Below are 126,023 nucleotides of genomic sequence, written 5' to 3'. Positions count from 1 at the left end.
GTGATTGCACAATGTTAGCGTAACTAAACAGACCTGCATTACAAAGTACAGCTAAAAACCAGCCATTCTGCAAAAAAATTAGTATAAATGACTGGTAGCTTCAGAAGAACTACTTCTTGGTTGGCTGCACTATAACGAATGGTGGAGAATAACCCTTGGGCTCCACTGCTTCCTTCCCAATGACCATATAGCTAGGATGACTCCTGGAATGCATTAACACTAAGGTGACTGGTTGTTTACACAGAGGTTTTGAGGGGCTGTCCTCAAACAGACAAATAGTAGAGTGTTTTCAATCTTTGAGTCTTGGAACAAACATTAGACTGTAGGGCTCTGCCTCCAAAGCCATTGGAAATAGTCAGGGTAGGATCTTGAATCTAGACATTCCAGGTTCAGAACAAAGCAGAAAACAATGTGTTTTTCTCATCCAAATTGGCATACTAAGTTAGACTGTGATCCTGCACACTGCTAACAATCACCTTGTGTTGTCTGCTAGTATCAACTCTTGGAGCAAAAGCCCCTCCCAGTGGTTGGGGTTGGACTAGATGACCCTGGAGGTCCTTTCCGACTCTATGATCCCCTACCATCTGTCATACAGGCAACACTTAAGTGTTTACTGAGTGGTCTTTCTGGAGGTTCAGAAAGTTCAATGGCGCTATGGTAATTTTGTGAGGTAGGCCTCCTGTAGAAATGCATCCTTTTTCACAGGGCCTGCAGGAATGCAATGGAAGGGACCTGGGGGCTGTGCTGTTGGCTGTGAAACACTGCTGTGATGAGATGAAAGGCTGGAAGTCAAGACATACCTTGATGGTAATGATGATGGAAGGGGCCCCCAGCTGTTGCTGCACCAGGGAAGAAGGTGCTTTTTGCCAGATAGCCTACCCTTTCCAACAGAGAGGGATAAGATCCCAACCCTTTAATGTGTTAACACCTCTTGATTGAAGGAGCCAGGTTTGGTGGGATTGGTACTCAGATTGGATGAAGGCTCCAAAGTAAATATGGGGTGGGGTCTGAAAAAACGGAGAAGAGGGACCCTGGGGAGAAACTCATCTGTGGTTGACTGTGTGTTTTACTATGAAAGATGATAGTGGGAAAGGAGATTAAAGAGGGCTGCAGATGCACCAGGGATGGAGGAATGCAGCAACTGTCAGAGATTAGTCATAACATGGTTTGTGTTTCCATTAGCAGCTTTTTATTTTACTTAGAGACCTAAAACAGGAGTCCCCAATGTGGCATCCTGCGGTGCCATGGTGCTTGTCAGCACCTTTCTTGGCATCCATCAAGTCTTTTTAAAAAGTGGGCAGGGCCAGGTGGGGCTTTTCCCTAGCAAGGCTTCTGATTGGCCACAGATTTGCTCAGCTGTGCAGACTTTTTGAAAACACTGCTTCAGCAGCAGCTGCCACCCCAGCACAAGGATTCTCACTGTGATGGAAGGTAAGCTGCAGCACCCATTTTATGGCTGACTTCACCTCCTGCAGCAGCCATGTTGTGGCAGCCATTTTGTGGCTGTGCTCACCATGCCAGATCCAGATCTACTACACTTCAGTAGAGTTCTTGCATCATGTGCATTCCAAACATATCCTAGGACACACTGAGGATTTAAAAAAAAAACCCCTCATGGAAGACACATTGTTTTCAAGGATATAATGACTTGAAGAAATTAATTTGCATATAAATTCCTCTCTGGGAATTAAGATCACAGGGAGATGCCCTGTCCCACCAATCAAAGAAGCTTGTCTGCTGGGCAAATGACAGACAGCCTTTTCGGTGGCACCCCATGATTATGGGACAACCTTCCCAAGGAGGTGCACCTGGCCCCCTCACTTGTGATCATCTTCAGGAGGCAGCTGAAGGTAGTTTTACTTTGGACTGCATTTGACTAATTCAGTTTCTGATTACTGGCAGTCCTGAGATTTTAAATTTTGATACTTTATGTGTTTTTATAATTCCTTTGTTCACATTGCAAGCCGCCTTGAGTTCTACAAGATAGAAAGATAGCTAATAAAAGTTTTTAATAAATAAAACAGTTTGTTAAAGAAACACGTTGCCATACAGATGAAAACATTGCAGGGCAAATAAGCACAACCAAATGTAGACAATCCTTACAAAACCTCAAAATAAGCTGCTTGAGCTACATTACCATTAGTAGGCAAGTATGAGCATGAGTTTGTCCATGGGGTCACAAAGAGACGGACTCAACTGTGCGTCTGAACTTTTTTTGGCATCCATCAAGTATTTTCAGAAAGTGGGTAGGGCAAGGTGGGGCTCTTGCCCAGTAGGACTGGCCACTGAAGATCTGATATTCGCTATACAGATTAAAATAACATTGAGTGTCAGCAGCCACAATTCTCTCTCACCCCTCTTCCCCCGTGTATTTTTATTACCTTCTTTTCTTCCCTGAACCTGAGCTTCCTCTGGGATGTGGCTCCACTTCCTGCAGCAGACATTTTGTGATTGTGCCCACCACACTGTGTCAGAATACCAAAGATGCCCACAGGCGCAAAAAGATTGGGGACCCCAGTTTTAGACCATTCAGCCTGCTCCTGATTTCCTGCATCTGAATGATTGTTGCTTGCAGAGAGCAAAAAGGTACCAATGAGGTCCTCCCTGATTCCCAGTGCATCTTAACCAGAAATGTGTGGTGAATGGAAAAAGGGAAACATTATAATAGGGGGGATTTAATGCTAATCAATGCAAGCAGCTTTCTGCCCACATCTCTGCACCTGTGCAAAGAAAGAAACAATGCCAGTTTTAACTAGCAACACAAAATACTTGACCTTAATGAGCACTGGATGATGCAAATAAGAGACATGTTGCACGTTCTTTTCAAAACAAGTAGCACAGAGCTGATTTCTTCACTTGCTGCAAAATACTATTGCCTTGTCAAGTAAAGTTACTAGAGCATGATGCTTTATGATGAGTTGACCCTATGCTCTGATCCAAATCCACTGGTGTCAGCCAGTACAGAATTAGTGACTGATCTCATGGAACAGCATTGATCTCTCTCTTTTCTTTGAGTGTTCTATACATCTGAAAGAATGATTTCCTCTGACTAGACTTCCTCCGACTTCTCCTCCTGCAGGAGCATAAGTTCTGCTCTGCAACATTAATACTAATCCATGTGCAAGCATTCAGCCTTATGCTACTTGAATCATTCCTTCCTCCTCAAACACAACAGAGCAGACATCAATGCTGTAAACACCCCACAGTCATAACTATTGGATCAATGAGTGATAACTGCACCAGAATAATATTTTTCTGCACTGCTCTTGCAAAAAACCATTCTAATCAATCATCTACTGCAATGGAAAGTGGGTATTTTGCTAGTTCCTTTGTCCCTTTTGCTAGGCCTTCTTAAATCCATAATTGCCTACTTTTCTTTAAAACCCAAGCTTTTTCACTCAGTCACATCCAGGGCTTTTAAGGTAGAATAAGCCCAGCAGGAACTCATTTGCATATTAGGCCACACCTCCTGATGTTATCATTGTTTAACATAGGGCTTTTTGTAGAAAAGGCCCAGCAGGAATTCATTTACTTATTAGACCACACCCACTCACACTAAGCCAGCCGGAACTGCGTGCCTGCTCAAAAAAAGCCCTGGTCACATCTAACACTTCTCTTTAATCCAGTCCCTGCTGCACGTGGCTTTTGTACATGCAGGTTGCATGATTTTCAGCGTAGCCATTTCATTGGTGGTCGGAGAGAACTCTTTCTCCTCTTTTCACCAACAAAAAAGCTGGTTGGATCCAGCCCCATAACACCTACATGTGCCAGCGGCATTTAGGCCCTCTGCTAACAATGTAAGGAACAAGTTGAATGTCTTAAAGAATGCTTCTTTTTAATCTAGGAAATGGTCCAACATGCCATGGTTACATTGCACTGCTATTTGATATATGTGTACAGGACAAACTATATTACTATAAGGACATTATCACACTTTCAATCCTCTTTTGGTGTACTTTGAACTGGATTTTGTGTGAAATGGCAAAATGCACTTGCAAAAGGTTGCTGAAGTGGATTGAAACTGCATTATTTAACATGTGCGAAAGCAGCCTAAAAGATCTTGTCCTCCACACAAAGATCCTTTTTGCTTCATGTAACATCAGAAAACCACTGTCCAGGTTTCAGGGATTTTAGCAGGTCCAATCTCCCTTCCTCTTTTATCCATGATTCAGTGGATATATTCTCTGATCCTATTTCTAATTAAATGGTGTTTTATTTTGGTTTTCTTTTTTTCATATCAATTTTGCTAGGGAGGTGTATTTCTGTTTAAATGGCTCTGAAAGGCCTTATTTCAGATATACGTTTATTTCTCAAGGGGACTGCAATATTATGCTTATTTATGAGTCTGGAGCTGGCTGAACAGTGCAGTTAAAATAGATAAAACTTCTCCCAGGTTTTTGTGATCTTTCATGGTTCAGCAGGATCAGCTGTTGACAAACAGTGTCCAACAATCCAGCTGCCATATTGGGCACCCTTGCTATGGTAGCAAAGTCCTGTGCTGATGCAGAAGCAAATATAATTTGCTTGCATCTTGGGGCCATGAGAGTCTTACACGGCATAAACTTTAGAATATAGGCACCCCTAGTTTCAGCTGACTCATTCAGTACTTTGTCTTATTCACACTTTCGAATGTAGCACGAACACCATGTTTAATGTGCTCAACTCTGCCCCCCCACCCCCAACCAATGAAACTTTGGAAACTGTTCTTCTACTCCACATTTTCTGAGTGGTGAAAATGTCTCTTTCAATTCATATGTTCCTAGACCTCAATAAGCCTGCTCAGATCCATTAGAATGTGATGTGGGGAATGCCTGCAATATGTGGAAGTTCCTTCAAAGCAACTTCATCTTTACTTATTTTGTCCGTGCTTGAACTTACTAGATTGCTGTGAGTCCTTTCTTAAGACAGGATATGGATTTATTAAAGCAGGTGCAACTGCCAGGACATTGTCTTGTGTTTGTCAAAGGACCTTCTGAGTCTATCCAAAATGGACAGTTCCATGCTTTTTCATAACATTCCTAAAAGGACTCTATGGAATTTATGTTGCATGGGCCTTAAGGCATTTTCCACCCATTACTCTTTTTTGTTTCATTTGACGTACCCTCAAGACCGGCCCTCCTCCCTGGTTCCGGTATCGTTTGTGTTTTTATTGAATTATTTATCATTTTAAATTAAAAATTTTATTGTTCAAATGCTTCTATGTGCACCACCCTGATAGGGATTAAAGGTGGCGGCATAAAGACATTTAAAATAAAAAAAATAAATGAAATCTGTCACAACTTTCACTGGTGCAGGGCACTCCTTTTAGCAACTGTTTCCCCCCAGTATCCTTGTCTGTTCCAATGCAGTTGGAGTTACATTGTCCTAAAGAGAAACGGAGGACTGTGGGTTTGATAGTCAAGGTGCTTTCTTCTTCCCTAAGGGGTACTGGCTTGACATATCCCCATTAGGGGGCAGCCGCGTAAACATCCCTGCACTCAGAGCTTCAGCAAGAACTCCCATCCAAGGCTGCCACGAGTGAAGACAATCCAACCATAGCAGCTGTGACAATTCCCCAAATGTCTCAGCTAGCCATGTTCTTCCATCTGCTTCCTGCTGCCCAGGCAAATCCATGAAGATGGGATTTGGGCTGCCTTGACTATCAATGAGAATTTTATGGAAGCTCTGCCACCCCAAGCAGTACCCCTTCACAGTCTCCTCATCACAATCCAGTCTTTAGGTAGGTTCAAGGTGGTCAGGAGATATGAAAGAACAGCATCCCCCACTGCAGCTGGCAGCACTTCCATCTTTCTTCTGCAAGATGATGTTTCCTTTCTTGCGAGTTCCCTTTATCACGATGCACTAAACAAACAAACAAAACACTTGGGAGTTAAAGAGGAGCAAGGGAGAGAGAGATTAATGTTGTAACCCACCAGCTGGATGTAGACCACCAGCCATTGCCCCTTGGAGCTTTGATCTTTTTGTTTTTCTTTAATGCCTGCAGCCCCAATAACAGAAGCATTGTCCAGCAACTACTGGTACTCAGTGCATGGCTTTGACCTGTGAAACCCTCTTTGTGCAGGTCGACTTTAGTCCTAGAAGGAATGAGTGGAGTCTCCTTCACCAGCAATACAAGTCTGGGGCATTGCAGCTAAGAGAGCCAGTTTGGTGTAGTGGTTAAGTGTGCGGACTCTTATCTGGGAGAACCGGGTTTGATTCCCCACTCCTCCACTTGCACCTGCTGGAATGGCCTTGGGTCAGCCATAGCTCTGGCAGAGGTTGTCCTTGAAAGGGCAGCTTCTGTAGGAGCCCTCTCCAGCCCCACCCACCTCACAGGATGTCTGTTGTGGGGGAGGAAGGTAAAGGAGATTGTGAGCCGCTCTGAGACTCTTCGGAGTGGAGGGCAGGATATAAATCCAATATCTTCTTCTTCTTCTTCTTCTAAGGAGGAGTCTTAGTACCCTGATCAAAACTCTCTTGCATACTTCACAAAATCCTCAGGACTCCTTCAGGAGATGGAATGGCTCTTCAGCCAGCTTCAGTCTGGTGTGCAGGCAGCAGAAGATGGAACCAGAGGTTAGAGAAGGGGAGTCAGTGGGTCAAGAAGGCTTTACTTACAGTGCAGGCATTACAGAAATATAAGCTGTACGAGATGGCATGCTGATATTATTGTGTTCCTTTTCTCATGAGACACTTCCTGTTTGTATACGATGGAAACAACATCTACTTACCTGTTCTGGTGACATCAGCTGTCAGCTTAGTCCAGACACAGCCTGCTCTCAAAAGGGCACCTGTCACCTGTCTTATACAGAATTCCTCCCATACATGTTCTGATTTTTTCCAAGAGCCATCACCTACCATTCCAAGAGTGAAAATGTGTCTCTGCTACACACACGTACACACATCTCCTCCCAAAAACATTTGTGGGCCATTTTATACACTGCATTTTCTCTGCCAGTAGCTGTGTAGAGTGGGAAAGGAGAAGTATGCAGCATTTGTGCAAATGTCTTTTCCGCAGTTGCACACAGTGGCTTCCAAGGCAAAAGTGGCTGTGTTGTTGCCACAGGTCTTCTGCTCATGGCAGTATGTCTCATTCCCTTTCGATCCCATATTTCCATGCTGGGATGCTGTGTGAAGCCAAATGACACCGACTTTGCTTGGGTGGCCTCTCTCTTTTTTGAACACCACTGCCATCCAGTGGCCCAGAGTGGCACAACAGCTGGCTGCTTCTAGGAGCAAACGAACACGGGGAAAATCATGGTCCCTCTCTTACTCATACACACATTTCCCAGAAAGTCCTAATCGTGCAAAAATGTAGGTGTTTCTTTGTGTTTGACAAACCAAGATTCCCTAACCAGCTTACTGGGAAATCCCATCTGAATCTACCCAGCTTGGGTACAGCCGATTTGTGATAGAAATATACTGAAGTCCTGAAACCAAATTTTGGCTGTTAAATTCCAGGGCACACAAACTCTCACCTGCATCCAGATATTCTATTGGTGAGGAATCCCTTTCAACCATGCCTGAGGCATGTTCCCTCTCTTCCTTGTACTTTCTTGCCTCTTCTGTGCATCTTCTCTTTCTTGCATCTACCTTTATGATGATGCTTCACCACCACAAAGACAAATAAACTACAGAGATATGAAAAGTTTGCATTTGAGAGGATCCAGGAATGCAGTCAGTGAAGGAGGAATTAAACATCCATTTTTTTTTTTTTTAGAGAAGCCATGTTAGATCAGGCCAATGGCCCATCCAGTCCAACATTCTGTGTCACACAGCGGCCAAATTATATATATATATATACACACACACACACACACACACACATACACACTGTGGCTAATAGCCACTGATGGACCTCTGCTCCATATTTTTATCTAACCCCCTCTTGAAGGTGGCCATGCTTGTGGCCGCCACCACCTCCTGTGGCAGTGAATTCCACATGTTAATCACCCTTTGGGTGAAGAAGTACTTCCTTTTATCCGTTTTAACCTGTCTGCTCAGCAATTTCATCGAATGCCCACGAGTTCTTGTATTGTGAGAAAGGGAGAAAAGTACTTCTTTCTCTACTTTCTCCACCCGATGCATTATCTTGTAAACCTCTATCATGTCACCCCTCAGTCGACGTTTCTCCAAGCTAAAGAGCCCTAAGCGTTTCAACCTTTCTTCATAGGGAAGGTGTTCCAGCCCTTTAATCATTCTAGTTGCCCTTTTCTGAACTTTCTCCAATGCTATAATATCCTTTTTGAGGTGCGGCGACCAGAACTGCACACAGTACTCCAAATGAGACCGCACCATCGATTTATACAGGGGCATTATGATACTGGCTGATTTGTTTTCAATTCCCTTCCTAATAATTCCCAGCATGGCGTTGGCCTTTTTTATTGCAAACGCACACTGCCTTGACATTTTCAGTGAATTATCTACCACGACCCCAAGATCTCTCTCTTGGTCAGTCTCTGCCAGTTCACACCCCATCAACTTGTATTTGTAGCTGGGATTCTTGGCCCCAATGTGCATTACTTTGCACTTTGCACTTTGCTCAGTTTCAGTCCTGGGACAGACCTGGACATTAGTTTTAGTCCTAACAAGCAAACTTTTATTCAAATGCTTGGTGAATTTATCTACCTGCCTTGTAAATTGCCAGATACATTTTAACTATTTTTCCAAGCAGGGCTCTTGTGTCTTCAGCAGCATTCTGTGCTGCTGAAAGCACTGGAGCTTTGCGGAAACAATTTGGCAGCTCTTTCAGAGATGAGACAAAGAGGGCAGGAGCTGCCCTCTCTTGCTTGCCTGGAATGCACCATGCAACACTACCACTCTTAGGATTGTTCCCCTTAACAGGCAGAGAAGCAACTGCTTGCAAGAGGCAGGAAGGCAACAGGGGAAGCTTCTTTTGGCCAGGGGGAAGCAGCTCCCATCTGTGGTGAGCATGTCGGTCCCACAGGGTCCTGCCCATCAAGGAGGGCGAGCAGAATTGCCCTGTGCTTGGAAAACTATTTTACCAATGTCATGCCAAAGAGCAGGGATGATTTGCTGTTCTGGGCAGGATACAAAAGACAACCCGGTCTGCTCCTGTGCTTTGGTCATCTTGATCTACAACATTTAGCAAGAGACTCTCACCTCCTGTGCCCATTCCCGAGCCCTGCCCGGAAAGATATTTAAAAGGTACAGGGTAGTATACAAGACAGGTAGATAAAGTCTAATCCTTTCCCCCCATAGCAGACCTGAGCATCAAGTATTAGAAAAAAGAGAGAGATTCTTTTCATAGCATGGAGCTAAACATGAATGCCTGAACTTCATGGATGTTAAAGGCAAGGCTGCAAAGGTCAGTTTAAAGTTAGCAACCCATCTTGGGGTTAGGAGTAGTAAATTAAATGCTGGTGGCTAAAGCCTGAGGGTGTGGTGGGGGAGAGGAATAAAACATGGGAAGATCTTGGGCAAAAAGCCCTGAAGCATGTCTGTAGCAAGCACACAACTGGCTCATTCCAGTCTAGCTGTTAGAGAAATGAATGTAGCTGGTTGGCGTCAGGGAGGTGTGGTGGGTGGGCAAGATGGCAGCTGCAAGCAGAGTTTGTGCTGCAGAGAGACTGGCTTGTTTGCAGGAAGCCTGCAAGAGACCCCCTTCCTCCCAGGGGCCTCCACAGCCTTCCAGGTGTTTTTCATTCCTACTCCCAGCAGGGTCTAGGCTTGGCCAATGCGCTTCCTTGTTTCCTGACCCATCTCCGGCATGCAAGAGATCCAGCAGTACAGAACTTGGAACGGCACATCAGTTGCTATGGCAACCTGGATGGAATTGGGAGTCTTGGATTGGCTGCTGGTGATGTCAGACTTTTTTCTGTCCTGCTGGGCCATCAGAACTAGGGAAGTTCCTGTTCTCACCCACCCTTTGCACCCCTCTCCCCTTCTGGCTTCCTTGTGGCATGTTCTGGCTTGCCTGAGGGAAACTGGAGGTTGCAGTTAAAATTCATGGCTGGGATTAGACGGATGCTTGCATCTCTTAAAAGAGGATTCTCTCCATGCTCTATACTGTGTCTGTCATCATATTTGGGGTGAGAAGAGGGCTCCTTCCGCCCATGTTAGCCATACCATTGGGTTTCTTGCCCTCCTGTGTGTGGCTTGATTCAGAGCCCTCTGCACCATTTTCCTAGCCTCTGATTTGCATTGAATAGGTGCATTGGGCACATTAACTCTTGCCCTTGCTTTCTGGGCACACAAGCAGGTCCTGCTTAATCTGGGGAAGGGCAAGTTGCAGGTTGCCGCAGAGATGACCCTGCCCTAGGGTGGAGGCTGCATGAGATGACCTTTCAGGTTAATTCCACACCTACAACTGCCTGACGCTCTTACTCACAGAAGACAATGCCAAGAGAGGCAAGGAGAGTTTGCAAGAATAAAGCCTGGGGGATTTCTGTTAACACCTAAAGCTGTCACCGAGGCCTGGCTAAGCCCAACCAGCCACTCTGCAGGTTGAACACTGACAGTCTGTGTAGGGCAAATGCCAGAGAAAGGTTGGAGCCCTGGAAATGGATTCTCCCATCCAACAAGTTCTCTAACAAGATTCTGGGTGGGGCATCCCTTTTCATTGTTAAAATGAAAGCTGAACTTCTCCACTGAGGCCAAACGGCCACCGACATCTACAAGGCAGGAGGATAGCATCTTCAAGTCCCCTCCTCAGAGGATTCTAACTGCCAACAAACCAGCTGTTAGGAAAAGGCATTTGGCAGTCAAAATGCAAACCAAAATCTACCCCCTCTCCCCCAAATCTCTCCCTTTGTGATTCTTAAGCTGTCAGGAGCTTGAGCTAGCCAATTTCCCCTTGCTCCCTTTCTTCCCCCCTGAAGGGGAAACAAAACTTTATTTAGTTCATCAACCACTTTACCATCCAATGCTTTTCAGCAGTGTACTATTAAATAAAACAATTCCTACAAAATTCATCGCAATGGCCAAAACCAGGGCTTTTTTTGTAGAAAAAGCCCAGCAGGAACTCATCTGCATATTAGGCCACATCCCCTAATGCCAGGCCAGCCAGAACTGCATTTCTGCTAAAAAAAAAGCCCTGGTCAAAACCATCTAAAGCGGCATAGAATTAAAAATAAAATAGCAATCACCGCCACTCTTCAAACCAACTCAAAGGCCTTCCAAATAGACATTTTCCATTCAGTCCAGAAAGCCTTCAGGAAGGGCATTGACCTCACTTCCAGAAGGAAAAAGCTGCACAGCCTGGAGGGTCCCAACCAGTAGGGCCTAATTCTTCATTATATTTCCCTCCATGGCTTCCATGGGTCTGTGCAATTCACATGCATTGGTGAGCTTCCTGCTTGGAATTCAGTTCCCATCCCAGCATACAGGGCCCAATTTGGATTGGGACCATGACATAAAGAACAGGGGCTTCAGATTTCCCCTTTCATACCATTTTCCTGACCTGAAATGGCTCTGGGGAGAGCGTTATATGCTCTGTTGGGAGCTGTCCATATACTGACCACATACACTACGATTTCCCCAGTGAGCAGGTCCTGCCGTAGACTGTCTGGCACCCTAGGCAAGGCTAACTTCTGGTGCCCACCCTGCACTGATAACGTCACTAAGTCACATGAGGACACCCAATTTGGTACCCCCAGAAGGCCAGCACCCTAGATGATCACCTAGTTTGCCCAGTGGCAGAGCCAGCTCTGCCAGTGAGAGAAACAGAGCTCCCTTAGGGGCCTTTTGGGCTGAGAAAAAGGCAAGGGGATATGCAGAGCCATGTGTCAGCATCATATCCCTGTATGCTGTGATCCCCATCTGAATTGGGCTCTGAACATCTGGAAACTAAGATCCCAGTGAAGGCCTCGCAAGCAGTTCTGGTAGTAGTTCCGGTAGCAGATCTAGCCCTGACCCAAGGACTGTGTATTGTATAGTTGGGTCCTCAGTTAAAGTTGTTTTTTATAGGCAACCACTATGCATGGATCTCAAAACCAGGTTGATACTGGAGGAGATGCCTTGAACTCAAGCAGTTTAGGGCTTCAACACCAGCACCTTGGATTGAACTTGGAACCAAGGTGGTAGCTGTGAAGCTAGAGTAGCACAGGCTTTATTCAGCTATTGCAGCACAACCCAGTGAAGATGCGATGTTTAATTCTAATGGAAGGTTCTGAACAGTCTTTAGGGGAAATTCTGAAGAATGGTAATTATACTAACCTAAGTTGGATGTTACTAAGGCATACATAAGGGAGGCAAGGTTAATTTTCACCAGGAATGGTTGCAACTGGAAAACTAACCTTAGCTGGAAAGGGACAATATAGAGTCTAGAAACAGCCCTAAGTTATGAACGTGTTCCTTCAGGGTGGGGGAATATAATGCCATCCAAAATATGCATAATACTTGCCCTGTTTTACCTGAAGCAGTTCTGTCTTGTCCGGATTAAGTTTCAATTTATTTAACCTAACCTAATCTTTCCAGGAATCTGTTTCTAGGAATCAGTTGAGGACCTCTCAGTGGCTCTAAAAATTTGCCCTTTCTGCGGAACATTCAGTCCTCATCAGGCTGTGTTTTGGGATATATTTTCATTTTAATTAATGTAAAAAATCATGGTTTTCTGCATACTTGAGGAGCCTATTGCGTAACTTACCTCATATGTGGATAACCTAATTTTGCAGATTTTGTCATCCACGCAGGGACCAGCCAGTTTAATATTAGACAGTGATAACTAATCTAAATAGGGAAAAAACCCACTATTGTTCATAATCAGAATCATTCAAATCTGTCTGTTCTGACCTGGCTGCAAGTTCATGGAGGGAGGGGAGAGAGCCACACAGCAGATATGTAATGGATAGGGAAATCTACCAGTCTGGAGAGTTACATGGATCTCCTGCAAAAGAGGAGTGTGTTCATAGGTGTGTCTTCCCAAAGCTTTTCTTCTCAACCACACTGCTGCCTTGCTGGCTTGCAGTGAACTTTGATTCCATGTCATCAGTGGCTCCTGTCTGCTTGAGTGAATCTGTCCTCTGGTGCTGCAACTGCCAGGCACAGTAGTAAATGAGTTGCTTGCACCATTTGCTTTACAAGTTTGTGCTGGAAACTGGGTACTTGTGTGTGTGCAAGGCAGCTGTGGCAAACAATTACCCCCTCCCAACCCCCTAGTTATGGGCAACATTGCCAGTAGGGAAGGCAGAAGCAACTGTTTTGCTTACAGACCTGTAGCTACTACAGGTAGTCCTGGAGACTGGGGATCTTGGTGAGGCAAATGTGATGCTGTATCTCCCCCTCCCCTCCTTGCAAATGGCAATAAACCAAACAAGTTGTGAGAGATCCGTGATGAAGACGTGATATTTCTTGTTGTGGTCAATGTTTCAGAGAAACAGCTGAACAGTTACCTAATTTGGATAGGAGTCCTGTTGCTGGGGCAAGGGGCAATATTCCCCACACACCATTTTCCTGACAAAAACTGCCATTGGCCCTAATTAGGGAAGAGACAGGCAGTTTACCTTGTCATCCCAAACAGAGGTGCACCCTTCTAGGTCCATTGATTTCAAAGGACTTTGAAAGGTGTCATTCTGTTCATGAGTGATGAGAAGGAACATGATTCACGTGCATTTATTCGAGTGTCTTCCCATTCACGTGTACACAGTACTGTACATGGGATTTACTTTTAAACAAAGTGGAGCTTGCCAGCTGAGAGGAGCTAAGTCTCTCCCCTTTTCTGCCTTTACAATGTTCCATTTCCCTCAGCATTTTCCTCCCTGACAGGTTTACATCTGGTATCAAAGCTGGGCAGAGAAAAATGCTGAAATCACTAGGGTGCACTCAGACATTCTGGATTCATTAAAATATAAGCATACTTTCTCTGATGGGTGGATGTTTTCATAAATACACACCAATCTTCAACAAGAAAAAAAAAGTGCGAGTCAGAGAGGAGGCTAGGCTAAGGGGGGGTTGGCTTTGGCTCTCCAAGCTCTGCCCACCCTCAGCTAATCCCTGCAATATGAAGATGGCAATGCTCCCTGGGGCTGGTTTGGGAAGCAAGAGTTGCCTATAATACAGGGTTACCCTCACTGTCTGAAATATGGCAGGGCAGATCTCACTGAGGAGCTGTACACAATCCCTGATATTTTAACCTCCGTTAGAGGGGAAACCTGATTTTTTTTTCAGCTGGACATGTATTTGTCCTTGAAAACAACAGAAAGGAAAAAAAAAACAGAATTAAATAACAAATACTCAAATCACATGTGCCTGGAAAATAAAAGGAAGACTGCAATGCAGCTGTATACCAGCTTTCCTGTAATTTTTCTGGGTCTGTTGATAAAGATTATCAGAATGAGAAAACGGTTTAAACCACTTTAACATGAAGACTAACAAACACAGTACAGCAGCCTCTAAACTTTGGTTTAGAACTAGTTATGATCATATGATCTTAGGGTAAGCCCACAAATTCTCACTTCCTTAACATATCAAAAAAGGGGAATACCTGCAAATTTTGAATTTTATCACTGGATTGTTGCATGGTCACTCATCTTTTTGCTTTTCATGCAAAGCCCCTCATCAGTAACAGTGGGGCTGAAATGTGCTTTTGGGAATGATGTGTGAACTTGGCCTATAGTTTTGTTACTGAACTTAAAATAAAAAGCTAAAAATTAAGAGCAAATTGTGTGACTCTCACCAAGTATTGTGGAGAGGCCTGTGGATAGGAGCAGCCTGACTTCTGATCTGGCTGCTGCTATGTGGTGTGTTCATGGGATGGGATGGGAGGGGGGACTGCTCTTTGTCACCACAGCCTTCCTGCTGTGGCCCTCAAGTGTGGACATCACACCTACCCTTTCAAAGCAGCCATATTCTCCAGGGGAACTGATCTCTGTCATCTGGAAAACAGCTGTAATTCTGGGAGATCTTCAGGCCCCATCTGGAAGCTGGCAACCTTATGAGGTTTTCTTTTAGGGCGGAAGCCGGTTCCTGCAGAAATAGAAAACAACTTCTGTTCAGATGTGCTTTTAAGCCACCTTGAAGGCCTAAGTGGCAGAGGGAAAACCTATAATGTAATCTCAAGCTTCTGCAATGGAGCATTCTACCTCATGCATTTGTTAGGTCTGGTTTCCATTGCAGCATATGTCTCTGAGCATGTGCAACATGCCTTTTATCTTGACAGGTTTCCATGACCTAGAGATCTGAGCTCAAACATCTACTGTAGTTGGCAGAGTGTCTAAATCCCCTCCCCGTGAATGCTGCTTGCTCTTCTGCAGCCTCCCTGATATCTACCTGTATTTGCTTGATAGATGAATTTTTGTTAGACAGCAGAGTTCTCACTCAGAAATGGCTACAGGTCTTGCTGGCATTTGCAAACAGGCTGCTGCACACCTGTCTCACAGCAGTAAAGAATATGGTGGCACACACTGGGTCCATGACTTCTGCTTTCCCATGTTCCTCCTTGCATTCTGGCAGCTGCTGGCAATTCTTGTGTTATCTACTCCTTACTGGGAAGTATTTATAGCAACAAACCAAGTGAAGATTCCTGTCAGCCCCTCCCTTGCCCATCCTTAACCCTGGACTGGTGCAAAGCAAGCTCCCCAGCACGCTACTTGGGTGGAGTGAAGCAGGGTGTGGTGGACCGCAGGAGTGAAGGCCAAATGGCACGCTCTGAATCACACAACCAAGTATAGCCAAATATCAGGCTATACTGAAGTTAGCAATGAGAAGTGCAAAGCCCACTGCAAGTTACAAGGAGAGCAATAAATGCGCCTTAGTCCAGCTACAGATATAAAATGTCATGTCTATGGATTATTTCAAATGTCAGTGTATTGCTGGCCTGTCCACAGGATTCACTCTTATGGATTGGCCTTGTTGCCTGCAATAAACAGCAAGATCTGAACAGCAACTACTGTGCCAGTGTCTGGTGCGGTCAGGAGCTGTGTCAGTTGCTACATCTCAGGTCTGCTTTCTTATTTCAAAGATGGAAACTGTTCTGTGGCCATTCATCTCAATGCCTGATGAAGAGGCTGCATAGCCTGCAAAGGCATAGGACTGTATCATCAAAAGATCTGGAAGAATGCAAAGGCTCCTTTGCTTCAAGGCAAGGTCTTCCATGCAAAATATTGCAGCAGTCTTTCAAAGATTAGCCAGCAGGCAAGAAGTAACACGGAACATCCTGTGTCACAGGCATACTCAAAGGCACACTTCATAATATTAGCTAGAGTATGGGTGTCAAACATGCGGCCCAGGGGCCAGATCAGCCCCCCCCCTCCCCCCCGAAGAATCCTATCAGGCCTGCAAGCAAGTCTGTTTCCTTCTCCCTTTCTCTTGCTTCTTTCTGTGTTACGGCTTGCTTTGCCAGGATTTCTCAATTGCACGGAAGCTACAGAGCGAAGCCTCTGTTTTCCTCACTGGCTGAGGCTCCTCTCTTGGGAGGGAAGGTGGGGGGAGCTTGCTTTGATACAGACCACAATATTGCAAGAGTGCTAATACTTTAAGTATGTTTTAAGGTTTTTTAAAAATCTTTAATTGTGTTTGCCTGTGTCCTTTATAAAGTTTATATTTCTAGTCTGCCTCTGGAGTTACATTTTATGACACACATGGCCCAGCCCAATAAGGTCTCCTTTATGTCAGATCCGGCCCTCAAAACAAATGACGTTGACACTCCTGAGAGTATTACTACTCTTGACTTCTTGCTGCTGTGTTGTTTCAACAGGCATAAACAGAAAACACCCTAACCTAGTTTTCCAATATTTGACATGTTGCCAATGTGGTGTGGTGTGGTGTGGAGTCTGGAGTGCCAGCCTAGGATTTGGGAGACAAAGCTTCAGATCTGTGTTCTGCCATGGAAGCTTGCTAGGTAACCTTGGGCCAGTCACACGCACTCAGCCTAGCCTACCTCACAGGGGTGTTGTGAGGATAAAATGGAGGAGAGGCAAAAGATGTAAGCTGCTCTGGGCACCCACTGGGAAGAAAGAAGGGTATAAATGAAGCAAATAAAGAAATACATCTCTAGTTCTGAGCTAGTGCAGCTCTAAATCCAATTTCCAGAGGTCTTTTTTTTAGCATGAATGGAGTGCCCTATGCCATTAAACACTAGAAACCCCATACAGGCCAGCAGAACAAAGACACTACCAGCTGTAGTGCCAGCAATATTTCTTAATTTGCCTAGGTTTAAACTTCACTCAGTATTAAGTATTAAGGACTTGGAGAAGGGAGTAAATGAATACCCACTATCAAGACCAGAAATCATCAAATCAGTTTGTTTTGATTAAATTCAGCCTTTGTCACATCTAATGCTAGAAGGTCTTTGCTGTAGAACAGAATCAACAAGGGAAAGAGAATCCAGAAAGGAAGGGGTTGCAGATAGCTGCAAGGGTTGAAATCAAAACCCTTGAATCAAAAACTATATATTTTATTAGGACCAATTAGCACAACACTGTGCAAATTTTCAAGTTATTTAGGATTCTTCATCAGGCTGGATGTTTATGATGGGGGGGGGGGTGGATGTCCTAGACCATGATCTTAAGGCCTTGTGTAATGCCTAAGCAGCCTATGTGTAATGCTGAGCAGATATGCATGTTTAAAGTGATGCTGGTGTTGGGAAGCTGACTTTCAGGACTGTGAGCAGGCTTGTGGCTCCTGAGGTGAGAGAGATGGCCCCCATTTGGTGTGCCTGCCTGGCCAATAGCCAAGCCTTGCCCTAGTGGGGTCTCTTTCTTCTCCCATTCAGCCTCTTGCTATACTTGTCATGCTGACCCTGCAAAAAAAGGCAACTGCAAATCAATACCAAACTCAGGCGGAGACAGAACACCTTGGAGAACTGATTCTTCTTGCAGGCTTCCTAAGAAGAGCAGCTGAGCAAGGAGGAATCAGAGGACGGCTGCTGGTTCAGCCGGTTCCTCTCCATTGTAGATCTGTGGCCCTTGCAATGGAAGGTAAAAATGCTGGAAACACCCTGACAGCAAAGTATGACATGTTGACATCTCCCCTCTCTCCTGGAAACGCAGGTCCTTCTGGTCACTGGAGCTATTCAATGAACAAAAACAAAACAGCCCCACCCCCTTGAAATACTTTGGGAAGCATGACCAGCAGCTGTGAAGGAAGTACTGGTGTGCCTCATGGTGACTTGAATCCATGTTTCTGGACCAGTGCACAGGAAGAAAAAGATAGATGGGAAGCAAAAAGACACTATCAGGGTGTATCTCACCATTTCTCATTTGCATACATAATATCTATTTATAATGCATGATATATATTTTTTCCAAATTGCTCTTTAACATTGCTGAACAAACGCTACAGCCGTGCTCCAGGAGATGCAACCACTGCAGGCATGGCAAGAAGCAGGATGGGTGGCTCTTGCCTGCAGAAGTTTCAGACCACCATAACCCAGAGGTCATGCCTCACCCTTTGGGTCACCTTTCTTGGAATCTCTGGGCAACTGGTTGGGTTGACCTTTGTTGTGGGTACTTCTGGTGCAGGATTAAATCTTTTCAGGCAGAGCCCCTTGGAAATGAGCTTGGAGAACTAAGATAAACTTTTATTAGATAGTCATCTTTTTTATGACACTCGGAATATCAAAGTTGTATGGCCCATGATGCACTAAGTTCTTTTGCTTCTGCTTCTCCTGCAGCTCTTCCATTTTTAAAACATATCTCCATGCTTGCCCGTGGTGCACACAGCAATGCAGGGGGGGGGGGAGCTTGTTTCCATGGGAAAGCCAGGAGCTGCTTCTTCCAGCATGACTTGCTGGGGGTTGCCATGGAGAAGTGGGCTGGATTGCAGAAACAGTGGTGCTGGATAACATGGGCATAGCAGGTGCTTTCCAAGGGTGGGGTAGGAGGGGAGACCTGGGGGAGAAACATCACAGCAAGGCAGGCAACCACTGGGTAAGCCTCCTAATATTGTAGCAACCTCCTTTGCCCTCCAGGAAGTAGGGGACATGGCTGACACAGGCTCTTGCGCCCATGACCAGTTTCTTCCTGGCTCCTGCTCAGCTGCTGGATTGTTTTCTTGTTACCCTGTGCCCCCTCACCAGCTGCTCACTTCATCATGCCCGTATTCAAAAGCTGCTCTTCTCTGTGTTTGAAATGCTCCTTGCTCACTTGTAAAGCACAGGACAGCATATATGGGCTTATTCATTGTACAACCACAAAGCCTCCATACAGGTTAGGTTGAGAGGTGTCAATGTCTTGCTTAAAGACTGCCCAACAATTTCTGCCTCCAAACCCAACACACAATCACTGCTCTGAGTGGTTGTTGGTTCAATGTTCTGAGTTCATCACAGTGCAGTCCTATGGACCCTTGCATGGATGGGAGTAAGGCCCAATGAATAGACATGAGCAGGACTGCACATATCTGTTTAGGATTGTATTATCAGTGGTCAGTGGGAGAGGTTGTGGCTTGGTGATGGAGCAAATGCTTTGCACATGTCAGATTCCAGGTAGCTGATGTTGAGAAACACATTTTCCGTGTCTAAGACAGTGGAAGGCTGCAGCCAATCAGAAGAGTCAGTTCTAAACTAGATGGATCAGCTTTCTTTCTCAGTATAAGGCAGTATCATTTGCATTCATACACCTGAGAAGCCCACAAACAAGGCAAGAAGGGGACCTCCTTCGCCTGTTTGTCACCATCATTTAGCAATCTGAGATGCTGCCATTGAACATGGAAGTTCCATTTGACTTTCAAGGCCAATAGCAACTGGCAGGCCAATCATGTTTTAAGTCATTTTTCATAAGTTATCAGGGCTGTAATTGACTACTTTTGGCTAAAAAGATGCTCCTAATATAGGGAGAAGGCAAATTAGAAACACATGATACAAGTATTTTTTGCAGAGTTCACAGGCAGTAGGCAGTGAGCAGTGTGGCAGAAGATTGTGCATTCTTCTTTGCACTCACAGGAATGCCTGTTCCAATGTGAAACTGAGTGAGTGCACAAATGTGCTTAAAATGCATTTCCCCCCTTCAAAAATATTTATTCATCTGAAAATGTATGCAGATTTAATAAATTAAAGCCCAGAAATTAATTGACTACAATCTAATTAGGTGACAGGCTGTGACAAGCAAAGTGTTTGCATTTTCCAGGTCTGAGTAGGTCACAGCATTCGTATGTGATAGGTCCCCACCCATTGACATGGCCCAGGAAACAACACTAAAAAATACTCATGCAGCCTTGGCTTTCATCATTTGCGAACACTTGTTGCTGAAAGAGTTTGTAAAGGCAGCGCTTTACCTGGCAAATCCAATTACTGCGTAGTCCCTACTGCAAGCACAGGAAGTGTGGTCGACATTCACCCCAACACCTGGGTACACGCAACTGCGAACCGTACGGCTTCCTTGGTTAGCCGGCAGCCCAACTTGGGACAAGACAGCTCAGGGCAGGAAATGGGGGTCTGCGTAACTCTTCTCCGCCCCTCCCCGGATGCAAATCGGTCGCTCACATGCACACTCCCCCAGGCTTAAATTCCTTTGCCCACAATAGGACGTACACTTCGAAGTAACATGTGCATGGAGCTGCAGCCCCACTGTTGTCAAAATCTGGGCAGCATTTACTTGTGAACAAGTAGGGCTGGGGCGGGGCTGCAGTGGCAGCCTTGTGCCGAGCGCGCAAGGGTGGAGCCAGGCAGGGAGGGGCACAGGGCTGCCCCCCACCTGCGCCCAACCGGAAAAGGGGCCAGTCCTTAGGGGGTGGGGCCCGCTGCCCCATAGCGGACCTGGTGCGGGGGGGCAGCCCCTCCCCCGCAGCAGCAGCAAGTGCCTCGGGCGAGGTGGCCATTGCAGCTTTCCTAGGGTCGGGTGATTGACAGCCCGTGTAGCAGAGGCTGGGTGGAGCCGCTGGGTGGGGTCAGGGACTGGCGGCTGGGTGGGGAGGCAGCGCCGAGCGGAGAAGAGGGTGAGCCGGGCGGCGGTGGAGCCAGCGCCCGCAGTTGCCGTGCAGCCCTACGGGTGAGGCCGGAGCCGGCCAGGCAGGAGGCTGGGGGGAAGCAGCCCTCCGTGTCCCCCTCGCCCTCCGACCCCACCCACCCACTCCTGCGTCCCCGCCCGCCCGGAGCTCGGGGGAGACGCGCAGGAGGAGCGCGGAGAGAAAGTAAGTCCCTTCTTCGCTATGTGCAGTCGCGGGCGGAGAAAGGGCTGGGCGGGCGGAGGAGGCGCCAGTCCAGGAAGCGGCAGCCCAGCGCGACTGGCTCCGGGGGGCGGGCATGTAGGCAGGCAGGCAGGCTGCTCTCTTCTCCGGGTGAGGACTGCCGGGCGGCCGGCGGAGAGCACAGCGAGCGGTCCGCGGGCTGCTTCGCCTTCTCCGCTGGCCGCGGCTCCCTCCATCTTGGTCACCTCCTTCCAGAGGACGCGCCCCCGAGCAGGCGGGGGCGCTGCTGCTGGCCGGGGCCCCTGTGGCGGCAGGCGGCTCGGGCGCCAGCGGGGCTCCTCCTCCTCGGGACGGGGCTTCTGGCGGCTGGCTGGGGGCGGCTTTCTTCGCGTCCGGCGGGCGGGGACTGGGCGGGCTGGGCGCTCTCGGCGGGCCCCAAGTTAGTTGTGGCGGGGCTGAGGGAGCGGCTTCCTGACAGGTCGGCCCCTCCCACCCCCGCGGGGCCTGCCAGGGTGGGAAGGAGGCGGCTGCGGCGGAGCTGACAGCTGGGCTGGGCTGGGCTGGAGGGAGAGAGGGAGGCGGCGCAGGTGTCAGGGAAGGAGCCAATACTCCAAAGAGCAAAGTCGGACTCGTTGGTCCTTCTGGGGGCGGGGGTTATTCAGGAGCGTATTCCTCGCTGATCCTCTTAAGCGGACACGTGGGTGCCACCCCCGCCCCTGCCTTGTCCACCTGGACAGGTGCATCTCAGCGTGAAGGGAGGCATTTGAATTGTCAGGGGCTCTCAACGGCAAAGTTTGGATGGCGGGAGGAACTAATATGGCCAAGATAGTCGTTTGCGGGTGGCCTTTGGCAGGCAGTGAGAGTTCTTGCAGGCTTGCTTAAGACACTTGGGAGCACTCTCCCCACACTGCTTGCTCCACACTTCCCTAGGCAAACAGATCAAAACCACAAAATGTGCCCCCTCCTAATTTTGCTTGAGACTTTTGGGTGCCTTACTGGTTCTCCCTTCGTTGGCACTAGCCAAATTTTTTAGGAAGTGACTTCCTCAGCTTGTCGGTGTCCTGTGGCTAAGAGTGCCAGAACTCACAGGGTATTTGGTACATCATGCCTGGAAGTGCTCATGTTACAGAGCAGTGATGGCCAAACTGTGCCACATGTGGCTCTTTCACACACATTGTGTGGCTCTCAAAGCGCCCCCTCCCCCCCCAGCCAGTTTGGAGAAGGTATTTGTCTCTTTAAATGAAGCAAAGCCAGCTGGTGTCTTGGAGAATGCATTTAAAGTTAAAGCTTCCTTCCTTCCTTCCTTCCTTCCTTCCTTCCTTCCTTCCTTCCTTCCTTCCTTCCTTCCTTCCTTCCTTCCTTCCTTCCTTCTCTTGTGGCTCTCAAACATCTGAAGTTCATGTCTTGTGGCTCAAACATTTGATGTATATTGCGTGTGGCTCTTACATTAAGCAAGTTTGGCCACCGCTGTTAGAGTCTTTGTGGCTTCAGGAAGGCTATGGTTGTTCTCCAGCAAGATGGGCAAGAAAACAGCCTCTCTCTGTGTAGCTGATATATAGATATGAGAGGGGTGGTGGAGTGCAGGTGTATGTAAAGCGCCATGAAGTTCCAGCTGACTTACAGCACCCCCACAAGGGGCTGTCAAGGCAAGTGAGAAGCAGAGGTGGTTCGCCATTGCCTTCCTCTGCAGAGTCCTCCTTGGTGGGCTCCCTTCCAAATCCCAACCCTGTGTAGCTTCTGAGATCTGACAGAATTGGGCTATACCATGCCAGCTTCCCTCCTTCAAGAGAGTGTGCATCCCTAGAATTCATGGAACATGTGGTGGAATGTAGGCCCTTTCTCAGGCTAGCTGAAGCTGCTTCCTCTGCCTTGGATTCTTTTTTTGTACAGTGTCCCCTTCTCCCTTAGTACTGAATGTCTGGGGGTGGCCCTGGGTATTCCTAGCTAAGTAGAATGCTTCAGCCATGCAATGCAGAAATGTGTTGGTCCTGGCTTAGAATTCACACTTCTTGGTGGTGTGGTGAAGGGTGGGCCAGGGGCCAGATCAGGGAAGCAAGCCTAAAGAGTGCTCACCAGTTCAGAGCTTTTCTGCTCCCCAAAATTGGAGCTCATTCTGACTGAGGGTGTTGGGAACGAGCCTCTTTGGCGGCTGAGACTGTTTCTGGACTGGAGGCTGTGTTGGAGTGACTGTAACAGTATCTGCTGGCTTGTGTTTGCTTTGTGTATCTTTCCTTGTCTTCCTTCTGTGTGTATCAGCTCTGGGGCTCTCAGTATGGAGAGCTCAGCTGTGACCCCACTGGCAGCTGTAGCTTCCCAGTTCTGATGCCCTGTTTTCCCACTGTGAAAAAAAACATAGAACAGTTATAGGGAAACAAGATGCCCAGCAAACCCTGGGGCCCTGCTAGCTCCAGCAGTTGACGTGCTCTTGGAGGAGACCCTTGTGTTCTTGTTCAGCCTGTTTGCCTTTTGCTTAGTCTGTGTCTTGCCAAAAGCAGGGCTGTAATTAGGCAGGGGCTGTGGGGGCTGCGCCCCCTCCCAAATCTGCCAGTCATAGCCTCTCCTGGTCCCCCAATCCCCTTCTCCTATTGTTTATGTTTCATTAATTAAATTGCATCCCCCAGCGCCCCCTCCAGAAAAAAGCCCTAGATACAGGCCTGCTAGGGAGCCTGAAGACTTAAATGTAGGGAACTGAAATCTAACCATCAGCCCAAGTGTAAATGAAGAGGGAGGAGGGAGACACACCTTTCCTTTTGTGCTCACCCCCTTACTGCTTTTTTTTTTTTTAAAAACTAAAGGCTATATTTCCTTAAGAGATCCCCTGCCTTCCCCTCCCCCATCCTGAAGTTCAGCACTGGCTGTAACAGTCTCAGGTTTCTGGACTCAGTGACTTTCCAGATGTTATGCTGTGGCTACCGTAGGCAAAACCTGAGTGAATCTTTGTGGGAGTTACTTAGTTACAGGAAAATAGGAGAAGGCTCAAGACTGACCTATTGCTTATTGCTGGCAGGGGGGGGGGAGTTGTCTGCTGCTCCAAGGGAGAAGCCAATTTATGTATCTGGGGTTTTTTGCGGGGAGGGGGTTTCGATCTGTGCAGACTCTTCTTGTTTACCTGAATGAATGCATAATCCATAGATATAGGCATCTTCTTTCTGTATCCAACGAATTATTTAGGAAACAGGCACAGTGTAGTGCAGAGTAGCCAGTTTGCATGCAGACGTTCTAGCTTCAGTCCCCAGCTTCTCCACTGGACTGTTAACTAGCAGCTGTATCCTGGATTAATGCTCAGCTGTTTGCCTGAGATCTTGGGGACTTCCTGATATTGCTGGTTAGTTAGTTCAAAGCCAATGAGAGAACTGTAAATCCCTCTGATGACTGACTTAAACTCTGTGAAGTGATTACCATTGAACTATGAGGATGTGTTTCTAATATTCTGCCTGAGAAGTTGATCTGAATTGTTATTACAGAATTGCTGGGTGGCTTTGAGATGGGCTGTAGCTTTCATTGCTTTCTTCCATGGGAATTCCCATGGGAAAGGGCAGGCCACTTTCTCTTGAAATGGACATTAAGAGAAAAAACTATTGTTGGTGTAGTTGGCTGACAGCATGGTCCAGAGGCCATAAATTCTGCTTATGCTGTGGGTGGGATGCCCTGCTATTAGACTAGGGATCCTTTATGTGATGCTCATGGGCATGGTGGTGCCTACTGATAGGTTTCCTGGTGCCTGTTTGCTTCTTTGACAAAGCATCTTTTGCATAAATCAAAGACCCAACCTTGCTTTCTTCTACCTTGTTAGAACAGGAGGCATTTCAGAGAAGCCCAGAAGGCATCGCCTTTGTTTCTGCAAGGAGCACCCAGTCAGAAACGGCTGCCTCCACTGTTGGGAAGATGCCTGGCTTGCAACCTCCCAACGTTTTTCACTTAGCCCCAACACCCATTCTCAGAATTTCCCAAGAGCCTGCAAGCTCATCAAGAATACTGCTGCCTTAGACTGAAGGGGCATTGCTTGCACTTTGATACAGTGTTTGCAGCTATACCAGTGGAACTTCTGACTGGAACTCTGGCTTAATTTCTGTAAATCATGGACTGTGGTTCATGATGAGAACAGTGCTGTGCCTTGTGTCTGGGACCCTGACTTCTCTAGTCATCCCTTATAGACAAGGCATAGCACAGTTTTGCACTTTTCAACAGGTGTAAAAGGTGGCTGCAGACAGTTTAATAAGAAGCAAGCCTTTGGTTTACCATGTAGAATGGAATCCTTATGTACCTTGTCTGAAGAGTTTGTGTGTTGACTCTTTGGCACAGATCTTCAGTTTCATTTTCTCATGTTAGTGAGGGAGAAACAGACTAGGATTGAGTAGTGAACCAGGAGGATTAGTCACCCCTTGTAACCTTGCTTTGGCCCTGAACTTGTGATGCAGAGGAATTGGTGATGGGAGGTAGGATACATATCCCTTTCCCTGTAAAATATCTGCCCTTCATTTAAAATGTTTCTTTCTGCCCCCCCCCCCGAAATCCTAAACTAGAAGTGAGCTCAGTTTTGGAAAATTGGTGGTGGGACACTGCAGGTGGCAATTAATGGCCGCAGGAGGTGGAAGAATTACCCTTTGTAGGTGATGTGAGGGAATTACTGAAATAATCATATGCAAAGTATTCTGAAGTCTCATGTGCCGTACAATTGGAAAATACCACTTTAATTGTCTCTAGTGGCAATTAAGTGCAATTTGGTTTGTGTGAGTATGTACATCTTCTGGGACCATATACAGATTCTTCACAAAGACAGGGGAAGTGCTGGATTTATGTCAATGTTTGGACTAAGCCATTTAGCAGCTGATTTTAAAAACTTCTCTTGGTCTTCCTAATGGGGCTATTTTGAACTGTGATTTTTGAGAGCACCCTTGAGGAACAACTGGATTATTCTAGCCCTTGCCTTTGCTTTTCTGCAAGGATGAGGCAAGTGGCCATGAGCTGGCATTGTGATGCCTGAACTATTGAGGTGGGCATGCTTCCTAAGGAAGGGGGGGGCTTGCTTGCTAGCCAGTGGCCTCTATGGCTGCCTAAACCTCTGGGTTGCAGTTCTCTCCTGGAAGGCTAAAGCTGCCTTGAGCCTTAGCATGTGTTTGCAGATTTTAAAACCCTTTCTTGTCCTTGGGAAGGAAACATTTAGGTTGTAAATGTAGCCCTATTTTGAATCTTTAGAGATTTTTAAATTGTCTGTTGCCAGGCTTGCCTTTAACTATCTCTGAGGAAGGGCATTTCCCCCAATGAATGTTTTGATTCTCATAGCAAGTTTAAGAGATCCTGGTTGTGATGTAGTTTGACTGGTGCTGCTGGTATCAAATTTAATAATGTTACCATCAAAAAGAGAGGGGGAGAGAAACTAAACCAACCAAGCAAAAAACTCCAAAAGGAAGTTTAGGGGGGCCAAAAGTTAAAAACAGCAATAGTCAAAGACGAAAATACGTGTGTTTATTACAAAACTGGTGTTTGACTGGTGTTGCTGGTGTCAAATTTAATATTGCCATTTGGGCAGCAACCATACCAGGAAAATTGGACTTGTAATACAGAGTTGCTGGACTAGGCCTCCTTTTCCCTATTTGAATCACTGGAGCTCAGGGATGTGTGTCATTAGCTGGAGGGCTGGGTTGTCAGTACAACTTCATTGTGGCTGTTTTAGGCTGCTTGCAAAGTCAGGCATGCTTTATTCTGGTGCCCCAGATATAAAATAGAGTGAGGGAAAGATTCTTTTAAGTGATTGGAGATGGGGGAAGGAGGTGGCTCTGGACTGCTTAGTTGTTATCGCTTTTTGGAAGCCTACTTGGGTGCCTTTGTGTCAGTCACTCCTTCTACCTCTCTTTCTTTCTCTCGCTCTCCCTCCCTCCGTCTCTCTCTGCGTCTACCCCACAGGGTTCTTAGAATAATAGAATCACAGAGTTGGAAAGAGCCATACAGGCCATCTGGTCTCAACCCCCTGTTCAGTGCAAGATCAGCCTAGAGCAGGGCTGTCAAACATACGAGCTTGTTATGGGTACAACTGGGTTCCCCTCCTCTCTTTCACTGTATTCATGCCCTCCAGTCTTTCTCAATAGGAAAACTTGTGAACTATTTAGAAGAGCAATAGCAAGCCAGCATTTTGCTGAGAGCGTGTATGCAGCCCAGGTTTACACAGCTAATTTTCCTTGATTTTTCTTTCACATATTCCTTTGATTGGTGATCTTGAACTTAGACTTTCCAGATAGTAAGTAGGCTGATACTGAGCACTGTACATGACTGTCTCTCTGTCCTTGCACTGTCACATAGGAGTTGTAGTTATTTTTCTGGGGAAGACTATAGTTTTGTAGACAAGCACATAGTCCTCAGTCTGTGCCATGGTGCCTTCACATGTTCTTGACTAGCACATGTAGAAACTTCTGTACAAAAGCACACAATGCCCAGCTGCTTCATGTTTTCCTCTGAGTCTTAGACTCAAAACATTGACCATGAGATCTCTGTAATGAATGTCAATAAATCAAAAGTAGGTTTGCAACTTACAGATGTGCACACCTGAACAACACCTGAACAGCATATTCAAGATTGGTACAGCATAGACATTTCTGCAGTTTTTGATGCAATAATTCATAGCAAGAGGTGACATTTATCAGAGACTGCAAAACAAAATATTGCTAGCGTTCTAATGTTTTAAGCATATTTCATTTTAAGTAAATCTCGAATTGTGTTTGTGCCCTTTATAATTTTTATATGTCTGCTACCTGGCATTACATTTTATGACACACATGGCCTGGTCCATCAAAGTCTCATTTATGTCACATCCAGCCCTCATAACAAATGAGGTCAACACCCCTGGTCTAGAGCATCCTTGACAAGTGTTTGTGCAGCTGCTACCTAAAGACTGCCAGTGAGAGGGAGCTCTCCTCCCTAGGTAGCTGATTCCACTCTTGAACAACTCTTACTGTAAAAAAGTGTTTGCCTAATATCCAGCCAGTACTTTTCCATTCTTAATTTATATCCATTTTTGCGAGTCCTATCCTTTGCTGCCAACAGGAATGGCTCCCTGCTCTCCTCTAAGTGGCAGCCCTTCAGATACTTCAAGAGAGCGATCCTGTCCCCCCTCAACCTCCTCTTCTCCACCCTGATCATCCTCATTGCTCTCCTCTGCACCCGCTCCATTCTGTGCACTTCCTTTTTGAAGTGAGGCAACTGCACATAATACTCCAGGTGCAGCCTTACCAATGCAGTGTACGGTGGGACTATGACATCTTGTAATTTGAATGTTATGTCTCTGTTGATTCACCCAAGGTAGGATTAGCCCTTTTTGTTGCTTCGTCACACTGGCTGCTCATATTTATCTTACAGTCCACCCATACCCCAAGATCTTGTTCACACACTGCAACCCAGAAGTGTATCCCCCCTCTAGTATGTGCATTGTTCATTTTTGCTACCCAGATGTAGAACTCGGCACTTAATCCTTGTTAAATTACATCTTGTTCACATCCCCACCTTTCTAGCATGTTCAGATCTCATTGAATTCTGTCTCTGTCTTCTGGTGTGTCTGCTGCTCCTTCCAATTTGGTATCATCTGCAGATTTAATGAGTAGCCCTTCTACACCCTCATCCACATCATTTATTAAAATATTGAAAAGCACCAGGCCCAGAACAAAGCCCTGTAGCACCCCACTGGACACCTCCCTCCATTCAGATGAAATGCTATTGACAAGTACTCTTCAAGTGCGGTTTTCCAACCAATTCCCTATCCATTTATCTATCCTAGAAACCAGTCCACAGTCCTCTAGTTTACCCATTCAAACATCATGGGGACCCCTTTCAAAAGCTAAAATAAAATTGTAAGGATAAAAATGGAGGAGGGGGAGAAAAAGTTGTAAAGTGCAAAAAGCAGATCATACCTAAATAAAAGAGGAACTTGCAGCAGGACAGATATGCACCCAGGGTTTGGGATGCCAGCACTGCTTCTTAGCAAAGGGCCAAACTGGTCTAGTCATCCACTCATGCCATGTGTGTAAAGATGCACTTGCCCCAGAAGAGGGACCCAAGGGCTCAGATTTTAAAGGCAGAAAACTGTTCCTTGGTGATTAATTCAAGGCCTTCTCCACATCTGCCACTTGCTTCTTTCTCCTTTGACTCTCTTGCTCTACCTGAGGCGTTGATCTTGGAGGTGCTCCTGGTTGAGAGAAGAACTTGGGAGGAGGGGGGTGCTTGGAGGTCAGTCACAGAAAGAGAAGAGGGTTCAGTCCTGCTCCCATTTGCTTTTCATACTAAATGTCCATTCCCTTGTTCAACAGAGTTTAGGGCAGTACCACACATTAAGCTCCGAGGCTACTGTTGTCATAACTACACTGGGCTAAAAATTTCTCTTCTGTGTCTGCAGGGGGTTGAAGGCTGCAATCTTGTGTGTGCAGGAAGCCACAGGGAACTGAGCTTGGATTTCTTCTTAAACAGCAAGACACCAGTCCTCAGGGATGACCCATCTACATGACACCCAGGGGAGCCTGCCAAAGGCTCTGCTTGTGTAGGAGGGACTTCTGCTTTTGCAGTTGGTTTCTGAACTCAGGGCCTCCAGACACATTTTGTTGTTCAGGGCTGCTCTTCACTTACTTGGATCTTTTCCAGCTCAGTCCTGCCACCTCACTGCTCCCTGCCAAAGATGTCAACTTGGGAAGGGGTGGGGGGGCTGAAAGTTTATTTAAACAAATGGGGCAAGCATAAAAACAGTCATTGATGCAAAAGATATGACAAGATCTGTATGCATACATAAAGTTTTGAGTTGGTTTTTTTGTGTTGTGCGCAATGTGTAAACAGGCTTGCAGATCTGTGTTGTGGGTGGGTTGGGTCTGGTTGCTGGCCATTAAGGTTCCTGGATCTTATCGTGCAGGCTGGTTCCACCCCACAGAGCTTGTCTGTCCTGAGCAGCACTGTAATTATTTAGCAGCTCGGCTGGTTACTGCGTCCACAGAGAATTGGCCTCTTCTGCCCTGAGGGATGCCAATGATATTACAGGGAAGGGTCTATTGTGCATGCGGAGCCCTCTGAGGCCACGTTCTTCTAGAGTGTCTGGGACCTTCTGGAATGATTCCACGGGAATTGTTGAAGACAATGAGTGCTCCCTGACATTGAGGACTTGCAGGGCTTTGTTGACATTCCTGGCGTCCAGGCTGGACCTCCCTGTTACTGCCTGGCTTGTGGCTCTGCCGCATACCACTTTTTTCCTATGCCTCTGAAACAAAAAAGAGGGATGAGAGCCCAAGGATGGAGAGTTCTTCTGGTCTCAGCATTTCAGGGGGGGGGGCTTCCAAATGGATACAAATGGAGGCAAATTACTAGTTTATTTAATTTATTTTGAAGTGTTTATCCTTCTTCCTTTGTCCCAGGCATCCTGGCACCCTAGGCAGAGTATTAGTATTTGTCTTTTATGAAGAAACTTCAAATGGGTAGGCAGTATCTTTAGATGGCTAAAAGGTGAGAGGGCGAAGACAGAAGTAACATATAATAGAGTTGCAGCCTGTTCCTTAGCCATGGGATGAGCCTGGTTCCCTTCCAGCTTCTTGGGTGGAATTATAGGCATGCTGCATGACACCAAATTAAACACGTGCTCCATGATGTATTTTGCTCACCCTTCCCTTGCACATTTAAAAAAAATTTTTTGGAACATCCCTAGAGAGGAAAAGATGACTTTGGACTGAGCTTGTTGAGAGCACTTTCAGAGCAGACCTCCTACTCACTGTGTTACATCTCTGCCTTCATAGCTGTGCCCTACATAGGTGTCCAGGCGATCTGCTGAAACCAAATCTTCTAAGGTCAAAAACTTTGCCTGTGTTGCTGTGTACTTATGCTGTCCTTATACAGGTTTGTGTGTTCCTCTTTAGGGCCTGGGAAGTGGGGGCACAGCACCAGGAAGAGGTTGGAGGTCCAGGCATTCAAATTCCACTTACCGAGTATTAGCCCAATTTACTCCCCTGTAGTTTCTGAGTCATCACCTGTTATTGTCTACAGATTTCTAACTTTTTCTCATACCATAAGAACTAGAAAGTGTGTGTGTGTGTGTGTATGTATACACACTGAAAATAAGAATTTGTTAGGATAACGGATTGTGTGTGTGGAGGGCAAACCTTTGGAGGGGCAAAACATCTATACAAGCTTGCTAAATTGTTGTTAGATGGTTGGTTTTAATAGGTACCTTTCTATGTATTCTAAGTTCCAAAACTGGTTTTCTTAGGACTGAAGTCTGCACCAAATGTGGTGAGTGTCCAACTTCACTAGCCTTCCCAAGGGGAAAATTGGGGGGTGGAGGTGGAGGTGAAGGCTGCTTCTGCCCTGCTTTCTGCCTCTTACTTCTCTTCTGACCTCATTGCAAAAGAACAAATGGAAAGGAGGGCAAATTCCAAGTTGATGAAAAGAGAGACTTTGCACTTGGCCCGAGCTTTTGCTGTCACGGGATTCTGGAGGTGTTGAGAATTCATGGAGGGCTGAGGCTGGCCTACTTAGAGTGCAGTCCGGCCAGGTTTTCCCTTCTGGCCCCCACTAAGCCTCTTGCTGATGGGCAGAGTGTGGTGTGACCCAAGCATGGCCTGCTGTGGGGCTGAGCTAGCCTTTCTTCCCTGCACTGTTGTAGTTTGTAGCTTCCTTCTGCCCTGTGCCTCACTGTGTCCCACCCCCAAAGCTGACTCTCAGGCCCAGATTTCCTCTTTTTGTGGCATACAAATTTGCATACATCTCTCCACCTCCAAATCCCCCCTGAGCCTTTTTTCTAGAGACCTTTCTTTATGTACCCCTTCTTCTGGGGGCTTGGCTGCCTGCCTTTTTGGCCTGACTGAGGGGGTACTCATGGTGCCTGGTAACCGCCATGGGTTCCAGCCAGGCCAGGGTTGTGCAAGGCATCCTGTGCCCCTCCCAGCACTGGGCAGGTCAGAGAGATCAGGACAAGCAAGCAAAATTCACTCCCTTGGCTTGGCTCCCTTCCAAGCTCACTAGACTCGTGGAGCTGCAGCTGGCTCTTGCCCTGCCAGTCTCTGAGGCAGAGGAGAGAGAATTTTTGGGCTGACTCGGCTTCTTTTCCCCAACATCACCACTCACTGCTGGGCTGCTGAGAGCTGCAAGCCAGCTTTCCCTTTGGTCTGTGTGTGTACTGGTGCTCAAGACTGCTGTTGTGAGCAGTTTGTTTCAGTCTTCAGCATCTTGCAGCACTAGTTTCAAATTACACTTTTTAACCTTTTTGTTCGGGGGTGGGTGGGATGTTCGGTGGCCCCAAGCTTGCAACAGCATCTACAGCACATGCCCTGTGGCTGTATTGAATTGCTGTGGGTAGGGAGAGCTCTCAACATGGAAGGATGCAAGCAAGCTGCTTTTTGGACAAAAGTTCACTCTTTGGAGGGTGTGTCTGTGTTGTGCAGACATATGTGAGCAAGTTCCTAACGCTCCTGTTGTGTTCATGTAAGTTCTCGTAAACAATCCTGTTGGGCCTCTGCTTCTTTCCCATAGCCCAACTGCTGAATTGTTTGCATTGCATGGACAGGATTATGCCCTGTCCTCTGACATTATAAAAAAGTAATATTGGGGCAGGTCATTAAACTGTACCCACCAGCATCCTTAACAGATACTGCACTCTAAATGTCTGGTTGGTTCTTCCATGTCCCAAAGTTAGGTGGAGTCTCTTCTGTTTCTCTTGAGCTCATCTATGTTGAGCCTGTTGCAGCCTCCCTCACCCTTATCAAATTAATTAATTTCTCACAAAATTTTCTCCCAACAGACACCCCTGCCTTTGTCTCAGCCCCATTCCCCCCCCCCCAGCTAACTTCTGAAGCTTTCTCATCTCTGCTGAACTCTCTGTCCCACCAGCAAGAGAATCTGACACCCAGCTAACATGTGCAGATAAGGATTTGAGGCTGGAAGGAGCACAGACTGGCCTGGCCTGCTGCTGACCCTGTGGTGCAATCCTGTTTGGAGAGGGAGAGTGTCCTTGCTGTGGTTTGTAGGCAAAAAGCGGTGTCTTTGCTTAAAGGGCAAGGCAGGCTTCCCAAGGAGGGTTTTTAATGAACAAATCAGAGTTTCAGTTTTTGAGGTTTCCCCAGTTCTTGAACCCTCAGCTGTACCCATTTAGTAATACAGGGCTTGGGGCTTCCTTATGAGCATGGGCAGGACTTTGCCAGCAGCTGCCAATGCTAAGGCTTTTCTAAGAACAGTGTCTGCCTTTTGCTGGCAAGGACTGGCTGACCTACTTGAGAGCAGCACTTTGCAAGTGTGCTGGATTTCTCAAAACTTCAGGGTATTCTGTGCTGGAAACCTTTATATTCTGCTAAAGGTGTTTGCAGGGGGTAAGGTGGGAGGGAATAGAGGTTTTGTCCCATTGCCCCTTACTTCCTGAATCTTAAAAAATACTAAAGGATTAGGACATTTGAAGTTCAGCAGAGATTAGGAAGCTTCAGAAGTTAGCTGTGGGGGGGGGGGGAGAAAATGGGGCTGAGACAAAGGCAGGGGTCTGTGGGGAGAAAAATGAGTGAGGAATATGTAGAATTGTGGTGTATTGTAATGGTAAAAAATAGACAACCATGTGAAAGAGAAGTGTGAAAGGGTGGGGAGGATTTTTGGGAGGCAGGAGGGAACAGAACTTCCTATTTGTAGTATTTAAAAAACAAACACTCAGACCCCAGTGGGGTATTGCACTCATTTGTTAGCTGTCACTGTTAGCTCCTTTTTGACATCAAGTAGACACTGGTCAGTGTGACCTATAGTCCCCTTTCTACATAGGGTTGCCAGGTCTGTGTTGGAAAATACCTGGAGATTTGGGGGGTGGATCTGGGAGAGGGCAGGGTTTGGGGAGGGAAGAGGCCTCAGCATGATACAGTGCCATAGAGTCCACCCTTCAAAGCAGCCATTTTCTCCAGGGGAGTTGATCTCTGCCAGCTGGAGATCAGTTGTAAAAACAGGATATCTCCAGGCCCCACCTGGAGGCTGGCAACCCTATGAGTGAGTTTCCAGTTTAGGATTCACAGGCAAAATCTTGCCTTCCTGAACTGTCCACTCAACCTCATTCTTCTGGTGCAGAATGATTAAGATTAGCGCTCTCTCCCCCTCTTGTGAGGTGTGTGTGTTGGTGGCAGGTAATTCCATCGTCCCTCAGCCACAAATTGGCTTCTTCTAATGTGTCATTCCCCACCTGAGGAATTATCAAGCTAGGCTTCTTAGCCAGGCCAGTTCCTGCAAAGAAATGGGCCCTATGTCTTTAAGAGTAGGCTGGCTTCCCTGTGGAGCAAGGAGGCAAAGTGGGTGACATGCTTGGAAGGTCACAGCTGTGAGCAGGGAGGGTGTGTGAATATGTGGGGGAGACTGTGGGAGGTTCCCGAGCACGGCGTCGCTGAACTGCACTCTGCAGAAGCGACTTAGATGCAGAGATGCTGCTCTGCTTGGCAGGAGGTATGAGGGGCCCACCGAGGAACCTTCAGTTCTCAGCCGTTTTCCCAGGTTTAAAATCTTATAAGCTGTGCAGCTTAGAGGCGTTCTTATAATGGGGTGGCTGCTTGCGGAAGGGAGGGGGGTGCTTTCTACTTTCAAGTCTGCCAGTCCTGTAGAGAGAACATATCCAGAGTTCAGCCACTTTCCTAATTTATGGCGACAGGATGATGCTGCACGTGTAGTTTGCTAGCTGTGTGCCGAGGCACAGAGGAGGTTCAATGCAAGGTGCAACTTTATGACATTCCACCCCACCCCCATGGCTTGCATGGTCCATTCATTTGTTACTTTGGCTCCTGGCTGAGGATGAGGAGTCCAAGGCAGCAGAAGTCAGCACAAACCCCAGTGAGCAGCATTACATAGTATGATGGACTACTTATAAATGCCCCAGTTGTCAACTCCTTGGCCCAGTTTCATAGTGGGGAAGCAAATTAGTTCCAGAAACTTACCTAAGAGTGCTGTGCTGGCTACAGGCTCTGAAGATTCCCTCTGGCTGGTGCCTCTCCACAACCTAAATGACCTCTGCATGTGCAAAAAGGGGGCTGAAGGGTGCTGAGCATGGGCTTGGCTCCAGAGCTCATTTGATGCCAGGGCTCAACTGCCCTGGAACATTTGTAACGAGATCTTTCATGTGTATCTGTTTTGTCTGCCCTGAGTGGGCAGCACCCTCAGGATCTTCCTAGCACCTTCCCCAGCCATGGCTGCTTCTGTTTTGCAGGGCTACGTCACAATCGAGACCAACCCTGGTCTTTCATCTTCATTCACTATCACCAGTGTGGCATCAGTAAGAGAACCAATTTGAATGCCCTCTTCCCGCAAATGAAAACAACCCATTCTGTCTGCTATTTTGTGGTCCAACCATTTGTTTTTTTTTCTTTTTTTGTTGTTAGACTTGGGGAGGGGACTATGATGTCTGTTTTGGTTGGGGGTCTCTGAACATAGGCAGAGCACCATTCCATTTCCCTCATCACTGAATTACCAAAGCTTCCTGGCTAGTTTCATCTGCTCTTTTTCAGGAGATAACAAGTTGAATCTTAGAATGTTTGCAATTCTCTGGCTACCCTGCTGTCCTGGCCCTTGCTCTGTTGGTGTCATTTTACCCCATGCAGTTATCTTTCCAAGGCTGACTTCCATCACCGCCCTCTGATGCTATTGAGGCAAGGCTGGTTTCCTTCTCTCATTCCAGGTGTGCCCCCATGTGCCTTAGTTGTGCTGCATGCAGCTGCTGCTACAAAGCAAAACCTGCCTCTCTCCCAGGGAACTCTGGCCTCACTGGCAGATCACTTTCAGCCATTAATATTTCAGCCAGATGGGCAATGCCAGAGCATGCCACGTGGGTTATGCTGTGTACCTGTCATATGAGCCAGAGGGAGGCAAATAAATCTGCTACTGACCAGTTTCTACTTTGTTCTGCTCGACCAGAGTATGTAAATGTCCTGTAAGTCTTATCTGACAATAGCCACAGAGTGGTGGTTTATAAGCAAGTGCATGAAATGGTCTAATGAGTGTTCAGCAATGAAGGCGCACTTTTTGTTTATGTATAAACATGACTCCCATGGACCAACCCTGCCCCTTCCATCACTAGCTCTGTGGCTCTTCTTCATTGCCTGTCTATCTGTATATCTTTCTTGTATATCTGTATATCTTTTCTTCAGCCTTTTGATTCATCTGCTCATCTGCTCAGTTGTAGCTGTATGAAGAACAGTGACTTTTATTTCTCTTTGTATTATCAGTCCTGAGTAATCCAAATATATATATATTGCCAACAGTTGTAAAGCGATGGCCACTTGACCCCTTGAAAGAGGCACAGTGTAGGGTGAGGTTCTGAGCCATTATGGTTCCTGTCCACCACTTGTCCATCTCCATCTTCAGCTATTGTTTTCTCTGCATTGCAGGAGGGTAGCTTGGTACCTACTGTCTCCCTGCTGAGCACAGCATCAGTGTGGCTTGCAGCAGCTCCCTGGCAACTGGGTGCCCTGTTACATTGCATCCTGTCAAGGCCTGTAATTTATTCTAATTGGTCACTGTGCAGTCTGTGCTGAGAACAGTGTGCCAGGCATGGTGATAACTACATGGTGTTGGCACCTGGGATATGTGGAGCCACCTGGACTGCTTCTGAGCATCCTGCACTGAGTTGTTACTTTACATTGTGGTGTTCTTCCCTCCAAAATGTCTGGTATGAACACGGAATGTCTTTTTAGTCAGGGAAAGGGCCTGGAAATCTTTGGAATTTTGAGAGCAAGTGGTGAGCGCCATTTCAAAATGGCTGCCACAGGAGATGAGCCAAACCCCAAATGACTGGTATAGGAGATAGAGCCAAATAAAATACTTCCCTTCTCACAATCCCTGGGAGGAAGGAAAGCCTGAAGGGGGAATGGAGCTACACACAGAGTAAGGAAAGCCCAGCTACTTGGAGAGGAGACAACTAAGAGGTGATATGATCACCATCTTAAAGAACTTGAACGACTGTCATATTGAAGATGGTGTGGAGTTGTTTTCTGTTGCCAAAGAAGGTAGGACCAGAACCAGTGGGCTGAAATTAAATCAAGATCTCAGCTTGGATTGTGCTATTGGAACTGATCTCTTCATATGTTGCAGTAATTGAGGATGGACCACTGATAGGAGGAAGGCAGTTTGCAACCTGTGCAAAATGATGGGGTGGGGGTAGGGAGTTCATGGTGATAGAAGATGTCTTAGTTCGGCTTATTTATTTTTTTTGCCCCCATCCTGTTGGGAAGTTGGAATTTATTGTTATGGGTTTGGGAGAAGGAGGGTGGGTCCTAGGGTGGGAAAAGATTTCCTGTCATGTTCAGACTGCCTAGACAATTAAAACAGGGAAAGAGCACTGCACATCTTATGTTTTATATTTGTTTTGTCCCTGTATTTTGTGCCTGGTTTGCCTTTGTGTATTTGTACTGAGGACTTTCTGATTATAAATAAATTTATTCCTATATTTAAAAAAAAGAAATTAAATCAAGAGAGTTTTTGGCTAAACGTTAGGAAGAACTTCCTGGTTCCTCAGTGGAACAGGTTTTCTCTGGAGGTAATGGGCTCTTCCTTGGAGGTTTTTAAACAGAGGCTAGATGGCCATCTCACAGCAGTGCTGAGTCTGAATTAGGCAGATCATGAGAAGGAGGGTGGGAAGTGTTGCATCAGTGCTTAGTTCTTGTGGCCCTTTCTTACATACCCAGGGAAATGCTGATGGTCACTTTGGGGTCAGTCAGCAGTTTTTCTCCAGGCCAGCTTGGCCAGGGATCCTGGAGGGTTTTTTGCCATCTTCTGGGCATGGAGCAGGGGTCATTGAGAGTGTGTGTGGGGGGGGGGGATTTGTGAATTTGCTGCATTGTGCCAGGAGTTGGACTAGATGATCCTGGGGGTCCCTTCCAACTCTATGATTCTAGTTACTAGTCCTCCTGATCCTCCAGTGGTTGTGGCATATGTTAAAAGCCTGCTCATTTGAATGAGGGCATCCCATAAAAAGCCCTGCCTTACAGTCTTTCCACCCACTTGGCCAGCTCCAAGGGAAATACTGGTGAATGTCATGGTGCCCATAAGCACCACATTAGAGAACCCTGTCCTGCAGTCTTGGAGGGGCTTATATTTGTTTGCTTTGAGGACCAAAGGAGCAAGAGAGTAAACTGAGTGCATCAGTTACCATGGACTGCTTGGAAGGTTCAAGCTCATTGCAGCACATCAATATTTTATTGATTTATTTGCTTCATTTGTACCCCGTTTTCCAACCAGTGCAGACTCAGAGTAGTTTATACCATTCTCCTCTTTTCCATTTTATCCTCACCACAATCCTATGAAGTAAGTTAGGTTGTGACAGTGATCCCAGGTCACCCAAATTCAGCTGGCTTCCATGGCCAAGTGAAGAACTGAAGCTAGGTATTATTCCCAGGTCATGGTCCACCTCTCTAACCTCTGCACCACAGTGGCTTGTAGTTGATCTGGGAGGAGGGGCACTTGTCAACTGATGCTGACCTGCTTTCACTCAGTGCTGAGTGTTGCTGATAAGAGCACACCTTTAGTTGTGCTGATCTTTTGCAGGGTGGAGAAGAGGGAAGAAAGAGACCTGAACAAGGCAGAGAACATCCTCTGTAGTGCACCAAATTTACCATGCGGTTTCTCTGCAAGCATCCCTGATGGGAGGAGGCTGCTTGCTGCCTGGTGACCTGGCATGTGCCTCTTTAACATCTTGTCCTTTTGGGCCTGAAACCAGTTCATCTCCCCAGGTGCCTGCTTTGGAAAGCAGAGAGGTTTCAGATGAAAACTCATCTATCTTCCCTTCCTCAAGTTGCTTTATTTATTAAAATGTTTTCCGCTGCTTTTTGGCACTCCCCAAAGTTATTTGCAATCCCTTAAAATTATGCCAATGCATATAGCTAAAAAGCAGTTCAAAACTTCCGATTTTTAAAAGCAACATTCCTTTCCCTGTTTATCTCCACCTCCTTTGTTTGTCCTTCAAGCAGTTTTTGTTCTGTAAGTTTCTAGGAGCAAAGACCCTGTACTCCATAAAGCCTCATGTATGTATAAATAACAGTAATAATGAAACTGGATCAAGACTGATGTAGCATGATCCCCATATGTTAGTATAAGACAATAACTGGGAAGATGTGTTTTTGGACTAATAAGAGTTTCTGAGAACTTTTCAATGTCAGCTTCACATTACCTACTTTTGCAGTATAATCTACAGGGGGCAAAGCTCATATTCTACCCATTCTGGCAGCCTTACTTAGGGACTTGGTTCCTGGAAGCTGGCCTGTCTGGCTGTCTGGAGGTGGGAGTGGGCAGGTGGGGTATGCAGCAGTCTAGCTAGCAGATGCTCATCTATGAGGGGAGGATGCTGAAGCACTTGGACCACCCAGGAAGAGGTTAGGGAGTGAAAGGAATTCCAGCCAGCTTCTTGGGAAAGGACTTGCGGTGGAAGGAAGTGGCGGACACACAAGCATGGTAGAGATAGGATCACCTGTAGTGGATACACTCCTGGTACTTCTGTGAGAGAATAGCATTTTCCAATCTAGCCAGTGTGCATGGTACAGATTTGCTACCCTGCAGTGTAGAAAGAAGTATCCTCCTATATACCTGTATAATACATGAAACATGCCTCTGCCCTACTTGATTTCCCACCAGTGCCGTGCCCAAGCGCCTCCACCCCCTTCCCAGGGCTTGCTTGTAATGGAACCTCCCTGAACAGAAGTAGTACATCTGGGGTGGCCTTTGCCTTCTTGTGCTGCTTGTGAGTTTCTCAAAGGCATCTGCTGGAAGCAGAATGCTGGATTAGTAGGGCCTGGATCTGATCCAGCTAAGCAATTCCTGTAGTTGAGCAATGGGATTATTTAAATGGGCCTGTAGTTTGTGTGATGTGGTCTCTACATACAGCATTCACTAGTTTATGCTTTTTTGCTCATCTTTTGTGTGCCAATGCAAAACCGGAAGTTCACATGAAGCCGCCTTATACTGAATTAGACCATTGGGTTGTGTGAAGATCAATATTGTCTAAGCCCTGCCCCCCCTCAGCATTGTCTCTCCAAGGTCTCTGGGAGAAGTCTTTTGAATCACTTACTACCTGTTCTTTTAATTGGAGAGGCCAGGGATTGAACCTGGGACCTTCTGGATGCAAATCAGATGCTCTGTCTCTGAGCCAGAGTCCTTCCCATTCCAGCAGCTTTGACTCTTATTAACAAGACCATGGATAAGAATGGGTTCCACAGCCATTTGCAGTATAATAAGAACTGCAAGTGGATAAAATTACCTGTGGGCCCAGCCTGCTTTTTCTGCATCAAAGAGTGAGGACTTCCTGCTTCTGTTGTCTTACCTTCCACACAGTGGTTCAGATCCACTGCTGTGGTGATTTGGTCTTGGAAGAGAAGAACTTACTGAAAGTGCAGCAGGTGTTTCTTCACAAGCCGAAGCCAAGCTTTTGGAAATGTTAGAGGAGAAACAGGCAGCCATACCCATAAATACATGGGGAGCTATGACAGAGAGGTGACTTCTTTTACAGAGCAATGCCATGTTTTCCCTTTAAGGTCCCAGTCTTCAAGGTGGATGAACTGTTGATATCAGTGCCACTTAGCTGCATCCTGTGTATTTGAGATAAGGGTGTTAACTAAATCTGGCAAAAGGAGCAGTCTTCCTGATGTTCCTTCTTCTTCCCCTATAGAGTTTGTACAATTTCCTCCCTCCCTTCTCCATAGATTGCATTGCCATCTGAAAGACTCTGCCCTCGCAATCAGCCACGTGCCACACACTGTTCCAGCTCTTCAGTGCAAGGCCTGGCATGCCTAGGCAGCCCTGGGTAGCACACCCAGCCTGGCTCAGCAGCAGGGTGGGTGGAGTACATCTCCGTGTTTTTCCACTATTGGCAGGGATTGGGTGCAGGGTTATGGAAAGGTTGCAGGGAGGTAGGTGGTGCCATGCCTCGTGCTTTACTCCTGCCTGTGATGCTCTTTGGTGCTTGGGTTTCCATTTTCCTTCTCACAACCAGTGCAACAGCAAGAGCAAATGACACATTCACTGGCAGTAGTTGGGTCAGCTGTTCACCTCCTGGGGAAAGTAGCAGAATACCTCTGGAGATGAGTGCTTTCGATGTTGCAGCCTAATGTCTCCAAAGGGGGAGGGGGAGGTAGGTGGTGGTTTCTGAATAACATTGGGTAGGCTGTATTCTAATAGCCCAGAAGGCCCTGGGATTGCACTGAAAAGGACAGCTTCCATTTAAAGCTGCATGTGAAATCATCTGTTCTTTAGTTGGTATTACTAGTCTACCTCTGCAGTGTGCAAATTGGGCAAGTCCTCCCTAAATTTCCTCTTGTTCCTGGATAGCAGCTGAAAAGAGAAGGGGAGGACAGAGCAATTAGGCTATGCCCCCTAAGCAGTGACATAACAAGATCTAGCTTCATTCGGACATTTATAACCTCCATTGGGGACTCATGCTTACCATTTAGGCTTGTAGTGACCACACACTTCTCTGAGATCAAAGTACTTAAATGGGTGAATGGCATCTTGAGTTTTTGGGGGGTTCACACTGACTGTTGTGGCTTTTACTTCATTTTTTATTTCATTTACTTAATTTGTGTTGGAAAAGGCAATGACTGGTGTACAAAGAAGAGAAGACCACCCTGCAGGGGGCAGCAAGAAGACAACTAGATAGGATAGTGAGGTCAGCACCTTCTCCCCTGTTCAGTGCCATTCCTTGTCTGTTTCCAGATTGCTACTCTTAGGGCAGTTTCCCCCTTCTTTTTGGAAGTGCCACACTCAGTCTTGCTCGCTCTCAGCTAGAGATATAGTTAGGAACCTGTCTCTGTCTCTCCTCTTTCCTGTCAAGTGTGTTATCTTTATCTACTCTTTAATCAGGTTGTGCAGCATTGCTGTGTTAATTATTCTGCCAACAATTTGTACCCTGTCTTTCTCCCCAGCGGGGATCCAAGGCGGCTTACATCATTCTCCTCTCCTCCATTTTATCCTCACAACAATGCTATGAGGTAAGTTAGGCTGAGAGAGTGTGACTGGTCCAAGGTTATTCAACAAGCTTCCATCACGAGTGAGGATTCGAAGTCAGGTCTCCCAGATACAAATCTGATACTCTTACCTTTCACACCACACTGACTCTCACTTACATATTTCCGGAAGTGAATGGCTCTTAGATTCAACAACTGTCTCCATTGCCTTCTTGAATGCAGCTGTCCAACTGAGGACAGCCTGCAAGCTTCTTCCAGATTCTCCGTTTCTAGGCAGCTGTTTATAGCTTCTCTAAGAGAGAGCCCTTTTGGAGCCAGGATGGAGAATGGGGTGGGAAATACAGGGTGAGACTGGAGACTGAGCCTATGCAGTCTTCTGATGCTGCCTTATCTCTGACCACTGATCCATTTTCTTTGGCTGGCAGCAGCTCTTCAGGGCCTCATAAAGATATTTCCCATTATCTGAGATTTCAGGATCCAAATTGGGGACCTTTAGCAAAGCATACACTCTCAAAATTTAGCCCTTCCTGCTGCATTGCTTTTAGTGGTATGGGACAAGAAGCAACAGCACCTGGGTTGCTGGGCAAAATGGCCAAACCATCGGGACACATCACCATCTGTGTTTTAATCTGCTGGGAAGGACTGGTTTTGTGGTGAAGATTGTGGGGGGAGGTGGGTGTGGGTGGATGGGGTGGGGCAGCATGGAAGCGGCTGGTTATACTCAGCTGCTTTGCCACCCACACTCTCTCCTGTCTCCAGCAACCTGGTCTACAAACTAATGGGTGGGAGATTTTCCAGTCTATCCAGAGAGATTTTTTCAGAGGCATGATAGCCTGGGGGTGGGAGAGCATCAGTGAGGTACTAGCATATGGGAGCCAGACTCATCTTGTGAGTGCAAAAAAATAAAACACCCTTGTCTAAAAAATAAACTATGTGGAAATTACCAAGTTTGGATATGCAGTTTTTAAAAACTCCTATGTTAGGTAGCAACACAAAAGTTACCAGCTGTGTGTCCTTGCTTTGTGGCCTTCTGGACCCTTCCCCCTTTCATGTCTTCAAGGCATCGCTGCTTACCATGCAGGGATGCCATTTTAGTTATGGTCCTGATAATCAGCATTATTTCTGCTGAACATTCCACCTCAAATTGCTACCCAATCCTGGGAAAAACCCAGTTGCTTTCACTGCTACGCAAGTGTAGGATGGATTCTGCAGCTGCTTTGTTAGGGAATGTGTCCTGCAGTTGCCTAGCAACTGTCACTCTTTCCCTTTGCCCTGCCCCCACAGTGCTTTGGTGCTGGCAAAATGAGAGTCAAATGTAAAAAGGAGAGAGGAGGGCTGGGAAATGCCACCACCAGCCCACAAAATATGGCAGTCCCACTCAGGCAAGGAGCAAGCATAGAGCAAGAGAGCTAAGGCCAGAATTACGTTGTTGTGCTGCTTTGTGGTTCTCCCCACCCCCCACATGTTCTGTGGCTTGTGTAACAGCTCCCACCTCCCCATAAATGGAAAATGACTGCTTGGCCAGCCAAAAAGGGATTTAAATGGTTGTAGGGTGAATGATAGCAACAGTGAGACTCAAGGCCCTCTCCCTTCAGGGGCTGACTTGGCACAGTAACCTTCCCTGCCCTACCCGTAGTCCTCTAGGGCCTGCGCTGTCTCATGTTGCTCCCTCCTTCAAAACATCCTCATTCAGTAAGATGTCAAAACCCTTCCTTGGAGTCCATTTTAGAGGTCACAGATTGAGCTGAGTTCTGTGCAGCATCCCTTCCCTTTCCCACATTTGTGTCATGCATACAGCTGACTCTGCTCTCCTGCTCCGCCCCATTCCTTCTGCAGCTCATATATTGCCTAGAACCCTTCATCCCTGTTTTCTTCTCACTTTCCATGATCCTCTCCCCTCAAAAAACCTTTCTGCCAGCTTGAAGCTTTGATCTGTACTTGGTTTCGTTAGGGTTGCCAACCTGTAGGTGGGGCCTGGAGATTTCTCCCTATTTCAACTGATCTCCAGGCGAGAGATGTTCCCCTGGAGAAAATGGCTGCTGCGGAGGGTGGGCTTGATAACACTGTACCTTGCTGAGGTCCCTTCCATCTCCAAATTCTGCCCTTTGCAGGCTCCACCCGTGCCAAATCTCCAGGTATTTCCCAACCCAGAGCTGACAGCCCTCGGTATTTGTGTGTCTTGTAGGGAAGAGAAGTGGTTGGTCCCCATATTACCCCTTTTCTTGTCCCTTCTGTATCTCTTGCTGGGGCTGTGTGTCCCGGCTAGCTAAACAGAGGGGGTAGCCATAGCTGGGCTGGTTATTGGTGCCATGTCCTTGTTGGATGGCCAGGCAGCCAGAGAGGCTGCTTGAGGTCAGTGAGGGGTGGGGAGTTAAAGGAGGTAGAGAGCAAGGGTGTATGTATTGGTGGGGGGGCTTCTTGAGTAGCTTGGTTTGACTGATGGCCTCTTTATGTGGGCCACAACGGCCTGTTCCTGTTGCCAAATCCTCTCCCATCTTTATCAATGAGACTAGTTATTTCTGTCTTTAGAGGGATGCCTGGACCACAGTGCAAGGCCACTGTGCTCCCCCCCCCTTTCCCTCGCCCTTTTTCTTCCTATCTGAAACCTTGAGAGCAAGAAGGGATGAATGAGACAGCTGTCTAACAGGGTCAGTCCCTGCTGAGGTCTTGCTGCTTCAAAGACTTGGTTGCTTCCTAACAGTATGACTGTGATCCCGGGTGCAAATTGTGATTGGCCTAAGATTTTCTAGGACGGAGTTGCCTCCAAATGTGTTGTCTGCTTGCCAAGAGGGCAAAGGAAGCTTTCCTTCTGCTGGTGGAAACTGGCTTTGCTAGTGTTCTAGCAATTGACCCCAGCTCAGCTGGGATCCGGCCTAGTACCAGCTCAGTTGGGTGTATGCAGTTGCCAAGGCAACCGGGCAAGCAGACTGACTGCCTCTGGCCCCTCCCCTGCTTTCTGCCTTGAAATAGCATCTGTGCCTGACAGCATCTTTGCTTGCTGGCAGAGGAGGGTGAGGCTGAGTTGGGGCCGGGAGGAAATTCCTGCAGGAGGTGTGGACGTGAAAGAGCCTGGGTGTGCTCCCTCTCTGCAGCCCTCATTAAAACAGGAAAAAAAAAAAAGGCTCCGGGTATCTACTGCTTGCAGCTGTGCCGGAGAGCAGAGTTGAGGCCAGGAGGGGAGTTGCACAGCAGGCTTCTCATGGTGGGAGGGTGGCTTGTGGGCGCCGCCCTCTCTTCCGTGAGTGTGGGGCTATGGCTGTTGCCAAGGAGAGGGAAGGGACTTGCTGCAGGCCTTGGTGGGGCTCAGCGGCCAAGTCCCCTGGGTGGGGCGGTTCCTGCCCAATAGTCTGATTACCAGACTGGATCCAATTAATTCCTTGCTGTTTGCAAGCATTTCTGAAGAGTGCAACCTCTTCAGACCAGTTACATTTCTCCAAGAATAAAAGGTGAGCTGCCCCAAACATATTGAGAGCTCCTCTGTCTCTGGTGCGAGAGCCAAATCCTCAATTCTGGCAGGATTGCCAGCTCTGCGAGGGCAAAGGTCATGCGTTGCCCCACCAACTTTTAAAAATTTGAGGCTGGCTTTTAAAAAATGAGACTTATGAGAGGCATCCTTAATGTTCTTCAAACAAAGTCTTGTGGTTTTGCAATCTTTAAAGGTCACATTTCATGTCGGCAGGAGATAAGTAATGTAAGGGAGAAGTAATCAATGGAAATGGGATTGTGTGGCTTTAGGGCTGTTGTTGGATCCTGGGATGTTGAAATTCTGAGCTGTCATTCAGCAAGAAGAAAATAGCATTGGCAGAGGTTTGGAAGGCTCTCATATGCAAAAGCCTTTCTTCTTTTTCTTTTAAAGAATGAAACATAATTGACCTTGGCTTAGTTTTAATTGTGACTTTTGAAATTTTGCCTCTTTGGGTTTTTTCCCCCTATTAGATGGATGACAGTTAAAACTTCCACATATCCCATCTCCAGATGCTGAGTGTTTCCAGAATCCCTTTGAGTACACATACTCGGGTTTTAGGATGAACCTCTGTTTCTGCAACTGTGGGGGTCTTCAAGAAGGGTTATCTGCCCTGAGTTCAATGCTTTTAGAAAGTGGCTTTTGCCCTTGCTTCCCCACAGATTAGTTCTGCAATCATGCACCTCTGGGGATTCCCCCAGCTTTTCTATGATCTTTCTCAAACCTGTTTTACTCCAGAGTTTTGGGAAAGACTGCAGTAAAGCCTGGATGGCTGTTCTGTAGGTAGGTAAATCTGGATTTTCTGGCCCATATGGCTGCCATTTTCCTTTACCCTTGTCCCTGTAGCAGGCATTTCCTCTCCCTGCCATTTTTTTGGGGGCGGGGAGTGTTAATGTTTTTAAACAGTTACTAGAATATCATTGATATATCATTGTAGTGACAGGTGAGGCAAGTTCCATGAATTCTCATTTTTCATTTTAAGAAAAGGTCTCTATGTTCTTCCTTAGCAGAGATATAAGGAAAAGAGACTTACCTTTTTTTTAAAAAAAATAAAAACTGGGAATCCAGAGAATCTGCTATTGTTACAATGGTCTATCAATGTAATGATAGCCTTCTGCTGATTTTTTAAAAAATTGCAAAAGCCCTGGTGACTGGGGGTGTGGCCACTTTCAGGGGCTTGTAAGGAAATTGAGGGGAAACCAGCTACATGGAGGTGCTGTTGCTCCTGTGCTTTGTCAGAAGCCACAGCAGCAGTGGGGAAAGCACAAAATACCATCTCAGTCTGGAGACACCACTGTGTAGCAGGGGCTGGCATGTTGGCGAGACAGTATGGGACTGAACTGCAGATTTCCCAGAGACAAAGTAGTGACTGCAGTTCACACTTGTCACATGTGCCTGGTATCTTCTCACTCTTTGCTTCCCCTTGAGCTCTTCTGTTAAAGAGCCCCCACCTTCCTCTTCTCTGTGGAGAAAAATCTTCACTCTTTAGAGCAGCACTGATAAAGAGGGGAAAGATTTGGTGCTGGGCCAGGCTGGGGGGTTTATGATACAGTTAATGTGCTATGTCAGGAAAGGCAGCAGTGACTACCATTTTAGCTTTTTCCAGTCTGGTCTATTGTTGGTCGAAGCAATTCCATACCAAGGCTCACAAACAGTACTGGATTTAAACATATTTTATTGTGGTTTTTTTTTTTTTAAAAAAAATTAAGATATGATGGACTTCATGAGCTTCTCCCTGGTTAGCTGTTTGGGATGGCTAATCACTTTCTTTGTGCTAGATTGTCTGCAGAAGACTTACATATTGGCAGGATGGATTTTATCCCCTGCTTTGTTTCCTCCACTATTCTGGTATTTTTCATTTAAAATATTTGCTTTTTTTTTTTTTACCCACACAGATCCACAAAATTGCTTTTCAACAGAACTGTAGAGCTTGTTCGCAACAGCAGCTATGACTGAACAGACTTAAAGAAAATCTAACAAACCTCAGTTAATATAAAGAAAAACCCATAAAGGAAGTTCCACAGCATAGGTGCTACCATTGAAAAGACTGTCCTATTCAGACACCTTACCTTTATATCTTGTCCAATACTGTGCAAACCCTGTCTTATTAATACCCTGTTTGTCCAGAGTAAATGCACCGGACATATTTAGCAGTGTCTTGGCTGCATAGCAGCATGCCAATGCTAGAAAGATCATTGTATGAACGCAAAGGTAGCTTCTGGATATGCTCATTGTTTTAATCTCTGCCGATTGTGTGCATGAGCTCAGAACTAAGCAGCTTGCTGCTAGAGCTTCACCTTCTCCTGATTTTACTACTTTCTTTCTCTCCCCCCCCCCCCCCCCCCGCCGCTAACATGGGAGGAAAAGACTGCTGGCAGTGATGGGGGGAGCTGTAGCAGTAGAGTAGAGGATGAAAGTTGTTGCTGACTGCTTGGCAGGAAAAGGAAACCTCTTCTGTCTTGCATTTCTCTGGATTTAAGAGGAAAAGGGATGTGCAGATGAATAGTGCAGGATGCTCCATGACTTCCATCCCTGGGCTCTGTCCATCACTTCATTTTTCCTCTTGGACTCTGATAACTGAACATGAGCCAAGCTGGGAGAGAAGGGCTGCAGGAAGGTCAACAGCAGGTGTGTGCAGCAGTGCAGGCTTGGATTCAGCTTGTCCCCACTTGTGCTGCCCCTTTCTGCTTTTTATATTGGGCCCTCAGCCATTCCAGCATGGCTCAACAGCACTTATGTTGGCCTTCATCTTTGCTGCTTCAGGAATTCTGCAGAGGGAGATTTCATTTTGGAAGATGAAGAAGCAGCTCTTTCTTTTACAAAACAAAAGACCGAGGGAATTAAACTCTCAACAAAATACTCCAAATTAAGAGAACAGTAAAAATAGAAGATGCTGTTTTCATATTTTGAAAGTGTTGTGTCCTTAAATTTAACAAACCCCAGCTACTACATTTTGATATGTAACAAAGTTAGGGAAAAGGGGTATTCAAAAAGCATTGTTTTGACCATTTAGCAATCCAGAAAACAGAACCTTTTTGAGTGCTTTGTACTAACGTTATGGCGTGCTGCTTATTCAAAGTCACAATGGGCCTGCTGTACATTCTTGATCAATAAAGAGCCATTTTGCACATTAAGTGTCTCTCTTATAGACCAAAACTAGTTTAATGACAGTATCTTCACTCACAAGGAAATTCCAATTGGGGAGGGTAATTAATAATGCCCACTTGTAACTGCTGTCCCTTAAGAAAAGTCCAGTATACTTATCTATTTCTACATTGGTCTAGTGTAAATGCTCCAGTTGATCAGAAGAGAAACGTGTCATTATCCTTAAAATGTTCTCTTTTTCCAAGGCCAGCTACCAATATTGCCTTTGTACAAAGGTGATCTTGATCAGGGCAATATCCTCTAACTATACCCAGACACAGGAACAACTCTGGGATGTGTCTATTAGAAATACACAGAGGCTATGCTTATCTTCCTCGTATTGTTCCAGTTTTAGTCTATGTGCTGCCAAAGCCAGGAATACTATTATTTGTTTATTTGCTTGCTTATTAAGTTTATATCCCACTCTCCCTGCCAAAGCAGGCTCAGGGTGGCTTACAGGCTAATAAAGAACAATTACATAAAACCAATTAAAACAAATATTAAAACAATATAAATATTAAACAATACAGGTGCTGTGTCAATACAATCTTAATATATTAATGTATTTAGTGGTGGCGGAATACAGCATATCTATTTCATATCTTCATAACTGTTATATCCAGGTGTTCCATAGAAACATAGGATCCAGGTCTGTGCTTCAAGGTGGCCAGTTCATTTTATTCAATGCAGCAGTCTCTGGTCTTAACAATCAAAGGCTTGGCAGGAGAGCAGTCTTACAGGCCCTGTGGAATTGAAGAAGATTAGAAGAGCATGCCTGAACGGAGAAGGAAATTGTGGGCATCAGAGAACCAGTGTGTATAGTGGTTAGAGCATCAGACTAGGATCTTGGAGATCCAAGTTCAAATCTTCATATTGTCATGGAAACTTGTTGGGTGACCTTGGACCAGTCACACACTTTCAGCCTTGCCCACCTCACAGGGATATCGTGAGGATAAAACAGGAGAGGAAAACTATGTAAGCTGTTGTAGTTCCCAATTCGTGTGAAAGGTGGGATACAAATGAAGTAAATACATAAAGTTTGTTTTTAACATCAGCATTTGTTTTTAACTTTAGTAATATGGGTGATCTCTTCTCCATTGCCATCATTTTCAGGAGTGGTCAGCTGTGGTCCAAATGCTTCAAAAGCTTTGGCAAAATCAGGAGGTAACTTTACTCTCAGTAAAGATAATATTCTGATGTGAAAGCTCATGATTAATACCATTCAAAAATATGTGCAATCTTAACAAATAGATGCAAGTGGAATCTCTTGCAGGCCAAATTAACTCAGCACCTTTCCCCAGACCATCAATCCAGTGTTCAGTAATGCTCATAACTGCAAGTTTTTGTGCGCAGATGTCAGCTGTTGGAAGAACCATTGCTTCATTTTCTTGAAGACATTTTCAAATGTTAAATGCCATCCTCTTCACAGGCTGCCAAATTGGAGGGAAATGCATTTTGCCAGTGTGAGCAGTGTATGTCAGAAATGGGCAAAGTGTTTGCTTCAGTGTCTCTCTACTGAGCATTGTATAAGTGTTTGATTCTCCTTAACTGACTTCTTTTGCCTCTAAACTGCTCTTTCCCAAATTCTGAAAAATTTCACACATTTCATTGTAAGAGTCAAGAATGTAGATGGAGCACATTGATGTTTAAATGAGCAAATGTGCACATTTCTTTGATTTCCATCGTTTATTTCAAACTCAGACATTTTGAGTCAGTATAGATAGAGCTGGCAATATGCTTGACTGCAGATCTCTTCGAAGGGGTTGCTCTGCGATGCCCTTCCTTGTGGATGTTCTTTCTCTAATAGAATTGCATGGGAGATAACATGGATGCTCTGGAAACTTCTATCTCCTCTGCATTTTGGGCAGCTGAGTGCTGTTGGGATTTCCCTCTGAGCCTGGCATTGACTGTCTTGTGCAGGAGGCTTTAGAACAGCCTCTCCAGAACTTGGTGAGCCAGCCCTGATATTCTTGCCTACTCTGCTGCTTCCTCCTTCTTGTGTGGGATCCCCTGCTTCTTGAAAGCAAAAGCAGTCAGCATTTATCTTTCCTGTTCTCTCAGATGGAGTCCCAGAGGCTGTGGGAGAGGAAGTGACGAGTGCAGCAGCTCCTTTTGGGTGTGGAAGCAGAGTCTGGAGAAGAGGGTCTCTGTTGACAGGTGGGTCTCTCACCCCCTAATTAGCCATGCAGACAAGTGAGTAGCATCATTATTTCTTTTTTGCACATGAGGAAACGGAGGCACAGTGAAAATGAAGACTGGCTGTTATGCTGGCTCTGTCCACACTGTGGTCTCCTATGAAGCCAGATATTGAGACCAGCCACTCCTCAGACCACTGAAACATGCCTGGCTAGATCTGTTCCTCATCTTGCAGTTACCTCTGGAAAAGGAGCCTCTTGATTCTGACATGTTCCCAAACAATAGCTCAGAGAGGATTGGGAGAAACAAGTCCTTCCATGAATTATGTCCCCAGAGATGGGGAGAGGACAGGAAGTGGGATGATTTGTGAAGGAGAGCAGCTCAGCCTTTGGAGTAGAGAGAGGGCAGAACAATGAAAAGAGGCTTCCTTGGTGCAGAACTAATGTATGGACTTTTTTGTCTCAAGGTGCAGTGAGAGCTAGGTGTGCAGGATGACAAATTCATGAGCCATTTCTCCCTGGCTGTTAGCTGCAACCTCCCCCCCCAAAAAACAAAACAAAACAAAAAACAACCCCACCAGCTTCTTTGTTAGAGTGATACAACTCTGAGCTCCAGAAAACAGCAAGAGGGGGATGGCTGGAGAAATTCTGGCAAAAGGGGAATTGCCTTCTTGGTTGGTCCTGATGTACTTGGCCCAGTGCTTAACTAGCACTCCCTCCCTTTCTTTCCCCTCCTGGTTAGAAGAGCCATGCTGCATCACATGAGACAACAGTCAGAGAAAGTTCAATGGGGGGTTGTTCCGCATGGAATCAAAGCCCCTCTACTCTTACAGGGTTAAATTTGATGTGTCAGAAACCCTGCATTTCAGGAGGCAGGAAGTGGCTATTTTGCTGAAGGGTGTGGGAGCAATGCCTAATAAAGTGGTCTTGTAAACTGAAAGAGCAAAAGGCAAGCCCTTTTGCCTTCTGTCCTGTTCTGTCCTTTTTAAAATATGAATTTTTTTAGTGTTTTTATACAATGAAATAAAAAAGAAGAAACAAAGCAAAAAAAAGAACAAACTGTAGAAGCTAAACAGCAGATCAGCCAACACAGAAACAAGAAAAAGGAATGATACCTGATTTTCTCTGTTACAGAAAGCCATATTACAACCCTAGTCTGAAATCAGACAAAAGGGAATATATTACCTTTCTTTGCTTTTGAGTCTTCAAAACCACATCATCAGCTTGACTTTTTTTCCATTTTACGCAAGAAGTCTATAAAGGGTTTCCATGTCTGTATAAATTTGAGATAAGCCTTTTTGTTTATCATAACATAAGTTTGGCCATCTCTGCAGGCTCCATCATCTTGACTAGCCATTCCTCTATGGTAGGTAATAACAAAGGTTTTCCATGGTTGTTCTTCTGTCTTAAGGGAGGACTGGTTGTGATCCCTCAGCAGTAGGAGTCTGCACATATGCAGAAGCACACTTCACTCTACACATAACCCTGGCCCTGTTGTCAACAAAAGATTCTGGACTTGAGCTCTCCCATCAATGAAGCTTTGTAACACAACCCATGCCATTTTCAGGCAATGGGGAAGACTGAACAGGGTAGAATCTTAGCTTTGGGGAAGGAGCTATGGATCAGTTGCAGAGCCTACTTGAAGCTCCTTAGTTCAATCTTGGCATTTCCCAGGACTGGATCTATATGTTTTTTTGAGGTGGGGGGGGGCCAAAATTAAAAAATGACACCCCCTTATGGGCCCATTCTATCTTACCCAATTTGGCCCTCCCTCTGGTGGCGCCCAGGGGAAGAGCCCCCTCTGCTCCCCCCTAGATCCGACCCTGGCATTTCCAGTTGAAGGATCTCAGGCAACCTGTCGTGGAGAAGAAAGTGAGAAACGAGAGATCTGCTGTGCAGCAGAGCAGTACTGATGAAGTGTCTGATTTGGTATAAGGCAGTTTTTTTGGGTTGGCATCTGAAAATTGCCAGGAACTCTTTAGAAAAGTGCCATAAAAGAGTCCCAGAGGGTGAGTCACTTGGGGTCAGGCCTTCTTATTTGAAAGAAACGGGGGAGCAGTCGTGTATACGCTTTGCTGGTAGGGGACTGGACATTTGTTTCCATGAGAAAGAGCCATTCCGTGAAATTTGTATGCTGCTATCCTTGAAGAAAGGATTGTCTCTCACACTCATATGTCATCAGGTTCTGACCATTGTAGGAGATGTTAGAGAAACTCTGACCAGAGAGACCCTGCCCAGAGGCAGTGGAGCCATCGAACTCCTCATGTTTTCCTGGAGCAACTGATAACAAAGAATGGACCATGTTATGTATGAGAAAGTCTGAAGTCAAGACTCAGTGGATCTGGCCTTCCCTTTCACACTCAGGAGCAAAAGCAACTAGTTAGCTGCCTGGGTTGTGTAGACCAAGAGGGATGTCCAGTTGACAGGGCATAGTGGTCCTCTCTAAAATTTGGGTTTTGAGAGCAGTTGATGCATGCGCTAATGCTTGCCTACCGTGCATCAGCTGTGACACTAACTGTGGCCTTTCCTGAAAGACCCTGATCTTGCCACAGTTATCCACTCTTCAAGTTAGAGTGCTGCAGCCTGTCCTGCATGAGACCACCTTGGAAGAATGTCTAGAAATTTCAGCTGGTTCAAAATAGACCCGGTTATTACTGGATGCTTCTCCACTTGATGACATTTCAACCAGTACTTAAAGATTTTCATGGGCTACTGCATTGTTTTTTTCCAGAGTGCCAGTTCTTAGCTTTTAAAGCAGCCTAGGCTGAAAGTAGCCAGAGGGAGGCCTGCTCCCATATGGACCTGCCCTTCTGCTGGCTCCCCGAACCCCCACTTTCATAAATAACATGGTTAGTTGACAGAGATTGAGCCTTCTGTGTGATGACATCCAGACTTTGGTAACCTACTCTTCTGGTGTTTATCAAGCACCCACTGTTGCTCTTTGAGGTGCCTGTCTCATTTTTATTCGGCCCTTCCTTCAGGGATCTCAGGGTGGCTTTAATGTTCTCCCCTCCTTTATTTTATCTTCAGCAATCCTGTGAGCTGGGTTAGGCTGAGAGAGAATAAGGACTGGGTCACCCAGCAGCTTTCATGGTTGAGGTCAGATACTCTGCCACTACTTATCCCTGGAACAAAACTTTTTAAAATGCAGCCACACCTTTCATGGTGTTGGATATTTTAAGGAGAGACTGCCTGCTTCATCTTGTTCCTTATTGAAGTGGATTATTTTGTTTTAGCATAGATTAAGTGGAAAGAGGGTACAAATCTGTTAATAAAAATATTGCATAAATCTGTCGTTATGTATATTATTTTGCTTCTAATGCATACATATGACTGTTGTCTGTGACTCTGAGACACTTGTGTCCAGCTTCTTAATGGCTGAATGGTCCAATAAAAGCTTTGCTTCACTTATCTGGTTGGGCCAGTTGGTGCTTAAACATGTGTATGTTTGAATGTGTGTTTGTGGAATATTTAACTTCTGTTACGGGAAACGTCCTGTAATTGTGGGACCTGTGAGGCAAGTTTCTGTGAAGGGAAGTACACCCTTCCACTCCGCTGGTGCTGGACACACATGCTGGCACAGCAAATTTGCAGACAACTTCAGTTAGTTCTGGAGACCCATCACCCCAAGAGTTTAAAGGCTAAGCATGGGGAAGAAAGAATATTAAGTGCTTTGCCCTCAACCTCTTAAATATGCCTAGGATGCTGTGGAATATTCTTAAGTATTACTAAAATGAACTGCATACTACTAAAATAAAAGGCCACCCTGCTTTATCTAAACTGAAATAGAAGAAGACTGCAGATTTATACCCTGCCTTTCTCTCTGAATCAAAGTCTCAGAGCGGCTTACAATCTCCTTTATCTTTTCCCCTCACAACAGACACCCTGTGAGTTAGGTGGGGCTGAGAGAGCTCTCCCAGAAGCTGCCCTTTCAAGGACAACTCCTATGAGAGCTATGGCTGACCCAAGGCCATTCCAGCAGCTGCAAGTGGAGGAATGGGGAATCAAACCCAGTTCTCCCAGATAAGAGTCCACACACTTAACCACTACACCAAATTGGCTCAAAAGAGCAAGAAAGACCAACATTGTCTGGAGGAGAAAAGACAGAGAGAGCTGTACCCTTCCCCCCTACATACACACAATATACACACATGCATAAACCTAGCCTGCCTCTGCCAAGGACATGCCTCTTGCATGGTGATGGGATTGCACATCTGCATGCAGGTTTCATAAAGTCTTTGCTCCTGGGAGACTCCCATCTTGTTTCATCCAGTCTGGTGCAGGCAACACTGTGGAAGACCAAAAGGCAAAAATTTCTGGTGGGGTTTCCCCTTGCTCTCCTACTGTGTTGCCAGCCCTTAATTCCCATGAGCTGCTGGCAGTGTCTGTCAGGCATCTTTGCCTAACAGTGGTGGAGCAGAGTTTAAAGACAGGTGCTTGTCAGAGACTATAGAGGTCTTATAGTTGCGATGGGGATATTGCTGTTCCCAGCAGTGAATGGGGAGGGGGGAACAGTGCTCAGAAGTGGGCACCTTTGGTTAGTGGAGCAGAGAGTGTCTCTTCCTGTGGACTACGGTTGTTCTTTGAGCACAGAAGTTGTGATATTCTCTCTGTAGTGTGCTGAGCAGTGCCTGCAGACCTGGGAGGGGTACCTGTGGAACACCTGTAGACCCAATTGAGTAACTTTTTAAAAAAAATTAGGATATATTAAATTCCCTTTGAGTAGTCAAGGAATTGATTGGGGTAAAACCCAGCTGCCTGGGGAAACAAAAGTTTGTTGGCAGATCTCAGAATTGAGATTGTGGAGCTGTAGGTCTCTTTGAAGAAGGCATATGGAACATACAAATATACCGTAGAACTCCCAGCCACAGGATGTTACTGAGGGAGTAATCTAATCTAACAAACTTCTAAGTGAAACTGGGAACCTTTGTCAAAGGGTAACAGATTCCTTGCTTTAGAGCAAGCTGGATATTAAGTAGGGGAAGATGATCCAAAGATTGTCAATATCTAACACTCAGCACACCCCTTTTAAAACTCCGTGCCAAATCTGTGCAGTGTTCATACTGTTTGAGATCTATTTAGTTATTCCTCTGGGGTGGGCAAAGCTTCTACTTTTGTGCATCATGCTAAGCTGGGAAATATATAATTTGCCTGCCTTGCTGCAAAAACTTAAAGGAAGCTGCAATTTTTTTAAGGGACTGAGAAATAGTTAAATTTGAGAGGCACACCTGGAAGGTCCTGGCTCAGTGGTCCTTGTGGTGGTGGAGGAGGAGCCAGTTACCCCCTGTGGCACATGCTGCTGGGACAGGGAATGAAGCAGAAGCAGGATTGGGATGCACATGCAGTGGCTCCCCCCCCAGCTCAGGAGCATGGGCTGGAGTTGGAATCTCTCCATATACAGAAAAAGCAAGTGGGACTCCAGTGGCACCTTCAAAAGTATCCATATTTATTCCAGCGCGAACTTTTGTGAGTCAGTGTTCATCAGATGTGTAGAGAGGGAGTCTGGGTTGCTTGGAACTCAGACTGAGGGTATGGTTTTCTCTGATAGAGGAAGGAAAGTTCTGTGGTCCACAATTATTTGATTTATTTACTTACCCAGTAGGAACCTAAGGCAGTTTACATTGTTCTCCTCTCATCCTCATAACCACCCTGAAGTAGGTTGGGCTGGGAGAGAGTGACTGGCCGAAGGTCACCCAGCAGGCTTCCAGGCAGAGTGGGGTTTCATACCTGGGTCTCCCAGATTGTAGTTCAATACTCTAATCACTACACTGCACTCTGGCTGTCACAAGAGGAATGGCCCATCACCAAAGAGTGCAGAATGTGCAGTGTTGTTAGCTCATGACACTAACCAGCCACTTCCTGCTCAAATGTGCTTTGATCCCATTGCCTCTCTCTCCACCCCCCTGGGGGAGGCTGCTACAGTGTGGATTAGGTTTGACTGGGGTAGGGGTAAGAAGAGGGGCTGGGTGTGTGTACTTCACAGGAGCTGGAATTGCTTGCTGACCATGGGTGGAATGGTGTGTGTGTGTGTGTGTGTGTGTGTGAGACGGGGGGGGGGGGGGGACATGTTTGGCCTGCTCATTCCCTCTTCTGCAACTATGAACAAGCTAGCCTGGATGGGGTTTTTTTCCTCCTTTGTGCTGTTCCTGGATGTGTTAGCTTTTTCTTCTGAATTCCCAGTTGTTTTCTTTTTCTATGCCCACTTGTATTGGTTTACTTCTTTCTCCCACTAAGAATGCATGAGTTGAACTCTTAGTTTACATCTTACTCTGTTTTTTTTAAATTTCACAGCCCTTATGCAAAATGGGATGAGGGGACAGCAAAGCAAACAGAGAGTGTACAAAGCTTCATGGAGCACAGACACCCCTGTACACTCATACACACTCTACAATTCTTAGGTGCCTTTTCCTGTAAAGGATCAGCATGGATTGGGTGGCTTGGGTAGCCTAAATAGGTCTTAATTGGGAGGAAGTTAACACCAACCAACAAGTTCTTTATGTATTTAAGAAAAGGAATGACTTGGCTATCATATCGCCAATTAACATTCAGCACAAACTGGGTCTCATGAACATCTTGCAGGGCGGGTTCTTGGACATGTTGAGGGAGCTGCTGCATGGAGTGAGGCTATGCAGCTATCTGAATATTCCTGCAGCCCTGGTCAGTCTTTTGAGCAGACTGTCTTATGGTTGTTGCTCCAGCCCTGGAGTAGCCCACTGGTATGGACAACAAAGGGGTTGCCAGAGGTACAACTGTGTCAGGACTTCCTTGAACCCCCATTTAAGGTGATAGCTGGCAGAATTTCATAGACATGCCTGTTAAGACTTTGTCTGTACAACTTTGTCTGTCTATAACTGGTTTTGCACATAGAACACCCTGAAAGATTAAAAGTGGGATCAAGAGTGCATTCACAGCAGACCGAGACCTGGAACTTGAGGCTTTGTGGTGCTGGGACAGGTCATCGATAAAGTGTTGTGCTGATTAGCTTAGCTCTCCAGCAGTCTTCCGTTGTCATGTTGTGTTGGAGTGGGGAGGGGAGGGGGGGCAGGACTGTCACATACTTCTGTGCAGTGTTGATCCTGAGCTGCATTATTGGTTATGTTCTGGATTACTGAGCATGGGCTGTTGTTGCTTGGTTTTCCAGTGCCCCAATAGTGACATAGACCCTGCCCTATTCTAACCACTAAATACATCTCCACTGGATTTCCCCCCCCCTCCCCTCACCAAGAGGAAGGGCGGAATCAAACACAAACATAAGCTCAGAAGGTCAGAAGGAAGGGTTCCGTGTGGGTGCCTGTCTACAGTCTACCACTGATGGATAGCTAGATTTTCCTTTCCACTGAAGAATGTTTCCTTCTATTTAAACTTCTATGACGAACACTTTTTCTAAGATGTGAAAAGTTCTGCTGTGTAGTGGTGAATTGCTGCTCCAAACTTGGGATATGATGTACCAAGCAAGTAGAAGGGCAGATGCCTTGAAATAAGGATTAGGTGCAATGCTTCCTCTAAGCTGTGAGGTCTTGTGAGCAAAAATTCTACTTCATTAGCTACTGGCATTAAAGCTATGAGCTACGGCATAAATTAGTTTGCTCTGAAGCCATTTCTCCTGAGCTAAGACAAAACTCTGTGAGCCAGAGGCTAAAACAGTGTGAGCTAGCTCACAATGACTCAGCTTAGAGGGAACACTGATTAGGTGGTACCTCTCCCAATTTTTGCGGATCTCTGTTTGGAAGGAGAGGGATTGGGCTAATGATCTATCCCAATGATTACTTTGTTGGGAGTCAGGCAGCTGGCTCCGTCTGCTTCCACCCTGAACTGTGGCCAAGGGACTCTTGCTGTTCAGATGCAACGTCAGTTGGGAACCTTTTTCTCTGCAATTGGATACTTCCATTTAAGATGGTTCCCATGAGCCCGTATGGGAAAGGGCAGAATATAAGTCAACCAAATAAATAAATAAAACCTGCTGGACAAGTCCTCTTTTGGTTTGTTGATGATGGTTGACCCTAGCACAGTTGTAGCATTTAGAGGACTACATGTAAGGCAGGGTTGTATCCAGGGTTGATTCAGGGCACAAGCAATCACAAGGACATACGGATGCCCAGTTACTGGAGGTGTGTGTGCATGCATGTAGTTGATCATCCATTTGTGGGGATCTTTGGACTTACACAGCAACTCCTTTTATGATGCTGAAGATGGATGTTCTGCTTCAGCCCAGTGAGCAGTAGCCAGCTTATACCAGACTAGAAATCTGGTTGAAGTTTTTAGGGCAGATGTTGGGCAAGCTCAAAACTGTTAATTGCCTTGTGGAACAAATTCTTTAAATTGTCCAGTACAGTAAATGATGGGAAGGCAACAAGGTTCTCCTTTGTCTCCAGGATTTATTCTGTTTGCTGTCCCCAGACTTTTGAAAGGAAGAGGTAGTTCCTGTAGTTGCAGGAAGGTCAGACTAACCAGGGATTCCTGGATCGTGTCTGGGTAGGAATGTCTTGCCCTGACCTGGATAGCCAGTTTGATGTAGTGGTTAAGTGTGCGGACTCTTATCTGGGAGAACCAGGTTTGATTCCCCACTCCTTCACTTGCAGCTGCTGGAATGGCCTTGGGTTAGCCATAGCTATCGCAGGAGTTGTCCTTGAAAGGGCAGCTTCTGCCCCACCCACCTCACAGGATGTCTGTTGTGGGGGAAGAAGATAAAGGAGATCGTAAGCCACTCTGAGACTCTGATTCAGAGAGAAGGGTGGGGTATAAATCTGCAATCTTTTAACCTGGTCTTGTTGGATCTTTGCTGCTAAGTAAGTTTAGCCCTGGTTGGTATCTGGATGGGAGACCACCAAGGAATGCCAGGGTTGCTATGCAGAGGCATGCAATGGAAAACCACTCCTTGCCTTGAAAACCCCATAAGGGTGCCATAAGTCAGTACAAGGGGTGGGGGAAGGCTTAGATCATGAAGCTGTATTTCTACTGACAGTTTGTCTATTTCTTATGGAAGCTTCTGTGGGGGCCTAAAAAACTGAACATTGTCTCTTAGGAAAGACAACTGTCAGACATCTGGAAGGTTCCTGTTACTCCCTGCATTACACTGGGGTGTGTTGGAAATGAGAGAGGGAGAAAGAGAGAAGCATTGCTGAGGAGGCCATTTTTGCCAGCTCACAGCCTAGGGTGAAATCTAGTTCACTAAGACATTTTGGGAAGAACCACAGGGAGGCCTTAGTGTACATCTTTTTTCCAGTGAATTTGGGCCCTTACCCCTCCCCATCTTCCTAGTAGTAGCAAATGTTGCATTTGAAGATCTACACTCCACCCCATCCCTCCCTTTGTGCCTCAGCCTATAACTGCCCTCTTGGGTGCCCACATGACCAGCTCTGGCAGTAGTCCAGAGGTGGCAGAGGGCTATTTACATGATTTTGCAGTCTGGCCCTTGTGGCTGGCGGATCAATGGACACGTGAGTCCTCCTGTCTCCTGCCACAGCACCTGGACATGCAGCAATGATGTAGTCCTCCTCCGATCGTGGATGCGCCACGGAAACTGGATTGGGCTCAGCGCAGTTAGTCAATGGAAAATTGAGATGGTTGTTGTGCCAGTCCTGGTGCAATGAATCCTCTTTTTGCTAGGGAGCCTGGCCAAGTTGGCTGTGCCCAATTCTGTAGCTTCTGAATAGGCAAGCTGTCATGCAGCTCTAGTGTGACCTCTCTCAAGTCTGTGCTACCCATAAATAACAGGGCCCAAACACAGGCAACTCTCTCACCCCACCTATCCTTGCCCCCCCCCCCCCAGCTGGGCCTCTACAAGGTTTTGTTTGCTGAGGCGAGGAAAGGGGAGGGTGGAGTCTTGCCAGTGAGGCTTTTCATTCCTGTCTCGCCCACTGCCCAAGCCCCAGCCTGCAGAAGAAACAGCCCCAGCAGCTGCCCCAGAGGGTGGGGCTGGTCTCCTACACATCTTGTGCTTTGCTTTAGGCCAAGCTTATTACAAACTGCTACACACATGCTTGGTTACAGGGCTGTGATTCAGTTATGGAATGATGCTGACCAAATTGGGTGAGACAGGTTTTCTTCCTGTATATGCGAACAGTGGAAAATGGAGGGGACTGTTATCTAACACAATAGGGGGTGTGAAGCTTGGGGCATGGTAGGTAGGGATGGTTGTGAGCTACAGCTTGCCAAAACATGGATTTATGCTTCCTCTTCATTTCAACTACTGCACTCCTGCTAAAAAAGAAAGGCTGGTTCCACTCTGCATGGCTGATTCCTGCTTCCCAAATCTCTTTTCCAAGCACCAGGTGGCTTGTTAGCACCTTCACTCCTCTTTCTTAGTTTTGAGCCCCCTCTGTCCAATCACACTGCCAATCACACTTGCCCACTGCCAATCACACTTGCCCACTGGCAATCACACTGCCTCTTCCAGGTATTTCACTCACCATTATCTACACTTGTGGAAGCTGAGAATTTGACAAATTGAAGCAAGTTTTCTCCAACTCCGCACTCGCTTGGCAAGATAGCCATGATTACACTGTGTTAGCAGTAAGCAGGGCTGTGTCTTTGCCCAACTGCTCTGCTGAAGGCCTTGGCTTCCTAAAGTAGGTCAGGTTAAAATGGTGGCCACAGGCCCAGTCTTTCAAGGCAGGACTGAATTACAGTAGGCCCTCCGATTGGTCTGGCTCAGGCCAAATCCCTGGGAGGGAATGAAGAGGCTTCTTGGGGGTGACGTTGCACCCAGACCTCTGCCAGTTCAAATGATAACTGAATCCCAGTGAAAGGGGTGTGTGGAGCTGTGCTGTTTCATATTTCAGTGGGTAGGGGAGATGGAAATAAGCTTCAGAACTGGTTTCTGAGGCTCTTGCTTGAATTATCCAAATGGTTAGAGTGGCTGACTAGGATGTGGAAAACCCAGGTTCAGATCCTCACTGTGCCATGGAAACTTGCTGGATGACCTTGGGCCAGTCACATACTCTCAACCTGATCCACTTCACAGGGTTGTTGTGAACATAAAATGGAGAGGATGATGTAATCTACTTTGGGTTCCCCATTGGGGAGAAAAGTGGGGTGCAAATGAAGTTAATAAAACAAATGAAGTAAATAAACACATGTGCTGTTATTAGGGCTGCCAGCCTCCAGGTGGGGCCTGGAGATCTGCTTTCACAACTGCTCTCCAGCTGACAGAGATCAGCTCCCCTGGAGAAAATGGCTGCTTCATGCTGAGGCTTCTCCCTTCCCCAAACCCTGCCCTCTCCTGTCTCCACCCCCAAAGTCTCCAGGTATTTTCCAACACAGACCTGAAACTCTAGCTGTTATCCTTTATTATGACTAATGCCAACCTGCATACTTATCCCACCATCCTTTCAAGGAACTGCAAGTCGCCCTCTTCCCTGTTCTATCCTCACAACAACCCTGTGAGGTAACTTAGCATGTTAGAGTATGTGACCAGCCCAAGAGCACCTGCAGAACACTGCCTCCAAGTAAATAAGAACCTCTGCCCCTGTGCCCTTGCATGCTGCAGATACCTATGGAATCGTTTCTGGGGCTGGAGCTACTGGCCCTTGCGGGCCGGCCCGGGGGGGGGGGGCTTGGCATTTAACTGCAACGTGAGTATACGAGGGAGCCATCCTTCCCGCCACCCTCCTCCCTTCCTGGCGCCCAGGTGCCCGGTCAGGGCTCCACGGTAAGGCACCGACAGTGGAGGTGGCGCCACCGTTGCCATAGCGAGCCTTCCCGAGCCCGTTGGCCAACGAGGGACGACGCCTCTCGTCCTTCCCACCCTTCCGGAGCAAGCCAGTGTCCTATTTACAACGACGCCGCCCGCGCCCAGGGAGGGCGCGGCCCTGGGCAACGCCCGCCTCCTCCTCCTCGGCTAGGCCTGGCCAAACCCTCCCCAGGGTGGGGCTGCCAGTTGCACACACCCAGCCAGCAGCAGCAGCAGCGACCCTAGAGTGCATCGTACAGGCTAAGGAGGTGGAGGCTGCTCGCTCGCCTGACTCGTTCCGGTTGCTCGTGTCGTGCTCCGCTTGCCACCGATCGCCGGGCTCGCTGCAGCCCGTCTGCTCGTGTCCGCCGCGTCCTTCGACCAGCCCGGTTCGGGATGATCCTCCCCGCGGAAGGAACGAGCGCCGTGCACGGGGCCTGGGCGGTGAGTTGAGCGGCTGGCTCGGCTAATACATGCCCGGAAAGGAAAGTCCCGGCCCAGGCGCCCCGAAGGCTGCGCCCGGGAGCGTTCCGAGGTTGGGGCGGCAGCTTAGAGGAGGTCGCCTAGAGCATGTACAGAGTGCGCCGGATCGGAGGGGGAGCCTTTCAATTACGGCAGCTCTCCGCTGTGTCTTTTAGGATGGTGGGGTAGGTCATACTTGGAAGCAGGCCACCAACGAGTTTTGGCACCTTCAGTATGGGCAGGCAAGAGCCGTGTGGTTGTGTGCCTCAAGCCCCAATTCTTGCTTTGCTGTAGTCAGGCTAACATGGTCCCTCCTGTGAAACCACCGCCTCTGGTGGCGGTCCGCCTCGCAGGTTGTTCCTTCTAAAGTTAGGACAAGTCATTCTTAGCTGCTGGACAGTGTTAGGACATTGGCTTTCAGTAGGCACCGGCAGCTACAGTGAATCTGGCCTGCAAGGCCTGGGGTCTCCACACCCCCACGCCCCCATGCTGGCAATGAAGCATTGTCTATAAGTGTCCACTAAATGGACCCTAGCGCAATAAAACATCTGTGTGTGTGTTTGGGGTGGGTGTCTATGAATATTAATTGCTGGATGTAAACCTTAGTGGACAACAGCATTCTGTGAACTGTGTTTTTGGCTACTGTTGAAAGGATGCTAGGTGCCATTGACCCTTGGTCAGATCTGTCACTGGCAGGGCTCTTCTGAGGTTCTTGCCAGGCAGTTGGTGGTGGTGAGGCTGCCTCCCCTGGCTTTCTCTCTCATGCACCCGATGCCTCTCTGTGACCTTTTCGCTTCTGCAGAACTTCATTGCAGAGGCGGGGCAAGGAGTGGCATGGGGTGGGCATGGGGTGAAAATCAACTCTAGTAACAAAGTGAAGCCGATCAGCTAGTAGAAATGACTTTGGACTCAAGTTTTAACCGCTGAGTTCCTAGCCAATTGATTTGGTTACATTTTCTTCAGTCAGTGCTTTTAAGTTTTTGGACACTGGGGGGTGGGGGGAGATCTGAAAATACCAGGCTGTGGTTATTTTTCTCTGCACAAGTTGCAGTCTTAGAGAGGTACATTCCAAAGCTGTTATGCCAACTTAAGTCTGGTGTCAAAAGGGTAAGAGGCACTTGCACGCTGTGGTCCAGGAGGGTCTGGATGGGTTTTGCCCCATTATAGGCAGCTGTCCAGTGGGCAAAAAGAGATGGTGTCTCCTTCTGAAAGTGAGCCTTACCTGCAGTGTGCATAGGTTTCAGTGTTGTGAAACCAGCCCACTGGCATCTTAAAAGCCGAATAACACTCATTCCAGCATGTGCTTGCCTGAGTCAGCTCGTTTCTCCAGCTGCATGTTGTGTTTTGACTGGCAAGGAAACAGTTAAGCAACCGATGGCATTTAAATAGTTGGCGTCATGGCTTCACGTCTGGAGTTACGCCCCACCAAGGCGAGGTGTGTGGACAATCCCCTCCCCCTCCCTTCTGCAGGCTTCTGTCTGCTCTGTTAGTTTGCCCTGAGTTAGTTTAGGTTTCTGGGGTTTGAATAATGTAGTACTTACTGATTGGGCTGTCCTTACAGGAGGAAAAGCTCAGTCCCTAATGCACCATCTTCACTAGTGAGGGGACTTGCAAGCTGCCCTCAAGTATAGTGGGACCCATTGTCCTGGAAAGGATAAGAGGCAGTCTTAGCTGTAAGACCCACTGGTGCTGCCACAGAGATGGTGCTGGTTCATGTAGTTAGCTGACGCCTTAGAACTGGGGTTGATGATCCCTCCACCCAGATAATTTGGAGTTCCAGGTGACAGTGTGCTTTGCTTAGCCCTCCCTCCCCTGCAAAGCACACAGATTGAGGAGGAGGGGCTGCATTTTGGAGCGATGCTCCTTTCTCTGCCTCCCACACAACTCCACAGCAGAGCCGCCTCTTTTTGGCATTCAGCCTTATGTGAGCGGAGGCTGCTCAAGGCATTTCCTGTGTTGGAGTTCAGCCTTTTGCTGGGCTTCCATGACCTTTGGCCCTTGGGTGCTGGGAGGCGGTAGGAACTAGGAAGCCAACCGCCCTTTGCAAGGCCGCTTTGACCTTTGGCCCTAGTGAGAGACTGGGCTGAGTGGGTGTCTTGGGAGAATAGTGTTGAGTGCTCCAATTCCTTGGCCAGACTTCCCACTGGGTACTGCATGGCTGAGTGGCATCCAGAGAGGAGAAATACCCCCTTTTCCTTTTTGCTGAAGGATCCAACAAGTAGGCTCCTTAGCAGGGCTGGGGAGGTCAGCCACTGTGCTGCACCAGTTTGGGGATGGTACAGTGAATGCAGTGTTGGTTGGAGCTGGTCCGTCACTGGAAGTCCATGTTACAATTTCTCATTCTGAAATCCAGACCATGCTTTGAACAGTAGGGGATATGGGGTATGCTGGTGTCACAAATGGATGGAGCTCAATTTTATTTGTTTCATTTTATTTGTTTCATGTATACCCCCATGGGGACATAAAGTGGCTTGTGCCACTCTCCTCTCCTACATTTTATCTTCACAACAACCCTATAAGGCAGGCTTAAGCTGAAAGTGTGACTGGCCCAAGGTCACCCAGTGAACTTCCACGGCATAGTGAGGGTTTGAACCCAGGTCTCCCACAACCTAGTCCAACATTGCCAACCACTACCCCACTAACAACTCTTACTGCATTGTCTATTGAGATCTCTGGGAAATTCAAGAAGAGAGTTCAGCTCATGGGCCTTCTTCCCTTTTCGTTCTTTCTCAGCAAAAGCTGAAGAGAATGCAGAGGAGGGGTGGATAGGGTGGTGGTGTCGGCTGCAGCTGCAGCCTTCTAACCAACAGAGCTTGAAGACTGGGTGTGGCTGAGACCTTGGTGGAAAGGTGACCGCGGCAGCCTGGTTGGAGCTTAGAGGTGGAGGAAGCAGCAGGTGTTGAGGGGGAGGGTTGCCAAAGGTAGCAGGGGGAAGATGTGGCTTGCAGAGGAACAGGGAGGTGCCTTGTCCAGGGGCTGGGATTTTAATTGTTCCCTGCAAAATGCATCTGATGCCTTTGCAAAGAGATTAAAGTTATGCTGGACAGTTCAGTAAAGGCCATTGCATTAAGAAACAAATCCAGAGGCTTAAAAAGGGGTTATGTCTTGTCTATCCATCCTTCTCCCTGGCTATGCTCATTGATAAATTGTTAACTTGTGAATAAAAGGTACAGGGCATAGAGTTCACTGCCTGCGGAACTCCAAGGCCCAGGTAGGGTTAGTGGGGAAAAGGTGTTTCCTTAAGCCCTCATTGAGCATTTGTGCTTCCCCATGTTTGGCCCATGTCATCAAAAGCTCTAATAATAAAAAGAACTGGAACTTTGAATTGGGCCCAGAGGGAATTGGCAGCCCTAGTGCAGTTGTGATAGAATTGGAGCCATGCATTGTCTCCAGCCAGCCCCAGCTTACAGGTGGGATTCTGCAGCAGCTGACGTTTCAGAACTGCTCCAGATATGGGGCATTGGAATCCCCCAGCCTTATGGCAGCATGGCCAGTTATAGCCTGGTCTGAAGGCTAAGCTCACAGACCCTTGATGGTGCAGTGGCTCGAGGGTTGGACTAGGGTCTGGGGGCTTCAGATCCCCACTCTGCCACGGAAGCTTGCTGGGTGACCTTGGGCCAGTCACATACACTCAGCCTAACCTACCTTACAGGGGTGTTGTGAGGAGAAAGTGAATGAGGGGAGAACAAAGTTGTAAGCCAGTTTGGCTTCCCATTAGGGAGGAAAGCTGACTATAGATAAATTAAAATTAAGAAAACAATCCCATCCCAGCTACAGAAAACGGTAATGCCATTAGGGATCTTTTGCATTATGTCTGTTTCTGTCATCTTGTGGCAACAGATTCTGGCAATTGGTAGTTTTAAAAAGTGGCTTGGCTGTTATTTGCTTTCAGACTGGTTGCCAGAAAAGCAACAGTGGAGCTGTTCTCTCTCTCCCTTCAATCTGTGGCATTTTACTTTTGAGCTCCTTAGGTGAATAGAAAGTCTTCACGCTAAGCTCCACCTCCAGCCCTCCTCTGCCCCGCCCCACCCAAGTGCCAGGCTTTTCCATTTCCAGTTTTGGTCACCCTGAATGGCCCCACAGCCAGAAGGACGGAGCTCTGTGTTCATGCAGCCTGCCTCCCTTGGCACAAATACTGGCAAGCAGAAGGGAGCTGCTGTTGGTGCCCTAAGGGCAAAGCCCCCCCTAACAGGGGATCAAAGTCAGTTATGCATCCCTTGGGGCTGAAACTTGGCAGGGGTGTGGAGCAGATGGAAGGGAGGGGCAGGCTGGTAGAGGCTGGAAATGTGGTAGGGGAGGGTCCGGAAGGGAGTACCAAGTTCCTGGAACCGAGGTTTCTTTAATTCTCACCCTCTGGTCAGAGGACAGGCTCAGGCAGGGTGGTGGGAACTGGAGCTCTATTGTCCTGGCTCCTGACAGGGAGGGAGGAGGCCAGGCAGACAAGCAGCCAGTGCTCTGGGGAGGGGAGGGGGTGGCTAAACGTGGGCGAGGCCAGCCCAGCTGGGGGAAGGGAGCCTCCTGGGCTTGCCAAAGGATGGAGGGGTGTGTTTTGTGCAGGAAGTGCTGGGAGTGTCTTGGAGCCACCCATCTAGGGCATGTAGAGGAGGCTCTGTAAGGGAAGGCAGGAGGATGGGAGGTGCTGAGGTACTTTTGGATCCCAGGAACTGATTGGGGAAGGGGGTTGCACCCTGCCCATCCTGGATTCTTGAGCTTTGCAAACATTTAAAGGGTGCATTCTCACAACATACCATGTGGCTGTAGATTTCTGTCCCTGCAGCACGGCTTGGCACTGATCTTCTGGGCATTGTGCCAAGCCTAGACAGGCCAGCTGGTGCTGCTACTGATCCCGGGCATCTGTGCACCAGGGCAGGGGATCAATATGCATGTGCTAGTTTGTGTGCACCCTAGTCTTGATACTGGGCCAGGACACCACTAGGCTGGTCTCTGAACAGCAGCCCTATCCTAGCCGAAAGGGGGCTTCTTGTTGGGTATGAGGCTGGCCCCTTCCTTGGCAAGCCCTTCTGTTTGAGCACTCATTGACATCCCAGAGGGAGGCAGCTCCTCTAGCAAAAACAACTGGAGAGGGCTGGACCTTGGAGATTGCCTGGGCAGTTTTTGGCTATTGACAAACCCACGGACTCTGGTGAGCAGCAGTCACTTCCGGTGGCTTCTGCCTGCCTCTCAGCCTGGAGCCTCCCTGTCTGCCTGCTTCTCCCTGCAGTGCAGAGGACCAGGACGGGTATCTGCAGCTTTCCTTGGGAGTAGCCATTTCACCCTTTAGGTTCAACCTCAGCACTCCTGACTGTGTCTGCAACTGCAAAGTATGGACTAAGATCTCAGGTGCTGAATCTGTCACGTTGTGCAGGAGGTCCACCTTTGTGTGGCATGTTATTAACACAGAATAACAATCACTCTGGATGGCGAGGTTTGAATTTGGAATCACTTGCACCCAGGGGTCATTTTGTAGAAAAAGAGGTGCTGGGGCTCATTAGTGAAACGCATTTGCATAACTCATTTGTATATGCCGCACAGCCCTGACATCATCGGAAGGTGTACTAAATTATATTGGCTCAGCATCTACCTTAAAATGCTTCTTGAATTATAATTGTCATAATTAAACCTTACTCCCACCATATTTTTAAAATTACTTTCTCCTATGTGGCCACAGTGGCATGATGTCTGCTTTATATGTTTTGGTTATTTTCCCAATTTTTTTTGGGGGGGGGGGGAATATTAGGAAGTTTGTCAAATCTTAGAGTTCAGCAGAATTCTCACAGTGGGGTTGAACAACGGAGCCCAGAACTTCCAGAAGCAAGTATTTGGGGGAGGTGGGTAAGAAAAAGGGCACAATAAAATTTAGATGTTCTGGAGCTCCACTCCTGTGAGCTCTTGCCCAAAATGAGGCCTGCTTGCACCAATCAGAATGCATGAATTGACAGGGTTGGAAAATGCATCTTTTATCCCCTCCCCGCTTTACCCGCCCTTCCTTGCTCTCAGTCTGGAGGTTTCAGGGGTATTGTGGCCATAGCAAATGCACATGAGGATCTTCCTGTTTCTTTTCCTGAAATAGGAGGCCTTTTGTGCTTCTCTGAATATGCTGAAGGTGTTTGCCTTCTACAGGAGCCTGTGTTCTCTTTCTTTCTTCAGCCCCATCATGGGCCAGGGAGTGTCCTGGGTTACATACTGAGTAGCAAAGCTGTACCTTGTGTAACTGGGCACCTTGGCTGGAGAACAGGAATTCCCACTTCATCGCCGTTCTGTCCTGTTGTCTTTTTGCAGGGCTCCTTCAGTTGCCAGGCTCCTTCTAGCACAATTCAACATGCTGTTTTTGACTTGTGAAATCCTGCTGGGACTGGCTTATCTGCAGGCCTGGCTTTTTCCATATGAGCCTGCCTGGAAATGAACTTAGGGGAAAGGGCCTCCTTGGTGGTAGCACCCTGGGGGGGTGTCTTCCAAGGGGGATCTGCCTTTATCACTTGGGTAGCAGTTTAAGATTATCCCTTTTACCTGACTCAAGTTTGACTTTTGCTGTTACAATTAGATGCATTTGGGCTTTTTTTATATTATTATTATTATTATTGTGGTGGCATTGTTTTGTTAGAGTTTTCCACTCTTCATACTTGTAAGTCACCTTGAAGACATTTTAAAAATGGAAAAGGGCAACAGAGTTTGCCAAAATAACAATCTCTCTCCTCCTGTGAGCTTTTTGGCTAGGCTGTGCCCTGTGGCAGCAAATGAGGGACCTAGGCCACAGTTTCCTGTTACAGCTTTGGAGCATGCTGGGGGGAAGCTGCTTCTGAGCCAAGATCTTACTGTGCAATCCCTTGGAGGTGGTGTTGGGGAAGCAGGAGAGGAAGCTAGTCCTCATGGTTCCCCCTCACCCTTTGCTGTTGACTGCTCATCATCCCTTATAACTATTACTGGAAGGGAAAAACTCAGAATGAAGCAACTAGGGAGACCTAGGTCTGATATGCTTTGTGTCATGTAGCCCAAATTCAGTCCGGGGAGAGGGGCAGTGAAGTGCAAACCGAAAGGAATGTCTCAGCACCTCTGCAGTATTGTCAGGGATCCTGGGATGCCTCCCTCAGCCCAGCCACTTGGCCAGACGGGAGGAAATGTGGCTTTCTTCCCACATTCTTGGCCAGGAGGAAGAGAGGTATTATCCTTCTCCCTTCTTCCTACACCACTGGAATCACAAAGGGGAAGAGGTGGTGAAGGAGGGAATGGTTCATCCAGATGACCTTTGGTCTCTCAGAAATAACACCCCCTCCCCACAGTGATGGGGGGGAGCGGGTGTGAGCTCCACCATCCCTCTTTTACACTGGGTGGAGCCCAGTGTGGGCTCTCTCCTGTTCCCATAGCAACACGCAGTGAGTGCCTTCATTCACCATGGGGGAGGAGGGAGGTCTTTTGTTCAGCCTTTCCCTACCCCATCTTTTTGGGAAAAAAGGGGGGATGCTTTGGAGGGACAGAGATGAAGTTGTGGCTGCTCCCCCTCCTTCAGTTTTTTGCCCCTCCATACACAGTTGGCTATTCCAGTACGTAGCAACACCTCTGCCTCAGGATTAGGTGTTTCATAATCCATGTCTCCAATTGTTGGGGGGGGGGGCAGGTGCAGTGGATGGCTCCTTATTGGCATTGCCAGAGAAAGCAAAGTGTGCATGGGCTTTAAAGGGGCCCTAAGAGCAGCAGCCAGGAAACATGCCTGGAATTTTTGTCCTGGTATCTGCAGGGCAGCTTGGGAGGGGGGTGTCATCCCAGAACTCTGTGTGCATCCTTTGTGCCTGCTCCTTGTATATAGCTGGCAGTGCCTGGCCCAGTGACAGGCGAGTTCTGCAGCATGATGCTGCCTTTTTGGGCTTTCTCTGTCACCTTTTCAGCGGGGAAATCCTGTCTGCTTAAAAATCTCTTTTTGAGCTCTACAAACATCTTCTTCAGATCATTTCTGGTTTTGTGTGCCTGGAGGGAAATCAGGGGCATTCCAATTTCTTTCTGCAGCTTAACCTCAAGTTACCAGCAGTGTGTCAGGGCTTCACAGAACTCTGGCAAGAAAGTCAAGCTCTCTGCCCCAAGGATCTTACATTCTGTTAGATCTCTTGGACTGAGAGTTTGTGCCTCACGTTTAGTCCTGGGTGTTATTCCTGCCTCTGCTTAAGATGCACCGCACACAGAGGGGATATTCTTGTTCATTGCTCACTATTGGAGAGGCACATTTCAGAAGAGAGAGAGTGAGGGGGTCTGTGAGGATTGGTGGGAGGCTACTGGTCTCAAAGGGGGGGGAGTGTGTCTGTGTGATGCTTAGTCAGCCAGTCTTTTCAGCTGCCCATTAACCTCCTGCATCCTGTGTCTCTCCACCCCTTTGGACAGAACTCTGCTTCTACCAGCTGGTCAGTTGAGTTTCTCTGAGAGACCCCAGCCCCAAATGCCTGCAGGAGGTCTCCCAGGGCTGGACAGGCTCTGTCCTAGCATGTGCCAAGTAGTGGTGCAAAACAAATACATTGTGGGGCCTGGGTGGTAGACAAAAGCTGATGGATGGTTCAGACACTTCCCCCGCCCTTGCTCCCCACCCCCCTTAACATGAGAGCTGCAGCATTTCTGGCTTCTGCCAGTGCAGCCAGAGGCTTCTGCTGCCAGGAGGATGGGCTCTTTGTCTTTCAAGCTCCACCTGTTCTCGGGAGGGGGGTGTCATGTGTGGAGGCTCAGTGCCAGCCTTCTTCCCTCTGCAGTTGGAAATGCCAAGGTTGCCTCCCAGTGACGCCCCCATCCCTCCTGTCTCCCCAGCCTGGCTTCTGATGTTTCCTGTGGGCTGTCTCTCTGCCTGGCTTTTTGGAAGCTAATGCTTTGGCAGTAAAATACCATTGCTGAGGAAAAAAGTCAAGTGAGGCAGTTTGGATTAATTGCAGACAAACACCCCCCCTCTTTTCTGGGGAGGGCTGCATGCTTGCTTTTTTCCCCCTGAATTGGCTGAGCCAACTTGCATCCTTGGCATGGGATGCTTGTGTCCTGAATCCAGGGCGTGGTATATTGCTGAGAGGAATAGCAGCAAGGGGGAAGCTGCCACTCAGGGTGCTGTGAGTTTGCATCTGCCTTCTTCCCATACAAATGCTATCTTTCTTTAATTTTTTTTTTTTGCTTGCATCATCCTAGACTTCACAGTTGTGAGAATTCTTCATCAGGGATTATTGTATCCCCTTGCAGAATGACTATTTCTTTAGTCCTATTTGGGGAATCAGTTAAGACAGCTTTAAATTTATGTCCCCAGGATTCTTCCTTGACCCTCCCATGGTTCTCAAGGATTAATCTACATATGATATGACAAGAAGCTCTGTATTTATGGCCGAACAGGATTCAGTTGCTGTCCTCACATCTCACACCTCCTTTAAATTCTCCCAAGTAGCAACCCCTGGTGGGGAGCAATTTGGATCAGGACCCCAGTGCTGGGTGAGGATTAGGCTGTTAACCTTCCCTCCCCATTCTCTGTAGCTGATATAGATTGGATTCATGGTAATGCTGTTTGTCCTGGTTAGGGGGAGCATGCAACAAAATATGTGCCACCACCAAACCTTGCTCTCTTGCCTCAAAATTCCCTGGTCACTGGTTCCTATCCATGTTTTGCTAGCTCCCCCGACTGGATGTTGTGGGAACTGCTCTGTGAGCCACAGGCCGCTCATTGCTCTTTTCTTCCTTGCAGGCTGCAGGCTTGGCCCACAGCAAGGCACTGCTCAAGATGAGCTCCTCATCGCTGCTGGAGGAGAGCTCCATTGAGCCACCGGTGCTGCTGAGCGACATCAAGACAGAACCTCCAGAGGAGCTGCTAGCCAGTGACTGCAGCCAGCCCCAGGCGGAGCCGGTCGACCTGTCCCTCAACAAACCCAAGGCCTCCCTGCAGCCCTCCTTGTCTCTGCCTTCCTCCGTCCGATCTTCGCCCATGTTGGCAACACCCCCCGTCCAGGCCCCCGTCGTCTCTATGTCGCCAACGGGGCTGGGCTCATCCTCAGCTATCCCTGCGGTGCTTTCCCCGGGCTCCATCCTGGCTTCCACCCAAGGCAGTGGTGGGCAACAGATCCTGCACGTCATTCACACCATCCCTTCCGTCAATCTCCCCAGCAAGATGGGCAACCTTCAGACCATCCCAGTGGTGGTGCAGTCCCTGCCAGTGGTGTACACAACGATGCCCAGCGATGGAGTCACCGCTGCCATCACCGTGCCACTTATTGGTGGTGACGGCAAGAACGCTGGCTCTGGTGAGCCTCTTCTTTAAGAGAGCATAAGAGAAGCTGTGTTGGATCAGGCCAATGGCCCATCTGGTCCAACACTCTGTGTCACACAGTGGCCAAAACCCAGGTGCCATCAGGAAGTCCACCAGTGGGGCCAGAACTCCAAAAGCCCTCCCACTGTTGCCCCTCCAAGCACCAAGAATATAGAGCATCACTGCCCCAGACACTGTGTTTCGTCTGCACCTTGTGGCTAATAGCCGCTGATGGACCTCTGCTCCATATGTTTATCCAATCCCCTCTTGAAGTTATCTATGCTTGTAGCTGCCACCACTTCCTGCGGCAGTGAATTCCATGTGTTAATTACTTTTGTGGTGAAGAAGCACTTTTATATGCTCTAAGCCTACTAGTAATTAATTTCATTTAATACCTACAAGTTCTTGTATTGTGAGAAAGGGAGAAATGTACTTCTTCCTCTGCCTTATCTATCCCATGCATAATTTTTGAAACCTCTATCATGTCACCATTCATCATTTTTCCAAGCTAAGGAGCCCTAACCTCTTTAAGTGTTCTTTATAGGGACAGTGTTCCATCCCCTTAATCAATTTGTTGCCCTTTGCTGTACCTTTTCCATTGTTATGTCTTTTTTTGAGGTTCAGTGACCAGAACTGTACACAGTATTCCAAATGAGACTACACCATAGATTTATACAGGAGCATTATGATACTGGCTAATTCGCTTTCAGTTCCCTTCCTAATAATTCCCAGCACATCATTTGCCTGTTTTTTAAATTGCAGTCGCACACTTGATGAGTCAACATGTTCAGTGAATTATCTACCACAACTCCCAACTCCTGGGCAGTTACTGCCAGTTTGGACCCCATGAAATGTTTACTTATAGTTGGGATTTTTTGCTCCAATGTGCATTACTTTGCACTTGCCCACGTTGAACCTCGTTTGCCACTCTGATGCCCACTTGCTCAGCCTCAACAGATCCCTCTGGAGTGTTTCACCATGACCTGATTCTCACCACCTTGAACAACTTAGTGACATCCTCAGACTTAGCCACTTCACTGCTTACTCTCAACTTCAAATCATTAATGAATAAGTTTAAAAGCATTGCACCTAGTACCAAGCCCTGCAGTATCTCACTGCTTACCACCTTCTACTGTGAAGGCTTCCCATTTATACTCACACTTTATTTCCTATTAACTAGTTTTTATCCACAAGAGGGCTTGCCCTGTTATCTCATGATTGCTGAGATTACTTAGGAGCCTTTGATGAGGAACTTTATCAAAAACTTTCTGGAAGTCTCAGTAAACAAAATCTACCAGGTCACCTTTATCCACATACTTATTCACCCCCTCAAAGAACTCTAAAAGGCTAGTGAGACAAGATCTTCCCTTATAGAATTCATGCTGATTCTTCCTTCTCCTTTTGTTCATCCATGTGCCTGCTAACTATCTTTAATTATGGATTCCACAGTGGCAAATTTACTCGGAATCAAGGTTAGGCTGACCAGCTTGTAATTTCCTGAATTTCCTCTGGAACCATTTTTAAAGATGGGAGTTGCATTAGCTACCTTCTAGTCCTTGGGAATGGAGGCAGATTCTAATGATAGATTGCATATTTTTGTCTGGAGATCTACAAGTGCACATTTGAGTTCTTTCAGAACTCTTGCCAATTGGGCCTGGTGATTTGTCAGTTTTTAATTCATCTGTCGTAGGATCTCCGATCTTGTAATCTCAGTCTGACTCAGGTCTTTCAACACCCCTCTTGAAATCAGTGGTTCTAGAGTGAGCAAACACCCCCCATCTTCCATAGTGAAGGCAGAGGCAAATAGTGCATTCAGCTTCTCTGCCATCTTTCTCTCATCCTTTAGTAATTCTTTCACCCCTTGCTCATCCAGGGACCCCACTGCCTCCCTGGCTGGTTTTCTGCTTTTAATGTATTTGAAGAATTTTTTTTTTATTGTTGGTCTTCGTTTTTTGCAGTACTTTTCTAGTAATCCCTTTTTGCCTGTGATTACTAACTTTCATTTTATTTTTCAAAACCTGTTCTCCCTTTAATTTACCTCACTCGAACTAGCCTTCCACTGCTTAAAGAGGGATCTTTCTTACCTTTTATTGCTTCCATTACTTCATTTGTTAACCATGCAAGCCTTTAAAAATACCTATTAATACCTTTCCTGACCTGCGGAATACTTTTTATCTGAGCTTCCAGGATTGTAATTTTTAATAGTCTCCAAGCTTCCTGAAGAAATTTGAGATTCCTTATCTTTCCTTTCCATTTCTACTTCACAAGCCCCCTCATTTGAGAGAAGTTACCCCCTCTAAAGCTAAATGTTGTGTTGAACTTTTTGGGCAACTCCTTATTTACATAAATGCTAAACTTAATAGCATTATGGTCACTGTTCCCAGCCAGTGCTATCACATTTATGCTTCTCACCAAGTCTTGAGCATTACTTAGGACCAAGTCCAGGATTGCCTCCCCCCTGATAGGTTCTATGACCATTTCTTTCTCCTTGCTGAAACACACATTGACCCAATCCATTTTTTTGTGTTAAAAGCGCCTATTATGACACAGTTATGTCATCTAGCTGCTTTCCTTAATTCTTCTGCTGTTCCTAAATCATTCTATAACCTTTGATGTGGTGGACGACAAACTCCTGGAGTTTTCGGGCCCATTATTTCTACCCATAGTGTTTCTGTAAGTAAATCTATTTCTGTTAAGATTCTCAATTTCACTGGACAGTTTACACTCTGTTACATACTGAGCCACTCCACCACCAGCCCTTCTCTCCCTGTCTTTCTGATATGATTTACATCCAGGAATCACTGTATGACCAATGATTGTCCTCATCCCACCAAGTTTCCAAAATGTCCAGTGTCCATGTTCTCTGACGCTAAGCATGCCAGCTCCCTCATTTACCTTGGACAAGTCTAGCATTTGCATATAAACATCTATACTTTCCCAAAACATGTTAGGCCTGCAACCTTCCTCCTGTGGCCTCTAGACCTTATCAAGCAGTCAGTATTGTTTGTCACCCTCTCAGTGGCCAGTCCTAATCCATTTCCCTTTAGAACAGTAACTGCTGCCCCATCATCTCTTAAGAGATGAGCCAACCCAAACCATAGACACTTCATCTCTTGGTGGCTTTCCCCCAGGATTTAGTTTAAAAACTGCTCGGCCACCTTTTTTATTTTAAGGAAGATCACTGGTTCTAGTGAGCCTCTTTTTTGTCTGATGTGGTTCTGGAGTGAGGACACTTTCCTCTGATCTTGTCTGTCCCACTAGCATATCTTAGTCTCTACTAGCATAGCCTCTTATTTCCTGACTGCTATTCTGTACAACCAAGCAAATCCCAGCAGGATCAGCAAGACCTAATTTAGCTGAACATAAAGGGAGCCTGGCTTCACTGCCCCACTGCCTCTGGATTTGTGTTACTGATGTGGGGAGGCAGCCATGGGGGAACAGTGGCCTTTGAACATGTGCTCTCCTTTCTTTTTTAACCCAACATTTTGCATATGTGCATGGATGGAATGAGACCTCATCCTGGAGATCTTGACTTTCAGGATTGCATAGATTTTTGATTGCAAGAGATCCTTGATTCTGAAGTCTCACTCGCACCATCTCTCCCTGCATACCATTTGACATTACCTTGGCCACTGTGGATGTCTGTCAGCAGATGTGAGCTACTAGTGTGTGTATGCCTGTTCCTTCTCTTAGTGCCTTTCCACTTTTTCTACAGTGAAAGTTGACCCGAGCTCCATGTGCCCGGTGGAGATGAACAGTGACAGCGAAGACAGTGCCGTGGAGAGTGGCCCAGCGTTCTTCTCAGACCTGCAAAGAGAGTGAGTGTTGGCCTCTGGAGGAGAGGGGTACTGCAAGGGCAGCCATAGGAGCCTAGATGTGGAAACTGGCAGCATTTTGCTTTACATGCATCTGCTTCTTTATTTGGGAAATAAAGCAGTTTCATCCCTACTTCCAGTAGTCTCTCCCTCAGCTGCAATTCTGTTTGCAGTTATCCAGTAAATTTTACAGGTTATTGCAAGGACTGTGTATTTTGAGTGCACAAATCTCCCAATTCCCAGAGTACACCTGATAATCCCTTTTCCTGAGATCATGGGGGAGGTTGCAGGGGCTGCGGCTTATACATGGAGCTGCTTCTGCCAGCTAGATGGACCAGCAGCCTGACCTATTTGTGGGACCCATGAATGCCTGCAACTTGGGTTGTCCCTGGCAGGGGTGAAATTGGGAAGCTGGCCTCTGATGGGGATGAGACTTTGGCACCGGAGCAGTGTGCTGACAGCCACTCTCCGTCTCTGGCTAGGCCCTCAGCGGGACGAATGCAGCTGGCAGAGTCTCCTGACCTGAAGAAGAGGCGGATCCACCAGTGTGACTTCGACGGCTGCAACAAAGTTTACACAAAGAGTTCACACTTAAAAGCACACAGGAGGATACATACAGGTAAGTGCTTTTGGAGACGGGCTCTTGGGAAAGAGCCAATCCCTCATATTTCCAGAACTGTTCCCCAGCTGCCACTTGTTCCTTTAGATGCAAGGTACCTCTGAGCACCTCTGGCTTATGCTTAGTTCAAAACTGAGTCTTTGGATTGGCCGTAACTCTTGCCCAGCCCTGCAAGTTGAGATATTTTAAAAATTGGAGATGCCTAGGATTGAACCTGGGAGCATCTGTGTGGAGACTGTGTGCTCTGTTGCAGAACGGAAGCTCTTTATTCCCCTTTTGGCTCTTCTTTCTGGGAGACTCATCTGCTTTCAGTTCCACTTGTTTCCTCCTGCCTTTCTGCTTTTTTTGTGCCTGGAACGGCCCCCTCCCTTTCCCCCCTGCTAACCAGCTTGCTCTCTTCCTTCAGATCCCTCCAGACCTCCTCCTTCTGTGCAGCCTTTCCGGGAGATGACCTTTCCTATGTTGTTTCTGCTAGTTAGCCCAGGCAGTGGAAGCAAAGGCTTGCTCTGCAGACTTGCCAGGTTTAGTTTTGGATCTAAAAAGAGAGTAGTAGGCTGCAGGGGTGGGGTGGAGAATATATCTTGTTAAAAAACCTTTAATAGTCAACTTTTTCTAAACTAGCTCTTCATTTCCTGTTTTGGTTTTTGTTTGTTTGTTTGTCTGGTTGGGGCTTCTTTGGTTATTTTGGAGGGATCTCCAGCCATCCAGGATGACATGGAGAAAGTAAAGGTGTCATAGCCAGCATCAGTGCTGGAACACTATGTTGACTTCCATGAGTAGTCCCAGCCAGTCATATCACCAATCATTCCCCTCTGTAATGGTGATCCCTTTGTTTACCCCATTTCCAGATGTAGTTTCTCACCTCTCCCCAAAAAATCATTGAAGGATTTTGTGTGTGTGTAGTTGTCACCAGGGAAAGATTTTTTACAGTGTCTCAGCCCTAAAACTAGTGGTGGTAAGAGTCAGTGCATGCTCTGATTCACATACATGCACGTGAAAGTTTATACCCAGAATTAAACGTTGTTGGTCTTTAACTCAAGCTTTGTTCTAGTGGTAGGAAGAAATGTGCCAAGTAAAATCTAAATCAGCTGTGTCATCTGCTAAGTAAAATCTAAAACAAGAACCCAGTCCTACCAAAATGGCACAGAACAGCATGCTGGCTTTCAAGTTCAACAGTGTGCATGTTGCTTTTTGTTATTGCGGCTAGTCCTAATGAGAGGTAGTATGCAGACTGTGTTCTGTTTTTTGGATGGCAATAGCAGAGCATTGTGCCCTATCCTGGATGGTCCAGGGTAGCCCATTCTCATCAGATCTCCATGGCAAAGCCCTGGCTAGTATTTAGATGAGAGATCAAGGAATCCCAGGGTCATGATGTTGAGGCAAGTAATGGCAAACCACCTCTGAATATCTCTTGCCTTGAAAACCTTAAGTTGCCCTAAGTTGATGGCTTAAAAACAAAATTGTTGGGACATCAACTGTCCACTAGGTGGCCCTCGTTTGACACTCTTAGATAGCTAGATTTTCCAGGGCTCCTTCTGCCAGTGCTTGTGATGGTGACAGATCCTTGGGGGGACCAGGATGGCTGAGGCTACTCCTTCTGGGCTCCAGTGTGCTTCTGGCTGGTTTGTATCACTGTAGTGCCAAGTAGATAGCAGCCCTGCCTTGGTTCTGTCAGAACCTTATGTGAGACTTCTTTCAGGCTACCCACAGCTGCCCTCCCTAGAGAGCTCTGTACAATGCCTGTGCCAGAAGCCAGCAAAGAGTTTTTCTGGATTCTTGAGACCTGCCTCTCTTTGCCCTAAACATAACTTGGTGGGGGAGAAGCAGAAGCAGCCATTTCTTAGCTTGGGCTCTCTTCCCATTGGGTTGCTGCACTTCTGCATGGCTCAGGTTTGCACAAGCTGCTGTGGCAGCAAGGGGTGCCAGTGCTGAGCAGCCATCCTTGTGACCTCTTCCATCCTCCAGATCCTCCCACTCAGGTTTCCTAGCAACCTGTTCTGTCCTCCAGGTTGGAATCCTCTCAGCCCTCCGGTATCCTAGCAACCTGCCTCCCCTCCACCAGTCTGTTTGGCTTTTCATCACAGCCCCCTTTCTTCCTCTGCACCACCAACAATATCCTTTGAAGAGCCAAGGAACTCCTTCTGTCTGGCCTGGGATACAGTCAGGGACTCCCGCCCAGCCAAGCTGTCTGCCTGAGTTGCATCTGCCCCACAAGGTGGTCCCTGCCATCCATTGTCTCACAGAAGCCTCCTGGGCCAAGTATAAATGTGCAGCTGGCTCCTCTGCTGCCTACTTTTGTCCTGATTTTTGCTATCACAAGCTTCAGAAGGTAATAAGTCTCTCTCAATTCAGACAGCAACTGTCAGTTGGGGCTGCATATTTTCCCCATCTTTTTCTTCTGTGTAAATTTATAAGAGTCACGAAGATGAATGGGCTTTAACTGGACTTTAAAAGCATAATTGTAAAATAGTATTTGTTTGATCCTCATTTGCAAGTGTATATTCAGGGGTATTAGCTTATTTCAAGATTTTCAAAATAGAGGAGAGGCAGGCTGGGGATGATTGGCAGAATGGCTGTTCAGAAGGTCGCTGGTCAATCTCTGGCATTCCTGGTTAAACAGGTGCTAGGTGGTGTAAAAAAAGCTTTCTTTGCCTGTCTGCACAAAGAGCTGCTGCTAGTCAGAGGAGGCAGTATTAAGCCCAACTTGGTATTTTAGGAGATTCATATATTCAGTCCTGGGCTGAAGGTAAACCCAAAGGTCATCTAGTCGGACCCCATATTCCAGGACATTCTTCAGCCTAAGTTGCCAATAGGTTACATGAGTTGAATCCTTCTGAGGGGTGCAGAGATGCATGTGAGCATGGCAAAACATTTGGGGAAATTCTGGCCCCAACCTAGATAGCCCAGGCAAGCCCAATCTTGTCAGATCTTGGAAGTTAAGCAGCGTCAATTTTGGCTGGTAGTGAGAGGGAGACTTCCTTGGAATACCAGAGTTAGGAGGGCAGGAGCAGGTTTTATTCAGCCACCTCTCTGAGGACCCCAATAGGGGCAAGTCACCAAAGGTGACTATGACTTCCAGATGCAGACATGCGCACGCACACACACCATTTTGTCAAATTCTGCTTCAAACAAATCCATTTATTTAATTCTGTTAATGATTCTAACTAGTGTAGTTAACAATGCATGTTCTCACTGCAGAAGTGACCCCACAAAAGATGCAGGCATCCCATGTTAACTTGTGCACACTTGCCAAATTGCAAAAGAGAACACTGGATGGGAGGGAGGCAGTGGAAGGCCAAAGGAAGTAGACCCCCCCCAAAAAACTTTTCTCATCCAAGTTTGTAGCCTTGATCACTTTGCACCGCTGGCTTTTCCCCCTCTGTCAAAATGATTGCTGGGGAGTTCCCTTATCATCTTCCCTCTCTTTCCTGCAGGAGAGAAGCCGTACAAATGTACCTGGGAGGGTTGCACCTGGAAGTTTGCTCGCTCCGATGAGCTGACTCGGCACTTCCGAAAGCACACAGGCATCAAGCCTTTCCGTTGCTCGGACTGCGACCGCAGCTTTTCTCGCTCTGACCACTTGGCTTTGCATCGCCGGAGGCACATCATGATGTGAGGGGGCTCCCCATGCTCCCATCAGCCATGGAAGGAGAAGAACCGCAGCTGGCTGAATTCCTGCCTGATAGCTGTGGCTGCTGTGGACAGAGTGTGTTTGTGAAGAGAGCCCTCCCTTTTCCTCCTCCCAGTCCTTGCCATCCACAGAACTCCATGGAAGGAGCTGTAGCCTGGACTACAGTTCCCAGGACCAGAAAGTGCCGGTGGAGTCTCCAGGTGTGTGGATGGCGAGGCCTGATGGATGCTGCATTAGTTGGAATGGATGTTTTGGTATGTGGGGCAGCTGCTGCAGTGGGATCTGAATCAAGGCTACGTCTCTGGCTGTTCCATTCTCTATGGCAACTGTTGAGGATTTCCCTGAGCTTCTGACACCCATCTCTCCAGGAAGCAGTTTGGAATTTCATTTGTTGCAGTCTTGAGTTTTCAGTCTGGGGTTTCTGATAGTGTGTATATATACGCACATGCTTACGCACACAATCCCAACCCTGAATCCTAGAAAATGGCAGGGGAAACTTGAAATTAATTGATTGGGGGGGGGTTAGAAAAAAGTTTTAAGGAGCACTGAAACAAAAGTCTATATTTGAAACCTGCCTTGGAATCCAGCTTTCAGTCTTCAGACGCCCAAGAGTTGTTCAGCACAATTTAGTTAAGTTTTGGGGAGATTTCCATTTTTGACCCCTTGAAGTTTGCAATGAAATGTTCCATTTCCCCTGAAATCAGTGACCTCAACTGTGCCGTGGAAAGACTGGCTTCAGCAACTGTTGCGGAATATTCCAAGATCAATGAAATTTTAGAATTCAATGAATTAGAACTTTAGCATTTGGGGTGGGATTTTTGGGGAGGGGTGATCTGATCAGTATGTGGCAGGGCCAGTCCCCTCCACGCCTGCTGCATTATTTCTTCCCTTTGGTCATGGGGGTCAGTCATGGGCAAAGAGAGCTCTAGTTCTCCAAGGCCAGTGATGGGGGAGGGGCCAAAAACCACAAAAAGGGAAAACTTTTGCGGAACGTAGAACTGTGATGACTCAACAGGTTTGGGAGGGGGGGAATGTGGGGATTTTGAATTCTGCCGTTGTTGATGTGGCAAGGAGACAAAACCCCAGGAGCTTTTCCCAGCATGGTCCTCTGCCCACGGACAGACTTGTGTCGTACTCCTTCTGCAGAAGACTGGACTTGACAGCAGCAGCTTTGAACTGCGGAACTTTAACTTTGGGGTTTGAAGGGCTGAGGGCACCTTTTGATGGACGGACACATGTTGGGGTTTTTAGAATTCGCTTTCTCTTTCCCTGCTCTTGAGGGGAGTCAAATATGAACATGGTTTTCCAGAAGCTTTTCTGTGTGTCTGTGTAATCTTTCTCAAGCCCAGCATAGCAGCCAAATTCAGCTTTGGGGGAAACAGCTCCCCATGGGCTTCGTGGCCTTGCAATAAGGACTCGTTGGGGTCAGGAAGGTGGAGAAAAGGGGAGAGTCTTTTGCATCCATCTCTTTGGGACTGGAGGAAGCCATGACATGATCATGTAGTAGGGGGGAGGTGAGGTAGGGAGAAAATGTGGTAGTCCAGGTTGCCATGATGTCGGGAGCTTCCTTACGCTAAGGGCTTATGTCTGCCCTGCACAGGACAAGGTTGCAGCTATTCACCAGAATATACTTAGTAGAAGAATATGAGAGATCTTCAGAGAGTGAAATCCTTGCCCTTGGCAACCCTGCTCAGCTTTGCTTTGGCTTCAGCATTTCCACCAGGCATTGTTCTCCCTCTCCCCTGTTGCTCTTTGCAGGTGGCACTCAATGGTGTTTGTATGTGGTATGAACTTGGAAGCACAGAACATGGGCAAGATCTGCTTTTGCTAAGTTGCATCTGTTTCACCCAGTGCTGTCCTTTGCGATGGGCAGTAAATTGGGGTGGGGGGCAAAACAAGCTTGGGTGAGCTATGCCCCAGTTATGATGTCAGCATCTCAGGATTTAGCTTGGAGTCAGCTGGTGTCTATGTGGGTCTGGGAAGTGATGATGGCCATGAACCATGCGTTTTGCCTTCTCATGCACTACCACCGGTGTTTTGGTTGCCTGGGTGGAAATGTGGGGCTGAGTGCCAAGCAAAATGGTCATGTGTGCTGGGTATTTTTTTATTGTATGGAAGAGTTACACACAGGAAGCATATAATAATATAAAATATGTAATCAAGTAGATGCAGTGGTTTTGCAGACAAATTGGGCAATCCCCTAAATACCAATATCTAAATTTTCAACCCACTCAGTTGAGGTTGGGGAGAGTACAAACCCTTCTCCATGGTAAGCATGACACTCACATTCCTGTGACAGATGGAAAATAGTCTGGCGGGCTGGTCCACAATCACATTCAGGTCCTGGTATTTTGCCCCATTTAAACAACAGGTCTGTACAAAGTTTACCAAAGCCTGCTCATATTCTGTTAGCAGTCTTCCATACTTTATGTGGCAAGTCAAATCCTGCGTATCTCTTGTTGGTGTTTATCAGGTCGTGGATATCGAGTAGAACTGATTTCATCCATGTTTGCAGCCATTCATTCCCTAGATCAAAATTTTGTGATTGCAGGATTTGTGCAGCTCTTAATACCAAGTTTTAGGACTTCGATCTGGATAGGCCAGCATCAGCCATGTCTTTGTGGATGGGCAACTCTTGGTTTTCAGTTACCTTTCTGTATTCATGAACAAGAGCATCTTGCCTTCAGTGGTATGGAGGAGCAATGTGGCACAATGTAGGTAGCCAGTAGGTCTGAGTGGGTTTAATACTTCTGCTGATAGTTCTCATTGTATTGAGTTGGTCATCAAATTTGTGGACATGGGGGCTGTAGAGGCACACTGCAGCACTGCATTCCACAGTATTATACATCAACCCCAAAGCTGAGCGTGTAAGTGTTGTAGCAGATGCACCCCAAGTTGTACCATATAATTTTTGGAGGAGGATGTTTTGTGTGCATATTTTTGCTGCTGCATTGGTAAGATGGTGTTTATAGCTCAAGGTCCTGTCTAGGGTAATGCCAAGGTACTTAGATGTATGGTTGTGTGTAACTGGGTGCCATTAAGGTAGACATTCAGTTCACAATTAGCAAGATTGCAGTTGATAAGGAAACAGGAGCATTCTGTTTTTCCTGTACTTGGGATGAGCTGCCATTTACAGTAGTAGTCAGCCAAAATTTTGACTCCCTAGTCAGTATTTCTTCAGTTCTTTCAGTCAATTTGTGCATTACAGCAATCGCCATGTCATCAGCATAAGCAAACTTGGATATGGTCTCAGGAACATCAGAGATCTATAGATTGAAAAGAACTGGAACAAGGACCAACCTTGGGGTAGACCGTTATTCAGTTTCTTCTGGTTGCTTATTGACCAACCCATAATCACTTGGAAAGTTCTATCAATCAGCATGTCATTTAGGGGTTGAAATTATGTTTTGCCTGGGAGAACTAGTTAAAACTTGTATGGCAAACCATCCCCCCAGACTGTGTCATAGAATCATAAGTGGCTATCAAATGGACGAAAACTGCTGAATATCTTAAGACACCTCTGATACCCTGCCTCAATGAAAGTTGTTAAGCTGAGAACCTGGCCTTCACAACTATGACACCAGTAAATCCTGCTTACTCTATAGGGATATGTTCATTAATTCTCTAACTGATTCTGTTAGGCTCTTGAGGAGTTTATAACAGGAGCTCAGAAGGGAAATAAGTCTGTAACTTTCCGTCAGATAGTTTGGTTTTCCAGGTTTTAGAATAGCAACTATCTTTGGTTTCTTGATTTCCCCTGGGAGTCTTCCTGTTCTCATCATGTCAGTGAGAAACCCTGCAAGCCACTTCTTAGTGAACATGCTGCTGTTGATCAGGAACTCATTATGGATGCAATCAAAGCCTGGTACCTTTCTGCTCTTGATTTCCTTCAGTGCCTTGGAAATCTCATCCGCATTGAAGTCCCCTGACAGCTCACAGTCTTCAGGGCAGGTGCATTTTAAAATCTGGAGTTCTTTTTTAATCCTGATTGTAATATCTCAGTCCTTTGGAGCTCTGGATAGGGAAAGCAGTCAGTCAGCTACCTGGTTTCCCTATTCAGATTTCCTTGGAGAATAGGTGGGCTTATACCTAGTTTTTTTTTAACTGGCTTCAGGCTTTCCTACTGGAATGTCTGAAATCCAGATTCACAGTTGCTTTAGTGCATGTTGGTCTACATGCAAGTTTGAGTTAATGGAATAGTTCATTTGCTATTTCTGGGTCTTTGCTCTTGAGGAAATTTTGATACAGCCTCTTGCTCTATATTCTTTCTGATATCTTCGAGGAATGTGCCTTCTGGCCATAGATATAACAATTCTAGCTTGTCTCCTTGTGGTGCACGCAGGATGATGCTAAAGAGCTGGAACTTCTGGCAGCCAGACAATCGTAGCATCACGTGACTACATTACACACATGGAAATAATCAAACAGTCCTTCTCAGGACTATTTGGCAAAGGGTTATAGGAGACGGCATCTGTATCTGCCAAATCAATATTGAGAATATAAGCAAGTCCAAATGTCAATGCTAGTCGCAAATACTACTGACCAATAAAAAAAATTTAGTTCATGTTCAAGAAACTCATCTCAATAATGAAAATCAAGCCCACCACAGAGTGAAATTCACAGGATATCAGACTTGTGACATAGTGAAGAAGACTTGCAGATTTATACCCCGCCCTTCTTTCTGAATCAGAGACTCAGAGCGGCTTACAATCTCCTATATCTTCTCCCCCCACAACAGACACCCTGTGAGGTGGGTGGGGCTGGAGAGGGCTCTCACAGCAGCTGCTCTTTCAAGGACAGCCTCTGACAGAGCTATGGCTGACCCAAGACCATTCCAGCAGGTGCAAGTGGAGGAGTGGAGAATCAAACCCGGTTCTCCCAGATAAGAGTCCACTCACTTAACTACTACACCAAACTGGCTCTGGAAGCTTTATTGAAAATGTCTGAAAGCTTTATTGAAAATGTGAAGCTGGTGTCTTGAGCTGGATAGCCCAGGCAAGCCTGATCTCATCAGATCTTGGAAGCTTAGCAGGGCCGACATGGCAAGTATTTGGATGGGAGACTTTATTGGAATACCAGGACCAGGAGGCAGAGACAAGATGTATTAAGCCACTTCTCTGAAGTCCTCCATGCCCCAGTAGGAGGTCGTCGTGACTTCCAGGCATGCGTGCACACATACAACTAAAACCCCCAAATGTGAAACTGATATTGACCAACATCCACTATGACATCTACACCATTGTAGTAAAAGTTGGGGAAGTGCATGTTGTCAGTGTTTACAAACCTCCTGCAGCATCATGGCCAGCACATGTCCTATCACCCTGTCCTCATCCTTCTGTATACAATGGCGACTTTTAACAGCCACCATGGAAATTGGAGATGCATTGCTAATGGTAAGAACGGTGAGGTACTTATTGACTGGGCTGAAGAACATGACATGCATTTCCTTTTCAACACTAAAGACAGATGTGCCTTCAGGTGAGTGGCATGGAATAGAGAATTCAGCTCTGATGTAACATTTCTCTCATCTGACCAGAGAAAGCCCTTGCCTATATCCAGATGAGTTTTTGAGGCTTTCCCACAAAGCCAGCATCAACCCATAATCCTTGAGTTAAGTATTTAAACACCAGTTATCAGGGCTTTTCCATGACCATGATGGAACTTTTAAGAAGGCAAATTGGAAAGGTTTCAGTGAAGATCTGGATAAGTGTTTTGGATGGGTTCATTCAACATTTAATAACTACTTCCAGGGCTTTGCTTGGGTTGGCTGGGACTCCAGCTGGCCTTGACCCACCATGTGGCAGCCATGTGCTCCCAAGGCCAGGCATTGTGGCCTAATATGAAAATGAGCTCCTGCTGGACTTTTTTCTACAAAAAAACCACTGACCACCACTGATCTGTTCTCACTATGCATGTGTGTGCACCTGCCTATGCCTGTTTTATCTAATTTAATATTAAGAGTATTTCTATGTGGGATGTTTGGAGTTCACTGAATGAATGGCATATTTCTTCTTTAAAATCCCAGATAGTTTTTGCTGAATGCTAAATTATTTTAACATGTGCTATGAGTGGTCCTTTTCAATTGGGAATTGTGCCACTGATCTCTTTGAGAGCTGGACATTTGCGCTGGAAGAAGGATGAAGTGCTTTGATAGATTAATATTAAGCAGGTTGCCATTTTCAGACACTTCTGTGTCTTGACTGCTGATTTTAAACCCAGTTTTTAATCTGCTAAGGACTGAGTCAGTGGCTTCTGCTATGCCAAAATCTCCCAGGTCTTGTCCTGTGCAATGAAATCAGGCCTTGCCAGATGCACATGCTCTTTTCTGCCAGAAGAGTGCGCTGCTGGATTTACATACATAGAACTGGAATTTTGGGGAGGAGCCAAAGCCCTATCAAACCTTTTAGAAAGCAAAATAGATTTATTGCTAGAATTGGCTGCTGGGATCAAAGCTGGCAACATAAGCTTTGCAGAGGGAGTTGGAAAGAGGCAGAAGAACACTAGTTGGCCCTAATCCAGGTCTTGCATGTTATTACTTGCATAGCTTGAAGGGTTTTCTAATATTAAAAAGATCCACGAAAGTGCTCAGAATAAAAGCAAAGTTGAACTTGTAATTTTGCAGGGGTAGCCAAGTCCATCTGTTGTAGCTAGAATAAACAGCTTTTGTAGCCTTTGAAAGGCTGGTTAGTTTTTATTCTAGTTTAAATATTCATGGATTCAGAGGCCACTTCATTACTAGACAGGGGTGTGCATGTGTACACACATTTATGAAAGGGGGGGAAACCCTATAAACAGCAAGATCCAAGGCTCTTGACATGCTGAGTGAGATGCAAATCATACACAATTTTAAATGTAAAAACATGAGGCTTCCCAAAAGTTGAGTTGATCTTTGATCTTTCAGGCAGGAGTCCTGAGCATGGCAGGCAGGGGAGAGGAGTGAAGCTTCCATCTCTTCCTCCTCCTCAACTTCCTCCCTCCCAGTAGACAGATGTGCCAGTTAGGAGCCCATCTAGACTGAGCTGCATGATTAATGACCTGCTTAATTACGGCCTTGACATGAGTAAATGCAACTTAAGGGTAATTGAGTGCAGCTGGATCATAAAGCCCCTCAGACTTTGTGGTTCCACCTACAGGAGCCAGGTTGTCGGCTGGCAGGAAATAGTGCATGCTCAGGGTTCAGCTCCTCCAGGGTTTGTTTTACTGCCACATCCGTGGATGACACAGTTGCCATTGGGAGGTTGTAGAACGGGCTTCTTTTACCGAATGCTTTTTCCTCTTTCTCTACTGCGTGCTCAGAATATGGGAAGGGTTGCTGCAGCTCTCATTGCCGTGTGGGATTGATGCTGGTCAGAGCAGAATGGAATGTGGGCTATAAAAAGCTCTGGCTGAGTTGCAATTTGAATGTTAGAGAAGGACCATACACCTTACTCTGACAGAAAAAGAGCTGTTTAGCAGAGGTGAGACGAGGCTAAAGTTGTGGGCCCACTTTGGGTCAAGGTGAGAACAAGACCTAGAAGGAGATGGAGCAAATTGCCAAAAGATGGAGCAAATTGCCAAAAGAACAAAAGAAGCTGGACAGGTGCATTGCTGAATAAAGGGCCTGAGGTTTAGGGAAAATAATAACAGGAAGCAGGGAGGAGCCACTCCACTTGCTACAGTTTGGTGCTGTAAGTTTGGTGTTGAGTCCTTAACCATATTCTGTTGCCTCCAGCAGGCTACAAACCAGACCAGAGTCTAGTGATTTTTACGGTCTTGGTTGTCAGTGTTTGGGAGCAGGTAGCCAACAAATCAGTGACTAGGACTAGCAGGTTGCAAACCAGATCAGTCTTCCACTAGTGGGCAAAACATGGCGCTGTGAAGCTGATGCTTTGATTTCCTAAACTTGGCAGCTCCAGCCCCACCTGCTCACTTCCAGCCTACACCTTTTGGTTTCTTGGAATCAAAGATAATGAACCCACACATCAAATGCTGTGTACCTGGTTGCCAAGGTAACAAACACACACACTGCTGCAAAAGAGGCTTTGCTTCTGAGGAAAATCCACATGATGTTAAATGGGCACTGGAAGAAACTGAGTCACTGGGCCCAGGGGTATCTTGCTATTGTGGGAATAGAGGGAAGGGGGGAGGCAGAGCCTGGGGCAAAAGTCCTAGTGGGCTCCTTGTTACATGAGCACTCTCAAATTTTATTTTGGTGGGTGTTGTGAGGAGTGCAAAATCAAGAATAAAAAACAACAGTTAGAAGAAAACAAAAGACTTAAATATATGTTGTGGACAGGTTCGTTGGATTTTTAGCTCACAAAAATATGAGCCAAGGGTGGAGTATAGCTGTTTATAAAATCATGTAAAAATGATCAGTCTGATTTTTGCGAGAAGTCATTTGCTGGAACAGAGGCCCATGTCCACAAAGGGGAGGAAAAGGCCAAATATGATCTGCGATGTAACTATCTGAGGATTTTTTTTTGGGGGGGGGGTGACTTACATGACTAACTTTCTAGAAAAATTGGATAAGTCATCATCTGTCATGGTGCTGATATGCATAATTGGGGCTATCAGGCCTTGGCAACACCTGTGGACAACACTTTCCCCTCCCCCTCTTATCCTACACATAAGGAGCACTAGAATCCTACTGGATGCCTCAACTCAAGTTAGTTCCTTCCTACTATTGTATTCCATCTGACCTACCTTCCAGGGCTGCTTGGGAAATGTGCTGACAAATAATATTAACAAAAATATACAGTACCTATAACTTCTTGAAATGACATGGGATGGATGGGGGGCATGAGGACTGAGACAGAGAATGGTGCCCTGTGACAAAATCAAAAACTAGTTGGGGGGTGGGGATGGGGGTGGGTTTTGGTTCAGATCAGAGCATCTGATTTGCATGCAGAAGGTCACAGATTTAATCCCTGAAATCTCCAGTTCAAAGGGATCAGGTAATAGATTGTGGGAAAGACCTTTGCTAAGTATCTGCAGAGCTGCTGCCAGATGAAGTCATAGATTCTGGATAGGCCAAGGGTCTGGCTCAGTAAAAGGCAGCTTCATGCATTCTCACAGCCTCTACCCCAAGGGACAGCCGCTCTGCAGTACTGTGTTTTATTTTGCTCTGCAGTTATGTCGCATTTGCAGCTCTACAGTCTAAGGCCGTCCCTCTCCTCACTCCAGAGTTTTCTATGTTCCAGCAAGCTCCACAGGTGAAAGTTCACTATAGAGGCCAGCTCATGGGGTAGCCCCTTCCCTCATGTCCTCAGACAACCGGCCAGGCCCTGTTTGATGTTTCTGGTTTTTCTGCCTTCCTGCAGAGGTTCAGGGGTCAGGCATTCAGGCAAAAGCTGAGTGTGGCCTCCCAGAAACTCCCCAGCAGGCCCCTCTACAACTTCTACCCAGGCACAAGGAACAGGATCTGTTTTGCAGCAGCGATGCCTCAGGGGACTCGAATGCGGCTTGCCTTGCAGGTAGAGTTGTCAATATCCAGGTGGGGATCTCCCAGGGTTACAACTGATGTCCAGCTGACAGACATCCATTCACCAAGAGAAAATGGCCACTTTGGAAGGTGGATTTTACGGCTTTAGCATCCTCAAAGTCCCTCCCCTCTCCGAACCCCGCCTTTCCCAGGCTCCACTCCCAAAATCTCCAGGTTTTTCCTAACATGAAGCTGGCAATCTGCCTCACAGCTGATCTCCAAATGGGTTTCAGCTCACTGTGGGACTAGGCCCCCTCTAGAGCACCCACTTTGTTTCTAATTATTTCTGAGGAAGTCTGCACACCAAGTTGGGAAAGGGGAGTTGCAAGAATGCAACAGCTCACTTACCACTTCAGGTAAGGGGGCGGGGAGTACCCGAGGAATGGGCTGTAGGACAGCCACTCCCTGCCTTCTCCACCCTGAATTGACTAACTGATCCCAGCACCAAAACTATTCAAATTTATTGCTTGCATCTGGATGCTAATTTAAATGCCTGAAAATCTGAAATGGCTCATAGGCAAGCAATGAGGGCAGACCCCAGACTTTGGCAGGGAGGGTTTCCATATGCTCAGTTTCTTCAAAAGAGCTGAAAATTGCCTTGTTGGCTATTGGACTTGTATTAAAAACAGGGCGACTGCAACAGCTGCCCTGGGCCCTGCACTGAGGGAGGCTTCTTTCTGCACTAGGAGCCCCCATTGCTCTGCATCCAGCTGCAATCCCTGTTGCTGTGAGTCACTGATGATGATCCCTGCAATGCCTGAGACGCTGGTGGCATTGAAGGGCAATCACCTGAAGGGTGGATGGTGTGTGTGTCTCCTAATCTTCCTACTACAGCTGAACATCTTACAGCTGGCCCCAACCCCACCACACAAACACTCCCTGATTCTGGGGCCCCATCTTTGAGTTTTGCATGAGCCCCAGAATCATTGTGTATACAGAAGCATTCTTTTTGAACCCCAGTACAAAGGCTAGAATGCCAGCTTGCAAGAAAAGCCGGCAGGTCTTGCAGGGAAGGGATGGAGTGGAGCACTCCTGTGCCTTCTTTGCCAACTGCTAGAAGAGAGAGACACTGACTCCTCTGCCATTTAGTAATACATGGACATTTATTCTGTTATGTACAGATGGAGTTGAACTCCTGCGTGGACCATATGCCCAAGACACTGGCAACAGCTGGCTAACTTTCCCCCCATTTTTTTTAAAGACAAGGAAGAGATATTCATTCTTCCAAACCTTCCTCCCCAAAACAGTAGGAAAAGGATATATTTGCTTCCTTTGTTCAGGCTCAAGGAAGATTCTGTAGTTGGGTGTATCAGGGAGAGATAGATGCTGAGCAGAAAAAAACAAAATTGGAGTTAGCCTAGGGTTGCCAAATCTGACTCAGGAAATAGCTGGGGACTTTGGGGGTGGAGCCTGGAGCAAGGTTGTGACAAGCACAACTGAAGTCCAAAGGGAGTTCTGGCCATCACATTTAAAGGGACTGTGCTCCTTTTAAGTGGCTTCTCTTTGTTGGAAAAAATGGAGGATGGGGGCACACTCTTTTGAGGCTTATTGAATTGGACCCCTTGGTCCAATCTGTTTGAAAGTTGGTGGGGAGGGGTTTGAGAAGAGGCACTAGATATTATGCTGAAAACTTGGTGCCTTTACCTCAAAAAACTGCTCCCCCCCCCGAGCCCCAGATACCTACGGATCGATTCTCCATTATACCCTATGGGGACCAGTCTCCATAGGGTATAATGGATTGTCCAGGAGACATTTAATCCTCCCACCCCCACTTTCTGATAATTCTGAAGTGAGGAGAGGGCCTCCAAACCAGAGGATCCCCTACCTGCAACTGAGGATTGGCAGCCCTAGTCAGCCTCTTGAGTTTCACAGAACTCCTCATTCAGCACAGGTAGAAGCTACCACTTTCTGTTCTGCCTGATGAGTTCTGGCTGAGAATACCATACTGTTCTGCCTACTGCTGTCATACTGACTGGGAGGAATTTCAGAAACATTCAGACATCCCAGTTGTGTAGCGAAGTGAGTCCTCTATCCCCTGGTCCATCTAGGGAGAAAGGAGGTTTGGAAGCTCCTTCTGGCTGGATGGTTATTGTGTGTGTGTGTGTGGCTGCCTCAGGAATGGGACGAGTCTTTTGAAGGATGAATATCTTACCCTTTTACCAGCATCATTTTATTATAAAACATTAGGTAAATTAGCAAATATATTTATTTAGTAATAGAAGCAAACAAAAACTCCCAGAAGACAACCCTTCCACCCACCACAGTTTTCCAGGTTCTATTTTGTGTTTGTATATATAAAAAAGAGAAGGAAAACACAATTCTGTGATGTTAGCACATAAACAATTCTGTACAGCTATTCTTTGTATATACAGATGCCTCCACATTTGGAAAGTACTGGTATGTAAAAAAAATCATGGAAGATATCAGAGCCCTGTGTTTTGCTGTGCATTACGCTGGCAGGTGTGGAGAAGATGGAGTTTCCCTGGTCTTGCTGATGGCCTGAAAGTTCCTCAGCAGAACATCTTCACCTCCCTGAAAAGGGATTTATAACAGAGGTTGCCTTTGGTAATAGCTCCCTCCAACTTTCAGCTTGTGTTAACCTCCTCATGCTTTTAATGATGAACCCCTCCCCCAGCAAGGGGAAGAAGAGGGTCCAGATTCCATTAAAAAAACAAGAAGAATCTTGCAGAATCATACCAAGAATCCATCTGGTCCATCCTAGTTCCCATAGTAGCCAGTCAGATGCCAAAGGGAAGGCTGCAAGTGGGTCATAAGGACAACAGCCCCACACCCTTGGCATGACCCCCTCGTCATTTAGTATTCAGAAACAAAAGCCTCTAACTGTTCTGTTCAAGCCTGCACCAAATTCCCCTGCATTCTGCTAGAGAGCATTTGCTTTGATTCTTTGGTTTGCACCTTTTTATTTGACTATGTAAGTTGCAGGAGGGGGAGAGAGGATGTCATCAAGAACCGCTTACCACGAAGTGGCTGCAAACCATTGAAGCCTTAAAGCTGTGCTGTGCCCATTTGCAACCAACAACTACGAAGTCCAAAGAAGTGCTTTTTGAAGTTACTTAGAAGACAAAAACTGATACACAAAGGCAGGTGAGGTCTCTTGTATTTGCATTAATGAAGGGATGTCGGACAGGCCATTGCACTCATCCGCCTCTCAATAACAGCACTTGCAGACTAACAGAGAGGCATCAGAACCACCCTAATCTTATAATCTAGAACAGAGGACTGCCTCCACATCAAAAGACAGCTGATGTCTGATTTGTATGCGTGTGGTTGGTCACGGTTTCATTTGGCCAACTTCACTTCTCACCTGATTCCATGCCTGATTTCCTTATGAAGCTTTGGGCAGAGGGCTGATGAGCATGGCAGGAAGAGCCCCAGAAAACATCCTGCAGACAACAATGATGCGGCTGGGGAGGGCTAAGGTCAATCAAGGAAGCCCCCAAGCTGAGAGCATGAGAAAAGCGAGACAGCCAGCTTCCCAACAACATTTTGCATAAGCTTATTGTCTAGGGATCTTAATATTTTATTAATTTGAATTTCAGTATGTTACCATTTCAAAAGTAGCAAAACACAGGGGTGGGGGATGATTCAGCCAAAGTCAAGGAAGCCCTGGTAAGGAAGCCCTTGTAAGGAAGTACACAATGGGTAGTCTTGTGGAACTCACTGCCGCAAGACGTAGCAATGACTACTGAGTTACGTGGCTTTTGAAGAGGGGTGGACATATGTATGGAGGTCTATTGTTAGCTATTAGCCATCATGGCAGGATGAGACCTTCAGATTCAGAGGCAAAATGCCTATGATCAGGGCTTTTTTGTAGAAAAATTCCAGCAGGAACTTATTTGCATATTAGGTTACACCCTCTGACATCACTATTGTTTCACATGGGTTTTTCATAGAAAAAGGCCAGCAGCAACTCATTTACATATTAGGCCACACCCTCTAATGCCAAGCCAGCCCGGACTGCGTTCCTGTGCATTCCTGCGCAAAAAAATAAAATAAAAAAGCCCTGCCTATGCTCATCTTTTGCAGGCTCTCTGTGACATCTGACTGGCCACTGTTGCAAACAGGATGCTGGATTAGGGGGACACCTGCTCTGATCGTGTATGGCTACTTTAAATATTAAATCCAATTAACTTCAACAAGAAAGTTAAATACATGTGTAACTCTCCGCCTTTGGCATTTGTGAGACTTAAAAATGAATCAAGATGTTATCTGGGCAGCTGGGTTGGACTATGATGTAAATGTAAATATTCAAGGCACTAAGTATTAACATGTCACAAATAGATTTTGCTTTTGCTTTTTGTTTCCCTGCTTAAAACCTCTTTGCAGCCCTCCAGGGCTAATACTTGGAAGATGCAAACAGTTGAGATCTCTGGGCTACTTTCATTGCTCTGGCCTTGAACCAGTGTTCACATCTGTACATAGCAAATCATGGACCAAGAAGTGAATGAAACTCATCAACCCATACATTGTGCCCACCTATCTGACACCAAGAGGAATGAAAGAGAACTTGGCACTAGATTGTCTACCCACATGCCTCCATGCTGAAATGTGCATGCAATCCTTCCACTGTACAGTAAACTAACTGCAGCAAAAGATCTTACTTGTACCAGAGCTCCTCAGATTCATGGAGTTAGAGTGAGGGCAGTGCTGGCTGCATGGACACATTATACTCTGATGGGGCAACAGAGGCAAAAAGGGCTCATGTTCTGACCATGTGCTCACATCCACTTTTGTTTGGGATACAGCTCTTGGCTGATTTCTGGGCATTGCTGTGACAGCTGTCTTTTGTCAGAGTCAGGATGAAAGCTTCTCAAGGAGGGCTCGGGGAGAGATGTGTGTCACAAAGATGGCCAACCAGTCCTTCTTGATAGACAGTCCAGAAGGAACCAAAGAGCTTGCTTCCAGAAGAGAACAAGGGAGGGGTTAAATCCCGAGGGTACTGGAGTGGAATCTGAACTGGACTATACTTTGTTGTCATCCATGCTGGTGCTTCATGTGTTGTTTCAATCTTTCTGTCTAAAATCCCTGGAAGTCTTGAGAGTTACTGTGGGATCTTCTCAGCATGTGTAGCAGCAATTTCTCTAACACCATGAGAGGGGGGGGGGACAAATCCAGCTAGGGATGAAGAATGACCAGGACTTGTTTCCAAGGCTGCTTTTAAAATTCAGGGAAATCCATAGCAAAGTATCAGTTTCTTCTGCTCATGTCAGAAAACAGATTAGCAATGCATTCTGGGAGAGAAGTGTTACAAAATATTGTGGGAATCAATGTGGTGTTTGCCCAACGTCTTCCTCTACCGTGCAACTGGTCCCCATGAACAGTTTAGAATCCAAGGCTGTGATGGGAGCAAGAACCATGCATGGAGTTTCTCTTAGGAGTGTCTAGTGACAGAAGCAAGGCTGATCCGTCCACTTGAATGGAGCTAATGAGGCAAAGGTGTGCCTCAGTCAGCCAGGGGCCAGTCATGATGTTACTTGCACCAACTTGATGTTTCAAACAGGTCAGGGTCTCAAAAGCTCTGCATGATTCTTGAAACCAGTGGGCAGTCTGCAGAAGTGACCTTCAACCAAGGGCCCAAACATTCTAGGGCTGCCAAGAAGCAAAAAGCCCCACTAGAGAAGCAGGAGGAAAGGTCACTTGAAGGGCAAAATAAGTTGCATGTTTTCTGGAGATGGAACTCCGGAATTCCAGAGCTTCTCCTGGATATTTCCCTTCTGTGGCTTCATTTTCTTTCAAAGCACTCATGGTATCAAGAAGCAAAGCCAGATGTGTAGCCATTTGATCACAGTGAGGGTTGGTTCTTATGTACAAAATGAGAGGGGTAGATCACCACTGCAGGATGATGGTGCTCCAGTCTTTAGTTCTGGTGCCTCTTCATGTGCAGAGCCAGATGGTCAGAGCGGGAGAAGCAGCGGCCACAAGCCATGCACTTGAAAGGCTTGGCTCCAGTATGCTTGCGGTAGTGTCGGGTGAGCTCATCCGAGCGGGCAAAACGCCAGTCGCAGCCATCCCACGTGCACTTGTAGGGCTTCTCACCTAGAAGGGAGGACCCAAAGGAAACCTGTTATAGCATCTGCACACCTCTTGGCTGAAATCCAGCCTTTTCCTAAGGTAGATGCAGGCCTTTGTGACTGGCTGCAGAAAGAGGAGAACCTCTGCTGTTAAAACAGATGCTAATTTTGCTGACTATTTAAGAGAAGGATGACTAATCTTGCTGGCTATTTAGGAGAAGAATAGAATGCATGGTCATACAGCAGCTTGAACTGCAGGACCAAGAAAATAGTAAGACCGAGGCTGCTGCAGTAGAGATGTTTGGGCATGAGAGGCAGACAAACAAAAGTAGTAGAATGTGTGTGGCAAAGATCCCAGGGTACTCCGGCTCTGCAGGGAAAATGGCTCAGCTGCATGAGCAATAAACCTTTATCAGCTATCATCCTGATAAACTTTCAGTTCTTTCCACCATGAGGACTAGAAAGTCTCTGTTCGCTGCCTGAAGTAAGGTGGGAGGGAGCTTGACCATCCTACTGTCTAGATCTATTCACATTTGTATGAAAGTGAGCTGAGGTAAGTTTGGAAAACAACTGAACTCACTTCTCCCTTTGCTGTCCAGAGATTAAAAAAACCCCAAACTTTTAAAGTGCAGAGTGAAGGTTTTGCTCATTTCAAACCTCCAAAGAAAGAAAAAAATGCATTTCTTCACAGTCCTTATAATAATTTCTCTAGTGATGAGACCTCTTTTATTTTTGTCACTGCCTTGAAGGGGAATACTAAGTTACCATAAGCACATCATTCAGCAAGCGTCCTATTTGTATCTAAGCTTGTACATAACGATCCAATTTATTTCTTAATGTGTATATTAATCATATTTTGTGTTCTACCCTTCCTCAAAGGAGCTCAGGGTGGCATATATGGTTACCCCTATCCTCAGTCAGTGTGCCAGGGAAGACAGACTGAGAGATAATTGCTGCTGTAAGGCCAGTGAGCTTCATGGCTAAATGGATTTGAACCCAGGCCTCCTCAGGCCACTGCCCTGCACACGCTCTCATGTGACAATCTGAGCATGCCTGCCTAGTGCATATTTTCCTCAGAGGCTCATTGCCACCTGGTACAAATAACATGCCTGCCTCATGGTACAAATAACATTCCTGCACATGCAGAAATGCACGTTTCCACACACACACACACATGCAGCCAGGCAGGTGTGAAACTGGTTGCAAGTTGGATCAGACTGGCACAAAGAAGAGAACTTTGGCCTTGGGAGGGAAGATGTAGTTTTATAGCTCCATTACAGAAGAATTTCAACTCTATTTATGAGCACCCTGTTGAGAATTTTACAGCCCTCTCTGGAACATGTTGCTTTGAGAAAATCTATGTTCGCAGGTTATTTTCAGCCTGAGACAAAGGCAAAGTTTGCCTCACTCAGCTGGAGCCATTGTCCCAGGTATGGTCAATGGTTCCAAACAATAGCCAAGCTGGATTCCAGGACAGAAACAAAACGCTCTCCATTGTGCCCACCCCCACGCGGGCTCCTTCTCCTGGGAGATTTTGGCACAACAGCCCAACTGCCATTCCAGTCCCCATCACTGCCCAAGTTTTATATTTAATCTCCCAAGGCTGCTGGTGCAAGGAGGTGGACCCCCCACAGACAAATGTTTCTAGCCTTCTGGAGAAGACTCATTCCCCAGCTGTGAAATTGGCAGGTGGGCATTGGCAAAGATGCCTCAGTGGAAAGTTGAATGGCAGCCAACTGCCCTGCTGCAATGTTCTGGTGGCTCTTCACAACTGGTGCAGCCCTCTCAGTACCTGCCCAACACAATGGGAGTCCTTCTACTGGGGGGGGGGGAGTTTGCCTACTAGTGGAGGGGCAATCTCCAGGGAGTGCATCACCTTCAAAACCCACAGATCAGCCCTTGCAGGCCTTTCCCTGGCAATCCTCCTGCCCGTGTGCTAGCTCCCTAGTGGAGAGTTCTTTGGAAAAAGGGAGGGAAGGTTGGGTTTTTTTCTTTTCTTTTCAGAGGAATGGCCTGCTAAGACATGACTCATAGGCCACTGGGTGCCTAGCTGTGTTGCAGAATGCACACTTTGCTGCATGTGCTGGAGGGCTAATATTGCTCCTTGTGTGGCAAGGAAAGAGCTCCCAGGCCCTGGGAGTCATGCCAAGTGAGAAAAGCCATGTTAGGGCCAGTTTGCATTGGCTGTTTTGTTGTTCATTGTTTGAGGGGGGAAAAAAAGGAAAGCCAAGCCAAGGCTGTTTCTTAATTGGGCATGGTGAAATGCACAGCTTCTATAAACCAGATTTATGAGGGAACAAGGAGACTGGGATGTGGCCAACATCTGATAAAACCCCAGCATAAAACCAAGCGACCAAGGGATGCTTCTGGCCCCACAGCATGAAGCAAATACTCTGTGGTACTTCTGTTCTGAGGCTGAAGCTGAACACAAAATGGCTCTCCAGATGGTTCAGAGACACCACCCAAGCCTGAAGCTCCATGCAGAATACAATCAGATTTCTTTCTCTAACCAGTAGAGTCTTGCTTCACACTCACAACCAAACAAAAAATGTGGTGAGAAGCTGCAGAGAACACAGCTGCTATGGTAGACTGGGGCTGCCAACTCCTGCTTTGGAAATTCCTGAAGATTTGGGGAAGGTGACTAGGGGAGTTTAGCGAAAGGAGTGAGTTCAGTGGGGAGTGTAATACCATAGACTCCACCCTCCAAAGCTGCCATTTTCCCCAGGGGTACTGTTCTCTGTAGTCTAAAGGTTAGTTGTAATTCCAGGAGAATGTCATGCAGCACTTGGAGGTTGGTAACCTTACCTCAGGGGCTTGGATACGGTGGATGACATAACTTCCAGGTTTTCCCCAGAAATGATGTCATGGTATCAGTGACACTTTTTTTCTTCCTGCCCCTGCATTGCAACAGCCCAGCAACCTTCCTTCATATGCTTTGGCATTCAAAAGAGATTCATTAAGTGTTCCTGGAATAATTTGCCCAGTGAAGCCTTAGTTTGGTGGCAGCATGAACCCTATCCAGGCAGTTCAGGTATACTACACCAATGCTCTCGGCAACACCCCAAGTAAAGTAGGCCACTGTTTTACTCTCCCCATATTCCTAGATTCTGGGTTAGAAAAAAATTGGGGAAGTCTGGCATGAAAAACCAGTATTGCCCTGGACATTCACCTACCGGTATGTGTTCTCTGATGTGCCTTCAGGTGTGAACTTTTGGTGTAGACCTTTGTGCAACCTGTAAAAAACAGAAGGCTGAGAAGTAATTCAGAATACCCATGTACATACAATCACTGAGGTTTAGCAGGTGGCAGTCAAGGGGTTTTCCTTAGAGATAAAAGTGCTCAATATCACCAGTTTCCCTTTCCTTCTTTTCTTTTTCTCCCTTGCCAGGGTTCCTTCTCTAGCTTTTCTTGCTGTGCCCTACTCCCAGCTGGAGTGGAGCTGAGCTTCACCTGAATAATCCACCTTCTGCTTTTCTTTGATCAGCTCTCTGGATTGCTAGGAAAAGCAGTTAAACTTGGCAAATGTGCCTTTTAAGGGGCAACCAATTCCTAATCAAGCAGAAGAATTGAGTTAGGATACTTTGAGCCACTTTGCATGAGTGGAGACGAAGTTGTATGTCTGCATCATCACATTATGCTCAGTTTATAGCGCATCACATGTTTAAGGAGGAGGAGGCAGCACCAGCTTAGAGACTGCCCAAGACAAGCCAGCAGGACTTTGCGTACTGGTGGTCAGGAGATTCATGCATGTGTGTAAAGCCACCTTTTAACATGGTGCTGGTCATTAAAAGATGCAGATTCTATTGGGTTCTGTACTGTGCATGTGCTTGCATTCATGGGACTCCTGTAACAAGGCCTTATTACACATGCATACAAACAGACATTAAAAATGTCTCATCCAGAACTTCTCTAGGTTAGCACCACCAACACTTCAGTGAGGGGGATGTGAGGGAGCTGTCCCTGCTCTCTTTATGGGGTGGGAGGAGAGAAGCAAATAAAAATAGACCCAAACTTACAGAGCTCTTATTCCAGGGTCTACTGTAAGCTATTGGAGGACTGGCTACATCAGGGATGCAAAAGAGTTCCTGCTACAAAAAAAGCCCTGGGTCCAGTAAGTAGGTGCACAGAGCTGTGTGGGCCCAAGAGAAAGCCAGGGTGTAGCTCATGGGGGCCATACATCACCTGGCCTCACTTTTAAGCCTCTCTTGTGATTTATTTGAAAGTGGGATCTGACTCACAATTGCTAGTGTAAGACTGAAAGGGGCTTTGCTTGGCATTGAGTTGGTTTGACTTTTCAGTCCTACATCTGAGAACCACTCATGCGGGTAAGCTTCTGCTGTTGAACCAAAAATGATTTCTAGAGCCCTACCAGGGTAATCGCAGTGATGGATCCTCCTTTTTTCCAGTTCTGGGTTGTTCCGCCGATTGTATTTAGGTGTCTGCATGATGATATGTCCCTGGGAGAGGTTGCCAAGGCTGTTTGAAAGTGGTGGGATGTGGCCCGGCTGAGCCAGTTTCAGTCCAAAAGCAGCTTCGTAGGGAGGCGGAGGAGAGATGGTGTTGATGAGCTCCGGCTGGTTCTCAGGGCTACCGGGCTGTGAGTTGGGCGGTGAAGGGGGCAGGCTCACTCCTGGCACAGGGTAGAACTGTCCTGCTAAGTGGAAACTGCCTTGCCCTTGGGAGGTGGGTTGGAATGGCTTCCCCTGCCCTCCTGGCCGAATGGGCCTGGGAAGGGGTCTGGAGTCCAGCACGGAATTGCTGGTGGACATGGCGACTCCAGTGATGGTGCTGATGGCAGTAGTATTGCATGTGGAGTGTGCCATTGTGGTCATTTCTCCTCCACTGTGGCCAGATGGCAACTGGTAGAGCAGGCTGGATGACAGAGGAATCTCAGAGGGCACCTCTTGTTTGACAAAGATATTGCTTGCTGCCACCGACTGGGGCATGCTGAAGACACTGGTGAAGTCTGGCAGAGTCTGTGTTGGGCCAGTAGTGGAGGAGCAGGGTTGGGCAAAGCTGGTGCCAGGTTCCATTTTGATCTGTGGGAAGGGGGCAAGGGGCTTGGTGGGCCGATAGAGCCCAGTGCGCAGATGAGTGGTGTCCGGCAGGATCACATTGATATTCACACTGTAGGGAGTGGAAGGTGGTTTCTCAGTTGAGAAATACTCATCCACCACTGAGGCACTCTCCCGGCGATACTTCTTATCAGGTCCCATTAGCACTGATGGCACTTGCCCTGAGAGGTACTTGTCCATTTCGGCTTGTGCCTATCGGGGAGGTGCAGAAAAAGAATGATTGTGAGAAAAGGAACAAATTCAGCTAAGATCACAGAGCATCTAACAGAGGAAGAGAATGTGTATTAGCCACTCAACAGAGCTTCGTGTAGCATCTCATCATGCAAATAAGTGTGAACTGTGAGGTTGATTTGCAAGTGAAAACTTACAAGAATGCAGATGCAAAAGAAGCTGGCTCAGTAAGCCTTCCGGTAAGGTGACTAAAATAAATAGGTACTCGGGCAAAGCTATTCTACTTGGAGAAAGTCATTAGGAGAAGATAGAAAAAAATCTAAAGGAAGTGCACTACCTGTTCAAAGGGCTCCTGCTATAGATATGTCCTTTACCTGGCCCAAGATAATTCTCTAGGGCCTAACAGATCACCATTTTCCAAGTACCCACAAGCTCAGGAGGGTTTTTTTAGTGGCTCCCAATAGTTACAATTTAGTGATGCATTCTACAACAGAAGGCATGGGCAGCCCTTTTCTTTCCATCTCCATGTTCAAGAGAAAGTGCCTTGAATTGGAGAACAACTCTCCTGTTCCTGCAGTTGACTTCAGCAGCTGCACCATGTGACTTTTCAGGTAGTTATTTCTAAATCCAAGAGCAAAGGCAGTACCAGGGAACCACCTAAGGAAGGAGTCAAATGCCACACATACCTGAGCTACAGGAAGACCTGCTTGCTCAGGCACAGAGGTGTTTCTTTGCTTCCTTTTTCTCTGAACTTTACAAAAGAAGAGCTTATTTCAGGGGTCGAGGGCAGTACTAGGCAACCCTACCCAAGAAATGCACAGTTCCTTGCTGTCCTGTCATTTTGTTTCACTTTTATTTTGTTTTAAATGACACCTTTTTGAAGGGAAGAGAAGGATGTTGTGCCCAGTTTGCAAGCACCCCAGGGGGATTTAGCTACCTACTGTTGAACTTGATGTTTGGGACTCTTCTCATGTTCATACATCCCACTGTAACTCTACAAATGTACAAAGCTGCCTTATGCCAAGTGAATGAGACCATTGATCCTCATGATTATCATGTACTCTGATGGGCAATGGCTCTGCAAGTTATTGGACAAGAAAGGACTTTCCTGCTTAGGGTTGCCAGGCACAGCCACGCAACTGAAGGGAAATGGAAAGCAAGGACTTCCATAATGGTGGGGGGGGGGGGAATGGCACTTCTAAGCACAATGAAGTCAATTCCAGCACAGTTGGAATGCAACAGCATCACTTGGTGTGATGACATCACTTCCAGGTTGTACCAGAAACAACATCACTTCAGGATGCTGACTGTACACGCATACCCCATTTTGCCTCTGCATTTTTTCCTGCCATCCAGCTGAGTGGCAGAGGGCAACAGAAGCTAAGAGTGGGAGATCACCTGCCCCCAGTGGGAAGCTGGTAGCTCTGTTGCTGCCACCTTTCACTTGGAAATTTTATCTCCTACATGTCCAGCCAGTGCTCTTCCACTGAGCTGTGGCCCTTCCCTATTGTAATCCTGAAGAACAACAGAGAAGGAATTCTTCCTGTTTTCACAAGTACACTCAAATTGGTTCAGTTTAATGCAATGAATATTTGTGGTAGTAGGAACATAGGGACATCTATACTTTTGAACCATGGTTTTGTGCAATACACAGTATTCAGCTAAGGAATATTTTTTATGAGATAGCTCTGTTATTTCTTTTGCCACTTCCTGCTGCAACAAAGAGAGAACGCTTCTCAAGTTGGCCACTGATGAGGGCAGGCTTCCCCCTGCCCCAGTTTTGAATATTTCCATGATGCATTTGCTTGATCATCAAGGGTCCCTTTGCCTCATTTCTGTTTGAGTGTTTACATAAGAATTTATCCTGAGTCAATGAATCATATGACTTCAGACATGCAGGTGTGGGAGTGGATGAACTACAAGACCCTGATGGCCCAGGAGTGGTATGCAATAATGGTGTATTCCACAAGTGGACAGGATTTTGTGGTTTCTCCACTGTTACAAATAAAGCACAGCAGCATCAGGGCCTCCCTATGGCAGGTTTCTTCGCAGGTTTCCTGTCACAATCCCCTGGAAGTGGCCTCACCCCATCCCTGGGTGAGCAAACAAACAAACAAAAAGGCACAAGAATACTGTTATGTCACAATACCATCGCAACAATAGATATTCCAGCTTTCAATATTTAAAAAAGCTAAGACTCTCCCCTTTTCCCTTGTGAAGATACACCTTTCCTTCCACAAGTGGCTGACGTCTTACTTTTTAAAATGAAAGTGACAACTCAGAGACCCTGCTATATCTACTGTTACAACAGTGTACCCGGGGCTCTTTTGGTAGAAAAAGTCCAACAGGAACTTATTTGCATATTAAATTAATTTTTTTTAAATTAACAATATTTTTTTTTAAAAAAAAAATCAAAATATAAGTTGTGTGTGGGGTTTCCAAAACAACCCCAGGCAGTCATGGAAGCTTCAGTCTCTCTTTCTTACAGGCAGGAAATGGATAGGTTTTTAAACATGCAAAATAAAATAAAATTGCAAAATAAAGAAATAAAATTGCAAAATGCAAAAGAGAGAGAGCTGGAGAATCCCCCCCCCCAAAAAAAACTCATTTAGACGAGGAAGCCAGTAGCGTCAAAAGGGCTGTAGTCAAGGGTTCTGTCAGCAGCTTCCAATTCTGTTATTTCTCTCTCTCTCTTTCTCTTCCCATTGGCTCCCCTACCCCACAGGCTTTCCCAAAGTCCCGCCACACAATTTTTTTGGCTACATCCCTGGTGGAAGACCCCAGTGAGTGAAAATGTGTGGGTAAAAATGACAGCTGGAAAATCTTGTGGCTGAGGAATTTGCCAAACAGGAGCAGGCAGTAGAGAGACCCATTGTAGGTAAAGCCTAAGATGTTTGAACTGATTTGATTTCTGCACTTAGCTATGGTACAGGACACACTGCACAACAATTTGTGTCTCCTTGATATATTTTTTAAAGACCATAACTCTGGCTCCCAGGAATAGTGTCCTAGATCTGAATACCACCCATAGGTTCCTGTGATCTTTCCTCTCTCTCCTATACAGAATGCAGAGCTAGGATAAGCATGGTTAGCTGAGATGGCTTGCTTTTGACTGACTTTCTTCTTTCAGGGATGCCAGCCTCCAGGTGGGACCTGGGGATTCCCTGGAATTACAGCTCATCTCCAGATTACAGGGATCAATTCCCCTGGAGAAAATGGATGCTTTGGAGGGTGGATTCTATGGCACTGAATCCCTCTGAGGTCCTTCTCAGGCTCCATTCTCAAATCTCCAGCAGTTTCCCAACCTGGATCTGGCAACCCTACCCCCCATCCCCCACCGGTGACCAGGAGGGACCTGGCAACCCTACCTTCTTCTAAGATTTGCTTTTTCTCCAAGGGCCAATGCTGAGAGCGTGCCTGTTTTAATTCCTTGTACCCAGTATCCTCCCTGTCTAAACATTCTTAGTAGATTATCCAGAATAATAGAAGATCATGGCCTTTGATCATCCTGATTACAGCAAGACATGGGCAGATAGCAGGAGAGACCAAGGTACACCTCACTAGAGGGGCATGAAAGACACAGTCTAACATAAATAAAATCCATACAATGCAAGAAACTTGGGTTTCTTGCTCCTACATATAGTGACAGGAAAATTGAAGACACAACACACTTTTTTGCACCCCACAGAAGAAATCTCAAATAGCTGAAGGAGAAAAGGCAGACTAAAAGCCACCCTCTGAAATTATTGACAATTTCTTGGGTGACATTACTTCACAAGAGCTCCGTTTTTACACAGAATGCAGCTAGCTATATACTCCTTTGGCTCAATGTCAATCTTTATTGTCTCTCTTTAGTAAAATATTGACCAAGGTAAATATTTGCCTCTCTGATCATTCAGTCTTGGTATTGACCTCCATCTCAGCCAGTTTCTATTTGTTGATGTTCTCCGCCCTCTAGAACTCTCTGAGGATACTCCAGAAGCTGGAGAAGCAGAACAACCTACAGAGGGGACTTCCAAAGCCTAGAAAGGCTTTCTCCAGCAAATATATAATCCCGAAAGGCATACAGGTTAGCTTGTGAAGACCAGCCCACAGAGAACTGGCAGCCCAGAGGTCAGATAGCTGCTGTCTGACCCATCTCTCAATCTGTGCATTTCTGGAGACTAGAAAGAACCATTCACTTCCTCATAGTTTGATGCACTACAAAGGAGGGATCACCAAAGTAATCCAAGTTGTTTGCCTGTGAAGGAAAAAAGTGTGCTATTGCCCACCTACCCTGAAATGCTACAGCCACAGATTAAGGTTCAGCAGCCAGGGTTTTTTTCTGCTGGAGCCCACAGGAGTGGCGCTCCACCTGGGCCAACCAGGGCTCCGGCTGGCCCGATCTGCCATGCAGCAGCCACATACTCCCAGGCCAGGCTGTGTGGCAGAATGTGCAAATGAGCTCCTATTGGGCTTTTTCTACAAAAAAGCACTACCTGCAGCAATGTGTCACACTCCCAGTTTGACAGGGGCTGTTGTTCCACACTTTCCCTGTACTTGGATGATGCCAGGTTGTTAGGTTCTTACGAATCACATGCCTCTAGTCCAAACAATTCAGTATTCCCCACTGAAAGCAGCATCTACTGAATGTGCCAACTGTAATAAACTGTTTTACAGTCTGAGCAAGATCACAAACCCATTTAATCCATTCCAAGGTTCATTCCAAGGTTCTAGTCTCACTGGGCATATGGCTTCCTTTCCTTTTCAGAAAACCAGCCCCTGCTCTGGGGACTTGTTTTCAAAGGAAGAAACTGTTTCCATTTCTTTCTGTGATTTGCTGATGTACCAAGAAATAAGCTGTGAGAGTTTGCTGGGCCAGATTTGTTTCCTTTTCTTTTAAGTGGCAAAAACCTTTGCCAGTTTCCTGGTTAGAACACCAGAAGGAAAACTGTGGCATAGGGTGCTCCATTATCTTCAAAAAGGATATCACACCTGGAATACTGCCTCTGTCCTACAACTCCCATGAAGTAATGTATAATAGGAAGCATTTGAAGTGGGAGAGGACTGTGTCACGTATCTCTAGCATTAATGTGGGTAGAATGTGCCCTTGTCAACTGTGTATAATACAGAATTACTCTGAAGTATGAGGGAAGCAGAATTATACAAGAGTGGCACTCCATTGGGATGAACACATGGAGGAGCTGCCTTATATCACTAGATCAAACTGTAATGGGAACCCTGGATCTAGAGATGTCTCCCAACACCACCTACCCCTTGACTGTGACTTAAAAAACTTGAACATCTCAGATTTTATTATTGGTATTTTATCATTATGTTTGGCCATCCCAAGCCCCATTCTGGGAGAGGGGCAAGATAAAGATCTAATGGACGAATAAATAAAATAAAGGAATGGGAAACACAGGCAGAGACCAAGAGAATCTGAGAGCAGCACTGTGAAGCCCAGTGATGCCCACCAGGGATTTTGACAGCAGAGCAGACAGAAACCTGAGTGATCCAAATTAGGGTTTGCTAACCTCCAGATGGGGCTCGAGCTCTCCTGGAATTACAACTGCTCTCCAGACTACAGAGGTGAGTTCCCCTTCTCTGGAGGAAATGGCAGCTTTAGAGGGCAAATTTTGTGGCATCATATCCCTACTGAGTTCCCTTCCATCCCCAAACTCCACCTTTCCCAGGATCCACCCCAAAATCTTCAGGAATTTCCCAAAGCAGAGTTGGCAACCATAATCCAAAATATGGATTGTGTTGTCTTCCCTGTGACAGGAGGATCTTGGCTTCCAGCTATGGCACAATGCCTCCTGCCCGGCAGCCCTAGTTGTGCACTACCGGGATTTATGTGTTTTTACATACATTTTTTATTTTGTTTTTAGAAAACAAGATAGTAAGAAAAGGGATACAAAAGGAGGAGTTATATAATAAAAAGGGATTATATAAATATTATTACCCATTGCAAAATATATCAGAAAATAGAAATCATTTCTCTCCAGCATACCCTTCATCGCAATTTTTGGGACATTTTCTATAAAGTACAATTATCTGTACTTCAAATCTTTTAAATTTCAAATGTTATAATTTTATAATTGATCTATTTTACAATCATATTATTAATTTCATCATTACTGCATACTCTATATTGCATATTTCATCATTCTGCTTATTAACTTTTAATATAAGAAAGTTTAAGGAAAATACATTGCATATTTTAAACACTCCATCTCTCCTCATATTTTGAAATTGATCTGTTTCTCAGATAAATTGTTAATTTTGCCATTATTGGAGCGCAAGTTTATTTTCACATTCTTCTAAGCTTGGACAAATGTCTGATTTTGCTACATAAATTATTCAGCTGCTGTCACCATATATTCAGATATCTCTTCTAAAACTCTTGGTAATTTATTAGGTAGTATTCCTAATAGCATAGTCTTCACTTCCATTGGAAATTTAAATTTTAAGAAATTCTGCATTTTCCCGTGTATTTGTTTCCAATATCTCTTTGCCTTTTTACAAGTCCACCAAATATGGAAAAAGCTTCCATCTATGTCCTGACATTTCCAACATTTTCCTTGGTAGTTTTAATCTACTTTTTTGATATCATTTGGGTTAATATACCATCTGAAAAACATTTTATACCAATTTTCTCTTAATGACTGGCTGTGAACGTAATTCCTTTTTTCATAGATCTTTGATCTCTAAAATTCTGCATATTTTCACTTGGTCTTCTGTTTCGAACTGAAGTGAAAACATATATATTCATAGTAATAAATGATCTTTTGGGGACTTTTTTTTTTAAAAAAAACATTGCAAAATCATCTGCACTGCTATGTCACTTCCAGTGTAGTGTAACTCTAAGAATTGCCAGAAACTCTACAGTTTTTCTCCAGAATTTCTAGTGATTCCTAGAGCTACCATGCATTACTTATGCATTTCCCCCAGAAGTTATGTAGTCATGCAGATGATGCCATGCCCTCCCTCCCCAAGCCTCCTGCCAATTAAGCCAGTTTTGCAAGGCCACTGCTAAACTGAGCTGTAGTTAAAGCCTTGAATCCTACCATTTTGAAATTCAGTTATCTGCCAACAAGCTTGGTTCCCTATTTTATCTTAAGGCACTTAGGGATTACTAGCTACATCTCACTCTGATAGCTAGAAACAGCTGGCAACTGGCCGGAGTCAGGAATGGAGCGGGGATATGGGAGTCACCTTTGGGTAATGGTGTTATGTCACTTATGGGGGTAACTTGGAAATGAATCATGCCCTTCCTGGAAACACTGTGGTTTTCCCCAGAAGTGATGTAATGCTGTTGGCCAACAGTGATTTTTAATTTTTTTTTCTTCCTATCAGCCACTGAAGTGCCAGCAAACAATGGAAGCAGGTGGCAGGAGATCTTCTGCTCCCAATGGAGAAATTAATTAAAGGTGTGAGAGATCGCAGGATAAGATGGAAAGGCAACAACCAATATGACATATATAAATCCAATATATAAATATACAAATCCAATCTTTACGAAACTCCTTTACCTTTTACAAAAATCACTCTTTTACATAAATTTATTTAACAAATCTTCCACCCAAGTTTTGATATAATTATGCCAACAAACTCATTAATCGTATAAATTCAAGAAAGTCCCATATTGTGCTCCTTTTTGTTTATTTCTCTCTTCCATATATCAGATGCTATTTAAAACTGATATATGGAAGAGATAAATAAACAAAACAGAGCACAACACAGGACTTTCTTGGATTTATACATTTAATGAGCTTGTTGGCCTAATTATATCCTCAAAACTTGGGTGGAAGATTTGTTAAAGAAATCTATGTAAATAGGGATTTTTGTAAAAGGTGAAGGAGTTTCGTCAAGATTGGATGATATATATTTAATTATTAAATCACAGCTGTATTGTTTGTTGCCTTTCCAATGGACAAATGGCAAGCCTATTGCCAACTCCAACTGGGGAAATTTCTGGAGGTTTGGGGGCAGCGTCCAGGGAGGGTGGAGTTTGGGGAGGAGATGGAGTTCATCAGGGATGCAACTCTATGAGATCCAAAGCTGCCACTCCCCCAGCGGATCTGTTCTCCGTAGTCTGAAGACCAGTTGTAATTCCAGGAGCTGGAATCCACCAGCCTAACTCTTGCTTGCTCATGTTATACAGTGTAGTCTACTACTGCTAGCAGCAACTGTTTAGAATTGAAAACAGAAGGGGTCTTTCCCAATCCTTTTTTCTGAGAGCTTTCTGATTTGAGATGCCAGAGACAGAAATTGGGACTTTCTGCACACAAAAGCAGGTGCTCACCCCTAAGCCATGGCTCCCCTCATACAAGCAAGTAACAAGTATGTTACTTTTCAGTAAGATGTTTGGATCACCCTACACCCCAAGCATTTTGAAAACACACAACCATGTGGATGAGGCCCAAGAAGGGGAATGGCTAAAGAAAAGAACCCGCAGCATTATAGGGGGAAAATCTCTCTTCTCATTTCAGTAGAGAGAATCTGGATCACTCTAATAAAGCCAAGGTTATCTGCACTGCAGTCTCAAATCTCTTCAGTCTCCCTACAATTTCCCTAGTTCTTCAAAGGAACGTAATGGGAGGAAACAACACTAGAGTCTTTCATGACCACCTCCATGGCTCCATGAAGGAAAATTTACATACATTTTGATTAATCATCACAAGCAAAGAGACAATGAGCTTTACAGCCATGCTTGCAAGCCCATTCCAGTTGCAAGGAGCGTAATAGCTCTTCAGCACTCTGGGTATTCAAACAACAGGAGAAGCTGGAATGCCTTCTCTTTTTATGGCATGGAAGGTGTTAACCTCTACTCTTGCCTGCTGCTGCTACGTGTTCCTTTCCTCCTGAAGGTTCTTGGAACCTGAGTGCTCTGTACATTATCTCATCCTTGCTGGCACCAACCCAATTCCATCTAAGAAATCTATATCTGTTCTAGCAGGGAATTGACGCAGAAATTGGATGGGACAAAGGCCACCGGAAACCAGAGTGGAAAGGGGGGTTGTCCAACGTAGAGACTATGCTTTGTCATTGAGATGGATGACTAACAGAATGTTGAGCCTTCTGTTGGCACTGGGTGTGCACAACGGCCACTAAGTTTCTTGCTGGGAATTCAGATGGTATTTCCTCTATTGTCATGTCAGGGCAACCAGTCCAGGATATTGTGGGCTACAAGGTTCTGCACTGGAGAGGGTTAAGTTACTGAAGTTGTAAAGCAATGTGTATGCAAATCATATCAGCACCACCTGCTTTTGCACAGTTCCATGAGGATATTATGAACTGTGGCCTTTCAGCACCAGAGACTAATGGGCTTGGCTGAGACACCCAGCTGAGCAGGACCAGGGCCTGAACGTAACTTCCCACTCTGCCACTGTTGTAGAATGAATCTCAATTTAATACTGAGACAGACATGGCCACTGGTCTTGGCCCAAACTCACCAGTAACCATGTCGTAAGTTCTGAAGCGTTCATACTTTGTATTGTAAAATAGCAGGAATGTTTGACAGCTAGACAAGGAAATGTGCTTCTTAGCTACAGGGATATGTACATTTCGAAGTTAATATTTCAAAAATCTTTTGGCAGGCCAACAAGCTCCATGGAAGACTCATGTTCACTACTGTGCTTCAAATCACTTGTTTACTTAACATCAGGCACGTAGACCAACTTTCCTGGCACTGGAGACTATGCAGATCTCCCCCTCCCCAGACACTGGCTTCAGTGGGTTATAAGAAATCTACCAGCAACATTTCTTGAGAAATAAAGCAGGATACAAACATGTTTCAGGGGGTGGACAGAGGAATCCAGTCCTAGGTAACAGTAGAGAGAGAGATCTAGCAATCTCCTTCAGATTCCTTGAGGTCTTTAGGAGAAGCCATAACAGTTAATATTCAATGAGACCATACTTTCCCCAGTCTTCCCTACTCAGTCCTATCCCCATAACCTTCCAAAGTACAACCAGTTTTCTACACCTGTTTACTTTGCTACTGGTTCACACCTCCTGGTTTCTTACAAATGGAAATGTGGCTTGGGATGAAGCAAGAGCTGTTTACATTCAGACCTCATGAGAAATGTATTGTAAACACGTTAGGCAGGAAGAAAGTGTGGGGTCCATTCTACATGGCCTCTGAAACAGCACTACATCTTTACTTAGCCTAAACTTTAATCCAATCTTTACTTCACACAGCAGGAAAACGAAGGATATGCCTCATGAGAGTGCTTTAGGAACCAGCAGAAGTTGGCCAGATGGCACCAGGCATCTCTTAACTTTAGCATTTGACTAAGAACCCACAGAAGAAGAGAAAACTGACTAGAGAGGTGGCAGTTATGCAAAGCTGGCCAAGAGCTGAGCTGAACTTGCTCAGTTAAAGCCAAGCTAGTTTGAAGTGTAGCTCAATTCCCTCTCAAGACCTCTTTACTGAAGGTAAAGGTTTTGCAAGTAGGCCTTGTGTTTAGGATGGGGAAAGGTGAATGAACATCAAGATTAGAGGAGAATTCTAGCAGTGCAATCCTGGGCAGAATTATACCCTCCTATATCAATTGAGAAGAGCCCTGTGGCACAGAGTGGTAAGCTGCAGTACTGCAGTCCAAGATCTGCTCGCGACCTGAATTCAATCCCGGCAGAAGCTGGGTTCAGGTAGCCAGCTCATGGTTGACTCAGCCTTCCATCCATTCGAGGCTGGTAAAATGAGTACCCAGCTTGCTTGGGGGTAAAGTATAGATGACTGGTGAAGGCAATGGCAAACCACCCCATAAAAAGTCTGCCATGAAAACATTGTGAAAGCAACATCACCTCAGAGTCAGAAACAACTGGTGCTTGCATAGGGGATTACCTTTACCTTTTTATATCCATTGAAATAAATGGGTTTAGAATGGTATGTTTAGGATTGCACCACAAACCGTAATCTTTTGGATTTCAAAAGCTGGAAGGTATATACATCAAATTGGATCCAGGAAATTTGTTCCCATGCTCTTCCAGAGACACACCTGAATGCACTTTTAATGGCAAATGTAGCCATTAGTCTCTCAAGTTACCTTGCTTGGCAGGTAAAACAAACTCCTCACTTCAAAAATCAAAGGAGCAAATGAATCAAGGGTCAAGATCTTGGCTTGGGAAGATGCTCCTGATTGTGCATTCCAGGAAATCCCAGGAATAAGGAACAAATGAGGGCAGATGGTAATTGGGGCTGCTATTTCTAGGGAATGATTATGGCCACTTAACCAAATATCTTTCACATTTCAGCACACAGCAAGGATCTGTGTGTCTCCTTCTTGTTTCTGTTTTTTGAGCTCCTTGCTGTACTTGGGAACAGCCATTCTCTAAAGTATTTTACTGCATATTACTTCAAGAGCTGGTTTACCACAAGTGTTGCCACCCAGTAGATTGGTGGGCTGAATAAATGGCAGTTCTAACTCTAATCACTGACAACCACAGGGACAGATTCTTCCCCACAAAGACACACACATTTTCACAAAAACTACAGCTGGGGAAAAAGTGGTAAGGAGCATCTACAAATATTTGTTCCACATGGGAATAAAGTGTTATCAGCTATTGAATGCAAAATGTCAACAGTAGGCGGGTCACTTGTTGACTCTCACAGTGGCTCTCTGCCTTTTCCTCTCCAAGCACTCCATGCTAAGTAGACCTGAAGTCTTTTCTAAATTCTAACAACAAGATGGCGCTGGGAAGGCTTCAACTTGGAGGTTAATCATTAGCTAACATGCTGCATTACCTTAGCAAGAGAAAATGGAGGAAGACTTTGAAACGTTGAGCAACAAAAGAGAGAATTCACCTCAAAATGAGAAATTATGCTTCTCGAAGAACAAGCTGTGAAAACTCAGAGCCAGAATTGAATTCTTTTGAGGTCAAAATTGTTCTCAACATTTCCAAGTCCCTCATTCATACAATAACAAATCTGATCTCAAATGTAATTGTCCTTATCATTGGCAAAGTGGCACCTGGAGTGGATATGTTTCATCTGGCTTCAGTTCCTCCTTCAAGACTCTCCTGGAATGCACAGGAAAATGTTGAAGGAAACAGACAGGGTCCCAAGCATGGCTCCTGCAAATACTTGAGGCTTATCCCCAAGTAACTGCCTGCTGGCCTGTTCATGACATAAAGTGCATCTCAGGATGAGCCAGTGATCCTTCTCAGCGATTTGCATGTGGTCATAGTTCCCACAGGGATGGGTGGCAAGCCCAGTCAGAGTGTGGCAGAGTGGCACAGGGGATCCCCACTCTGGTAATAGGCCAGGATGAATAAGCCCTGCAGGGAAAATATTCTGCACACACTGAGTCCGAAATAGAGAAAGCACCTGAAATCATTTGTTGTGTTATCTGCCACTTTGCGCTAACCTCTTCATGTACAGTCATTGTATCAGTATTATCAGTACATTTTCTGAACTTCCACCCTGGTTGCATAGAAGGGGAAATGGCTGCTGCAGGAAATGGGGCAGGAGAAGTGGAGGGAAATCTGCCATGTGGAAACCCTGTTGTCATCATGCTGCGCTGGCAGCTGCAGTAACAATGAGGAAACTGCAGTCCAGCCTCTCCATGTGGAAATGGTCATGACTTCTGCCATCACATGGCAAGCCATTCATGAAAGTGGGGTCACCACATAGGTCAGACCATTTTCTCCACACCATAGCATTTTTTTAAAAAAAGTTGTTGGCGTTGAGAAAATTGCCTGATTAGGATGATAAGCATATGCATGTTAATAACTTGCCATGTGGCAACAGCTGCCAGGTAGAGAAATTGTAAGCATCTACCACACGGTGGGTGCTATAATGTGTTCAGTGACCCAGAATAATAGAAATCTGGACAAATGAGCGCAGCGGTTTTCAAGAGGAATGGCTTGCTGTGATTTCTGCAGCATGAGCTGTTGCCACAGTTGGAGACAGGAGATTAGGAAAGGCATGATTGGCTATGGGGATGCACCAAAGCACCGGTGCTTAGTATAATTTCTGTACAGATGGAGCAGATCTTTATCCCTTCCTCACCTGTATAGCAGAACACCCCACTTCATAAGCCAGGGTGCTTGAGTGGGTAATTCAATGGGAAAAGACAAGATCAAGTAGGGAGCCTCCCTCCCCCACAAAATGCCACAACACTGAGTCTAGCATTAGATACATGTGGTTAATGGCATGCCCGAAGTTGAGGGCCTTGCATTGAGATGTTGCAATCGTCCCACTGAGTTCGATCTTGCCTTATAAAGAAAGAGGCTGCCTATCTGTTTTCCCCACTGCAGTTTCCACATCTGAAATGGAAGTGAGAAAGGCGTCTGTTTGTCGAAACAAAGTGTGTGAGTGTGTGCACGTATGTGTGTGGCAATGTGGCACTTGGCTCCCTTTAGCCTCCTTATCCAAGCCTTTATCTCTCTCGCCGCTGCTCACAGAAAGCCAAGCAGTAGAGTGGAGAATTTCAAGGAGAATTCCATTCTAGTGATTTGAAAAACAAGAGATCAGACAGCCAGAATGGCACGTAATCCCAGGCTCTTTGGAGCAATTGCTCTCCTCCAGTTCTGAAACACCCTCCAGGCACCTGGCCAAAGCACCTTCCTCTCCAAAAAGAAAGCAGCCCTTCCCAAACTTTTCTCAACAAGCAGTGAACAAAACAACTGAAACAACTCTCGACAGAGCCGCTTTCAAACGCAACCTTTTCATTCTATTTATTCTGCCTAGTCCTGCCCCAAACATGTCTCCAATTGTAGAAACTTCAGATCAGAAAGTGACTTTTAGAAGGCCAGAGCCAAATATTACCCAAACTAAAGCTCCCCAGTTTATCAAGTCCCTGTATAAAGGACTTGTTTCTGCCCAGAGGAAGTCAGGACAAGCACTCATTCATGGGAACAGAATATTTGACTCCCCCCTTTTTAACACTGCATCAAGTCCTTATTCAGCATGAATCACATGCATCAACTTTAGCAAGCTGAGTAACTTTTCATCTGCCTGAAATCTGCCCAATCGTCCCCATTAAGCCTATGGAAGAAAAGTGCTCTCCATTTTAAACCTTGCCTATACCTTATTTCATCACCCTTTCTGGTTAAAAATCTCAACCAAGAACAAGTCTCCGACCATCTAACCCACATATTCACAACCTGTTGTAAATCAAAGATTACAGGGTGCCTCGGACACTCCACGAGTGTCACTTACCTGTGCCAAATCATGTTGATTGTCCAGGATCCGTATTGGGGGTTTGATGTCATCAAAGACAGCCATGTCTTCAGTAGGCTCCCTAGACATTGTGACTGGCTTGAGTAGCGTAAATGCTGTGTTTTCGTCTGAATTCGGGGTGCTTAGTACAAGCCCCCCACTACTCATCCTGCCTGGCCGCCTCCACTCTCACTCAGTCAAGTTGTGAAACACAAATCAGGAAAGAAAAAACAAGCTCTGGGACAAGGCAGCAAGAAGCTCTGGCACTCTGAAGCACGCCTGCCTGTTGCTAATCTTTAAGAATCCAGGTGCTCTGTAGCCTTAAGAATCCCAGTCTGTTACAGAAAAACTTCACCTGTCCTGATGTGGGAGGCACTCTAACCTGGCAAATGTCTGTGACAGACTGGCTGAGCCAATCAGAGAGGAATTGAGCACAGTTCTGGCCAATGAAGGAGCCAAATGCTTTTTCCTTGAGGCAACACAAGATAGAATGAGCAGTGCAAAGTCTGGCTGCTGGGGCTGCATCCATCAGCCATGTTACAGGTAGGCAAGGAACAGAAACAAGGTGAATTCCCTGCAAGGTGCTTCCAGGATAAATGCTCAACTATAATTCTGTTGGATTGTTTGTGGGCCCCAAGGTTACCTGAACCATCTTGTTGCTTTAAGAACACTGACTTGCTTTCCTCTTCTTCTCCAGGACCTGTGCCACGGTTTCACTAGTACCAATCAGCAATACAATAAATAACTTTTGGTTTTTGCCTTCTGTGGGCTAGGCCAATGAAATCTCCAATGGCGAATAGAAAATGAAAATTAAGACTGGACAGCAAGAAGGCTTGAACCCAGCTTGCCAACTCTGCATTCTCTGGGCCTCACTGACATTCCAGTGGGAGATTTTTTTTTCTTGACCATGCCTGGCAGACAGAAGGAGTTCAGTAGAGTGTAGTTGCCATGTCACCCCTAGAGAATCTCTCTCTCTCTGTGTCTCTCTAAATTACATTACTTTCTAAAACAGCATCTAAAAAGATGAGGAAGAATTAAATGCACACAGGAAACAGGATATCACAGGTCAATGCAGCAGTATGCCAGATTCTGTGTTTCACCAAACTCTCAATCAAAGGGAGGCAATATAATGTTGTTGCTCCTTAAGAAGCATAAGAGCTAGCACAGGGCCAACTGGCAAAGAATCTTCATCACCTTCTCTATAATTTCTGCAGTGTCTAAAATGAAGAGTTTGCTGTATAAGAGAACAAGGCCTCTATCTACCTGCAGTCACAGAGCTAAGAAGCATGCAGCCACCTTCAAGGGAGCAACGTCACTGATCCAAGGGCAGGTGGACCTGCTGTGTTGCAGGATTTCTTATTTCATTCATTTCTGGCCCTTGTTGATTAAGTGAATTTACCATGGATATCTGCATCCAGATTGGTCCCCATTTGTCCTATGCTGTTCTACATGCTTCAGAGTTTTGTTTGGTAAACTGATCTGGAGGGTGCAGGCAGGGCTTGCTTGTTTCCAAAATAGCACCCCCGCCCTTTAAAGATGTCAGTTTTGTGGAGAAGTGCTTGAGCACACTTTTTCTCAAAGCAGCAGAAGCTCATCAATTCAGGAAGAAAATTGCTTCTTTATCAGTTTCTTTATTCAAAAGATCCTGTTTTATAAGCTCTCAAGGCCCACAAGGCAAAATAAAAATAAAACAGATTTTTAAAAATGCATGCTAGAACTAAAACCAGTAGTACAAAATCTCATCAATTAAACAGACTGCCAGCACCAGTAAACAAAATTCAGAAGAAAACCAAAGCCCCAAATCAAGTAGCAGCAGTTAACAAATGCAGTTTGACGGGGTGGGGGGGCAGAGGGAGTTGCCCTCAGATGCCTTCTGTTCTGCCAGAGTTGCCTGAAAGTGGGATGAAAGGAGAGGTGATGGGTCTTCCTGGAAAGTGAATTCCATTCTCCTGGGGCTAAGAGTGTTGTACTGTGCTTTTGACAGAGTGGGGAGCGGGGAAACTTGACCACTTAGGACTGTAAATGGCACTTTGAATTAGACCAAGAAACCTAGGGGAAGCCATTGCAGTTACTTCAAAGCTTGGCACAATGATAGGACAGCCTGTATCTGCGCAAGGAGTCACCACAAAACAAAAGACAAGGTCCCTGCAAATTGAAACAGTCTTGGCTTGATGCATGATTCTATTTTGAGCCACGGAGAATGGACAAAAGCAACAGAAGGAGTGAGCCAAGACAGAAAGTGAGCAAAGACCGGCAGCAAGATCTAAACATGACAGTATTCTTTTTTTGTCCCAGTGGGGCTACTTAATCCACACACCAAATACAGCAGCAATCTTCACTAGAGCTGAAATGGAGAACTGTTCTGAAAATTCTTCTCTGTGAATTTTGATGGTGAATATTTTCAGCATCACCAGAGGTCCAAGCAATGTTTGACATTTGTCAATATCTGATGTCTGGCAAGCTGCCTATATTTGATACTACCTGGTAGGTGACTTGCAATAGGTTTGCAATCAATGTCATGTTCCCTTTATTCGTTTAACTATTCAGACCAAGCAATGTTTGGATTCTGATGTAAAGTTTCTATTTTGAAATTCAAAAGACTGCTTTTAATGCCACAGTCCTCATTTGGCAGAATTCTGAAATGGTGTGAAATTTCATTACACCCCCAATCTGTTTCAATTCAGAACCCCCAGGTCATCTGCAGGCCAGATTACCTCTGACCCACAACAGTGTCACAGTGTAGACAAGCCCTCTTGTAAATTTCATGATGTTAGGCAGCACTCCAAGTGCCTCAGGCTTCTGCACAACATCACCCAAACATACCAAACATAAGTACACAGACTAGATCCAAGACTTTGGATTTCAGCGCCCTCACCAATGAACTCCTGTCCTTTCAGAGAATAAATGGAGAGAATAAATTTGAACTGGTGGTATTGCATCATGACCAATGTTCCATCTAAATGTTTCCATCCTGAGTGGAGCAGTTCACATCCCGAGCAGAATAGAACTGCTGTAATCTTAAAATGGGCAAGGGGCAGTGCAGTAATTTGTGTGGCTCCAGACTGCTGCAGAGTGGGGCTTCCTGTGTTAATGAGTGGCCACTCACATGCACAGTTTTGAGGGAGCACTGATCATGACACATCCATGGGGCAACAGCATACCCAACCAAGAGAAGATGGCAATGGAGCAGATACCAGAGAAACAGTTATGGGTGCTGGAAAGTGCCACCAATCAGAGCTGGATTATGGCGACCCCATAAGGTTTTCAAGGCAAGAGATAAACAGAGGTGGTTTACTATTGCCTGTCTCTGCATAGCAATCCTAGCAATCTCCCAGATCTTTAGTCTAAAACCTTGGAAGGCCATTTTGCTGGCCTATCCATGAGTGGAGGAAAAGTTAAAAACAGGGAGGAAGGAGCACAGATATTAAAGAGACATGTTCAAATATTGACTTGCTCTCCAGCTGTCAAGGAGCTGCTTGCACATTCTCCATGTTGGAGAGCTCCATGATATTCCAAAGCTTGCTTCTACCATTATGCCAACAGCTGCTGAACTAGGTCCTGCAAAGGGGATAATTGCCTCTTTGGGATAACTTGAGATTCAGGTCACTGATAGAATCAAGGCCGAAGCAAATTTATGGTCAGATAAGAAGTGTGCATGTTGTTTTTATTGCCGAAATCAGAAGATCCTTTTAGCTGGGAAATCATTTACAGAGGCAATGCAGAGCTGGATCTGGAGTGCAGTGACAGGGGTGAAGTGCCAAGACTGATAGTGTGCTGGAAATTCCCACAGAGATCTGGAGAAGGCAAACACTGAAAAGGCCATTATGCCAGTCAACCAACCATCAGTTATTCTACTCCTGATTCAGAGAATGCCAACCGCATCCCATTCTGCAAAGGGCTTCTTCGTTGTGAGGCTGCAACAGACTGAATGAGTCATTGTTGACCCAACAAAGAGCACCCCAACTTTTGCAAAATTATAAGATATACTCCGCCCTGCACAATAGCTGCTGAAGCTTAGCCTCCTGCAAAAGAAAGACTTGTCAGTCATCCCCCATTCTAGGACTCTCAGACTTTTCCACACTGGGGACAGTGCCCCAACTGAGTGATGACTTAATATTTCTGAATATTTGAATGACCATTTGTCATACTGAAGAATTTGACAGATATATCTTTTTGTTTTCAAATTAGCATTTAACTACCTTTAAATTTGTTTGTTTTAGGTAGGAAGGGTGTTTTGTTTTGGAAGATTTGTAAACGCAATTGTCATACCATCAGTTATGGAAAATGCCTATTCTGGTTTAGAGCTGACTTTCCCTTTGGTCTGCACAACAACCCTGTGGACCAAAGCAGGAGGGAAGCAACCTCAGCAGGGTATAATGACACAGAGTCCAGCCTGCAAAGCAGCCGTTTTCTCCAGGGGAGCTGATCTCTGCCATCTGGAGAGAAGATGTTATTTTAAGTGATCTCCTGCCCTCATCTGGGGAGTGGCAACAATGATTCCCCAAGAGGAAGTGGCTGGTTTGGAGGGTGGAGTCTATGGCATTGTATCTGTCTGAGGTCCCACCGCTCCTCAAACCCCACCCTCTCCATGTTTCACCCCTCAAAACTCCAGGAACTTCCCAACCTGGAGTTGGCATCCATATCTCCTTCCCAGCAGCAGTAACTATTCTGTAGAGCAGGTGTAATTTTGAGTGATCTCCAGCCCTCACCTGGAGAGTGGCAACAATGGTTCCCCAGGAGGAAGTGGATGGTTTGGAGGGCGGTGTCTATGGCATTGTATTTGTCTGAGGTCCCAACATGGAGTTGGCAACTCTGTGTCCTCAGCAGCAGTAGCAATGTTATTACACAGGTCCAGGGGTTTGGGCTGGACGTTGATGAGTCAGTCAGGACACCTGTTCAACTGTCAGCAGTCTCTGTTAACTGATTTTTACCTCAGAACACAGAGCTCCACAGCTGACGAATCAAAAAGAGGGGTGTGCAAGCAGGCAGCAGCCTGCCAGCCACACAGTACAGCTTTACCCCTATGTCAAAACACATTTTACCCCTTCTCATCCCCCTTATATTATGGAAGAAATGCACTCCCCAAATTTTGAGTTTCTAGGTCCAGGGATTTGGGCTAGGTATTGATGAGTCAGTCAGGACACTTGCTTTTATATATATAGAGGATTTATTCCTCTGACTTCCCATCTAATCCTAGACGTTACAGTAGGTATTCAGAGAACATTGGGAAGTGCCATCTTACACCAGAAAGGCTAAAAGCTTGCCATTCCCCATCCCAGGATAAGATGGTATTCCTGTTGTTAATTGCTGACCCCAACCCTCACCTACTTTTCATCTGTCATGGAGTCTTGCTGTCTTGGCTAAAAGCATGTCCAAGTACACCACTGCATGTACCACTGAGTGCTCTTTGGCTGTTCTCCTACTGCCGGTCACACACATGTGAAAACAATAGAAGGTTAGTTCTGAAGGTGCTTATACCCAGTTTCTGAATTGATTTATTGGCTATGCAAAAAGAGTTTGATCCTGTTTTCCCTTTCCCTTGCTTTACGATGCACATGTGAGTTTACTTTGGTCCAACCGCTGTTTTGGCTTGGTTTAATTTTTGCCAGTCTCATGTTAATCTTATGCACCAAACCTGATGTGCGCTGGCAGTTCTGACTTCAGAGCTTAAAGCCACTTTGTAGGTGTGCAGGGGCTTTGGGGCAGTTGTGCACAAAGAGGGGGAGATTAAAGCCTCTCTCTCTCTGCACCATTTTCCTGACAAGAAACAGCCTTGGGGAACTGCTATTTGCCCCACTGGTGTAAATTATGGCTACATGGTCATTTTAGGGTTATTTTCTCAGGCACTGGATTCTCTATTGGGAGTTCCTGCAGCTTAGAGCATAGAATGGCAGCTTCTTTCTGGCTCTCGCCATGTTTTGGGGCTGAGAGATTGCAATAGACTGCTCTACCATCAGGGTGACTGTGCATGCACAGGCCTTGTGCGACTACACAGATGACCACTCAGTGAACATCATTCAGATATGTGCAACCACATATAGCCTCTAATAGCTTCTTATGGGGAGCATAGAGCACTGGGGGATCGATCACCATTCTTGCTTCAATACATAAAAGGGGGGCTGTGGAATGAGAGGCAGAGCATGTGGTATATCTAATGTGCACAGGGGAATCCACCAGCATAGGGTTTTCCTACACCAGCCGCTACATTAGAGCTGCACAGAAATCTGAAAAGTATCCTGCCGCAGGGCTTTAAAAAAAAAAAAAAGCAGGAACACACAGGAACGCAGTTCCGACTGGTTTGGCAACCGGGTGTGCGGCCTAATATGCAAATAAGTTCCTGCTGGAGTTTTTCTACAAAAAACACTGTGTGGAACTATGGTGATGTCAGTAGGTGTGGCCTAATATGCAAATGAGTTCCTGCAGGGTTTTTTTCCTACAAAAAGGCACTGTCCTGCCATCTCTGTGGCTGAACGGAAAGTGTGGGGTTTTTATTTGTGCTCTTCCTCTGTTTTGCAGTTTTCTTCCTCTTCATTCTGCACACCAAGACACTAGGCCAACCAGTCTGTTCACCCTGAAAATCCATTCTCAATAGAAAAGGAACAATTGAATGGGTCCATCATATGAACATATATATATGAACATATGAAGCTGCCTTATACCGAATCAGACCTTTGGTCCATCAAAGTCAGTATTGTCTTCTCAGACTGGCAGCGGCTCTCCAGGGTCTCAAGCTGAGGTTTTTTCACACCTGTTTGCCTGGACCCTTTTTTGGAGATGCCGGGGATTGAACCTGGGACCTTCTGCTTCCCAAGCAGATGCTCTACCACTGAGCCACCGTCCCTCCCATCTGAGCTGCCCTGAGCCGTGAGGCAGAATTGCTAGGGAAAAGCAATCTGCAAAGTGGGGGGAGAGGAATGCAAATCAGACCCACTCCACAAGTCTGGGATGAGCCACGCAGGCCACAATGACTCTGATTTCTATCCATCCCTGTCCCTGGGTTAGATGACCTCAAGTGGCCTATTTTACATTATGGCTGCCTCTCTGGGATCTCATTGTCTGACAGACCTGATCCTGCAGCTCTTCTGAATGAAAACTGTCTAGTGAGTGAGAGAAGTAGTGGGGCTGATGAGACAGCTGAAGAGGATGCAAATGAGGTGCACTTTGGCAGTTGCATAAATGGATTTGAATCTGATGCAAAATATTTTGCCTGTGTGGGCAGGGGTGGGGTAAGGAATAGAACAGCCCTACTGATGTGAATTTGCAGAGCTGCTCTGAGAAGACATCTTGCCCAAGAGATGGATGTGAAGGGGAAAACTTTAAAGTATCTAATGCCTTTTATGGGAGTGGAGGGTAAACTACAGAACAGAAGATAGACCTGTTCTAATGGATACTTCAGTAATAGAAGTGGGACAACCAAGTTGGTGGGTCTAGCTTCCCTCCATGTTCATGAGCTCCTATGGGAAACAATCATTCCCAATAACATTCATATGTGTTTAAGCCCATTTTCAGGTGGAGGGAAGTGGTGCTGTTTTATTAAGAATCAAGCCAGAGCACCGCTCTGTGAGGCAGACTGGGACGTTGAAAGGGAGAGGAGAAGCCCTAGGAAGACCAGCCCAGGCAAGTCAAGGCAGGATTCAGATGTGCACACAAAGGCAGGAGAAAGACTGAGGGAGGTGGCAGCATCCCAAACTGATAATTGTATTGCTCAACAGCAGCTGCAGCAGCAGGCGAACAGTTAACGTATGTGTGTGTGAGTGTGTGTAATGTTGCTGGAATGTGCCTATTATTCCTTTCACCTCTGGCCTCCTCTGTGAGATGTGTTTGCTGAGCTGGTTTCTCATGGAAACGATTCTTTAGAAGCAATGAAGCTGCAAAACATGGGTAATAACATTTGCCTTGGCTGTATGACTTGACAACAACTGGCATGTGGAGGGAGGGGAGGAGGGAAGGGAGGCTGTTCGAGAGGCTGCCCGAAACACTTTGGGCTAGTAATTTTGGAACCAATGTGAAATTCACTGCTGCCCACCCACCCCCACCCACTCTCTGCACACAGCTCCTCTGCTGTTTCTAGGTAAGCCTTTGGTGCTCAGCGATTCTGCTTTCAGAGTCCTCCATAACAAACAGCTCCCCCCACCATGTTTCATGTGTGAGATTTCACCACCCTCTTCATACTCCCTGGCCCTCAGATGCCTTGCCTGAAGGCCCTTAACTTTGACTGTAGTCCCTCTATGAGGTTTTCCCCTCCACAAACGGATCTTTCCACATAAGTCTGCCACCCACATATTATCACAAAGAACTGTGATTGCTGACACCAAGTCAAAAAGTGCAAGGCATGTGCATGAAGACCCCCAAGAGGAGGAACAGGTGTACTCTGCAGTAATGGGTTGCAAGAGGGTTGCCAGCTCTGGGTGGGTAAATGCCTGGAGGTTTTGGGGATGGAGCCTGGGGACGTAGGGCTGCCAGCCTCCACGTGGGGCCTGGAGATCTCCGGCTTTTACAATTGATTTCCAGCTGGCAGAGATCCCCTAGAGAAAATGGCTACTTTGAAGGGTAGACACTATGGCATTGTACCATGCTGAGGCCTTTCCCTTCCTCAAACCCCACCCTCTTCCAGATCCACCCCCAAAGTCTCCAGGTATTTTCCAACACAGACCTGGCAATTCTACTGGAGAGGGCAGGGCTTGGGAATGGAGGAACCTAAGTTGGTTATGATGCTATGGAGTCCACCCTCCAAAACAGCCATTTTCTCCAGGGGTATTGATTCCTGTCACCTGGAGATCAAGTACAAGATTTCCTAGATAGCAATGAGCTGATCTGAAAGCCAGTGGAAGCTAGAAACCATGCCCATACTTTCCCCTGCCCTCAAAGAGGATGGGCTGCTGGAAGGAGTGCACAGCCTGGTACAAATGCCCTCTGCACTAACAAGAAGGGTGCCAGCTCCATTGTGCCAAAGCTGCAGGAATGGAGAGCTCACCTCCCACACAGCCTTAGCCTCTGACTTTCTTTACAACAGTCAGAGTCACCCTTTCCACAGTTACAATCTGCCGTCCTGTTCCCTTTAGATATCAGCAGGAACCTCTCTGTGTGCAGAGCAGTCCTGGTGCCAGCTCAGTGAATCAGAGGCAAGGCCCACCTGGAACAGCAGGAAGTGGTTATGCCTCTCAGTAGTAGGAGCGTAGGTGCATTGTGTTGGTTTTCATTGGCTATCTGTGCCCTCCCACTAGAAAATGGATTACAAATTCTTTAACACTTTCATTCCAGAATACTGTTTAGTTCATTTTGCAATGTAATCCAGTGGATCTTCAGACAGTGCCCCTGAGCTTACATTTTGAGTGTCTGGATCATATGAAGAAAGAAAGCAGTGCATCTGGTCATGTGCAGAGTGTTTCTCACATCCATAAGCTCCCTTGCCTCTGGAAAAAGAGTAGGGCTTACAGGTCAATAAGTGTTACCTTCACGTAAGTTGTAGACCTGACTACCCCACTCAACAGAGAGTATTTATTTGCTCTGGGGAGAGTTAGTTGCTGGTGGACTGATCCTGCCAGGCAATTCTTATGTTCTTTTTGTGTGTGTGTGTGTGTGGGGGGGTGCTTAATCAGCCACCAGCAGGTACTTTCCTGCTAAAAATCCTCCCATCTATTCCCCTTCCCCCCAAGAAAAAATACAGGTCCCCAAATCTTGTTGGGGGGAATTTTGATAGGGGAAAATGACTGGTAGAGGAACACAACCCCATAACACAACACTGTTTTATTTATTTATTTTTAAATTATGTGCTGCATTATGCACATCTACATGTAATGTGGTTTGTCCCTTTGTTGGAAAAGGAGGCTGAAGCAGAGATTAAGTCACACCATTGAACACAGAATTGAGTCATGTCCTATTGTGTGCATCATACTTATACATTTTAACTCTCTTCAATAATAATAAGTACGACTTAACTAAGAACAATGTCCTCTGATTAAGATTAAAAAGTGGGTCCTTTTGTTAATATTTTTGGTCTTGAGATGTTGCTGAAGTGCCTGGCAGATTAGGTGGGTT

General features: G+C 46.2%; 2 protein-coding genes across 4 annotated transcripts; one reads left to right on the top strand and one right to left on the bottom strand.

Annotated features, from left to right (window-relative positions):
- Positions 1 to 20,863: 20,863 nt before the first annotated feature.
- On the top strand, positions 20,864 to 82,412 carry KLF8 (KLF transcription factor 8). 3 transcript variants are annotated; one of them, XM_060249459.1, is made up of 6 exons: positions 20,864 to 21,003; positions 50,581 to 50,676; positions 72,479 to 73,031; positions 76,752 to 76,854; positions 77,334 to 77,470; positions 80,905 to 82,412. In XM_060249459.1, exons 3-6 carry the CDS (start codon positions 72,515 to 72,517, stop codon positions 81,084 to 81,086), a joined length of 939 nt encoding a protein of 312 aa, XP_060105442.1. In that variant the 5' UTR covers positions 20,864 to 21,003; positions 50,581 to 50,676; positions 72,479 to 72,514; the 3' UTR covers positions 81,087 to 82,412. The 3 variants fall into 3 exon arrangements, with proteins under 3 accessions (XP_060105442.1, XP_060105443.1, XP_060105441.1); XM_060249460.1 differs by having other exon boundaries at positions 50,581 to 50,712; XM_060249458.1 differs by lacking the exons at positions 20,864 to 21,003; positions 50,581 to 50,676 and adding an exon at positions 62,458 to 62,769.
- A 13,637-nt stretch (positions 82,413 to 96,049) lies between these two features.
- Positions 96,050 to 116,324, bottom strand: LOC132579546 (Krueppel-like factor 5). Its single transcript, XM_060249991.1, has 4 exons — positions 115,986 to 116,324; positions 100,963 to 101,860; positions 99,767 to 99,826; positions 96,050 to 96,618 (listed from the first exon to the last, which is right to left on the bottom strand). Exons 1-4 carry the CDS (start codon positions 116,151 to 116,153, stop codon positions 96,440 to 96,442), a joined length of 1,305 nt encoding a protein of 434 aa, XP_060105974.1. The 5' UTR covers positions 116,154 to 116,324; the 3' UTR covers positions 96,050 to 96,439.
- Between the last annotated feature and the right edge of the window lie 9,699 nt (positions 116,325 to 126,023).

The sequence above is a fragment of the Heteronotia binoei genome, chromosome 11 (genome assembly GCF_032191835.1).
Source record: "Heteronotia binoei isolate CCM8104 ecotype False Entrance Well chromosome 11, APGP_CSIRO_Hbin_v1, whole genome shotgun sequence".
NCBI lineage: Eukaryota > Metazoa > Chordata > Lepidosauria > Squamata > Gekkonidae > Heteronotia > Heteronotia binoei.
The sequence above is the reverse complement of the archived record's forward strand: the minus strand, read 5'-3'. Positions and strand labels throughout refer to the sequence as shown.

What these genes read in the sequence shown, in the direction of transcription:
- KLF8 (XM_060249458.1), top strand. Translation starts at nt 62,722, where the DNA reads ATGATCCTCCCCGCGGAAGGAACGAGCGCCGTGCACGGGGCCTGGGCG. An exon ending in CGGCAAGAACGCTGGCTCTG is followed by an intron (nt 73,032 to 76,751) that starts GTGAGCCTCTTC and finishes CTTTTTCTACAG; the next exon opens with TGAAAGTTGACCCGAGCTCC. An exon ending in TTCTCAGACCTGCAAAGAGA is followed by an intron (nt 76,855 to 77,333) that starts GTGAGTGTTGGC and finishes GTCTCTGGCTAG; the next exon opens with GCCCTCAGCGGGACGAATGC.
- LOC132579546 (XM_060249991.1), bottom strand. Translation starts at nt 116,153, where the DNA reads ATGAGTAGTGGGGGGCTTGTACTAAGCACCCCGAATTCAGACGAAAAC. An exon ending in ATCAACATGATTTGGCACAG is followed by an intron (nt 101,861 to 115,985) that starts GTAAGTGACACT and finishes CCTCCCCGATAG; the next exon opens with GCACAAGCCGAAATGGACAA. An exon ending in ACATCAGAGAACACATACCG is followed by an intron (nt 96,619 to 99,766) that starts GTAGGTGAATGT and finishes CCTCCCTTCTAG; the next exon opens with GTGAGAAGCCCTACAAGTGC.